The sequence below is a fragment of the Vipera ursinii genome (assembly GCF_947247035.1).
Source record: "Vipera ursinii genome assembly, chromosome: 2".
Classification (NCBI taxonomy): domain Eukaryota; kingdom Metazoa; phylum Chordata; class Lepidosauria; order Squamata; family Viperidae; genus Vipera; species Vipera ursinii.
In genome coordinates, this window is record NC_139513.1 from 172,267,956 (window position 1) to 172,386,900 (window position 118,945).

At 42.2% G+C, this 118,945-nt stretch overlaps 5 protein-coding genes across 6 annotated transcripts; 3 read left to right on the forward strand and 2 right to left on the reverse strand.

Moving 5' to 3' along the window:
- Positions 1-9,850: 9,850 nt before the first annotated feature.
- Positions 9,851-14,178, forward strand: AVPR2 (arginine vasopressin receptor 2; the record flags this gene model as incomplete). Its single annotated transcript, XM_083353458.1, has 3 exons — positions 9,851-9,862; positions 11,837-12,692; positions 13,976-14,178. The coding sequence occupies 3 exons, from the start codon at positions 9,851-9,853 to the stop codon at positions 14,176-14,178; spliced, it is 1,071 nt and encodes a 356-aa protein (XP_083209584.1).
- Positions 14,179-19,237: 5,059 nt separating this feature from the next.
- LOC310636201 (caveolin-2-like) lies at positions 19,238-25,733 on the forward strand. The gene is made up of 3 exons (XM_083355809.1): positions 19,238-19,425; positions 20,102-20,289; positions 24,448-25,733. Exons 1-3 carry the CDS (start codon positions 19,273-19,275, stop codon positions 24,596-24,598), a joined length of 492 nt encoding a protein of 163 aa, XP_083211935.1. The 5' UTR covers positions 19,238-19,272; the 3' UTR covers positions 24,599-25,733.
- Positions 25,734-31,097: 5,364 nt separating this feature from the next.
- LOC310636202 (caveolin-3-like) lies at positions 31,098-37,069 on the forward strand. The gene is made up of 2 exons (XM_083355810.1): positions 31,098-31,292; positions 36,463-37,069. Exons 1-2 carry the CDS (start codon positions 31,164-31,166, stop codon positions 36,811-36,813), a joined length of 480 nt encoding a protein of 159 aa, XP_083211936.1. The 5' UTR covers positions 31,098-31,163; the 3' UTR covers positions 36,814-37,069.
- Positions 37,070-37,754: 685 nt separating this feature from the next.
- On the reverse strand, positions 37,755-95,674 carry ARHGAP4 (Rho GTPase activating protein 4). Of its 2 annotated transcripts, none has more exons than XM_083355787.1 (23): positions 95,530-95,674; positions 73,887-74,082; positions 71,345-71,507; positions 69,071-69,133; positions 67,882-68,073; positions 64,025-64,153; positions 62,354-62,575; positions 62,160-62,261; positions 61,703-61,897; positions 60,806-60,890; positions 59,618-59,645; positions 59,313-59,400; positions 54,493-54,553; positions 54,283-54,360; positions 53,656-53,790; positions 49,185-49,290; positions 48,854-49,084; positions 45,851-45,927; positions 44,348-44,492; positions 41,381-41,467; positions 41,056-41,199; positions 39,357-39,450; positions 37,755-39,265 (listed from the first exon to the last, which is right to left on the reverse strand). In XM_083355787.1, exons 1-23 carry the CDS (start codon positions 95,594-95,596, stop codon positions 39,053-39,055), a joined length of 2,901 nt encoding a protein of 966 aa, XP_083211913.1. In that variant the 5' UTR covers positions 95,597-95,674; the 3' UTR covers positions 37,755-39,052. The 2 variants fall into 2 exon arrangements, with proteins under 2 accessions (XP_083211913.1, XP_083211912.1); XM_083355786.1 differs by having other exon boundaries at positions 44,348-44,495.
- Positions 95,675-105,313: 9,639 nt separating this feature from the next.
- On the reverse strand, positions 105,314-109,396 carry NUDT16 (nudix hydrolase 16). Its single transcript, XM_083351591.1, has 3 exons — positions 109,187-109,396; positions 106,278-106,550; positions 105,314-105,788 (listed from the first exon to the last, which is right to left on the reverse strand). The coding sequence occupies exons 1-3, from the start codon at positions 109,325-109,327 to the stop codon at positions 105,603-105,605; spliced, it is 600 nt and encodes a 199-aa protein (XP_083207717.1). The 5' UTR covers positions 109,328-109,396; the 3' UTR covers positions 105,314-105,602.
- Positions 109,397-118,945: the final 9,549 nt, after the last annotated feature.

Below are 118,945 nucleotides of genomic sequence, written 5' to 3' on the forward strand. Positions count from 1 at the left end.
CTGAGAGGCCGTACTCAGCGTGTGGTCCTCAATGGAACTGCATCTACATGGAAGGAAGTGTGTAGTGGGGAGCCCCAGGGCTCTTTTCTGGGCCCAGTGCTCTTCAATATCTTCATTAACAATTTGGATGAGGGGATAGATGGGGAACTCATCAAATTTGCAGACAACACCAAGCTGGCAGGAATAGCCAATACTCCAGAAGATAGGCTTAAAATACAGGAGGATCTGGACAGACTCGAACACTGGGCGCTATCTAACAAAATGAAATTCAATGGTGAAAAAAGTAAGGTTCTACATTTAGGCAGGAAAAATCAAATGCACAGGTATAGTATAGGTGGTACCTTGCTCAATAGTAGTAACTGTGAGAGGGATCTCGGAGTCCTAGTAGACAATCACTTCAATATGAGCCAGCAGTGTGCTGAGGCTGCCAAAAAAGCCAAAACAGAGCTAGGCTGCATTAATAGAGGGATAGAATCAAGATCAAGTGAAGTACTAATACCACTTTACAATGCTTTGGTAAGGCCACACCTGGAATACTGCATCCAGTTTTGGTCACCACGATGTAAAAAAGATGTCGAGACTCTAGAAAGGGTACAGAGAAGAGCAACAAAGATGATTGGGGGACTGGAGGCTAAAACATGTAGGGAACGGTTGCTGGAATTGGGTATGTGTAGTTTAACGAAGAGAAGAGTGAGGGGTGACATGATAGCAGTGTTCCAATATCTCAGGGGCTGCCACAAAGAAGAGGGAGTCAAGCTATTCTCCAAAGCACCCGAAAGCAGGACAAGAAGCAATGGATGGAAACTAGTCAAGGAGAGAAGCAACCTAGAACTAAGGAGAAACTTCCTGACAGTTAGAACAATTAACCAGTGGAACAACCTGCCTCCAGAAGTGGTGAATGCTCCAACACTGGAAGTTTTTAAGAAGAGACTGGACAGCCATTTGCCTGAAATGGTATAGGGTTTCCTGCCTGAGCAGGGGGGTTGGACTAGATGACCTCCAAGGTCCCTTCCAACATCATCATCATCATCATCATCATCATCATATTATTATTATTATTATTATTATTATTATTATTATTATTATTATTATTATTATTATTATTATTATTATTATTATCTTTCAATGGTCCTCCATGTAAGGGAAGGGAAGGGGCCTCAGGTTTACAGCCACTATTCTTTGGTTGCAATGCCATTTCACAGAACGGGTCCTCTAGAGATTAGATTGACAATTTCACTGCTATTCTCCCAGACATGATTGTTCCAGAGGGCCTTGAGGGAGTGAACGGTCACTATTATGCCTATTGTTTTATGGCAGCTTTGTGCTTTTATTGCTTTTTGTGTTCTTACTCTTTTTTTATACTTTATGGTGTAAAGTGCTCAGAGTCTTTTGAGTCTGGCAGCAGGCTGTCACAATTATCTAATTAAAACAAACAACTTCGGAAACATCCTTTTCTATTTACTAACTCAAGGGGAATCAACTGACTTCCAATCTGGCTGGAGGCCCCTTTCCCTGAAGCCATGCCACGTGAGGACAAGATAACAGACAATTCAAGCAGAGCCATTCTCCATGAACAAGATAAGAATCAACTAAGGCCAATCAAATTCTCCCCCCAAGCTGGAACTACCATGCTTATCGTCATCATTAATGATTTGGGATGTGTAGTTCCAGTTATAGCTCTCTCGCTCTCTCTGTGTGTGTCTCTCTGTGTCTCTCTCTGTCTCTCTCTGTATCTCTCTGTCTCTGTCTCTCTCTCTCTCGCTCTCTCTCTCTCTCTCTCTCTCTCTCTCTCTCTCTCTCTGTCTCTGTCTCTCTCTCTCTCTCTCTCTCTCTCTCTCTCTCTCTCTCTCTCTCTCTCTCTCTCTCTCTCTCTCTTGCTAAATGCTTTGTATTGTTACAAGCAGTGCTTTTTTTGTAGAAGAAAAAGGTGCCGGAACTCACACATGTCATACAACCCACCTTGCCTACCCTACAAGGTTCCAACCAAAAAAGGTGCCGGAACTCCATTCTGAGCGTTCTATGAGAAAAAAAGCCCTGGTTACAAGTCTTTGTGATTGTGGATAATATGGGAAATGAGCAAACTCACAGGGCAACCAGCATGCAGCAAGTGAGATGAATAAAAGATTAAAAGAGCTAAAAAATGAGGAAACAGTTTTAATGGAGATTCCAGGTGATCGGTGAAGCTGACAATAGTTAGCGTCCAGGTCTCCAAGACCTAGGCAGACTCCCGAAATCTACAGATCTTGTCTGAAGGCTAAAAGTCTCTCTTAACTTCTAGAAAACTGCTATCTACATTTCAATATAGCAACCAAAGGTAAAACTACAGGGTGGGAGGCACATGCTTTTGTTCCCAAGATGTTTGTCCCATTATTCAATAATGTCAGAAATGGTATGTTTGCAAGGTAAGGCAAGGTGGTGCCTTTTCAAATTATTCTCTTTACAATTTTTGCCCCCACGACCACAATTTTCCTGATTCTTTTTCTTTCACTGTTTTCTTCCATAAGCAGATAATCTGGAAGTTAATTCGGGTGGGAAAAGAGGAGGCTGTTATCATTAAGCAGGAAAAATGTGGAAGGCTTCCTTGTAGAAGTCAAAACTGTGCTTACAATGAGGATCCATTGGGAAAAAATGGAAACTCTCCTATCCCATCCAAAACCTGTCTCCTGTAATCTTCAAGGTTCCTACCCACAAGTATCAGTGAATATGGGAAGCAAGATGGATTCCATATGCAGTAAGGAGGAAAAATCTCTTGTAGGTAGCCATAATAGTAAGATGTATATATGTATATTGCTTTCCTGTTGGTCTTCAAGGCATTCTTATAAATGCAATAGAGCAGTGGTGGTGAACCTATGGTACATGTGCCAGAGGGGGCACTCAGAGCCCTCTCTGTGGGCATGCGTGCCAACACCCCAGCCCCATCTCCTCCCATGGCCCCCTCCTCACCAGAAGCCCCCCCCCGAGGAGAGTTGCCCCCGGGGGCAGCCCGTGTGGAGCAGTGCAGCTAAGGAACATGGCAAACAGGCAAGACTCCGCCCTCGTGCCCCGTTGCGCGCAGATGATGCTACAGAGTGAGGGTGGAGGGCATGGCTGCCATGGTGCTGCTGGGCCGCCTGGGCGATCTGCAGAGGGCTGTGGAGGTGGTGGGTGGCCCTGAAGGCAGATGCCAGGGCAGGGGAGCAGGGCAGGGGGCAGGGTGGGGGCGGGGCGGTTTTTGGGCACTTGGTCTCTAAAAGGTTCGCCATCACCGCAATAGAGTCTCAGTGTTGGAATACAGTGTTCATGTATTTTGTACAATAACTACAGTATACCAGTAGATGGCAGTGTTTATAGGTTTTCAGTTGCATCTATGGCAGAGTTCCCCAACCTTGAGGGGGGAAAGGGGAGGGAGGAGGGGGGAAAGAAGGGATGATTTTGTGGGAGGGGTAAATGTATGCATGCATGCAGGCTTCATGCTCACTGTGAAGCTCACAAAGTTGGGTCGTGAGCGCTCACATGAGTGGGGCCACAAACACCCGCAACGATGTTTGCGAGAATAGGACTCTGAATGCCTCTGGAGACAGTCACACGCATACTGCGCACACACACGCACCAGCCAACCACTCACATGGCCAGTGGCCAATACGCCATGGCCCAATAATGGGCTGTGGCCCACAGGTTGGGGATCCCTGATCTATACTCTATGTCTTTTCACTGAATAAAGTTTCCTGTTCCTTGTCACAGTTAAGCAGAAAAGCACATGTGGACTGTGCACTGTTTATTCTGTACAGCTATATACAGAATTTCTAACACTCATAGCTCGAAATCTGCTATATAATTTCCTACCTCCACTGGCAATCCAAATCCTCTTCAAATGGGCAAATGGGCTGTCCTTATTTACAAAGTGCAAGGCATATTACGGGCAGGAAATATTGGAGTCCCTTGGTCTTGTTTTTCTTACCCTCAAACATCAGCAGTCAGTGGGATAATACCTCCAATTATTCTCCTTAATGTGGTATGGGACTGTAGAGAAGGGATGAACTATTGTCAAAATGCATTTTGGACATGTGCAAGTGTTTTACATTCAAAGGAATTCTAACTATCTAGACATGACAGGAGATCACCAAATCTGTACTCAAAAGCATCCTGAACAACTGACAGGTCTGGGGACAGTTGTGCTATGAAATAGGAGAGAGAGAGAGAGAGAGAGAGAGAGAGAGAGAGAGAGGGAGGGAGGGAGGGAGGGAGGGGGAGAGGGAGAGGGAGAGGGAGAGGGAGAGGGAGAGGGAGAGAGAGAGAGAGAGAGAGGGGGGGGGATTTGAATTCCCAACATTCCCTGGCTGGCACATTATGGGAGTTGAAGACCATACCTCTTAAAGTTGTCAAATTTGAGAAACACCGATCTGAAGCATCTGGCTCCCCCTAGTGGGGATCATTACCATTACCAAAGGACCTAAGAAGGACCAATTACATTTATTCCAGCATAGGCACCCCCAACTATAAACAATAGAATCCAGACTAGTTCTTATCCCCACCCCTCCTTTTGAAAGCAGCAATTAATCCATTCAGCTTTTGGGGAGGCAAAACTAGATTAAACCAGGATGTTATCTGGAGAAGCTGATTTCCTTGCTCCTGGGGTTTTTTTTTCTTTTTTTCTTTTTTTGCAATATCCTTTGGTACTTCTGGAAAAAGAAGATTGACAAGGAATTGATTCTATTTACTGCTATTTAGTAAACGAGTAGGCAACCTTTTGATACACCTAGCAGATGGGGGGGGGAGTCAGATGTTCAAAGTGAGCAAAATTAGAAACTTCAATTTGGAAAATCTGCAGGTTTTTTTTCTTTGTTTTAAAAAGCATGCTAAGCCCGTTTAGCTTTGACACTACTATATTTTGAATTTCCTGCTACCTCACATATAGAAAAGTAAGCCAAATAAACTTCTGAAAATTGTAAAAAACAAACATACAAACAAACCCTAAACCTTATGAAGTCATGTAAATTAGACAAGGCAGAAGGAACTTTGGCATATTACGGGTTAAGAACTGAAGAGTTGGAACTGGTTGGCTAACTGTCCAATTTCCTGAATGGGCTCCTTCTGCTAGTTGGCTTGAACTATCATTTGCAGCATTTATGTTCTTCAGATAAAGAAGGAACATGCACACTGGCTGGCTGGCTGCCTACTCCACTCCTCCCCCAGCATCTACCCAGTTGGAATCAAGAACTCAGGGTGAACCCATAGAGAACCTGGGGGCACGACCAGCATGCAATGGAAGTTCCAGAAATATTTCAACTATCCTGGCTAGGTTCCTAGGTGTCTTACATTCAATAATGACATTTCTCCCACTAAAGATGTGGTGATATGAAAACACGTGTTCTGTCTGCTTTGATGGGAATTTTGCCAGGAAAAAATTGATAGAAATATCAGATGCGAATAAAAATACTTTTTCTTTCCTGGCAGAACTTCTTGCTTTTGTTACCTAGTGCCTGTGTGGATGAATAAGGAAATCTACCAGTCTAGAACAGAGTGAAATAATCAGAAAAGCTTCCTCGGTAGAATTTCTACCTGTTACATGAGGTTTGTAAGTGCATGGATCTTGATTTAAAAAAAAATGTTTCCCCTTATCAATGTCAAATAATTCTTTCTACAGAACACACATAAAATAAGTATTTTAGAAAATAAAGTTTAGTTAAGTTCACACAATGTAATAAACCCCCAACTTAGATTTTAAAAAAACACTATTACTTCGTTTATATAATATGCTAAGAAAATAGTGACATGGTACAGATGAAGATTATATTGGCCAAATTGTATTTCAAGTAGCTTGACTTCCATTTTTTAATCTACCCTCTGAGAAAATAAATGTTTCCACTATGTCTGTGGGGTACCAAGTCTCTGGGACTTTAAACTGTTGTTGGACTCAAGTTCCAGGCAATCCCAGTCAGTTTTAAATTAATGGAGAGACATTCTGAGAATAGCTGGAGGGCCTTGAATTCTAGAATCTATTCAGCTGTAGAAGCCATTGTGGGAAGTCAGCACCCCCACACACCAGAGAAGGAAATTTTAAAAGGACAAAAAATATATTTCCTCAAAAGATCTTAAAGAAGCAGAAAAGCATGCCCAGTTTTCTTAATAGCCCCAAGTCTCCCTCCCCCAAATAGAAACCAGCTCTATAGAAATGTAGATGTAAACCAGGTTGGAAGCCCCTAGCTAGAAGATTAAGAAGACAAAGACTCCTAAAATCTACATACCCCACCCAAACTCTAAGATAGGACATAATAGGATTAACCCACAAATGCCCACAGACTCAGGTCAGAATACATGACACAGGAAATAGCCTCAAACAGGAACAGGAAACAACTCCAAACAAAAGGCTCAAGAGGGTATAAAAACCCACTCCCTACATGTGCTCAGCCCTTTCTTTTCTTCCAGAGCCATCTTTCTGTCTGCCTCTCCTCTTCAATAAACTGCAACCTTCTTTCTAAAGCAGCTGCCATGTTGTTTATCCCCGGCTTGGACTGAACCATGAAGAAGACTTTTCCTTCAACACCATTATTTGAAATTTCCTCTTATTAGAAGACTTATTCTTTCTGCTTCCAACAGAATTTCTTACAATATAAATTACGAACAAGACTAATAATAATAAAAGCACTGTCTGGATCAGATAAGTTGTGGGTGCTAATTTTAAAGTATCCTCCAATAGATATGATAGTACCAGACTGGGCAAAGCTGCTCTATATAGAGCTTTGATGCATTCAAAGTTCTTTGCAATGTTGTAAATTACAAGATAATGCTAAGATGGAAAAGATAATAATGGCTTACTTAAGCCCCACTCCTTCGGTCATGTCCAACTATTAGAAGAATTTCAGGTTCCGATCTAAGCCCGGTTCTGCAAATAAGACACAAGGCACTCTGCTGTGAAAAGGAGGAAATTCATTTAATCTCAAAAGCAAAAAAAAAATGGCTCACTCCTGGAGATAGCTGCAGAAAAGATGAGGTACAAAGGGGTTGTTTTATAGGGGACTGGTCTTTTGTGTGGAGTTTGTGTAGTGTGGATGTGAACGTGTTCATTTTGGTGTATGATTCTGCCCAAAGGTTAGCCCTAATTGTCCTTCCTTATGTTTGTGGCTTAGCCCTAATTGTCCTTCCTTGTATCTGTAGTCATCCTTCTTTGTTGTGTAAATTTTGTCTGGGCAGCTTATTTGTGGATTTGAGGAAGCTTGGGCAAATGGTTTCTTTGTTTTATAACTCTTGCAAGGGTAATTGGTTTCTGTATTTGTCATTGATTGTTCAGCAGATGTGTGTTTTTAGCAATTTATAGTATTTTACGTTACAATATACTGTATTAATTTTGATTACAACATAGTTTCCTGCCCCAGTCAGTCATGGATAGTTCTGAGGACTGAAGGGAGTTTCTTATGATAATTTTGTGATTATTTTCAATTATATAGGTAGTCCTCAACTTATGACCACAATTGACCCCAAAATTTCTGTTTTGAGACATTGGTTAAGTGTGTTTTGCCCCATTTTACAACCTTCCATGCCACAGTTGTTAATTCAATCATTAAGTTAGTAATATGGCTGTTAAGTGAATCTGGCTTCCCCACTTTGCTTCTCAGAAGGTTGCAAAAGAGGATCCACAGGTGGATGCTGCAACACTCGTGAAAAACAGTCATAAGTCATTTTTTGCCATTATAATTTTGAATGGTCACTAAACGAACTGTTGTAAGTCAAGAACCATCTACGATATTTTCCCGAAAATAAGATCCGGTCTTTATTTTATTTTGCCTCCAAAAGAGGCACTAGGTCTTATTTTCAAGGTAGGTCACGCTACCTCAGGACCACTGTAGCCAGGCCATGTCCAAATACCTGTCGCACCACCAGCTCACTTATTCTGTGGCCGCTCGCCATCACTCGTGTGTGTTGCCCCTGGCCTCCATTTCGCCAGCAGAGGCCTTCAGGAAAAGGGGCAATGGCCAGGCTCCTTGATGGGGTTGTTGATGCCGCTGCTGTGAAGCATGATGGGTGTTGAGCTATGGGAGGCCTGGCTGAAGGGGCCCTGTGGGAAGGCACACCTCACTTCGTGTGAAACAACCAGACAGAATGTTCTGAACCAGCCCTCTTCTGGCCTTGTAAAGGCAAACCCCTATTTAAGAAGAAGAGACTGGAGAGCTTCCAAGGCTAAAAGGCATCTGCCAAGATTTAATTACGCAGTTAACAAAAACACAAGAGCTTGTCTTCTCAAGCGGAAAAGTTGCTTTCAGCAACCAGCCCCTCCCCAAACACTCCTTTTATAGAGAGCTCAGGGCGTGGTCTCCCTGTGCCTCCTCCCGAGGAGTCTCACAGCCTTTCTTTGTTTGTTCCTGCTCGACTGCCTCCTGCGTCGGGCGTCCTTGAACAGGGCCAGCTGTGGGTCATCTTCCTCCGCACTCTCGGGCTCACGCAGCTGAGAAGAGGTCCCCGGCTGAGGACTCTGCAAAGCCTCCAAATCATCATCAGCCGGTTCGTTTCCCTCCTCCCCCACATCTGAGTCATCCGATACATCGGAGCCGGCTGTCGGACCCACAGGCTGGCCCTGAGTCACAACACAGAATGGGTAGGCGGCCAGCTGCGCAGGCTGTTAAGTAGGGCTCATTTTCAGGGTAGGGCTTATATTAGGCCTACCCCCCCGAAACTCAAGATGGGGCTTATTTTCAGGGTAGATCTTATTTTGGGGGAAACACAGTATATTCTAGAACAGCCTTGCTTTTGGGCTGGACAGAAAGACTTTGATGTGTTGTATTTCATGATTTGAGGTTCACCTTCACAAATAAAACCCTAAACCAGCAATGAAAGTGCCCACATAACTTTGCTTTGTATTTCCAACTCAAAAAGCAAATCGGCATGAATACAGGAATCTGCATTTGGCAAAAGTAACTGGAGGTGAGATTTTAGGCCAGGTGTAATATTAAGATCTCTCTGCCTCATGTTGTCTTGTCTGATGATGTATAGCTAAATGAGGAAAGAAAAAAAATGCTTTAATAACTCAAGGCTTTGGGGATCTAACTAGAGCAACAATGCTGATGATTTGTTTTTCTCTTCTTTTACTTCTATATTTTTAAACAGTTGCATGGCAGATACTGAAGCTGACGGGTGGGGGTGGAGAAGGGGCGGTGTATTACCTATGAAATTCTGTATGCTGAGTTAAGGAAACAATCCATCACAAGTGATGACCTAATCCATGCCCATGTAAGTTGTAGGTTAATAAACTGTGCAGGTCTTGCTGTGGGAAGGAGTGGAGTGTACCCATTGAAGCACCTGGAACAGAGGATACCTTGGTTTCAAGAACTGGAGTGTATTATATAAATCATGATGCTGCAGGTTAACTCATTCTTGATTTGAAAACTGCAGGATCCAGAATTGGGAATACAGTGGAGGAGAGGAGAACTATTAATTCCCACCCTGAACTACTGCTACTTCCTTTTCCTCCTCCTCTTCCCCGAATGTTTTCATTCACTCTTAGGAAAGGCTGTGCAAAGACAGTGTGTTTGGCATCCAGTCAAGTCAGCAAGTTAACTTCTACCAGCAGTGCTGCCTGAGGGTGGGGAAAAGTCAGTGTAATTAATTATCTTACTCCCACCCCCTTCTTTCCCTGGTCCTTCCTCCTTGATTGTGGTTACTGAAAGCTCTACATTTCACTATATCGCATTAAGAAAAAGGTGAAGCAATTTCTTCAGAAAGATCCAGGAAAGAATTCCTGGTTTTCTTCAGATTTCTTCCTCACTTCTCTGAGCAGGTCAGTTCCTCTCTTTTGCCCGGAGTGCCATCTGCAAGCAAGCTGCCGGCTGGCCGAATAAGGTTTATTGGTTGAAGCCACTTGCCGGCTGATGCTCCGATTATGAATGACAAGGTAAGGGTTTGAGTATGGAAAACCTAACATTAAGGCAGCAAGCTTAAACCTGGACTTTAAATGTTGCTCTCTGACTGTCTTGTTTCCTTCCTGTACCCTCCTCAAATGCTGACTTAAGTTAGCATTAAGTGACTAATTAAGAACAACTAATTAGTGGAATGACTTGCCTCCAGAAGTTGTGGGTGCTCCAACACTGGAGATTTTTAAGAAGAGATTGGATAACAATTTGTCTGAAATGGTATAGTGTTTCCTCCTTGAGTAGGGGGCTGGACTAGAAGACCTCCAAGATCCCTTCCAACTCTGTCATTCTGAGTGACCTTCTGCTCTTTTTCAATCCTCACAAAGCAACCCAAAATGATTGTGGACCAAAAATGAATGGAGTTCATAAGCTTCTATCACAACATATACTGCGTTTTATCCAGCTCTACTCCATGGCATTTTCATCATTTTGGCAGATTTGTTCAGGATGGGTGGAGGGATCATGCTGTTACTGTTGTTAAAAGATTCAACTGTTAGAAATGTACCAAATGCTGTAGTAGATTCCTATCTACCTTCTGCCAACTATGAGATATGATGGTTTGGAAGAAGAGCAGTGAGACTTCAAGGAAACAGCTTAATTTAGGGTTTTTCAAACGGTGCTGTGTATAATGCTACAATTCTGTAAAAAAAAATGATGAGATTTTGCAAGAGACTAAAGCAGGAAGAAAAAGAAAAGGTTCACTTAACACTACCAATTTTCAGTCATTGTAGCCTTGCCTCTTGATCAGAGGTTCTGAGAATTTTTTTTTTCTCTCATTAGCAGCTACCATGGCTTGGGGAAAAAATCTGAATTCCTTCCCCTTCCCCTGACAATTTTATCTGTTGCATTTACCTACTCACTATAGTGATGCAAATGGCTAACATAAATCAAATTGCTGAAACTTTAGCTCTTTGCTATGGACTGAGACCAGTATACCTGCACCAAAATACAATTACAGATGTTGGCTCAAAATCTGAAAACCAAATTTATTTTAAAGGCAATTAAGTCTCAGGGTTTCAGCTAATCTGAAAAGATGCCCAGGAAGATGCAGACACCTACAGTCAAGGTCCCTCCAATAAGTAGCCATAATAACTGTAAGATAAAGGATTTCCTATACACAACCCCAGGGCTTTTTTTCTCATAGAACGGAGTTCCGGCACCTTTTTTGGATGGAACCTTGTAGAGTAGGCAAGGCGGGTTGAATGACATGTGTGAGTTCCGGCACCTTTTTATTTTACAAAAAAAGCACTGCACAACCCTTTCTGTAAAACATTACCATACACAGACTTTTTAAAAGCAGAGGATGGTAGAGGGAGTCTTCAACTTATAACCATAATTAGGACCAGAACTTCTGTCACCAAGCAAGGCAGTCATTAAGTCAACCATACTTAATTTTATGACCTTTTTTGCTACAGTTTGTTATGCAAATTACCACAGTTGTTAAGCGGATCACAGGGTGATTAAGCGAATCCAGCTTTCCCCATTGATTTTGCTCGTTGGAAACCAGCTGGGAAAGTTACAAATAGCAATCATGAGAGTCCGGGATGCTGCAACCATCATAAATGCTAGCTGCCAAGTGCTTTTTTTGATCACATGGTTGCAGGGATACAGTCATAAGCACGAGGACTAGTTTTAAGCACTTTTTTCAGCACCATGTAACTTCAAACTGACACTAAACAAATAGTTGTATGTCAAGGATTATCTATGTATCTGTTGTAACAATATATAAATAACAAAGTGGAAGACAAGTAAAAACAGAAGGATACAACATTATTATTATTATTATTATTATTATTATTATTATTATTATTATTATTTAAAAAAACCACCTTCTTTCTAATGCACCCTACATGTCTCAGATTTCCCAGCCAACATCTGGAGGGGTTGGAGAAGTTGGGAAAACATACAGATATCGATCTGACCTTTTTTTTCCCCTTTTCTTGTGACGTTCACAGGACCAAATGCCAAGCACTTCCTCTGTGCTTCTGGGACCCACTCCCAATGCTTCCCTCCCTCCCTCCGATGACCGTGATGATGCTTTGGCTCAGGCTGAAATTGCCATTCTGGCTTCCATGTTCCTGCTGGCCACTCTGAGCAATGCCCTGGTGCTTGGAGCTCTGTTCCGCCAGGGCCGCCGGGCCAGCCTGATGCATCAATTCATCCAACACCTCTGCCTGGCCGATATGACAGTGGCCCTCTTCCAGGTGCTCCCTCAGCTCATCTGGGACATCACTGATCGCTTCCAAGGCCCAGACATCTTATGCCGTGCCATCACTTACCTGCAGGTGGTCGGCATGTTTGCCTCATCCTATGTTATTGTGGCCATGACCTATGATCGCTACCGTGCCATTTGCCGGCCCATGCTGGCTTTTCGTAGAGGGACAACCTCACGGCATCGGCCTGTGTTATTGGCATGGATAGCATCTTTCCTTCTCAGCCTCCCACAGCTTTTCATCTTCTCTAAAACAGAACTGCCCAATGGAGCCCACGAGTGCTGGGCAGCCTTTGCTGAACCCTGGGGAGCCCGGGCCTATGTCACATGGGTGACTCTGATGGTCTTCCTCCTTCCCACCTTCTTCATTGCCACCTGCCAAGGCATGATCTTCTGCGAGGTCTACCGCAGCCTGCGTTTGGGGCCAGAAGCAGCCCTGGCTCGTAGGGGGAGCCAACAAGGGGCCTCCCCTATATCTGGTGCTGTAGCTAAGACTCTTAAGATGACACTGGTCATTGTGCTCACCTATGTATTCTGCTGGGCTCCCTTCTTCCTAGTACAACTGTGGGCTGTTTGGGATCCTCAAGCACCTACTGAAGGTAGGTTATGCAGCATTCAGTAACAGCTCTTTAATCAGATTGTATCCCAGATTCCCCCAACCTAGTGGCTTTTGCCATGTTGATCAGGAGGAATGATGGAACATTGTCCAATTCATTGGCAGGATACTGGATTAAGGAATGCTCTTTTATCCAATAAAACTGCACAGGAAAAGAGGAGGGTCCCCCTTCTCTTTCTGCTAATTCTCATGACAATTTTTATGAACAGGAGGCCCTTTCCTTCCTTCCTTCCTTCCTTCCTTCCTTCCTTCCTTCCTTCCTTCCTTCCTTCCTTCCTTCCTTCCTTCCTTCGCACCCTGGAGTAATACATCCATTACTTTGATATTTCGTTCATTTTATTTCTACAGTAGTAACAACAGTGGTGGGATTCAGCCGGTTCACGCCACTTCGACAGAACCGATAGCTAATTTTTTGTTGCCCAGGCCCAGAATGGACTTCCGCAAGCGACATCCACACAGAGAACCGGTTGTTCACATATCTGAATCCTACCACTGAGTAACAACCTAATGAGAAAGAGAGGAACGCTGACCTACGTAGAGTCATCCAGTTCTAAGCCATTGCTTTAACTACTACACCCCAGCAAGTCTCAGACATATTTTAACATTCAGGCTTAGCACAATATATAAAGATAACATATTCAGAACCTCTCCATAGATCTGTTGGAATGTCAAGGCTAATATCTGTCTGTCTGTCTTTCTCTCTGTCAGTCTGTGATGTTATTTTCTCCCCTGATATTTTTGTGGTTCCACTGAGAGTTTGCTTTCAGATTTGACTACCTTCTAGAGATATTGATCCAATTGCCCAGCCCTCCCTTCATAATTTGCCTGCCACTTCCCTGATCCTGATTAAAGTTGTTGTCTTCTTATTTTGTAATCCAGTACAATCAAATATTCACGAAAAAGTATGTGAATTAATTCAGCAGAACATGGAATTAAGCACCAATCAAACAATACATGCATCAAATAAATGCAATGAATCATGCCTTTTATTCTGTATTTTGACTGTATTGAATTGCATTGCATTGCATTGTATTACTTATGTAGCATTTATATCACATCACATTACCTTACATTTCTGGATTGAGTCACCAGTTTTTGACTAGAGAAAAACTCTCATGTGAAGTTCTCCTTTTAATCCCAAGCACATTTTTTAGTTCCTCGGTGATGATAGATCTGCCTTTGTTGAATAAGTTGCAAGGTAAACTTTGATGATCTTAACCTCTGTTGGTAACTCCAATAGTTGTTCATTCCTATTATTTACTCCAGGCCCAGCTTTCACCCTCCTGATGCTCGTTGCCAGCCTCAACAGCTGCACAAACCCCTGGGTCTATGCCACATTTAGCAACAGCATCTCAAATGAACTGCGCCGAATCTTCTGCCCCAGATGGGCCCATCGGCAAGTCGGCTCCCTGTATGAAGACTCCATTCTCACAGGCAGCTTCTCACTGGGCCGAGACACTCTTTCCTGAGACAGCAACTTGCAGGCAGAAAGGCAGGTGTGAAGGGCACTCCTGCAAAATGGTTGACTCTCAGCAATCATAAGTTGCCTAAGGCTGGCTCTCAGTTCATCAGAGACACACGATTCTGCTCAACAACACTAAGTGAATGGAACCAGACAAAGCTTCTGAATGGACGGGGGGGGGAGGGGGGTTGTTGTCTGTTGAGGATTGAATTTCCTGATAATCTGTTTCAAGGGGGCAACCCTGGAGCAGGTACTAGGGAAACAATTTCCTTTTCCAATATCCTATTTCCTCTATAATGTTTTTGGTTGCCTTTGAGGTAACGTAAAGTCTGAATCATTGTAAACTTTGGTTTATGGTTTAGTATTACATGCCAATCTGGCTATTGCTATTTAATTAACAAATCAGTTTTTTTAAAAAAAATACCATTGCTTAGTGTACTGTGTGAAACCAGCCAGTATTTTGTTTGATGTGTTCCTCATCAGTCTTAGGGGGTTCAAATTTTTAAAAAGGAGGCTGTTTCTTACCATGAAGTAAATTAAGGTGTTTGCTCCAGCCTCAGAGCTCCATTGAAGAGGGCAGACAGTCCATAAGCCACATGTGATCTTATGGAGATTTCCTGGGCTTCAATATATTTTGTGAGAAGACTTTTCTACTGGCTTATGGTTTGTGTTGATTGGAGCTAGCAGATGCCATGGGAATGTATCTGCCTCTTGATGTAACTCAATACTAACCAGTGAGTAAGATCAAAAACTACGATGTCACTGCTGTTGTTATTGTTCTTTGCATTTCTATTATACGGTTGCAGGGGGATGGGCCATTCATTTTTGCACTGCACTCACACACTTCACATGGTAAAGCAAGGGGGGGTTTATAATCAGCTGTTGACAAAGCTGAAGCTAAGAGGGAATGGCTGGCACAAGGCCACAGAAGATGACTTCCATGCATAAAGATGAATTAGAATCTGATTCTTAATACAGACCGTGACACCACGCTGGCACTCTGCTTTATTGTTGCCGTGTGGAATAGAATTTGAACACCCCAAAAGCTAAAGTAAAAGGATTTGGATTCCAAAATAATAGAACAGATTTAGTGACTTCAATTAGATGAGGTGGGACAACTTATGTGTGAGCTGGAAAATGAAAGGGTTAAAATAATAGGTAGATTTTTGAAGTTCTCCCTTGTAATTAGGTCATGGATGTACTTCGAAACAAGTGATAGAGCCAAATATGTCACAAATTGCAGCTGTTTCTGTTTAAAATCACAACATAGCAACAAGCGTATACTACTATGTGGCACTTTCCATACTTAAACAGCTGCCTCCTCTCATTGGGAGAGAGAACAAGGTAAGAATTGCCCAATTGAAAGTTTTGTAGGCAGTGGAGGCTCCTGAGGGCAGGACAGTTGCCTTCCGAAGGAAACATGCAAGAAAACCTTCACAGGTCCAGTAAAAAAATCACATGGCTTCCTGTGGAGAAGGAAGGCACCAAGATGACCCCAATGCTCAGAGGATGCCTGAATGACGCTGCTAGGTCTTTCAAAATGGATTCACTATAGAAAGGTTTGGAATTATGGAGAATTGCATTCTCCATCTTTAGGTCCCTTAAGAATGGTTTATAGAACCCAAAGAGAAGTGTTCTCCTGTAGTCCTTTCTTAAATAGTTGAAGGATTCTGCAGAATCCATTAAATACCCAATTCCTCCCATGCTGGCCTCAGGGCATAATTTCATGTGTATTGTGTGACTGTATGCAGTGGGAATAATTTAAGCCTATGTGCCTGCTCCATTTCCAGCTTATGGCAGCTTCGGCCTAGTCTCACAACAGAGATGTGGGTAGAAGATGAGGCCTCGAGCAGCCTCAAGTCACTGCCCCCTAACATTTGAAGCTCTTCTTCAAAAGCTAATTCAATGGATGTAGCTGAGCAAATTCAATTTACAAAGTCAAGCAAATTCAAAGCTTTAAATTAAATCACCAAATCAATCTAATTTAAAAAGTCAGTTCAGTGCAGAAAAATTACATGGTACAAGCAATCATATGAACCAATCTGGAAGCATCTGAGTCAATCTGACGCTTTGAACCAAATCACAATCAAATTGCCAAAGCAAATATGCATATAGGACTAGAACAAAGCATGATTTAATTAACTTGACTCCATAACATTGCTAGAGAGAAACAGATCCACAAAATAGTTTAAGTCATATGGCAAAAACATTATCATATCCTGATCCACTCTTAGTATTACTCCTTCCTCCAAGAAAAAGCAGCCCATAAGCTTGCTTAGGAAATAACTGAAATCAATTCTATGTTGTGTGCCATTTCATAAATAACATTTCTATATATTACAAGAGGGGCTGGGACCCCTTTACAAATCCCTGCAAGTAAATAAGTGTATTTATTGTCATTTATTTAAAACATTATCTAGGAGATTAAGCTGATACAGAGCTCTCTCCTTATTTTACCTTCATAACAACAACCCAGTGAGATAGATTGTGTTAAAGAGATAGTGACTGGCCCACATTGTAAGAACAAGTACAGGATCAGCGTTCAGATTACAAGAAGTAAATGTTTTATTCAGGGCTTTTTTTCTCATAGAACGCTCAGAACGGAGTTCCGGCACCTTTTTTGGATGGAACCTTGTAGGGTAGGCAAGGCGGGTTATATGACATGTGTGAGATGGTCTCACGAGGTCGATGGGTCGTTAATTTAATTTTAATTTAATTTAATAACATTTATATACCGCCCTTCTCCCTGAGGACTCAGGGCGGTTCACAGGGCAGAATAAAATAGCGAATACAAACATTAAAAACAAAGATTAAACAAATTGCCCTAGTTAAAAACAATATAAATACAACACTAAAAACCCCCAGAAAAGTTAAAAAAACGAAAAATAAAATAACCCCAACACTCCCCCTCAGGCTAGGCCGGCTTGTACAAACAGAAATGTCTTGAGATCGCGACGAAAGGAGCGAAGATCGGGCGCCATCCGGAGCTCAACCGGTAGCTGATTCCACAGCTCCGGAGCGCCCACAGAGAAGGATCTCCCCCTGGGGGCCACCAATCGACATTCTCTGATCGGTGGCACCCTGAGGAGGCCCTCTCTGTGGGAACGCACAGGGCGCAGGGAGCTTGATGCCGGCAGCAGATGTTCCCTGAGGTACTCCGGCCCCATGCCATGGAGTGCTTTAAATACCGTTACCAGTTAAGGTGCTTCCAAGTAAAAGGCATCACACAGAGATGCAATCATATAAAGTTTATTCAATGATAGATTAAAGAGAAAGAAATACTTGGCATGAAGGCATTCATGCCTGCATGTGAGAGAGAACAAAAGAAAAGAAAGCAAGCTAGCATAGCATAACTGGAACAGAAGAAGAACAAAAACTGAAGAGAGACTAGAGCAAAGAGCAGCCCCTCGTGCAGAGGTATTTATGGGGGGTCTGGGCCCCTCCCTAACCATAAAACTCTCTCGCCAATGGGGCTGTAGGGGTCTGAGACCCTTGACTCATCAGTGGAAGCAAAGAAGCCTCTTTGCCTCCATCTGATGACCCTTTTGGGGAACTGCCATGGCTGGCACTAAACATCTAACAACATGTGTGAGTTCCGGCACCTTTTTCTTTTACAAAAAAAGCACTGGTTTTATTCAATATAAAATGACGTTTTAATTACCAAAGCGATAGTAAATCATGGATGAATTGTTTCTGTTTAAAAGTTTATTAATGAAAGAGAGTATCTGGTGTACATTAGTGTGCAGAAAAATATGCACAGAGAGATTTATAACAAAGAGATTCATAATTTACCAATGGCTTTGGGAAGCTAATATTGAGAATGCCAAAATGTTATAAACACAATGGATCAATTTTAGAAACTGAAGGTTTAGCTGTATTAATATTTGATGTTTTGAATAACTCTGAATACTTATTAGTCTTACTTCTTTTTTATTGTGTTATTGTCTAAATATTTCTCCTCTTCCTGAATCTCCTTCTGTAAGAGGAGTGAAAAATAGCTAATGGCTGATGTGTGGAATCATATATGTATATTTACATTTATTGGAATATATACACTAAAGAGGCATAACTCCCTTGACCATGACAATATAGTTTTATACATCATAGTAGTATATTGTATGTAGCTTAGCACAGGGGTCCCCAATCCCTGGGCCATGGCCCATTACCGGGCTTTGAACCGTTTGGAACCAGGCCATGGAAGTGGTGGGCGAGTGCATACACATTCTATTTGTGCAAGCTGCGCGTATGTTCACGCTTGCCTGCTACTTGTGTGGAAACATCCCCTCTCCTTTGCTCTGGCCAGGCTGCAAAGCCAAAAAGGTTGGGGAACTCTGGCTTAGCATATTGTGTGAGCCTAAGTATTCTAGCTTTAAGCCATAATCTACAGTTTAGCACATTCTGTAAACTTCACCAATTGTAGTTTGTTTAATAAACTAAGGCTTTGCACAGTACATGAATCCAGTTAACGTGCAAACTACTGTATTCCTAATTGTTGTTATGTGGATTTGTTCAGTTTCTCAATAAAAACATCTTTTTTTCACTTCTGCATTACTCTGTAAATCTATGAGGAGTTCAGTGGCCATTAGATGGCACCCCACGTTGATGAAACCTACTTGGCTGCATCAGCATAATTATTCTGCCTTGGAATTCTTCTGCTCTAGTCCGTGGAACTCCATCCTAATCTCAGTTGTAAGAATAGCTTGGCTTCGTGTATATTTAGCTGGCCTATCTTCCTCCCCCCATTTCCATCTCACAGCAAAGGATCACTGGGACAGTGGCATATTTATAACCCTTGTCCCTACACATGTGGCTTGCCTATAGCTGAAAATACCAGATGGGGGTGTGCAATTGCCAAGATCTACCCTCCTTCACTGTCCTTTCCTTCCAGTCTATGTTGGCTGAAGCTGAGAATAGAACTGGAGTCAGATTCCTGTAAAGTAATAAAACAGTGTGAGGAGGCACGATAGGCAGACAGGGAGGATAATTGCAAAATAAGACGTAGTGTTTGTAAAAAGGGAAAGTGCCATAGATTCCTGTATTAGGAGGTACTTGACAGCATCCCTGGATCCACAATTCTGAGAATCTTTGAGCTACTCTCAAGATGATCAGTGATAAATACTTGGTGGAGTATAAATTAGACCCAGAAGATCCTCATTTGCAAGAACCAGGAACTACTATGCTCCTGCAATCCACTGTCAACATACCACCCAAAACCGATCCCCGAGATCCGCATGGGATCAACCAACATCTAAAGGTAAGAAGGGGAACCAAAGAATAACCATGTTTGGGATGTCCAAGATATAAGAACACAGCTCTAAGAAGCCATGCTGTCCATGTTTTAAAGAGTTATGCCCTCTTTAAAACTCAGTCTCCTCCCACTTTTGAAATGCAGGCTTACTTATGTTTCCCTACTTCAGCCCCAAATGTTCTCTTTCCTGATTGATTTTCTTATAATATGTCTCAAAGTCAATCAGTAGTCAGTCATTCTCTCTCTTCTCATATATACATGCCCACACACACTCAGTTGACCCTGTATTTGTGCGGAATCTCAGAAAGGAGGAATATTAGACAAAATGAACAAAGAAAGGGATAGAATTTATTAGTAATTTATCTCATAACTAGCAGTTCATCCCAGGCTACTAATGCTCGGGAAGAAGAGATTCAAAAAGACTCCACCATAATGAAGTCTTTAATAAATTAGGGCTGGGGCTTTGTACTGCAGTTGCCTAAATTCTCTGCTTATTCTTGCATTAAAATCCTTAATGTCTGCGTGGTTCTTGCTTCTTGGGTTATGTTTGCAGAAAAGAGCTTGAGAATACTACGTCTACAAACACAGATAACCAGAGTCCAGGTTCTTTGCTCTGACTAATCTAATATAATCTGTCCAGTGAGGAAGCCTTAAGTAACCAAATTCCCGTTCTTCTTGGTAGCTGGAATTCTCTGACATCCTTGCAGAACCTTCCTCATTCCGTACCTTTGATCGGATTTGGACTTGGAGCGACATCACCTTTGAGAGCTCCCGCCTCTGGTGTTACCGAATTATCTCACTGCTCTGTGCTGTGCCAGTCTCTTTGTGTTCAGGCTTTCTCTTTGCCTGCCTAGGCTGTCTCCATATCTGGTGAGCATCTTCTTTTGGCTTTGTCTCCTAACATCACTTGGACCTACTGGTGCTTCCAGCCAACCTGTGCTCCTGGTTGTTTTAAAAACAAAGCAACCTCTTAATCATAAGTAGAACTATCAACCATTGCAATAGGCCAGGGGTCTTCAAACTTGGCCCTTTTATGACTTGTGGACTTCAACTCCCAGAATTCCTCAGCCAGCATGGCTGGCTGAGGAATTCTGGGAGTTGAAGTCCACAAGTCATAAAAGGGCCAAGTTTGAAGACCCCTGCAATAGGCCATGATAGTTCTCAGGTTACTTGCATCCATATGGGTAGTTATCTTTGTATAATTTTCTGATCCATGATAATGATTTACTAAAATAATCTAATCACCTCAGTTTGTATACCGACAGGCAAACAGCAGCACTAGTTGATTTTGACTGATCTCTGGAAAAACATAAGCAGGGACAGATCTGGTGAGGATTTGGATAGGAGACCTCTAGGAGTCAATACTGGGAACTCAAATGGGGAGTAAAAAAAAATTAAATTCCCGAAGAAGGTAAAAAGAATCCACTTTTACACTGACATTTTTTTAAAAAAAACCTAATCTATATATGCTGATATAATGAAGAATAATATTTTAGAGTTTTTATTTTGTCTGGGTTCACATAACACGCCAAACCATAAAACAACCTCACTAGCTCTATTTATAAAACACAGCAAGCTACCAATAGCCAGCCACATCTGCATTGTGTGAACCCAATGCAAAAAAGGGCCTGGAAAGATCAATTCCTGACTATCACCAATCTTCCTTCTATAGCATGCTACCTTACAGGATATTAGGTGCATCATAAATGACATGTCGCAATCACAAAGAGGAAAGTTTCCCTAACTCAGTCAGTCAAAAACAGATTATGGAAGGCTGATCTAAACAAAGATGACCAACTGATACCACATATAGATTCTCAGCCTCCTTGACTATGACTCCACCAGCATCTCCTAGATCACCTTCTGTCCCATGGCACATCTGTGTCTGATTTTTCTTTTTTCCTGCATTATTGTGTTTCTCAGCAGACCACCGCCTCCCCACACCTCAGACCTCATACCAGCAGAACAGACATAGCAGAGGTGCCAGATCTGGACTACAAGATCTAGATGGCCAATAGATGCACCAAAAAGCCATACTCATTGGTATCTAGGTTTTTGCAGTCTAGATCTTGGTAAGAGAGAAGAGACATTTTGTATGGGAACAAGTCCTCCTGTAGGTTGTAGAATGAACCTACAAAATGGGAGAGTTTTGCAGCCAAGTGGAAAATACACCTGTTGATTTTTTCTTAAGAAAATAGTTTTAGTTATTGGATGAGCAGAGTGAAGCTTTGTAGTACTCAAATTGGCCATAGAAATCTCCACAGCACATGGACGTTATACACTTTGCATGGGGCTTCAAAACTTCTCACTTGCAAACAGACATTACAGAGGCCTTCCCATGTCTCTTTTGGGTAGCCATGCATCCCATGGAAAGCAACAGCAGAACCCAAATATTGACTCCAGTGCCCCCTGCTGGACAGAAGGAGGACATGGGAAAGGAATATGCAAGGGCTGATACTGTATAGACTTGAGAGATGGGGTAAAACCTGACAAGAAAATTACAGTACAGGTATTCATTTAGCGATTGAATAACTGCAATTGAAGCCACAATTTGGTTATTAAGCAAAGTGGTTGCTAAGTGAAAGCGCAACTGGGCTTACAATCTTACTTCAATTTTTCTTTACTTTACAGACCTATGAAAGTCATAAATGAAAAGATTGATTACTAAGTTACTTTTTATCACCACTGTAATTGCAAACAATTGCTAGGGATTAAGTTTGCATCATATACTAAGAGAAAAATCAGTTGGCTAGTTTATGGCTAAGTGCATTGTATGAGCCTACACATCTGGTTAAATTCAACAAACCCTGGTTCAATTAAAGATAGAGTTTGTAAATATAGTGGTGAGAAAGAAAGGGGTGAGGACATTACCACTCAGGGTGAGGACATTAGACCCAAGATATCTCCACCTCTTAAAAAAAAACTTTGCCTACATCTCAGTTCCTTCTGTTTCTTACTAATTCAGAAAGGACAGCCCCATGCAAATTTCCACAGTTCCGTATTGGAAAAACTCTATGTATCTGCATGTGAGTTGAGGGACTGGAACTGAAGAAAGTCATGGAAGAACATCTCCAATGCAAGATGGTCACCCAGAGATGCCACATGAGAGTGAGAAATACAACTGCCTTCTTGTAGAACAGTCAAAGGAGATTAAATTATGCACGAGCAATCTGCATTCTATCTATTCTAAAAGCTAGCCCCACTCTTTTCCCCATTCTGTGGAGAGAGGGAGAGAGAGGGAGAGGGAGGGAGGGAGACACAGAGAGATATTACTTTCAGCCCAAAGGAATTCACAGCAAGATAAAGGTATCTTCTCTAAAGGTTATGAATCATAATTTACCATGTTGGCTCCGTGCAAGTTGGTTGATAGATTTTTTTTTCCGCAGTGTAAGATTGAAAGCATGTGGGTCTCCCTACTCCCTACTCCCTACCAGGAACTTAACTACTACCTCATGCTGGCATGAGCATACAGACAAATATATGTATAAGATTATCTTGGACTGAATTGTGAGTGCACTTGGTATATACTTGAGATGTTTGTCACTATTTCCCTTAAGCAAAGGACTTTGGCACTGAAGGACAGACAAGGAGTAGCTGCTGTGTAATTAAGGCATTCTGAGGAATTAGGCCATTGCAAAAGAAGAAATGAGCCAGCACCAGGGCTAATTTCGATGTCTGCTTTGCATTTTTCCAGAATGCTTTGCAACGTCAGCCTCTTATGGTACTGCTGCCATAAGAATAATGCAAACATTCAGGGTATTCAGGGAAAACAATAACTCCAAAGTTGTCACCATAATTAGTCACAAAAAGAATCATAATCCTTAAACAAATAAGGACTTTAGTAATATAAACTGATTAATTACATGGAAGAAAATATATCTGTTCTGGACAGAGAAACTCACTGTACACAGAAAACAGGAATGTTAGAAGGAAAGTTATAAACCAGGGGTCTTTGGCCCTTTTATGACTTGTGGACTTCAACTCCCAGAATTCCTCAGCCAGCGTGCTTGACTGAGGAATTCTGGGAGTTGAAGTCCACAAGTCAAAAAAGGGCCAGGTTTGAAGACCCCAGTTATAAACCAACCTTCTTTATGACAACATAAGAATTTCTTAGAATTAGAAAAATATGCAAATCAAAATGATACAATCCAAAAGAAAAATGTTATGATTGTGTGAAATACAAAATAAATTTAGCACTAGTTACTAGTGACTAGTATTAAATATTAGTATTAAAATGTTATATAATGGAAAATAATGTCCAAAACAATCTAGATGGCAGGCTTAATTGATCTATTTGGTTAATCTAAGTAGAGTTTGGTAGGAAGACAGGATGGGCCTTTGCTGTTGTCACTCTCATGCTTGAGCATTCCTGTCAAAGGATGTCAGGGCCAGCTCCTTCTTATTACCCACTTTTTAAGATTTTTTTTAAAATCCTGCCTTTATTTGTTTTATAAATAACTGAAGGTGGTGAGCATATCTTAATACTCCTTCCTCCTCTATTTTCTCCACAATAACCCTATGGGCAGGGCTGAAAGAGAGAGACTTGCCTGAATTAACCCAGCTGGCTTTTATGGCTAAGGCAGAACTTGAAATCATGGTCTCTCTAGCTTGGTGCGCCTTAACCACTAGACCAAATTAACTCCATAATGTTAATTGTATGAGTTCATGTATTACTTGTCTGAATTACCAACATACCTTTAAGGTATGTTTTAGTAGAATTTTCCTTGTTTTGAGCATACCTCTTATTTTTATGTTGTCTTTTATTTTTCATTTTCATTACACTTGTTGTTAGCTATCTGATACATTGCAGAAAAGCAGGATATAGAATCAGTGAAACAGCTGGTTGTTTTACTGAAGTGTAAATTAAGGAAGAGTAGGGAAGTTTTGTCTAGACCAAGGGTCAGCAACCTTGGCTCTTTTATGACTCGTTGAAGTCCACGAGTCATAAAAGAGGCAAGGTTGCCGACCCCTGGTCTAGACTCTAGAAGGCCAACCTTTTAAAATTCTCCCTCCTTCTTCCCACAACAGGTGTGTGATGCCTTGCATTCAGCTGTGTACAATGGCCATGCCTCCAGTTCGCACCCTGTGGGCTAGCATCTTGGATGTTTTGATAGCCCCTCTTTTCACTAGCCTGGGACGCTGCTGCAGTGCCGTCTACCTCACAGTCACTCAAAAGTGATAGAAAGATATTCTTACATCGAGATCTATACTGCACTGACGTCTCATTATACAACCCACTGAATACGTTCGATTTCCAGAAGGACTGACCAAGGGACTTTTTTTAACCAAGGCCTTGAAATATGGGACTGGAGTGGTGGTGGGGAATGACAGGCAAAAAGAATGGAAAGGGAGCCTTCTTGGAGAATGAATAGTAGGGTAGATTCCCAAATGCGTCTTCCTACCTTTTCTTTTCCAAACCCCTCTCCTCTGCCCAGATCTGCAAACAGGGCTTCAGAATAATGCTTCCTTTTGTCTTTCCATTTGGAAACTAAAATGGGCAAGTCCTTTCCCCAAGCCCATGCACCTCCATTTTGTAAGAAAGAAGTAGGCTATGTGGTTCTTATGGCATAAAAATGTGTTGACCACCTGGGAATCACCTTATTTTGCCAACAACCCCCCCTCCCACGATTCTTTTAATTAAAAAAAATCAAGTGGGAAGTGGGCAAACCAAAGCTCCCATCTCAGCATTGTCTTTATTCCTCCAGGACTCACACAGGCATTGTGAGAAAGTAAGCATAGTGAGCATTTTCAGGACACAACTTTCTTTGAAGTATGCCACTTCTCTTTCCCCCACCCCACCCCGCAAAAGGTAAAAGCCAACAATATTTTGCAAAGCTGGAGAAGGTTATTAGGAAATAGCTTCCCCAATTTGCTCTCTAATAAAATGGTATTTTGTGCTACAGTACCATGCTAACAATGGCAGCCATTTTGTAGCCAGCCTGCTCCAAGGTCCACCATTTCTCAGAGTCCAAAGATTCTTTCTGAATTCTCCCAAGAGTTGAGCTGTATTCAGTCCTCAATTCTTATCCCTCAGTGACTCTCCAATCCACGTCACGTATATCCACATTGGGAAAAGATCAGGATAACATATTGGCAATAGCTCACCAACTCAGCCATTCCCAATCTAATGTTCTCTTACAAATTGTCATCCCACCACTTCTGGAGGTCATCAGGTGGAGTAAATCCCACTAATGAGATATACCTTAAGAGTGGGGTTTGCAAAGGAAATGCTTCCAAATCCAGAACGCTTCTGAAAGACGATTCACTCCAGCCCCTCCCTTATTAGAAATAACTGGAATTAATATTATGTTAAATTCCCACCCCTGCAGATTGAACAATAAACTTTTGCTTAGTTTCCTTTCTGCTTGCTTTGTCTTGGAAGCAAACACTCATGTTCCATAGCACAAAGACACCCCATTAACTGTTGTTACAATTCATCTACCACATGGGCAGCTTACATTCCCCTTGCACTGTTTTGGTTCGAAGTAATGTTTTTCCTTTTCTCCTTTGGTTATTGTGGGAACAACCCATCACCTCTGAGCACTGGGCCTTGCCTTTCATGGCCATTTGGCTTGGGCTACTGGAGAGATCAGGTCCCCAGTTCCATTTGGACATCCGACAAGACCTTTCAGGCATTATGTACTTTTCCGATGGACTTGAGCCTTGTGTTCTTCTGGAACAGTGTTGACTTGTTTGTATACAATATACTTAGTGATTTTTCAAAAAAGCAGTAGATCTAGCAGAACTAGTAGTCTCTTCGTGGAGGTCAATGTACTGGGAAAGAGTTGGGTTTTTCCAGCTGTGCAAGGTGAATACTTTCTACAGTAGTCCTCACTTACCAACCACTCATTCAGTAACCAAAGTTACAATACTGCTGAAAAGCAATACTCATGGCTAGTCATTGTAGTTGTAGCTACTATAGCAAGGGCGTCAAACTGCCTGCCCACGGGCCGGATGTACCACGCCCACCCCATTGTCGGCAATGAGGAAAAAGCTCCGATACGTCGCGTGATGTCACATGACATCGCAACTTTGACATGTCTGTACTATAATGTTTCCATGGTCATGTGATCATGATTCAGATGTTTGGCAACTGGCTCACATTTACAATGATCAGAGCATCCCACAGTCATGTGATTGCCATCTGAAACCTTCACAGCTGGATTCCAATAAGCAAAGTCAATGGAGAAACCAACAGGAAGCCACAAGTCAGAGTCATATAAGGTGATTCAGTTACAACTGCAGCCAAAACCCAACAGGACTGACTAAGTTAGTGTGGTTGTATAATATCATGTTTAACGACTGCACTGCTTAACAAGAGTTACCAGTCCCTATTCTGATCAGTAAGTGACGACCATCACTACTGTTTTTATTACTTAGTGGGGATACTCTGTTGCCTATGCCAGCAGTATTTCAACTGTTCACCAGAATATTTCTGGAAACTGCTGGCTGTAGCTGCATGTTACTAAGGCTGCCATTCCTTTACAATAACTATCTACAGTAGTTGAGATCTGGGGTGAAACAGATCAGACATCTGCCAATTTCCTATTGTAACTTAAATGACAGCTCACAGGTGCAGTGAAAGGTTGAGGTCTGGATGAGGCAATCCTCAGTGTTCCTGGCAGCCCCTGTGACCAGTCACTGGTTATTTCTGAATGCAGTTCTACCAAATCTACACCCAACAATAGCCCAGCTGACAAATCAGGAAGGGGAGAGGGAGTTTTCTTGATGTATCATGTGATCAATTCTTGCTTCAGTCTGAACCCCACCTCCACACCTTCCCAATTTGCCTGCCAAGGAGTTGGTACATAGGTTAAATGGACTTCCAAGATAACCGACGTAAACATGTTGAGATACAGCTCAGTGACCCAGTGCAGGGCATCTTCACAGCAGCAACCTATCATTCAGGCAACTGGAAAGGGGCTAATCCCCCAATCCTCCTCTCCACACTAAGGCCACACCATCACACATTAAGTAATACAATTAAGGCTGGTTATTCCATAGGCTGACAACAATGGGAGTAAGAGGAAATGAAGCCAGAGCAATCCCCCAATTTTTGCTCTTAAATTGTCCTGTAATGCAGCTGCCAAGAATTAAACTTTACAAGTAGTCCTCGATTTATGACCATTCATTCAGCTACCACTTGATGTTATGATAGTGCTGAAAAAAGTAAGTTACAACTGGTCCTTGAAGTAATGACCATTGAAATGCCTCCCCCTCCCCAGTCAAATGATGGGGCTGAAATAGAGGCTCATGGCAGTAGAATTATACACAAATGCAGGCTGGTACTTGTCCATGTCCATGTGCCTTAGATTTAATGACTGCCTCTGCTCTCTGCCTAATACCAGCCAATCAGACACATGCATTAACAAACATCTCCATGATAAGACCACACCTTAACATGCCACATTTCTTTTGCCCACTGCCCTGGCGATAGTACAGCCTACAGCTGCTGGTGCCCATCATGATGGTGTCCCCTAAAGCTTTGGCTGGCAGCAAAGTAGCTGCGTGCACTCATGCAGTAGGGCTAATGTTACAGGCACATACTGTATTTCTCTTTCTCAAGCATGGCATTGGGCTGGCAGGAGGCCACGGTGATGCCGATGCCAGAGTCAGCTGCACGCGGGGGACACCCACCCTGTGATTTTTCTCTTGCCTCCCTGGCAGAGAAGTCCTGTACCCTCTAGAAATGACCAGTGGCTGCTAAACTTAACTACAGTACATCACGATGATGGGAGTTAATGCTGTACTCATTTCAAGTGCCATTGCTTTGTTTAGTGCTGGGTGAAAACCTGTTGTTTGTGGGTGTCAGAGATTGCATCATCTCTTCACCCCTAAGAGACTTTTTAACCAAATGGCAGGGCTAGCTGAGGGGGGAAGGTTTTGACAATTATCTCTTGTGTTTGTTTCTCACTGTACCTATTCTAAGTTAAATTAGTCTCTGTTTGAGAGTTCCTTCCCCTACCTCTCTCTTCTACTCTCTCCCTCTTCAAAATGTATTTAAAGCTTTGTCTTTTATGCGTTTCTTCAAAAATCTAGCTTTTGCTTCAAATATACTGTATCTATTAGCATTCATTTATGGCTGAGCTAAGCTTATACTCCAAGATAATTATATCATGATATGTACTAGCTGTTTCTATAACAACAAACCTATCTAATTAGCACCATAGGGTGCATATTGTTAATGCTTCTACTAACAGGGACGATTTGTGAATAACTATCCAGCAGGAATGCTTGTGACCAAAATGAGGCTTTTGTTCAGTTCTCTGCACACTACTACATTATATTGCAGGGGTGTCAAACTCACCACGTCACGTGATGTGTCGCGATGTATCATGACTTTTTTTCCCATTCCCGGCAATGGGGTGGGGATGGTTTCGCCATGACGCATCTGGCTGGTGGGCTGGCAGTTTGACACTCCTGCTGTATCGCTTTCCAGGGAGGGGAGGGGTTCTGTCTAAAACTACAGAGGCTGCATTCGCACAACGTGCTTCAACTGGTCACCCTTTTCTTAGCTTGCATCTTACACTGACCCATAAAGTAACCATATTGGTTGGATTCACACAATCCGCTGAAACAGAAACCTATACTAACCAACATTAACATTATTTTTTTTGTATAAAGTTTTTATTGTTATTTTTTATTCTCTACATACATATGTTAGTTTTTCAAACAGCATGCGAGCTGGGTTCATAACACGCTAATACATATACAAATTCTACTCTTTGGTTCTCTCTTCCAACCCTTTATAAAATAGATTCCAGCTTTTATAGTATTCTGTTTCTTCTTTGTCTTTTGATCTCATAGTTAATCTGTCCATCTCTGCGCATTCCAATATCTTCTTTATTACCTCTTCTTCTGACGGTATTTGTTCATTTTTCCAGCATTGTGCATAACTTATTCTTGCTGCAGTTACAATATGTAAAACCAAGTATAAATTTTGTTTGTTAGGCTTTTCTGGTACTATACCTAATAAAAAAAATCAGGATTAAATGCTACATGTTCTCCTAATATTTTTTCTAGCCAAGCATGTATTTTTTTCCAATAAGCCTTTACTTTGTCACATGTCCACCAAATATGATAATATGTACCTAGGTTATGTTTACATTTCCAACATTTGCCTGATACATTTTTAAACATTTTTGCTAATCTAGCTGGAGGTAAATGCATTTTATACAAATTTTCTTTGTATGCAGTTGACATTGTCAATTTATAATTTCTCTACCACAATTTTTGCCATTCTTCTAGTTCTATGTTATAACCAAAGTTTTCCACCCACCTTATCATTGTCCCTTTAATTTGTTCACTTTCCATCTCTAAAGTTAACAAAAAATTAACATTAACCAAACTTGGTATGTTGTATCAGTGCAGCCACAAGGTATTTACCTGACCTGGCTAAACAAGTTGTGTATAAGCAATTAGTGAATGACTGGAGGAGGAAGGGGTTGTATACCTTACGAATTTTGTGAGGTTTGACTGAAGTTTAAGCCTCCCTCATCTGGATGCTACAATTTTTCACTTGCCAAGAGTACACTCTTTATGAAAATCTTATAGCAATAGTCGGGCTGAATAAACTTCTGCACATCCTTCTATTTTTCCTTTACTCACTTGCAAGTAAGTAATAACTAAGCATTGACTCTTCAACTTGAATTAAATCCATTTATGAAGGACAGTATCACTCAGCTTGCAGAGTACTTTTTACGAATAAAGATTATTTGTAGTTCAGGGTTGAAATGAGGGATTAGCACTGATGATATTACCTAGTTTGGGTAATGAAATGTCTACAAGAAAACAACCAAAGTCAGAGAGCACCAAGGATCCCTCAGAGTACTCCCCCCCCCATTACAACACCCAGAGAATTTTCTAAAACTGGAAAATGCTTCCAGAAATTTATTGAGAAGCCCCAAATGCTTTTGCTATTTATTTCCAGCCTGTAGAAATGGAAAATACTTAAACTGAGCTTCTGGATTGAGATATCCCATCTTCAGCTATTGTTATCTTTGGCTGGCCAAGTCAACAAGAGTCATTTTGACCTCCAAATAGAATCTGCCCTGGGGCTGGTGTAAAACAAGAACCTTTTTTGGAAACAAAGCTGTAACATAATATATATTAATAAGATATGCATTGCTGAACCATATTCCTATGCTCATCTTGCCATTATCTCAAGTCACTGAATTTTATTTGCTGCAGATTTGTGCAGGGTTTCAGAAACCCCTTTGAGTAGTGACAATAGCACTGCAACACAAATAAATTGGTGTCTTGGAAAAATGCATTTATATTTCCAGCTTCATCTCTCTGAAAATTTGTTTGTGTCCTTTCAAATAACCTAATTATTTTTCCTTCAACTGATTATTATTTTTAATGAGAGGTACACAGTCCAGACTGAGACACAGGTAACCAACACATTTAAATTTCATTTCGAAGAGCTGATTTATCTACACAGTTCTATAATTATGTGTAGTGACTTGATTTTTTTTTAACAAATAAAGGTGAAAAGTCTACCTAGACTGTAAACTATTCAGACTAGCTAAAAAACAACAGAGTCTTGACTGAAAGGGAGGTGCATTCTGGCTCCAATGGCAACTATTTCTATCTGTGAACTGCTGTCAAGAGTTATCAAGAGAGAAAAGGGAGGGGGGCGGCAACAGTGGAGAGGCCGTTCTTCCCTGACAGTCAGAGGCAACTGGTGCTGCTTTTCAGAGAGAAAGACAGACAGACCCTGAACAGGAAACAGACCCAGAGCTATGGCCCAACAAGAAGAACAAGAAATAGTAGACGTGATTCTGGAGAAGATTGATTCCCGGGACCCTCTCACCAAAGAGATTGATTTGGTGGAAAGAGACCCCAAGCAGATCAACCAAGAGGTAGTCAAGGTGAGCATATCTCTCCCAGGGCATGGGACAAAAAAGTAGCAGCAGCAGTAGCAGAGAGGGATTCCCTGAAGATTGAAAAGAAGAAGCAAAAAGTCAGCCTCACTAGATAGACCAGATCAGGAAATCAATCAACTCCACAGGAAGACTAACACTTCTGTATTTTTGTTGAGACTGAGTATAATAACAGAATTTGGCAAGTTTGATTGTGCTCTCCCTCCTCCTCCTCCTCCTCCTCCTCCTCCTCCTCCTCCTCCTCCTTGTACTTCATTGAATCAGAGACCGGTCTGCCCGAGCCGCTCCCTAAATGTTATCTTGTGGATCTGGATTTAACAGAGAATAACAGAATAAATACTTTGGCCCCTTTTGCCTAGGTAATAGGGGTTCCTGCGTATTTTCTCCAAAGTCCTCTTCCCTGCCCTCTACAATAATATAAACTACAGAAGGCGAATGCATGGTATATAACGTTCCTGCAAAGAGTTGTTGGGGCTGCATGTATCACTCTAGATATAGAGGAGAAGGGTGCTTCCACTCCTCCAAACTAAACCTTATTTTATTCTTCATACCATGTACTGCATACATCTATGGTCTCCCTCCCCTTCCCCACCTCCAAAAAGAGTGGCTACTTCCCAAGGAATGTGTTATTTTTAAAAGCTAGCTTGTGGCTTAGTTTTACAGTTTAGTTCATTGCCTTTAGAATTTAGCACATTGTATGAACTCTGGGTATTGAGCTACATTATAATCATATTGAGTAAAATCAAGCTGGCCACAGTGAAATGGAGGAACAGGAAAAGTAGCAATGACAAAGGTAGCAAGGGACAAAAAGTAATCAGGAGTCGCCACATTCAGCCCTCAGGGCTTCCTAGATGGGTTTCAGACTTTTTTTTTTCTTCTAATGGAGACACTTTCTTGAAAGCTAAGTCACAAAGGAAGCTCCCCTCCTACTTGCCAGGCAATGACTGATTCTGGAAATGTTGGAAAGTTAGGGAAAGAGAAAGTAGAAAAGATAAGTGTTTGCAATTGAACAGAGAGAGAGAAAAGAGGGTGAGATGTCTAAGCAAAAAGGTGTGGTTGGCTTCATGCACTTCTGGGGTTCTCACAAGAATGTCTGAAGGTGTTTCAGATCACCGCCCAGGTCCACGCACTTTTCGCCCAACCTGGACGCTTGGAGGAACCCCAGAAACAAAACAGTAGCGCAATAGCCCCCTCTAGTGGCAGATGAGAAAGACAGTCTTGCGGAAATAGGAACATCCAATTGATATGTAGCGGCTAAGTAGAATATCATTTTTCTTGCAGTCCTTAATAAAAGGCTTTATTATTAATAAATATAGGCCTAAAGTAATTAAAAATGAATAAAGTCACAAGAAGGGCAAATTTTTAAGAAAGTCATACTCAACTTCACTTTCCTCAGCATTTTTTCCAAGCATCACAGAAGCAGGACTTTTAGCAATTGGTCAATGCCATTGAGAAGCAAGAATGAGAGAACGAATGGCCGCCTCTCTCTTCACTATGTTTAGCAGGATATGGGGAACTGGAATGGAGGATCACCACTACATTCTCCACTAACATAATTACCATAATTTTAAGGAAAATCTGGGTCTTTGTCCCCTTCCTCTTTTTAGGGAATATATCATGCCTTCACTTTGCTATTATACTGAAAGCTGAGATAGATTCGTATCTTTGTAGGGGATAAAGTTTATGATATCATTTCTGTGTGTTACTCATTCTGCCAAGAGAATGTGACTTGTTATGTACATAAGCTGTCCGAGCGCCCGACATTACAGACTTACCCCAAATTGATGGTCAAAGTAGCTTCTTTTAGAGAAGCTGGGCTATGACTTTATTATCCCCAGCCTTCAGAGTACTTGTTCTATCCTAGTGTTAGTGTTAGGCAGTGTTTCTCAACCTTAGCAACCTTAAGGTATGCAGACTTCAATTCCCAGAATTCCCCAGCCAGCCATGTCGAATTCTGGGAGTTGAAGTCTACACATCTAAAAGTCACCACGGTAGAGAAAATCTGGTGTAAGGTATCTCTTTCTTTGGGCTACAGTCCCAGCTCTTCAAATGAAGGATTTCAAAGACACTCCATTGATGCAATGCTGCAAAATAAGCTGGCCAATATTCCATCTCTCTGAGTGCCTTTGGGCTTACACAGGCATTTTTAGAAAGTAGAAATAGCTGGTCCCTGTAATTTACTGCTTTTTGTCCAAAAAGGAAAAAAATAATAAGAAACAACCCACTATGATCAACTAAGAGCGACAATGGGAAGTTTACGGGGATCTAAAGAAAGATGCATAGCAATCCCAGCATCCTTGTTACATATGAACAGGAATTGTTATACAGTATTTCACACCTACAAAATCTCCATTTTGTGAGTAGGCAACAGCCCCATGGCAGCCATTTTGTGAGCTGGATCAAAACATGCTTTCAAAATACCAAACAGGTTCAAACAGGCTGGTTTTCTTTTGACAATTCTGTCCTTGAAATTGTTTAAGGAGCCTGCAAAATTAGCTCCCTCTGTAAATAAAGGTTTAAACACAGTATTCTTGTGTATATTATATGTGACAATTACTTTTTTAATTATTAGTGTTCTGCAAGCACATTATCCACCTAAATAGCTAAAAAGGAGGGGGGGGAAATAGGACCTCTTCTTCCCATACCTTCCTTTTTTCTGGGTATCTAATGGCAGTTTTTACTTTCCTAAAGCTAATCAAGGCCAAAGGAAAAGAATGCAGTTCTCTCTAATTCAATGTTTTGCTGATTAGTTCACTTTGCAAGAAAGCTAACAAGGTTCTAAAAAGGATTACGGAGTAAAGATAAAATTTAAAAAATGACACTTGGGAAGGGATAATCAGCCTAAGACTAATAATATATTATAGCAGTGTCCTAAATTTAGTGTTTCTCAACCTCAGCAAATTTAAGCTATGTGGATTTCAACTCCCCATGCTTGCCAGGGGATTCTGGGAGTTGAAATCCACACAGCTTAAACCTGCTGAGGTTGAGAAATATTGTTCTAATCCTTTCCACAATGGGAGAAGAGTTGAACTCTATTCCTAGAAGCTTTTAACTTGAATTTTTTGTTTATAACGCAAAACCACTTCTAACCTATCCTTCTTGATAAAACCAGGTTATCCACCAACAATTGAAAACAATGCATAATTTAAACCATCAGTTACTCCAATTTGTCCTTGATCATGCTTAATTTCTAAAGAATTAAATATTTTGGTTCCATTCCCCGCTTGCTAATATCTGGTGGAAGGTTAACTCACCAGCAAATCTGGCCCTGCCCTGATTTCGCAATTCTTTCAATGAGACCTGTTCTGGAGAACTTTCTGAGCTCCTGGGAAATCAGATTTCACCCCCTGCTATCTGATCTTATCCCCTGCTGAGGCAGTCACTCACCTGCTCTTTACTCCACAAGAGGCACTTCCAAAATTCATATTTAATCATAATCATAATAGTAAAGTTGGAAGGGACCTTGGAGGTCATCTAGTCCAACCCCCTGCTCAGGCAGGAAACCCTATACCATTTCAGACAAATGGCTGTCCAGTCTCTTCTTAAAAACTTCCAGTGTGGGAGCATTCACAGCTTCTGGAGACAGGTTGTTCCACTGGTTAATTGTTCTAACTGTCAGGAAGTTTCTCCTTAGTTCTAGGTTGCTTCTCTCTTTGGTTGGTTTCCATCCATTGCTTCTTGTCCTGCCTTCAGGCGCTTTGAAGAATAGCTTGCCTCCCTCTTCTTTGTGGCAGCCCCTAAGATATTGGAACACTGCTATCATGTCACCCCTAGTCCTTCTCTTCATTAAACTAGACATACCCAATTCCAGCAGCCATTCCTTATATGTTTTAGCCTCTAGTCCCCTAATCATCTTTGTTGCTCTTCTCTGTACTCTTTCCAGAGTCTCAACATCTTTTTTACATCATGGTGACCAAAACTGGATGCAGTATTCCAAGTGTGGCCTTACTAAGGCATTGTAAAGTGGTATTAATACACTGCTGGCTCATATTTAAGTGATTGTCCACAAGGACTCTGAGATCCCTCTCACAGTTATTTCAACAGTGACAGCTCCAAAAGGAAGTTGCTCTGAAGTTTGGAGGTGAAAGACAGGCTGGGATTACCTAAATGAAGACCCACAGTAGCATGTAGGAAAGCTATGCAAATTAATTGCTGTCTTCCTGGTAATTTTTTCCTGTCTATTAGTTATGGAAGTGTGTAAGATCCTAGTAGTGATCTACTCCAATCCTTCCTTTAAATGCATGATTGCAATTTGAGTACCAGGCGGTATTCCATCCATTTGAGAATTATAGGCTGCAAGTAAACACACACAGCAGAACTCAAGCAGACTTTTTCATATGGAAAATAATTCTTTGAAAGCTCAACTCAGAAGAGAAAAGCAGACGAGGTGGAGGTTAACTCTTCTTCAATCACAGCGACCCTTCGCCACCAAGTTTAACACATGTTTTTACCAGAAGTAAATACTGAATATGTTTAGCAACTCAGATTCAGGGAGAAGAGTTAACAGCCCCACTCCACCCACCCACCCAATGAGAAAAATCTTTGTTCCAAATCATACCCACTGTTTTGAGGTTAAAAGCCTTGTTGGGTAGTTATTAGCTCTCCTTCCCTAGAACTAGAAAAAATCTTTTAGCATTCTAGATGTCAGAAATGTATTGTGCTTCACTACTTGTAGCAACACAAAAATTGTTACCCATGACGGAAGAGATTTGGATGTAGAAGTCTGGGATAGTATGAGGATTGCTACCTTGGATAAGGGATTAGACCAGAAGTCCTCCCTTCCAGCCCTGGGACTCAATAGTTCTAGTTTAAACCATCTAGAGAAGGGGTGTCAAAGTGCCAGACCTTGGGGCTGGATGTATCATAGCAAAACCGCGCCCACCCCATTGCCGGCAATGGCAAAAAAGTCACGATATGTCGCGAGACGTCACGTGACGTTGCGAGTTTGACACCCCTGATCTAGAGAACCTCTAGTTTGGAAAGGCCGCTTAATCGCATTAACAATTTTTTTTTTGCTTCTTCTTTTTTTCTTTCTTTCCTTTTTCTTTCCTTTTTCTGTTTCTTTCTTTCCTTTCTCCCTCTCTCTCACTCACGCACACATCCTCCAGACTGAAACAAAGCTTTGGCCAATTCACAACCTCTCTTCCTACCTTGCCAGGTAGACTTTGAAGATGTGATCGCTGAGCCAGAGGGCACCCACAGCTTTGATGGAGTGTGGAAGGCCAGCAACACCACCTTTACCGTCAGCAAGTACTGGTGCTACCGGATTCTATCGGGGGTACTGGGGGTGCCCCTTGCCTTGCTCTGGGGCTTCCTCTTTGCCTGTGTTTCTTTCTGCCACATCTGGGGGGCCATGCCTTGCATCAAGAGCTACTTCATAGAGGTGCAGTGCTGTGGGCGCTGCTATGCCTTGTGCATACGTACCTTCTGCGACCCTCTCTTTGAGGCAGTGGGAAAAGTTTGCAGCGACGTCCGAGTGGCCCTGCGCAAAGAACATGCAAAGGACTGAGCCTCTCCTTTGGGTCAGGACAGGATTCTGGCTTCATTTTTCCTTCACTTGACCCATCAGATGGGACAGTAGCTCAGCTGGAATCCTGAGTCAGCCGACTGATGGAGGTGGAAACAATCTGGCTGATGGATCTTTAGCTTGAATTCCCTGTCCCCTCCAAAAAATTACTCCATCTCTTTCTGATTATGGTGGAAAAACCTGTACTCTAAATCTTGCCGACTTTAAGATGTGTGGACTTTAACTCCCAGAATTCCCCATACACATGTCACAACAGAGTGGCAAGTTCTTCTACACAAGCCCTTTTGTGAAACAAGTAACTGTGGAGGAGAACTGTTGTAAGAGTTCTGCAGAGAAAGTATAGCAAGGCTTTCTAGCAGCAGAATAGGACAACTTGCCATGGCCAATTCACCGCAGCCAATTCACCATGGCCAAGCATTTGGCCTGTGGGTCATTTCAGCATTGTAGCCTCCCCATTCTGGTACCTTCTAGATGTGCCATAATTACAGTACCCAGAATCTTCCAGCAGCCTGAATGTGGGATGCTGTGAGTTGCCTTTCCACAATACATTGAGGCAGCCAATGGGATTAGAGCTATCATATACAGGATACAAAATTCCAATACCGCCTTAAATTTGAACATGATATAGTGTCCTAGGAAGCCATTTCAGAGATGCTTTAAGTAGAGCACTAATGCCTTATATCACATTTTCTCTCTCTCTCTCCATCTCTGACATTCACTACCTTACAGTTTCAGCCAACCCATTTCAAGTCACTACTGTGGTACCTCTTTGAAATCACTGTGGACACGACATTACTCCATCAGTGCTGCTCTTTCTTAAACCTTAATGCTAATTCCTGCTTTGAACCAAACGCTGACAACTTTCTAAAATTAAAAAAAAATGTTTTGCATTTTATGACAATAAAACCCAAGCAAATCCTTCAGTGTCTTGTTTATTCTTTATAAAATCCTGACTGGCAGGCGCTTTCTGTGGAGAGTTTATAAATCCAGTTTATTGCAAGAGACAGAAATCAACAGACTGTATAGAAAGATCACAGTACAGTCATTTTTGTTAATGACAAGCTAATACCAGGGCTGTACATATGCTGTAATTCGCAAGAAACTCATAGGATGCGGCATTGGGCACAGAATTCTGCTCCCTGAGAATGTGAAAAATTATATATATATAAAAATTTTATATATATAAAAGAGCAAGTTTCTAGCCCTTATGTCTATAAAGTGATGCTCAAAAGTGTGGTTTTAATTTCCTGCTGAAAGTTTGGTACCACGAGGGTGCCAACTGATTTCCAGTTGTCAGATTGGTAACATAAATTATGGAAGAGAATCTCTATAAGTTTAATTTGCCTACTTTCCCCAGGTTGCAGAATTCAGCTTGACTTTGCACAGCACTTTAAAGCACAGAGTACATGCAGCCCTGATTAATACTGAGTAGTAAAGACAAATGATGATGATGGAGTAGAAGGTGGGGGGGAGGGCTGGACAAACTGGACCTTGCATGATGAGGGAAAAATTGGCACATGGGTCCCCACCACAAATATGTCCCCTTACTTATTGCCCCAATGTAGGAGGATGACGCGTGCAGGGTTGGATGAGGCTGTACCAAGTAGAATGTGTGGAAAGAGTTCTAAAATTCAGACAAATGTATAAAGCATCAAGAGATACCTTGCCAGGGTTGAGAGTTGAGGAAGAAAGGAGAGGGAATGAGGGCTAGTGTGAAGCACGTCAGGAAGAGAATAACACATGTACAAAAGAATGCCCTCCCTTTCAACCCCTGGCACCATAACTCACTAGACATGATTCCCTTCCCAGGGCCAAGAACAGACTCCAGGAATCTTGGCACATTCCCTCCCCCATGCATCCCTTCAACATGAAGATCCAAGTGCAAACTGTTTGTGACAAAGGAACAACTGGTCTGGGTGTTGGGTCCAGGGCCATCCTGATGGGAGCTGTATGTTTTAGTCCCAGTCACATCCACAACATGAAATCCTTCAGATGCACCTCCAGGAAGACGCCCAACAGCAAATGCATCTTCAACATTTGGCTTGGAAGTCGGAACACAAATGCCTATAATCTTAGATCACCCCCCTTCCCACCCCCCACCAGGAGAGAGCAAGACACAACTGCCCTGAGTTGGTATCTGGAACAGGAAGGAGGAGGAGGAGGGTAGCCACAGTATTGGGCAAGTCACAGTGGGGGAGCTTTTCCCCATGTCAAGTTTGACTCACTCTCCATTTCCCAAAGACTTGAAGACCCCTTTGCCCCGCAGAAGCGCCCTGTTCGAAGAGGCTGGCTTGGCAGGGGTGATAACCTTCTTAGCCAAAGGATTGCTCTTTGGGGGTTCAGAATGATTGGGAGGGTCATAAATCCCTGTGTGCTTCAGTGTAGTTTTCCCAAGAAGTTCTTTGAACACAGAATCCATATTTCTGGCAACCTCCTATCAGTGGAAAAAGACAAAACATGGTGAAAGGAGCAAGAGAGGGAGGAAAAGCTAGAAAAGGGAGGGGAAAAAATGGATAGGTTCTTACCCGGTCTACCTCTACCCGTTTCTCCACTGGTCCCTGTCTCTCAAAGTTATTGCCAGCCCAGGTCCGTGGAGGAACTTCATTCCAGCGATCTGGCCTGGGGAAAAACAAAGAGCACCAAAGAGTGTATAAAACATAAGACGGCATATGGACTTCTTAAGTGTATCATCAGTGTTCTATCCCCTGTGGTTTTGTTTTTTTGTATTTTTCAGTTTTCCATCCCTCTCAATTACCTTAGACCAGGGGTGTCAAACTCAATTTTATTGAGGGCCGCATCAGCATTGCGGTTGCCCTCAGGGGGCCGGGTGGGTATGGCCAGGGTGCGCGTGGCCTACTGGGTGGGCGTGGCTAGAGTGCGTATGGCCTACTGGGTGGGCGTGGCCAGCTCTACATCGTTCGCATCAAGGGTGCCTATGGGGGCCTGGGCAGGAGTGGGACAGATCTGAGGGTCTCTGGCAGGAGGAGGGTCTCTGGGCCAGTGCCAAGGCAGTGGGGGCCATTCCCTCACTGTTTCCAGGATGGCTTCGTGGGCCGCATGAAACCACTTCACGGGCCAGATCTGGCCCCCGGGCCTTGTGTTTGACATGTCTGCCTTAGACCACCCCTTTCCAAGTGCTGGTTGTAAAGGATATTTGATAGTGAAGAAAATGCCCTTCAGAGAGCCTTGTGGACACAACTTATCAAACTCTGCAACTGGGAATAGTTATTCCTATGACACAATTACTGCTGCCTATCAAAAGCAGTATGGAAAGCACACATTTCAGTAACAGAGCAGTGATCAACATCAGGCATCTCCCTTCATGTCATGCCCATTTGTTCTCTCCATTCCTCTGCCAACATTCCTCTGTCTGCATTGACAACATTTCTAGCCAGGCTTTATATCGTTAGAAACACTCAGATGCATTATCAAGAAGAATGCATGGCCTGCCTCTGCTTTATAATGCTTGTTTTGCTTACTTTATTTACTTACTTACTTATTATAAGGGAGCATTCAGAATTGGAAGCTCTGCTTGCTTGCAGGCTGGTTTGTTTGTTTGTTTGTTTACAAACAAAGCATTTGAATTGGGAGTCCTATGACTTATTGTAACACATCATTCAAAATTAAAATCTCTCCATTTAACTATATCCCAGACCACACAGATATTTTGTCCATTTTAATCCTGTCCCATCTAATGCAGATGCTTCTTTTGGAGTCTACCAGAGCAGAAATGAAATACTCCCCAAGTATTATTTGGCATTGTCTAGATAATATAAAGTAAAGGTAAAGGTTCCCCCGCACACGCGTGCTAGTCGTTTCCGACTCCAGGGGCCGGTGCTCATCTCCGTTTCAAAGCCGAAGAGCCAGCGCTTGTCCGAGGACGTCTCCGTGGTCATGTGGCTGGCATGACTAGACACCAAAGGCGCACGGAACACTGTTACCTTCCCACCGTAGTAGTCCCTATTTTTCAACTTGCATTTTTACGTGCTTTCGAACTGCTAGATTGGCAGAAGCTGGGACAAGTAACAGGCGCTCACTCTGTTACGCAGCACTCGGGATTCGACCCGCCAAACTGCCGACCATCTGATCGACAAGCTCAGCGTCCTAACCCACTGAGCCACCGCGTCCCTAGGTAATATAAAAGCCACCTCTAAATGTCCCTCCCACCTAATTAATCCAGCACATGCCAATACACATTTGTGCCCTCCCCTTCAATGCTCTCACCGATCAACAGGGTGAAAGGTCTTAGCCTGGGTTGGTTGAAGGATGGGAAAGGGTAGGCGGCCCCCATCCATGAATGGTGATGCCAACTTGCGAATGGGGCTACTCCCTCCACGCTGGCGGCTCACATCTGAATTGACACGCAGCCTAAAATATAAGACAGAGTCAGACAGAGACAGAAACAGAGAGAACATCTGCTTAAGAGACGGATCCAGTCCCAAGACAAGCCCTCTTTGGGGCAGCAGGCAACAGATCATAGAGGTAGTATCAGTCACCATCACACAGCACTGAGAATTTGGATGAGGTCTACCTGCCACACTTCTCCTACCTGCTTGTGGGTTCAGGGAGCAGTTCCTCCAGAGATGGTCCAGTATCAATCTCTAACCTGGAACTGCGGGTGTTAGATTGTTTTTCACTGGAAAAGAAGCAACCAAAGAACCAAGAAAGTTGTTAGAAAGAGGGGCTGATGTCTCCTCCCTAACTAACTCACACCTTCTTCCAGAGTCTTATTTTGAGAAGATCTTGGAGGAGACTTAAATTAACCGTTTGCAATAAAGAAGGCAGCTCCCCACATTTCGTATTGCACATCTGTTTTTCTTTGAAAAAGAAACAAACCAAGCAGTCCCCAAGGAAAACCATCAGAAAAAACCCCTAAGATTCTAGCCCTCAGGTTAGTACCTAAAATCTAAAAATAAAAGCCACAATTACAATAAGTGCCATTCCAGATGAAAGTAGTAATAAATGATGATGATGATGATGATGATGATGATGATGATGATGATGATGTTGGAAGGGACCTTAGAGGTCATCTAGTCTAACCCCCTGCTCAGGCAGGAAACCCTATACCATTTCGGACAAATGGCTGTATACATTCTCTTCTTAAAAACTTCCAGTGTTGGAGCATTCACAGCTTCTGGAGACAGGTTGTTCCACTGGTTAATGGTTCTAACTGTCAGGAAGTTTCTCCTTAGTTCTTGGTTGCTTCTCTCCTTGACTAGTTTCCATCCGTTGCTTCTTGTCCTGCCTTCAGGCGCTTTGGAGAATAGCTTGACACCCTCTTCTTTGTGGCAGCCCCTGAGATATTGGAACACTGCTATCATGTCACCCCTAGTCCTTCTCTTCATTAAACTAGACATACCCAATTCCAGCAGCCGTTCCTTATATGTTTTAGCCTCTAGTCCCCTAATCATCTTTGTTGCTCTTCTCTGTACTCTTTCCAGAGTCTCAACATCTTTTTTACATCGTGGTGACCAAAACTGGATGTAGTATTCCAAGTGTGGCCTTACCAAGGCATTGTAAAGTGATATTAATACTTCACGTGATCTTGATTCTATTCCTGTTAATGAAGCCTAGCACTGTGTTGGCTTTTTTGGCAGCTGCAGCATACTGCTGGCTCATATTTAAGTGATTGTCAAAGGATATCATAGGCTTGAATATGAAAGTTGTCTAATGTTGTGGATTTGGTAACATGTATGAAATATATTGATTTCCTCATGAACATAAAGGCTAAAATGTTTGTCAAAAAGAATGAACTGGTGTCTCTACAGTTGCAAGTGCATAAAAATAGAAATTCACAGGAAGGGATGAGTTTTGGGAAACAACAAATAACATTCTGGATAATTGTGATCCAGAGGAAATATTACTCTGTTTAGGTAATATGAATAGATGGGTGAGATATAATGAAAAAATTCAAAAAAACTGATTGGGGCATTTGGAGATCCTAAAGAAAGAATGATAATTGTGATGGAATAAGAAATAATGAAATATACAATAGGTAATCCATTTTACACCAAGATAATTTGCTATACATCTCCATACCTTTCTGTTCTTGCAAACTATTCTTGCGTCCAATGCGTATCACTTTACACATTGGCTTTTATTCTTTAAGCTTGTTGTCACGTTTTCTTTTTGAGGATCTCACCAATTCCATCCAACCCTAATATTCTTGGTTTCACCCATCATTTTGATCTATTCACTCGTACTACATGTATTTGTATTCCAATTCCAAGCCCACTCAATAAACTTCTTTCCTGCTGGTGATTCCTGTATTCAATCTACATTCTTTAAGCATCCATTCATTATTGACTCTATCACTTCTTGTTCACATATAACAAACTGGGCAGAAGCATACCCCAAAATAGTTGCACTCATTTTTAACACACATTCATTCCTACCCATTAATTTTGTACCAACATTTGCACATAATAAAATTTGTCTGTCCAGTTTCCCACCTTCAGCAAATATTCTATGAACATACACAAATTCATCTACTTGTTCTAGATGTTTGCCATTTATGCATAATTGTTAACTAGAATTACCATAGTTCCTTGATGCAATAATGTCCAGATCCACACTCTTTGTGATTTATACAGCTATCATTTAAATTTTGAAACTACAACAGGTGAATGCACATTCTTGTGAATGTTGGTGTTAAAAAAAAAGAAAATAGATCAGGCTCTGAGAATGACCTTTATATGGAAGAGAACTAGGATGGCAGGAGAAACCTACAGTATAAACACTAGGAAGAGAATATTTAAGAAATGGGGATAAAACAGGAATTAATGGACGAAAAGTGAATTTGGATTAAATACAAGAGTGCGTTATCAGTATGAAAGAACCCTGAAATGGTTAGGCAATATAGAGAGAAAGAATAAAAATTAAATCACAAGACAAATATATGAAGAACCATGAACAGTTTGAGAGGATGTGGAATAAATTTATGGTAGATGTTGAGATCTTCAGAAAAGAGCGGCAAGTTGTTTAAAGAACAAAAGGCAATCAGGATGCATGAAGTTCAATTTCTTTTCCTTCTCTCTTTTCAGTCAAGAGTTTAATTTCCTTCTCTATCTGTGCTTTGCAAAATGTTACTTACCTGAAAGGGAATATTATGGAAAATTTATAACTCAAATGCATTCCCACGACCACTTCCACTGCAATTGGCTTTAGCAATTTTTTTCTCCAGACTTTAAGACAATCCAAAATATACCCATATCCAGACAAATCCACAATCCTTGGTCACTGACATGTATGGAAGCATTTGATTTCTATTTAACTAACATTGTTGTGTTATTTCTCTCTCCTTTTCTCAGTCCAGATTGGGAACAGGGCTTCTTGGATATTATTTTATTTTCATCCTGGGATAGTTTCAACTAAAGCACTAAAGCACTCAATCTGCAGCAAAGCCTCCCTTTTATATGCTAAGCATGAAGATTTCACCTGCAGTCTTGCATCTTTCCAGTCCTACCATGTTCCGCTTGCTACTTTCCCCATGACTGGCAACACAATGGCCACTCACCTGTCTGGTAAGACAATGGGTGGTACTAATCCTCGGTTGCTACCACGTTCACCTCGCCGCCAGCCAACTGGGATTCCTCGCACAAACCGCTCTTCAGGTTGAGCTATGGGACCAGAGCGGGGCACAGCTTCTGATTGGGAGTCGCCTTCTGAGAGGGCAAGAAAATGAATAATTGGTAGGTCAAAAGGCCCTTCCCAACCCACCTGCAGAAGAACTCCTCAAAAGTCAGTGAGACAACATGTTTCTGCAACTCCACAAGGGAAAACGTAGTGAAGGTTTATTCTCAGCAGTATCTGCAAACTAATTGTAGACCATCTTAAGGATGGCCCCACTTGTTCTTGTTGGAATTATTGGATCTAGCAAATAAAAGATGCTTATGTGTGCAGAAGGTGGACAGAAACATACAGTTGTCCTCAGCTTATGATGCTTGCTTAGTGACCATTCAAAGTTATGATGTACCTGAAAAAGGGGACTTAGATCCCAGATCCAAAGTTCCAAAGGTCGCCACCTCCTACAATCACATGACTGCATGTAGGGGGTCGGCAATACTGCTGCATTTATGGCTATTTGCAGCATTTTGTTGGTCACCAGACTGACCTGTATTTCAATCGTTACAACTTGCAACCATAATGGGCAAGCTCAAGGACTATCTGCATTTAAGTATTGTATTGTTAAACAGGAGACCGAAGCTTATTGAAATAGCTTGTAAAATGGTCATCATTATTATAACTAGGGAATGGAATTCATAAGAGTATTTTTAGGAATACCAATGTCACATTATTAATGCAACCAGGGGGTGGTTGGGCCACGATACGGATTTTTTGTCTCTGCAGTATCTATGGGATGAATCAGCAAAGTTCATTAGGACAGTGGAGGAGCAGGAACCACCTTTGTCTCCTAAAATAAGGTGCAGACTGTGACATGCTTGTTCCATAAAAGGAAACAGATGTGAACCAAGGTCCCAAGGTATCTACTCATATTTACTCTTGCACAGACTGCCTTTAATTCTACTGCATGGCCAGAAGATACTCCAATAAAGAAATGGAGCCCAGAAACCCAATTTTTATATATCAGAAATGTATAGCATTTCCTTAAGAGTCACATTTAAAACATATCTAAAGGAGAATGTTCAGTGTTGCTGAACTATAGCTCCCAACCTCACTCACCATTTACCACGTTTTACTAGACCTGAGGGACCATGAAAAATGCTACCCTGATCCAGGACACAGATTCATGTACTCTGCTTTAATTCATGTCTGTATTTAGATAGATGGCTTCCTACATCGTCCTTCTCCAAGAAGCTCAACTACAGACTCCCCACCACTGATTCCCTTCTTCTTTTTTGCACTGGAAAAAAACAATCCCTGTAACCTAACTAAGAATTCTTGCAATTCCACCCCCACCCACCCCCAATGTGGAGGGTATCAAGCAAGGCAAGACAAAACAGGTCACAGAATTTCCCCCTCCATATATACACACACAAAAACACACACACACACTCACCATCCTCACTTGCTGGAGTTTCTGGGGTCCCCTCAGTCTCGGGCTCTTCTGCTGTGGTCTCGAGGGGCAAGACATCACTTTCGAAAGAGAAACAAGAGACAAAAAATGAGAACCCAGGGTTGTTTTCACATGACACACTTAACTAGGTTACTGGGCTGGGGCCGCACAACAAACCTAAGCACGTAGGCATACAAGCAACACACATACCAGGATTGTTCTTATTTCTTATGAACTTGCTTCCCATACAGTCATAGACCAAAAACATAAAGAGCATAAAAAGAGGAAAAATATCAACACAGGCTACATAAAAGCTACTGGCACTCACTAGTGACTAGTGTTTGAGAGCTGATTTTAAAAAGTACGCTATTCAGAACAATTGGGCCCTTCTGTGGATGGGGAGACAGAAACAACTAAGCAGGTACTACAGGTTTGCTCAAGGCTTTTTTTCCTCATAGAACGCTCAGAACGGCATTCCGGCACTTTTTTTTTTTTTTTTTTTCAAAAAAAAAAAAAGAAAAGCTCCCTCTATTGGCTTTAGGAGTAGGCAAGCTTGGCTCTTTTTTATGACTCATGGACTTCAACTCCCAGAATACCTGAGCCAGCCATGCTGAGGGGAAAGAGAGAGGTTTCCAAGCTGAGCCATGGTGGCTCAGGAATTCTGGGAGTTGAAGTCCTTGAGTCATAAAAGAGCCAAGGTTGCCTACCCTGCACTAAACTAGAGGAGGACATTAAAATTATTTACAAGGTTACTTCTTTAGGAACTACACTTTTAGAATCTAAAACAGCTAATTCAAAAAAGTCAACAGGAAAAAACCTCACATTTTTCATCTGCTTCTGTCTTTTGGAAGGTAAAATTAGGTAACAAAATAATCTATTTCCTATGTTAACATCTCTGCAACGAAATCAATAAAGGTAACAGGAAAGAAATGAGAAATATTTTTCTCAATGTAATATGTCTAATTTAGCTGATGCTAAAAAAAATAGTATCTTTTGTACACTCTTGAAAACTATTTTGAATCTATAACCATCTATTACAACTAAACCACTTTAAATTAAACAATTCTTAAGAATGAAATATTCTTAATTTGGACTTTACTTTTACTGTTTGGACTATTGTGCGTTTTGAAAAATAGATTACTTAGAATCTAGTTATACTGCACTTCAGTCTTTAAATAATTAACCTAGTATATACATAACGATATATGATGTTTTCCATGGTGAGCTTAACATCAATAACAACATTTATTAAAAAGGCTAAAATAATTTCTGGTGGTATTATCTGTACATTAAAGTTTTGTTTAGTCACAATCTTTCAAAAGTTGTTACATATGTGCATAAGTGTAGTCAGTAGCATATGCCTTTTTAAAAATATCAAACATGCAAAGAAACAAAAATAAGTCCAAAATATCTGTATTACATCCAGAAATGCCAACTTTGCAACCAGTATTTCTCATCCATAACTATGGCACCCTAAGGATACATGCAAATGCTTCTCTGGGATCAGTAACGCAGCAGGGATTGCTTTTTCCTTCCAGTAACAGATTGCTGGGAAATACCAAACATGGCCTTGAGAATTCCAATGTTTGTTACAAATTTTTCTGGATGTGGTTGGAAAGAGGCTGTTTGGCACCGGAGACCACTGCCACAAGGAACACAGCTCTGGGTTGGAGTTCGGAGCAGCTCCAGGTGGGGGCTCAGCACGGGCCGTGGCAACTGCGGGGAGGGGAATCTCCACGGCGGCTGTGGGGAGAGGAATCCCCACGGCAGGTGGCTCCGAGCCACGGGAGTGTGTGCAAAGGACGGGCAGTGACGCCATAGCAAGACACCGGCATCGCTCCCAGTGACAGCACCTCTGAGTTCTGGAACCTTTTTTTTTTTTAGAAGAAAAGCACTGGGTTTGCTAATATTATAGTCATATATGTAACACTGCCATTGTACCCGCCAGACTATTTCCATCCATTGTTTCTATTGTCTGATAAGGCTCCTACCATAGCATACAAAGTGGCCAAATTCTGCATGACAGCATATAAAATCAAGAAGATGCTCACAAGTTAGCAAAATAGTTTCTCCCCGGTTTTTCTTTCTTCATTTCCTTATGCTTCCTTTCACTCTCAGCAACCACTTTTATGTTTACTCTACTTGTTTTATGTATTTATGTTTATAATTACTTGCTTAATATACTACCTAATTATTTATATAGGGCGTTTTTTTAAAAAAATATACATTTTAATCATATTTTAATCTTGTTACTTAGGCCTAAATTCCCAATGATGGGTCCTGTGTGCCTATCCTCCCCCCAAATTCCCTAGTATCACCCTTTGGTGTTTCTATTATAAGTTTATATTTCTATAAAGCCTTTCTTATTGTATTGTATTATGCTGGTCTTGGGCTAAAATAAAGTTCTTGTTCATTTGACACCAGTTTAGAAAAAGGAAGATAAAAGAAAGATGTTTGTGTGTGTGTGTGTATTTATGTATGTGACGGGGGAGTCAAACAGTGAATAGGCTATAGTTGCGGGTCTAAGCCATTCATATCAAACCCACTGATGTCTAACTTCAATCAAAGAGAACACAATTTCATCTTTTGCGGTGACTGTACTAGACTGGACTCTTAGTAGAAAGAGCCCAATTTCAGACTGAGGCCAGCCTAAGGATCTGAGTTATAACATGGGAGATGGGGGCAGGACAAGCACATGGCATCCAAACAGTTGCAAAGGCATTCTTCAATAGGAATATGATGCATCTCCACTATCTTTGAACACAGACCCTCAAATCTTGACACGTGCATACCCTTCTATGTGGGGCAAACAGCACTTTGGACAAAAGTTAAACTAACCAAGTTTAATAGACTGTGTACATGTGGATATAGATGTGATCCCAGCTGCCACACCGCTATGGAAAACTGACAAGGCATGATATGCAGAACCAGCTTTGCATAAACAATATCTGCACACAGCCCTGCTGCTTTCTCCCCCAAATCACCCTCCTTTACCCCTTCTCATACCAGTATTCCTCTTCAGCCAGAGCCATGACTTTCTCATACTGGGGCCCAGGCAGCTGATTAGCTCCAGGAAAGATGGCTTCATGATGGACGATCAGGCACTTTACCACCTCATTGATGTGAGGCTGCACTGACACGGCATCCTGGCCCGCAGGTACCGTCACCAGGGTGGGGCCGAAGCAGACAGCTAGGTTGTGCGGGTCCATCATATTCTCATCACTGTACTGAGATAAACTGCAGGAAGAAGAGGGGAGGGGAGGCAATAGAGTTCCCTTAGCCAAAGAAAGTTCTCACCATGGAAATCCTACTTGCCACCGAGGGCCTGAATACTCACTGGTTGAGGAAAGCAAAGAGGTACCGCAGAACCACCAGTACTGCAGATGGAAGTTGAGAAATGAGAGCCCGGAGGTGTGAGATGCGCTCAGCTAAAGGCTCCAGGTCTGGAAAAAAATGGATAGCAATGTGAGATAGAGGACCATGCATGGCAGTATGGGATTAGCACTTATGTATGTGCGTCTGCACCCCCACAAACTCAATTAATTTTCTTCTTTGAAATATTATAATTCATAACCTCTTTGCACTCAAAAAGAACAATGGAAACTGGGCTTCCGATTTTGCGTAGTAGCTCAGCAGCTCCATACTCTACGGCCAATTTTTTTCCTGTTAGGGGACCCTAAATGGGCCTAAAATCGCCCCAGAGAGGCAACAAAGGAGGGGAGAGATGGTGGTCAATCCAGTCATTCAGGGAAAGACCTCCAGAAACCAGCAGAAGAAAGGCTAGCTTCACTCCAGAGTCTCTAGCCCAAGCTACAAGCAGCCAAAGCCCAAAAGCACTAATTCAAGCTTGATCGTAAACAACATGTTTGGAACTGGGTAACAATATTGATTCTCTCCCTTCTACTTGATAATTGATTTCCTGGGGGGGGGAAACCAAGAAGCAAAATCCTCCAAAAATGAGAAGGAGAGGTCTCTTGCCCCACCCTCCCACAGAAGGAAGCAGCGAATTAAACTTTTATGGGGGACAGAAATATATTGAAATGAAATGAATATAAGACTTAAATCTCGATAAGTTTGAAATTGGTGGAATTTGTTAAGATTTCTTTTCAAACGATTATTGATAAAAACAGAAAAAAGTAATTGCTTGTTTTGAAAAATGAAAAATGAACTGGTGCTGACATCTAGTGGAGGATGAAAATATACAACTGTAGTTGCTCTAATACAGGAATTGGCAGAAAGCCCAGAAAAAGATAACTTGTTTCTGTGACCTTAATTAAACAGAGAACAGCTGCAAGAAAAAGAAAACATTTTGGGCTATTTACAAGGCAAGAACTATAAACTTTAGGGGGGGAAATGATCTTCCTGGATTATAAATACTTATAGAATTATGACTCTAAAGCTGTTTGCAGAGAAAGGAAAACATTGATTTTTGGCTATCATGGAACATCAGAGACCTGCAGAAAGAACATATCAAGAAAAAACAAATGCTTTCCAGGAGGAAATGTATGCTATGTTGCAACTAATTCAAATGACAATGATTTCAAACCACGAGGAAATTAAAAACAACTTTGAAAATTTAAATGAACTCATTTTCAATTTAACTTTACAAACAAAACCTCTCAGAAAATAAAAACAGAGAGTGATCAGATAAAGCAGACAACTGAACATAAACCAGAGGAAAGAGATTTAAATATAGAATCTAGCAATGGAAGGAATTATGATTTAACGCAGGCAGAGAAAAACTTGCAGGAAATATTGGACATGGAAAAGATAACCTACACTTCAAGATTGCAAAATAAGTTTGAGGACAAGAAAAATGATTTGACAAAATGGATTGTAGAGCTGTCAGGAGAACTACGAGAACCTGAGAGACAAACAAAGATAAGAGAAATTAAGAGAGAAAGAAAAAGATTTTCAATGAATACAAAGGGGCGAAATCCTCCCACAAAATCATTTTACTGGATTTGTCTCCTGTACTTATGACAACATCTACAAGACTATGGAAAGACTTTTTGGCCCAGCAGATTAGAAAAGATGTTTGGCAAAAAAAGAGTTAAAGTTAGAATTAAGAAATTGGATGATGGGACCTATCAGATGGAATATTTAAAGATTAAACATTTGTTGAAAAATTCTGGATATAAATGTATTTTAGTTTAAGAGTGGTAGGCCCCTCAAGTAACAGTATTCTCTTTTATTTTTTTATTTTATTTTCTTTGTTTTTTTACAATGAGACATATAAAAATGCTGGGATGGTTTATATCAAGGAAAGGTTTTACATATTTAAGTGTAATTGATCTTGAGAAAATCTCAATTGACAAGAATGTTCTGAATAGACTCAAAAATAGATTGGATTTATGAGATGAAATATTTAAAGATTAACCATTTGTTTGAATATGGTTAAAAAGAATAGAAAACTTTTGAATATAAATGTACTTTAGCTCAAAAGGGAGATGTTTTTTAAGTAGTATATTATTTCTTTCTTTTTGGGGGGGGATGGATTATATGAGGAAAAAGATGCAATACTTAAGTGTAATTAACTTTGAGAAAATCTTAACTGGTAAGAATGTTTTGAACATTGTGGGGAAAGCAAATCTAAATAAGAGCTTTGAAAACAGGACTTATGATGAAGTAATTAAGATGATCACTTAGAAAAGAAGCTTTATATTGGTGTGGTTGTTAAATACTAGAAAAATGTTTATATTCCATTGTTATCTATCAAAATACTAAGAAATGTACTAACTCAAGGTTGGTAAAAGAATATTATTGGAAGGAGAGAAAATCAAAGAACGCTACTATGTGGATTATGGAATTATACAAATTAAATGTTATTGTTTTTAAATATAAACCCAGACAACACGCTGTTTACCAGATATTAACGTGACTATGTTAAAAAAAATCCATAAAATATTTTTTTTTAAAAAAACAATGGAAACTGATTCATACAATATGTTATTGGTGCATGAAGTATTCAATGTGTTATTTGTTTTTAAACTTTCCATCTCCATCAGTGTTTAGCCATATTACTATTAGAAGTTCCTTGATTGTTTCAATTATTAAATCAAGGATGTCATTCAGCAGCTGAGAATAGCAATTTCTCCATGTTGCCCCAGAAGAACCTTAGCATCACCTAAACCAGGGGTCTCCAACCCCCAGTCTGTGGACCAGTACCGGGCCGCGGCATGCCAGCAACCGATCCGCACAAACAAGCAAAGTCCCATTCATGGGATACAGGCAGCACAAAGCCATGCCCCCTCTGGTTTGCAGAAAAATCTCTCTCCACGGAACCAGTCCCTGGTTCCCAAAATGTTGGGGACCTCTGACCTAAATCTCCTCTTCTCAGTTCACATACCTTACATGTTGCCCCCGGATAAACTCTAATCTGCACAAGCGTCAAGGATCTCTTTTTGGCTGACATTTCCTGTTCTGAGAAATGCACTAGCAGAATTCAACCCAATTACGTTACCTGGCTCCCCCCCGCCCCCTGCTTGGAAAACCAGATGCAAACGGAAGCTATGGGGGAAGTGGTGTGTGGAGACCCTGTAAACATCCAGAAAAATAGGGATAGGGATGAAAATGTCAACCTTGCTCCACTCCCAAAAGACAGGACTTCTTGATTCCTTTCCAGCTAGGGAAGGGAGAAGCAACTGAGCTGGGGAAATGTGATGAATGAAACATGTCTTTGGAACTGATTCCTAATGTCTTTCCCCTCCCAGATCATTTTACCAATGATTGCCAATGATATAGAAAGTGGATCACAAAAATATCCTACATATCACAGGCTATCTCTTCTCTACGCCTAATTCCACCTCTTCAAAATGGCATGAGGTGTGGGGTGGGGGGAGTTTCTTTTTCCCAATTTTAAATTCCTATACAATTTAATACTTCCATTTTATCCCATTTTTCAATGTATAAGGGCATCTACACAACTAGATATATAAATACAAACATACATACAAACAGATCCCATTAAAAGTTAACAAAATGTGCATAAGGTTATTGTATAATTATTCAGCCATTCCTAAGGTCTTCAGTCTACAGTTCAATTACTTAAACATTATTCACTGAATAAAACAAATTATCAAAATATTACTATAATTATTTAAAAACATTTCATTTGTTTCTAATAACATGAGATTCTTGCTATATTACAAGCTGTATAAGTGAATTACAGGTAGTAATTATTAACACAATTGGGACCAGCAACCCCACTGCTAAGTGATATGGTTAAATGAAACTTCATATGACCACACTGGACGTATGTCAGTTCTGCTGACATACAAAGCAAATCACCCAGTCACTAAGCACAATATGACATGACCAAGTCTGTGACTTCCTGCTGGCTTCCCCATTGATTTTCTTTGTTAGAAGTCAGTTGTTGCAAATGGTGATCAATTGACTGAGGGACTCTGTGACTGTTGTAAATTTGAGCTGGTTGCAACATGCCCAAATCGTAATCACATGACCTCAGAGACAATGTTACAGCCACAAGTTCAAGGACCAGTCATAAGTTAACTTTTTCAGTGCCATCATAACTTCAGATGGTTGCTAAACTAAGTAGTTGGTAAGCAAGGAGTATCTGCATTTATATTGAAACTGGTGATGTCACACTATATCCCATTTTTTCAGCTTTATTCTCTTGGAAAGAAAATAAATGGGTTTCAAAAAAAAGATATATGTAAGAGAGAGGAAGTTCATATGTAAAATGTGAATTGTGATTTTATAAGAAATAACTTGTATACCCCAATATAATGCATAAACATTCATATTTGCTGCAACAACATCACCGAGGAAGAGGTAAACATACTTACGGGCTTTGGCCAGCAGCTCAGGAACAATATCATAAGCAAAGAGAGGTTTCTCCAGTCCCCGGAAATACAATTTTAGCACTCCAGCCACTGAATCCAAGTCATGCTGTACATAGCTATCTGCTAAGGGGTCCTCACCTGGTGGAAAAAAATAAAAGCTGCAACCATAGGTAAAAGATGGGGCCTAATCCCATGCTAGCTATGAAAATGTCTAAGTGGCTTTGAATGTGGCAGCCGATGCCAACATTGAAGGCTGCTGTAATGGAGTCTGAAGACCACTGTTTTGGTTATAACTTCTGGAATGTCAAGGAAAGAGTAAATGCATAAGAGGTATTTGAAGATCAGAATAGAGCTGGAAGGGAACTTGGAGGTCTTCTAGACCAGACCCCTGCTCAAGCAGGAGTCCCTGTATCATTTCAGATAAGTGGCTGTCCAGTCTCTTCTTAAAAATCTTGATCGATGAAGCACCCACAATGTCTGAAGGCAAGCTGTTCCACTGGCTAATTGTCTTCGCTGTTAGGAAGTTTCTCCTTAATTCCAGGTTGCTTCTCTACCTTCTGCTTCTATGGCATTCTAGAAATGCAATAGCAATTTTAAGAAAACCTTTTAAATGTCCCCCTCACCCCTCACCTTTCTCAAAGGCATTCCTGATCTCTGCTACTTGTGCTTGAGATCCAGGCACACGAAAAATACCTTCATGCTGGAGGCCTGGGCAAAGAAGAGAAAAAAATACCAAGGGATATTTTCAGTGAAGAACTCATGGTCTTAAAAGTTCAACTCCCAGCAAGGGCGCATGGGAAGAGGAAGGAAGGAAACGGGGTTAGCATTGGACAGCCTTACCATGGAGGTTGATGAAGCGGATGCAACTTTCCACCACAAGGGGCACCGCTTGGCCTGAGGCCTGGAGTTACAGGAAGGAAAGCAGAGTCACAAGATGTCATTCTCACAACGCACCCAGGACTGCTAGGAGATAGGTTCCTGGCTGTCATGATTGGGCCTGTTTCTTAATGACATCTTTATTCTCATTCAGCAGATATAGCAAAACAAAATGCTACAGTGGGTATAGCTAAGAAAACAAATTCTGATTAGGAATTAGTCGCCTGCTATCTTAGCTCTAAATGGGTTACTTGTAGTTAGATGAATCACTCCTTCAGATTCAAACTTTTATCTACAAAGAGAGGCAAGAATAGTATCTTAGGACAGTTGTAAGAATTGCTGTATTATAATACATTCTACAGTAACTCACCACTGTAACAAGTGAATTGCTGTAATAAGTGATATAATGTGGGAATAGATGGGTGAATAAAAAATGGTTGACAGTATCGGTATCAGTAGATTATTTTATGTGTCTCTTCTCCGCACTGTTGCTGCTCTGCGGACATGGGAGGTTTTGGAAACAAGACAAAAAGCCTTTGTCATCAGCAGCAGAAACAGAATGAGTGTGACCATCATTAGCAATGATCCCTCTTACTGTCAACTTCAACCGTCTAAAGCAGGGGTAGGCAACCTTGGCTCTTTTATGACTCGTGGACTTCAACTCCCAGAATTCCTGAGCCAGCACACTGGCTCAGGAATTCTGGGAATTGAAGTCCACGAGTCATAAAAGAGCCATGGTTGCCTACCCCTGGTCTAAAGCCTAAACAGTGCACTTCTATATTCAGTGCAGCATGCAGATTGGAAGGATGTGAAAAGTTGCGATTTAAATTGGATTTTGGGGCAGCTGCTAACTCAGTGGGCACAATTTTTGCCAAAGAAATGAGGACCTTCTAATCTACATTAGCCAAGCTTACCATCATTGCCCTGGGCTTTTTGAAGAGAAGAATGTGACTAAGTCCCTGACAAAAAAAAAAGAAGTCCAAAATGTCTTGGGCAAATAAAACTGAGAGAAGAAACTTTTAAAAAGTATGTCTTTTCTCTCTTTTTTGCCTGGTACATCAATTTTACAGGACAATTGTGAATATGAGAACCAGTTTGGTGTAGTGGTTTAAGGCATCAGGCTAGAAACCAAGAGACTCTGAGATTTAGTCCTGCCTTGGACATGAAACCAGCTGACCTTGAGCCAGTCCTTCTCTCTCAGCCCTAAGAAGAAGGCAAGGGCAAGCCACTCCTGAAAAATCTTGCCAAGAAAACTTCAGGGACTTGCCCAGGCAGTCACCAGGAGTCCTCCAGCTACCCTACTCTGGCCATTTTTGGAAAAAGGGGGGATTCCATGCAGTTAATCGCATAATTAGCCCACCAAATTTTCATTCTTCTGTCGAGAGCTTCAAAGCTTTAGACAGATCATTTTAATTTCTCCTTTAAAAAACAAACTGTTCGGTCCATATAACTCAATTTGACTTAATATGGAAATCTGTATTATGTTTAAACGATCCCAGCCATGCCCCAGCTAAGAAAATTGCTACACATTGTCCAGAATTGTAAAATCAAAAGAGGAAAAAAAAAACAACTTCCTCCCAGTTTCACTTTTTGCACAAATATGGCAATTAGTGAGGGGGAGGGGGCAAAAAAGAAATTAAGAGCGAGAACCAGGGCTTTCCCTAGCTAGGCAAGCATTGTACATCATAAAAAAAGTAAAAGCATATTGAAGACAGCTCACCCCACCCCATCCCACTTCCGGTACATACATTTATACACTTTTCTTAGTACTGGTATGAAAGCTCTTTCTAGGATGATGTGTTGATTTCCTACAGTAGCCTCTATGTTTGAACTGAGTCTCTCCTTCTACAGCAGGTGTGACAGCTCCTTGTGACTGTGTGTGTGTCTCTTTCTCTGTGTGTATGTGTGTGTTTGTGTGAGATTTTGTCTCTGTGCCTCATTTGGGGATCAAAGGAGATGTGGCTAGGGTCATTATAGTATCATCAGAGGAAGAAGAGACAAAATGTCCACTTCTCTTCTCCATCTTTTTTTTGTTTTGTTTTGGTGTTTTTTTTAATTCCATTTATATCCCGCCCTTCTCCGAAGACTCAGGGCGGCTTACAAGCTTAGCAGTAGCCTTCATTCTATGTATATGCCTGCTTATTAGGGCTTTCACACACACCCAAAGCGGCATTATTACAAAGTCAGCTTAATTGCCCCCAACAATCTGGGTCCTCATTTTACCTACCTCGGAAGGATGGAAGGCTGAGTCTACCTTGAGCCTGGTGGGACTCGAACCTGCACTAATTGCAGGCAGCTGGTGTTACTTGAGGAGGCATTAGCCCACTGCTCCACCAAGGCTAATTTTACTAATAAGCAGCAAAATTGTTACAGAGACTTTCAACAAATCGGCACTCATTTTGCCCCTTTAAATTTCTTCAAATGGGGAAAAATATACAAGCATTGCAGATGGAATTTTAAAAATGGAGTGCCTTTTATCACAGGGGAGGCTTTAAAATACTTATCTGAAGACTGAAATGCCTCCAACTTCCTCAAACTGGGGAAACCCATTTGAAGGTTTTGGCCCCAGGCACTTGTGAAACAAAACTGAAGAGCTATGAAGGCAGGGATGGGTAGGGGTGGGGATTCACATGTGGCTAGCAGACCATTAAAATGCTCAGCCCTATCTTCCAGAGCATACAATGGAGCAAAAGGACTCAAGGTGTTAAACACTAAGGCCCATTCACTGTTTAGTACAGAACAAAGTTGGGCAGAGGGGATAACAGGCAAAGTCTTTCTTTTTCTTTTTCTTTCTCTTTTCTTTTCTTTTCTTTCTTATTTTATTATTTTTTGCAATTTTAATATATTAATTTAATATAGTTATAATATATTTAATTAATATAGTAATGCACAATGGCAAGATCAAACTACAACATTCCATGCAATCTAAAGGTAGAAACAGGGTGCATATTCGCAATGAGGATCGAAAGCTGTTAGTTTGTCATTTCGCCCCTTCACTCTCATACATACCCTTTCTGCATATGATTGCAAAAAGACCTGGCAAAGCATAGTTATTTCCCATAGGCATGCTGGGCTTTGAGTTCATGTTCTCACACGTTTATAACATGGTAAGAGTAGATCCATTGAAACCAAAGAGAATTAAATTAATTGAGAAGATTCAAATCTGTATGAGTTCAACAGATCACTTTAAGCACAATGTATGACTAGATCAAACACCAAATCTCTCTTTTTAATCTGTTTATGAAAAACTAAACTAGTGGTATGGTTTCTAAACTATCAAATCAATCAAATCTGCATAAGCTATCAGTGGTGTGTGAATCAAACAATTCTAAAGAAAGACAATTTGTAGATTAAAGATCACAGCACGCAAATGGTTAGAACAGGGGTTGCCTACAGGAAGAGGTAAAAATGAACAAATGGTTTTTGTTATCTAGGATCTGTTACTTGCAGCTATTAAATAAATTCTTGTAAAGAATGGAATGAATGAATGAATTTGCTTGATTAATTATGGACAAATACAAAGCAATCAAAAGTTTTTAGTTCAATCGCATTACCGTATTTTAATACCCTTATTCTAATGCTATAAAGCAAATTCTGCAGAATCTTTTTTTTACACATTGTTTACCTGGAAAGGTATCATTTCTTTCCCTATGTAATCAATATTTTATTTTATTGTTAATTTATGGGTATAGCTCCTGGTCATTGGCTGGTTAGGCAGGAAATTTTGGTTCAACTTACTTGGCTCAGGTCCCCAAAGTCACTCCTAAATTATCAGCTTAAAATTCAAAAGAAGTAAAGGACTCCAGGCTGTGATCCACAAGGTCCACAACAAGTTATGATGACAACAAAATGATGACACACACATGGCAAATGCTGCAATGACATTTGTTGTCAACAAGCACATATGTTTGCAAGATCTGTGTGATTATGTCATCATGCCTTATCTGCCCCTTTGCCTCTATGGATACTAATGCCAGCGCACTATTTCTTGGAGCACAATATTGCAACCACAAACAGCAAAAGTAGGGAGCGCTTGCCACAAAGTAGCAGGGACACAAATTCAAAGCTTTCCTATACGGAACTGAATTTTTATAGCCTTTTATTGGATTGAAAGAGACCATCACACAATGGATAATATATGGCTAAAACATGCATTCGTGTCTTATCTCGAGAACACATCAAGATCTCCCAGTTACAGATAAACATTTTTTTAAAGATGGAAGAGCGCAGGTGCAAAAATGCAAGCAAGGTAGCACTGCATGCACACATATGCACTTACATACAGAAATGCAGAATAAATATTCTGATGTGCAAAGCATGCCTCATGCAAGGTTAGCCCTTTATAGTCCCACAAATGCTTGTAGACACACTCATACATAAATATATATATATAAGTGAGCAAGTGCACAAACACACAGAATCATGGGGTGTGTGTTTTTTAATGCAAAAGTACAGTCCATCCCACAAGTAGCCCAAGCACCCTTCCATGCCGCTTAGGGTGGCAGGCCTCCCCTATGCCCCACCCACCGAGTCAGGCTACCGTTTCCCACCGCCAGTCCTGTACCTGCTTCCGTGCCTGTAGCCTCCGCCTCCTTGGGCAGCAGGGACAGGAGAGACAGAGTGAGCAGACATGTTACAGGCAAAGGGAGCAGCAAAAGCCATTGGGGAGAGCCAGAGGCAAAAGCTGGGCCAGAAGAGCGCAGAGTATTCACACTAGGCAAAGGGCAAGAAAGCAAGACTAGGAGCTGGGCAGGAGGGGAGCAGCTGAGGGCAGCAGCCGGTACCTCCAAGAAGGCCTGTAGGTCACCCTCGAAGAGCTGGTGATGACAGCGCGAGAGAGGGCGGGACCGCCGGATGCGCTGGGACTGTGGCCTGGAACCAACATTTTTGTGGTGTGGGGGAGGAAGGCAGATGTCAGAGCGTCCCTTCTAAACTGGAACGGTCTCCTCCCAGAGTTCTGCTTGGATTCTCCATTGCAGAGTAGGCCTGAGGAATTCTTACAAGGGAAGGCTCACCACCGCCGCCACCACCACCACCACCACCACCGCCTGAATCTGCAATTTTCATTAATCCCAGGATTCCTTTTTACCTGGCTAATTCTCTATCCACCGCAGCACCTGGGAAAGCAAGAACAAAAGGAGACAGAGAAGTTAGATTTGGAGCCTTAGTGGCTTTATTCGGGCCTCTGATTTAGAGTAAAATCAGAGGGCTTGTTGCTCGTTCAGGATCAGCTTGTGGCTTCTACAATAAGAACCTCATTGGAATGAACGCCCTGACACAGATTGCTTTTTCACTGGGGCCGGGCTTAGCAAGAATCTGGTTTCTGATCAAAAGACCAGAACTGTACAAATTGACAGCAAAGCCAGTCAATCGCCTTGTGAAATTTCTTTCAATGATTTCCAAGAAGAAATGTCAACTGACAAGCACTTGTCCTTTATTTATCTTAATTGCTTTTAAAATAATGTCAAAAAAGAGGGAGGGGGACCAAATATAATTATGCTAGAAATACATATATTTTCAATGAAAAAGGGGGAAAGTACACAGGTGCTTTTTTTTAGAAAATGTAAAAAGTACAACAAAGGGAAAAAGAAAAAAAATAGTATAACATTTTAACAGAGAATAGTTATAATTCTATATATACTTAATTTAATACAAATATTATTCAAATACCTATATATTTCTAATACATTTATATAACTATTTGCCCTTGTCCTACTCACCAAACCAATTTCATCTCTCTCAAAATATATATAAGGCTTTTAAAATAATACTTTCAATAAAGCACAGAATTTATATTTGATCAAGTAAACATGACAAAGGAAAGCTGTGCAAGAGAGAATCACAGATTTTACCTGAAATGCAGGCCACTGAAGGAGCTATCTGCATTCAGGATTCAAAGATTACACTGTGTGTGTGTGTGTGTGTTTGGGTGTGTGTGTTTTACAGAAAGGAATGCAACTCTCCAATGGATGCTGTCTCTTCCCTTAAGCGAAAACAATTTAACAATTCTCACCAACTTTTCCACAGAAAACCTTGGGATCAGAAATTCTATGAAAAGGGTACCAAGGCAAACTTTTTTAGCAACCCGTAATTTTGAGGATATTCTGGGAGAAATCATGACAAAGTGATTTATTCTTTTAAATATTATCAGGTGTTTCTCCTTAGAAGCTGGATGGACAGATGGGTAGGTGGGTGGATGGATGGACAAATATATTAAATACCAATGCTAGGCTTCTAATCAAAGAGTACAGATATTGTCTATTCCTTCACACCTCACCTTTCTCTATCGCTTCCTTCATTTGGTCATGCTTTGCTTGCAATTTTGTTTGAACACTTCGTCCAGAGAGATATTCTTTGAATTTCTGTACAAGAGATAGCATGAAATCTGTTATCAAAGAAAGCAGTAGGAGATTGGGTTGAATGGGACAATACCTCTATATACTGATCAAATCCAAGATGTCTTTCTGAAGCTTTCAATAAATTGGAACCATACCAGGAAGACTGAATGGGACAGAATTTATCTTTCATCCTTCACAAATATTTAGAGTTTTGTTGCATCTAGCCACATTTAGAATGCAAGAAAGTGGCCCGGTCTCTTTTCTAGATTACTTAGATAATTGGAAAGAGCTAAATCACCAATTTCAAAACTAGAAGGCATTCCACTATTGAACAAAGAGCCAGAAACTGGTTCTCACTCAAATCAATCTTCCATCATTTTATTTTACTCCAGTTCTCTATAGTACCTAATCAGGTCAGAGATTCTCATTCTAAAGCATCTTTATCTTTGGTGTTTCTCCACTTTGAAAGAGAAAATCCAAAGCCACTTTCTTTTTGCCTATGTTTCTGTAATGAGGCTGAAGGAAGGGTCTCTGGCAATAGGTCTTGCTCAGAACATCTCTGAAGATGCTGGACAGATGTTGAAGCAGGGATTAGTTCAGGGTAACATCCTATCAGTGAATTCACAGAAAAATTATCATAGAGACCTATCGTTAGCAAAAGTGACCTCATGTTGTCTTATATAAATAGGAGGAGGGTGCATTATCATAAACAAGTTCTAGTGAAATCTAGATTAATTTAAACAAAATTAAGTGAGGCAGCATAACTATTTAGATGTATTAGGTTATGACGACATAATTAAGGGCGCATTAATTCTTTTAGGTATCTAGGATTCTACCATGATATAGAAGCTTTCCGTATCTTGCTGGTTGGCCCGGCGTTTTGCCAATGCCTGCTTCCCACCAGCATCAGAACCGGTGGACTTGAGTGACTCTGTAGACTGACAGCCTTGAAAGGCATCAAGTGCCTCTGGCTCCTCTGCTGTCACGAGATCTATCAGACTTTGCAAGGTGGCCTTCAGAGTCTTGTTGACCTGTGAAAGAAAATAGAAATTTCTATACCAAGAACCTTCTACGGCAAAAAGGTCCTCCTAAGAGACCAGCTACATTCTGATGGAATTCAGCTCTGCAAGACAGTCAGTGGCAGGAAATTTCCACCACCCCAGCACTTCTCCTTTGCACTTCCCAAAATTAATGAAAATTGATTTTTGAAATTGAAATTGAAACCTGAAAATTAATTCCTGCCCACCCACCCCCCCCCACTCAATTGCACCTCACTCTCTTAATGATACCTACTTCATCTGTCTCCAGGGTGATGGCATTGAGGCGGGACTGGATGTGCTGGAAACGGGAAACTAGTTCGTTTCTCAGTGGACCCTCAGCCCGGACTTCAGATACCTGAAGATAGAAAAATCACAGAAAAGGGAGAATAAGGGCCAGCCTGAGCAGAAAGCAAAAAATCTAGAACAAGAAGCCAAGAATCCTCTCACCTCATCACCTTCATGAGGCTGGTAGTCAAAGGACAGAGGAGGGCAATAAGCTGCAGGGTTGGCCTCCATCATCCTGGACTTATCTCCCAATGGATCCAAAGCATCAACTGCCCCTTCAATGGCACATAGGCCCTGTTGCCAAGACGCTTGGGCCCGTGACTCTGCGGCTAGGTAGGTCCTCAGTACTTTGCCCAGCGAAAGGTGGAAACCAAGGTCAAAACACTGGAACCATGTGATAAAGATATCATTAGTTATCAAACCAGCCTGATGGTCATTAGGCTCCACAGTTGACAGTTCCCCATATCTTTTCCAATGGCTGCACAATAAGACAACAGGCACAACATTTGTTGTCAGTCCATCTTTTCTATGACATGCAAATGATCATCTGCTATAAATGCAGAACCAATTATGAAATTGATAATAGTGAAGAAACAATGCCATGGTAAAGTGTGCAGTAGATTCTGCAGGAAAGGAAAGAAATTCTGCAGGATTTGGAATTTTGTGATTTTAAGATTAGAAATCTATAACGTTTCCTGGTTTAGGACCACAGGAAGAAAGCCAGCAAAGTAGAATGCCCTTGAAGCTTCATATCAGAAAGTTATATTTCAGTTAGGACAATTATATCCTAGCCCAACAAAGACTCTTTGTTGCCACCTAATAGTCATCTAAAATTTTGTAACCAAGATACAGTAACCCTATTTCAGTTGGTTAGCAAAATTATCCCAGTATCTTTTTCAAGCTTTCCATTTTCATCCGTGAGGGCTAGACCTGTATTATTTTGAAATGGAGAACGCCCCCATTAAAATAACTGTTAAAATACAGTAGACCAATGATAGACCAACTTTTTAGAGATCCAGTGCCCAAACTGCAACCCAAAACCCACTTATCTATCACCGGGTGCCAGGTGGGCGTGGCCACAGTGGTCCTGGCAGACTGGGTGGCTGGGGCCAGGGCAGCGGGGGCCAGTCCCTCACCATCTCCGGGGCACGGCACACGTGCCCACAGAGAGGGCTCTGAGTGCCGCCTCTGGCACGCGTGCCATAGGTTTGCCACCACTGCTGTAGACACTGCCTTTTCCAAAAATAATCATTCAAGAGTTACAGGAAACGAGCCAACTTCTCTATACTGTATCTTTTAAAACAGCGGTCCCCAACCTTTCTGGCTCTGCAGATTGGTGGCAGTGGCAGGTGGGGGGGAGAAGAGGGGATGATTTCACATGCATGTGCACCACTTGCACAAATGCAGCTGCATGCACACACTCGCCTGCCACTTGTGTAGCCCAGTTCCCAACGGGCTGCAGTCCAACATCGGGACCTAGATTGGAGGTTGGGGACCCCTGTTTTAAAAGGTACCTATGTCCCACAGCCTTGATCCAGCAGACTCTCTCCTACTCCCAAATTTTTTTGGAACTATAGTTCTGTGAAGAGAGTGCATGAAACCAATCAGCAATTTCAAGATTCCCACCATACCGAAGGTTGCAGGATACTTTAGACAAGCCATGAAGTTACAATGGAAGAAGACCAGTATACATTTGTCATATGTCATGGACTCATGCCTTTACATAAACAGTGACAAAAGGAATCCATAGGAAGCCAATGTTTTGGCAGCTGACATTTTAGTGCTAACCCCTATACTGCTGACACGGAATGGGCATGGAGAGAATCGACTCACATCTAGCAGGTCGGCAACATCGCGCACATAGTAGTTGCTCATGGCAGAGTTAGCAGTGTGTAGATTCAACAAGTAATCATTCCGAGCCTTGGCACATTTCAGCTTGCTTTCCAGGAATTTTGACTGTCTCTGTGAAGATCAAGAAATTATTAGGTTAAAATTCCAGGTTGTCCTTCCTTCTTCCCTCCACTTTGCTCCACTTAGTACTTTTGCAAACAGCGTTCTTTTTCCCCTGATAAATAATGGCAACAATTTCTCATAATGAGAACAACCTCCTTCCTAGCAGACATTGTGTGGTAAATCACTGAGCAAGAAAGGAGAAGATCATCTCTAAAATCACTGAAGAAAATCACTGGACTCGGTTTTATAAGTGTTTTATGACCATAATAGAGACACTGTGATCGTTAAATGAATCCAACAAATCCAATGAGTGGGTTTTTTTTTGCTATTTTCAGTTGGTTTCACAAGACTGCAGGATGCTGCAACCAGTTGGAAATGCAAGATGGATGCCAAATGCATGAAATGGGGTCCCATGGCCATGGAATGTGTGTGGCAATCGTAACTTCAAGGGCTGTTCATAAGTAGCTTTTTGGAAATCCATCATAACTTCAAATGGTCATTAGGCAACCAGTTATAAATTAAGAATACCAGTATCCTATTTCCTGCGATTCAGGACTCCTCTGTGAGTAGGGACAATGCAAACACACTGTCTGCCTTGCACTACCCCAGCAATTCCATTGTTAAAATGGCAAGTTTTGAGATGTTAAAAAAAATATCAGACCAAGATAAATCACGTCAGAATTTTTTCTACATATACAGTTGCAAGAAAAAGTATGCGAACCCTTTGGGATTACATGGAGTTTTGCATGAATTGGCCATAAAATGCGCTCTAAACGTTATGTAAGTCACAACAATAGAAAAACACAGTCTGCTTAAAATAATACTACACATTAGCTGTTGTCATGTTTTAATTGAACATAACATGTAAACATTCACAGTGCAGGGTGGAAAAAGTATGTGGACCCCTAGCCTAATGACTTCTCCAAGAGCTAATTGGAGCCAGGAGTGAGCCAACCTTGACTCCAACCAGTGTGATGATATTGGATGTGTTGCTGACAGCTGTCCTGCCCTTTAAAAACACACACCTGTTTTGGGTTTACTGGTCTCAAGAAGCACTGTCTGATGTGAACCATGCCTCACAGAAAAGAGCTCTCAGAAGACATACGATCAAGAATTGTTGACTTGCATGAAGCTGGAAAGGGTTACAAAAGTATCTCCAAAAGCCTTGATGTTCATGTGTCCACGGTAAGACAGACTGTCTACAAATGGAGAAAGTTTAGCACTGTTGCTACTCTCCCTAGGTGTGGTCGTCCTGTAAAAATGACTGCAAGAGCCCAGCGCATAATGCTTAATGAGGTAAAGAAGAATCCTAGAGTGTCAGCTAAAGACCTACAGAAATCTCTGGCACATGCTAACATTTTTATTGACACATCTACAATAAGGAAAACATTAAACAAGAATGGAGTACATGGGAGGACACCACGGAGGAAGCCATTGCTGTTCAAAAAAAATATTGCAGCACATTTGAAGTTTGCAAAAGAGCACCTGGATGTTCCACAGCACTACTGGCAAAATATACTGTGGACAGATGAAACCAAAATTGAGTTGTTTGGGAAAAACACACAACACTATGTGTGGAGAAAAAAAGGCACAGCACACCAACATCAAAACCTCATCCCCACTGTAAAACATGGCGGAAGGAGCATCATGGTTTGGGGCTGCTTTGCTGCCTCAGGGCCTGGACGGATTGTTGTCATTGATGGGAAAATGAATTCCAGAGTTTATCAGGACATTTTGCAGGAAAACGTACGACCATCTGTCCGCCAACTGAAGCTCCGAAGAGGATGGGTGATGCAACAGGACAATGACCCAAAGCATACAATAATTCAACAAAACAATGGCTTCAACAGAACAGAATACGCCTTCTGGAGTGGCCCAGTCAGAGTCCTGACCTCAACCCGATTGAAATGCTGTGGCATGACCTTAAGATGTCACACCAGACATCCCAAGAATATTGCTACACTGAAACAGTTTTGTGCAGAGGAATGGTCCAAAATTACTCCAGATCGTTGTGCAGGTCTGATCTGCAACTACAGGAAATGTTTGGTTGAGGTTATTACTGCCAAAGGAGGGTCAACCAGTTATTAAGTCCAAAGGTTCACATACTTTTTCCACCCTGTACTGTGAATGTTTCCATCTTATGTTCAATTAAAGCATGACAACAGCTAATGTTTGTGTAGTATTATTTTAAGCAGACTGTGTTTTTCTATTGTTGTGACTTACATGACGTTTAGAGCGCATTTTATGGCCAATTCATGCAAACCTCCACGTAATCCCAAAGGGTTCACATACTTTTTCTTGCAACTGTAACCTTTAAGTGGCATAATTCAAATGAAAAACAAACTGAAATATGTTAGGGGGGAAAATAATAAAATACATACAATAGGAACTAAAGGTAGTAAGCACTGACCAAACGGATATAATCTAGGCCAATCTGTCATCACCTCAAGAGGGTAAGCTACAAAGCTGCAGCATGAACTTCATTTAGATGCAAGACGTTAAGACCGATGTATCCTCCATGACTGCAAGAAAGTCGAATCCTTGGGACTTAAAAACAAATTTTCTTCCACATTTCTGAGACATAAAGGAAACTCTGGCCAACTCAACAGGCTGGTATCTGGGTGAGCTCAGTTTGCACTAGCCTCCTAAAATGATCAAGGGATTTAAGTGAATGTTGGAACAAGAGTGTGTTTAGTAGGGGAGACTTGTAACCTATGCTAGTGTTTCTTATAGACAAGTGCTGTCAGTTTCCTTATTTAAAAACAGCCCTGCCTCCACCGAGATCACAAAAGTTTCCTATCAGCCCACCAACAGCGAAAGAAAGAACCAAAGGAAACGGAACTGGCTTGTGGTCTGAACTTACTGGCTCAAATCATTGCAAGGTAGGAGATGGTCACAGGTTTGGGTTGACCTCAATTGCCAGCCAATCTGTGGTCTCCCAAAAACTTTCCCCCTTGTATGGGGAGATTCTCTGGTGAACCTTTGAAAAAGAGCCTCTGGTCATCTCTTGCTCCCTACCCCTTCTCCCAGATTGGAAGCTGGAATGGAAAACTCCATGAGTTGCCTCTTCCCAGGAACAATAAACTACAGATCCCTCCTCCCTAAAACTCTCCAGCTCAAAATGGGAAAGGAAGATTAGGACATATGGGCTGCACTCACACAACATATTTAACCTAATTATTAAATTTTCTGCATTTGGCATCCAATAGACTGAGCCGCGTAACAGAGTGAGCGCCTGTTCCTCGTCCCAGCTTCTGCCAACCTAGCAGTAAAAATGCAAGTAGAAAAATAGGGACCGCTGCGGTGGGAAGGTAACAGCGTTCCGTGCGCCTTTGGCGTCCAGTCATGCCGGCCACATGACCACGGAGATGTCCTTGGACAAGCGCCGGCTCTTTGGCTTTGAAACGGAGATGAGCACCAGCCCCTAGTCGGAAACGACTAGCGGGGGAACCTTTACCTTTATACTGAGCCACAAACAAACCGAGTGTGTTCATAAAACACATTAACCCACAAAAAAACCTAAGAATACACACAAATTTATGTTATGAAAATGCCTGTTGTCCTGATCCAGTAAAGCATGCTGTGTGAACAGGTTGATGGTCCCACAGCTCTAAACCAAACTAATTTAAGCCAATATAAGTCCTAGTATATTCAGTGAACAGTACTAGCCTCTTTACAAAAAGACCCAGTCTGTATGATCACAATTTCCAACACTCCCATCCCCACCTTCTAGCTACCTTTTCCAGGAGGCGCTCCACCTTCCGAAGTGAAGTGCGACGGGGGTTTTTGTCAAGTCCTGCCCCACCCGGGGATCCACTAGGATCTGAATGCTTTCCACCACTGCGTTTCTCCTCTTGCCGTTCAGCCTCACGCAGCTTTGCCTCAGCATTCAGACAATCAATGCGGTATGTCTGGTATGACTTCATAGCCTACAAATTGACAAAAGCTAAACAGTTCAAACTTGCCAATCTTTGTTAAGAAAGGAGGACAAAACTTAATCATAACTTTAGAGGAATAAATATGCTGAATTTGAGCCAACAGTAAAATGTGGCTACAAAAATGCAGAGGCAATTACCTCTTCAGAAATATAATTTTCAAATCATAAGAAGTAACTATTCAGTTACTTGGTTAGAATTCTGCTTTGGTTAGACCCTATTTCAAGTACTGTATCCAGTCTGGGGCACCGCAAATAAAGGAGGATTCATAAAACTGAAATCGGTTCAAAGAAAGGCAATCAAGATGATTGGGGACTAGAAATTAAGCATCAGGAAGAAAGATTTAAGGAGGTTGGGTATTTGAGTCTCGAGAAAAACAAGGGAGAGTGGATTCAATAGCACCCTTCAAATGTACAAAAGGATGCCACAAAGATGGAGGCCAGGCTTGTTCTTCCTCATTCCAGAAAACAAAATATGAAATTATGGGTTAAATTTCAGAAAGACTGATTCCAACTAAGTATCAGAAAATCTTTCCTGAGCACTTGGACAGCAACATTAGTTGCCTAGAGCAGGGGTCCCCAACCCCTGGTCTCTGGACCAGTACCGGGCTGGAGCATGCCAGCAACCAGTCTGTACAAACAAGCAAAACCCCATCTGTGAGATGCAGGCAGCACACAAAACCACACGCCCTCCGATCCACGGAAAAACCTCTCTCCATGGAACCAGTCCCTGGTTGCCAAAAGGTTGGGGACCTCTGGCCTAGAGAGATGGTGGGCTCCCCATTACTAGCATTGTTCAAGCCAACACTAGACAGCCATCTATTGGGAATACTTGAATATGAATTTCTGCTCCGAGCAGTGGGTTGGACTTGATGGCCTCGGGGGCCCCTTCCATCCTAAATGAATAGTCTGGGAAAAGGGGCATCACAGTCTTAGAATGAGACTAAATGAGATGACAACTGCAGGATAGGTACTTTTTCTTCCCCACTTACCATCTGCAACTCTGAAATTGCCTTCAGGAGCTCATCCTGCATCTGTTGTTCCATCTCTTTGCTCTGACCAGGGAGAAAAAGGGAGGAAAAATTAAGATAGGTCATCCTTGGCTGTGCATAGTCTACTCAACTATAGGGAAAAACGGAGAGATTGTTATTGCAGCAAGCTGAGAATCTCAGCTTTAATTTTTAAGAAAACAAGTATATAATCCTTATTGTTATGGAAATATAGTTGTAACTCAGCAAGCAATGCTTGGGAATAATCATAAACATGGCAGTGATTAACAAGGATTTCCAGTGACCGAAGAGTAGGTAGGTCTTCAGTGCTCAGACAGTTCTTGGCTTCCCTCCAATGACACAAAGGATTTACATAAGCAGTCTACATATGCTTTAAAAAACCATAAAGGGCAGCCAATTCAGACTCTCACTGCATAAAACTACAGACTATCCTAGCAAGAAATGGTTGAATACAAGCAAATTCAGATGTAATAGGAAAACATGGTTGCCTGTTTTACGATGGCACATGTCTAACCTCAACGAAGGTCTTAAAAAATAACTTATCACAAAAAAAATACCAAACCTTCATTCTGCATGCTGCCTACACTCAGAGAACTGTGATTTGCTGACAACCTACTGTCCTCCTTATAGTATGAGAAAGGAAGAGAAGGGAGAGATGGAAACATACTAGCCTGGTGCTCACACCAAGTCACTCATTCCTTAGAAAAGCACAATACACTTGTATGTGTGCCTTTGAGTCAGTTTTTAACATGTGGTGATTGCCTACACAAGTCCCTGCAGTTTTTTTTGGTAAGGTTTCACAACTGGTTTGCCACTGTCTCCTTCTTAGTCTAGAGAGAGAGTATCTGACCCAAAGTCACCCAGCTGGCCTTGAATCTCAGATGGGTGTGGAACTCAAGAGTCTTCCAGTTTCTATATTGATGCCTTCATCACTACACCATTAAATGTTTTATGCTACATTTAACACTTCACGGGAGCATTTGGGCCTGGCCACTCACGTTTTCTTCTCTTGGAGAGTTCTCAATTATAATGTTCTCATGCAATCAATGTATATAGGGAGGCAAATGCTTGGCTGAAGGCAGCATGTGCTGAGCCATCTTGTACTTTCTGAATGGCAAATGTTCAACCTATTGAATATGGTTGTCTTCTTTATCTATAGGTAAGACTTAAATAAAAAGGGACGCGGTGGCTCAGTGGGTTAGGACGCTGAGCTTGTCGATCAGAAGGTTGGCAGTTTGGCAGGTCGAATCCCAAGTGCCGTGTAACAGAGTGAGCGCCTGTTACTCGTCCCAGCTTCTGCCAACCTAGCAGTTCGAAAGCACGTAAAAATGCAAGTAGAAAAATAGGGACCGCTACGGTGGGAAGGTAACAGCGTTCCGTGCGCCTTTGGCGTCTAGTCATGCTGGCCACATGGCCACGGAGACGTCCTCGGACAAGTGCTGGCTCTTCGGCTTTGAAACGGAGATGAGCACCGACCCCTAGAGTCGGAAACGACTAGCATGCATGTGCGGGGGAACTTTTACCTTTACCTAAGACTTAAATAATCAGGAGTTGTGATCCATTGACAAAGAGAAGGCTTGCAAAGTGGTGGATTTGTGAGTACACTGTTTTCAGATCAGAATCTAGAAGGTAGTTTAGGGTTAAGAGCCAAATAAAAAAACATAGGAATTGTGCATGACTTTGAACTTTTGGTCAGCAAGATACAAAACTCAGAGGGAATAACAAGAAGAATGGGGCTGCACACAGAGATCACAAGGAGATACTGAATAGAAATAGCACATTGGGGGGCTCAGGGTATATTTGAGCCCACCCTTCACAGTGGCAGCATGCCTCTCCATACACAACACCCATGCTTTTGGTGCTGGTATTTCACAACCATGTTCCAGGTCACCCAACACTGCTTTGCCAGGTAAGGAACTGGATATGAGAAAAGATTTCCCATGATTACTTAACAATCACAGAAACAGTAGCCAACCTCTGAACTGATCAGGAGAAAACTAGGGAAAATATTTTTGACCCAGAGGCCAGAGGAATCATAACAATTCTTCTTTTTGTCCACTTTCCCTTTTCAATCAGGCATAATAACTGGCTGAGGGCAAAGGGAGATTCCAGCAAGAGCAAGGCCGAAGGACAGTATGGGCTACAAAGAAGTGGCCTTTGTTCAAGCCTAGGCCTCTGTACAAAGTCTAACTTTAACAGACGTATCAAGCTGACTTGAGAATGGAGTCCACCTTGCTCTCACTCCAAAGCACTTACTTTCCGGGCCAATCGCCCCACATCCTCGCTGATGTGCACCAACCGAAGCACCAAATGCCCTGTGTAGATTTCACTCAGTGCTCCATGATCCCGGCTTGCCTGCCGTGTCTGATTCAGTATTGTATACCAGCAATTCAAAGGAGAAGGGAGATTCTGATCCTTCCTGCATGTAAAGAGGGAAGCCCTTTTTAATCTCTTACTGCAGGAACAACGCACTTAGTATCTGCATCCTTAGCTTTTATCATCTTTTATTTCTCTTCCTTATTCGTGGGTTTTTTGGTTCTATTGCTCTCCACCATTTAATTCCAAGGAAGTAGTTAGTACTTGAGACCGGTCTTGGCCAAGTCTGGTAGTGTGCTGGATGAACATCAACTGTCTAGAAATAACTACCACTACTCACAAGGTGGTAAAACTGTCAGGAAGTAGTTGAGCTCTGGAATTGTGGTCAGCCTCTTCCAGACCAGGTTGTACTAACTCTGAAAGAGGAGGTCTGCACGGTGGGGGGAGATCCAAAGCTGCCTCTCCATGGTTGTAACTGTGGCAAAGAGTTTGTTTGCACAACCACATTTAGGGTACCGAGACCATTCCTAAGCCATTTGGACCTGATAACAATGATCGAAACTTGGTCATAGCCTAACATGACTGCTATGTTGTGTTTCACCCATTTGCATCATAGATACTTTAAGATTAAGGTACTGCATACACACACACAAAATCAAACATGGCTGATTAATTGTCCGTTCTATTGTCCCATCTACTACAGCAATGTAGTAACAAGATTTACGCATCTTTCACTCTTCCTGCTGCTCAACTTCCATGTTCAACCTATTGTTGGAACTACACATCTACACATTTTTTCCTCGTAAGAAGGAGAGCTGCTGTTCGTGTGCTGACATTGCACTGGTACATCAAACCAAGTATTGCTGGTGAAGTAATCTAGTCATTTTTTCCTTCTATTCAATTGTGTCTGATTCTTGGAGACTTCCTGGACCAGTCCTTGAAGTTTTCTTGGCAAGATTTTTCAGAAGTGGTTTGCCATTGCCTACTTCCCAGAGATGAGAGAAAGTGACTGGCCCAAGGCCACCCAGCTGGCTTTTATGTCTAAGGCTTTTAACCACTAGACCAAACTGGCTTTCAATCTAGTCATAATATGAAGCATTTGTATCCTCTGGGATAAATTGTTGAATATAATGTAGGCTCACACAAAGTCTGTTGCAGATCATGTCATTAATCATCCTGATATAGAAAGCCTTAACCCCTGCCATCAACCCTTCCATCGGCCATCCCGTCAGTTGTTTTCTCCACTGGTGACCACCTCCAGAAATTTTTTTTTAAATAAAATAAGCAAAATCTAGCTTTCCTTAGCAATATCAAAATTGCTTTTAAGAAAAGGTATTTCATGGATAGGATTGATACATTCTGAGAAGAGGAGGTCACCACCCACGAGAACCAAGCATGGTGACATAAGCCCCTGCAGTTTTCTTGGTAACGTTTTGGAAATGGCCATTCCCTTCTTCACAGGGCTAGGATTGAGGAACTGGCTCAGTGTCACTCACCTGGCTTTCTTGCCTAAGACAGGTAAATGAATACAGATTGATAATATTATATACTCTGGACCTTTACATTTGAAGATCCTTCTTCTGTATTATGATATTCTAATCAGTTATAATTATGTTAAAGTATTAATGTTTTATTCTATATTTGTAGTGCACTTAGTTATAAGCTTATGGCAAATAAAATTACCGTTACTGCCACTATATGGGAGCTATGTTCTGTCAGTATAAGCCCCTCACTCATGTCAAGCATCACATCTGTTTCAACCTGTTCTCCTATTACTCTTCAAATAGCCAGGGATTTTTTTGGTAATATTTTTAAGCAATCATGGTTTTCATATGCTGCTATAGGCCCATGTTGTTGCACTTTCAATTTTCTTTACGAAATATTCCTAAAAAGAGAGTCCAGATTATTTGACCAAAAAAAAGTCAACCCCAGGAGTTTTCTATCAGAAGTATGAAACTGATTCACGGGTTATGAAACATGCTCCACTAAAACTGAATTGGTGTATTGACTGAAGAATATGTAAAAGGTCAAAGGGATTATGAGAGGGAGTCCATCCCATATCTTTAGCTCTCCCAAGAGACTGGAAGTCTAGGAAAGATTAATCAGTTTTCTAACAAAAAGGAGAAGGGGCAGGGATGAGGCATGATGGCGTGAACCTAAGCACCCCAACAGGAAACTGGGGTAATAAGAAACATGCCAACAACAAGGCTTACTGGTCACCAATTCATGAACTTTCTATTTCTTCCTGTATAGCAATGTCTCATATATAATAAGATATATATAATCACCACTGCACTGACTTACACACAAAACACACCCTTGTAAAGGCATTGCCAGGAAAGCTCCAAGGGTCAAACTCTCGAAACTGTTCAATGTCTCTTAATGTTTTTTTTTCAGCTTTTCCCCATGCAATCACCACCCTCAAGTTGTCTCTGTGGAAGTTCCTTCTCAACACCCCCCTGAAGAATCCAAAGATTCTAACCTGAAATTCTGATGCTCCTTGGAGCCACGTATCTTAGCCGAGAAGCGTTCAGACAATTTCTCAAGTCCTCGGGAATATTCTTGTTCCACTTCAGCCTTCCGGCGCAGGAAGTCAGCCACATCTTGGAGCAACTGTTGCCGACTCTCTGCCTGAGAGTCAAGACCTCGGACTTGCTCCCCCATCTGCCAGCGCATTTCTGAGAGTGAAGCAGAGATTATAGCAGAGAGGAAGGTTTGGAGAACAAGAGTTTCAGTAACTCATCTTAGGTTGGAGCCATTTTCCTAAAACGTTGCTCTGGTGGGAGTTGCACTCCTCCTGAAAATGTTGGTTTGTGGGTCTTCCTGAACCCATAGCAGCTACTTCAGTAGCAGGTGGAAGCCGTGACCAGAGATCCTTTACACAGCTTTGGCTGACACATCACTTACAACCATACCTGGATCAGGATGCCCACCAAAAGTAAATCCCATCTTGATTACCACTCAGTTGCCTACTATAGTGTAATTTATGTGGAGATAGTTCTCTCCACTGGGATACAATCCCCAAAAATGACAGAATGAACTCAGTTCGAATCCAAGGCAAACCATTCAATATCACAGTAGACCAAGTCTATGCCCCAACCACCGGTGCTGAAGAGGATGAAATTGACCGGTTCTATGAAGCCCTACAGCACCTTATAGAACTAACACCCCAAAATGATGTCCTTATCATCATGGGGGATTGGAATGCTAAAGTAGGAAGCCAAAAGATAACCGGAATAACAGGCAAGTTTGGCCTTGGAGTATAAAATGAAGCAGGGCACAGGCTGATAGAATTTTGTCAAAGAGAATATGATGGTCATAGCAAACACTCCTTTCCAAAACCCAAGAGACAGCTCTACACATGGACATCACCAGACGGTCAACACGGAAATCAGATTGACTATGTGCTCTGCAGCCAAAGATGGAGAAGCTCTATACAGTCAGTAAAAACAAGACCAGGAGCTGACTGTGGCTCAGACCACGAGCTTCTTGTTGCAAAATTTAGGCTTAAACTGAAGAAAGTAAGGAAAAGCACTAGGCCACTCAGGTATGAACTAAATCATATCCCTGACGAATATACAGTAGAGGTGACAAATAGATTTAAGGAATTAGATCTGATAGACAGAGTGCCTGAAGAACTATGGACTGAGGTTCGCAACACTGTACAAGAAGTAGCAACTAAAACCATCCCAAAGAAAAAGAAATGCAAGAAAGCAAAATGGCTGTTTGAGGAAGCTTTGCAAATAGCTGAGGACAGGAGGGAAGCGAAAGGCAAGGGAGAAAAAGAAAGATACACCCAATTGAATGCAGAATTCCAGAGAATAGCTAGAAGAGATAAGAATGCCTTCTTAAATGAACAGTGCAAAGAAATAGAAGAAAACAATAGAATAGGGAGGACCAGAGATCTCTTCAAGAAAATTGGAGAAATGAAGGGAACGTTTCATGCAAAAATGGGCATGATAAAGGACTAAAATGGCAGGGACCTAACAGAGGCAGAAGAGATTAAGAAGAGGTGGCAAAATTACACAGAAGAACTATACAAGAACAAGCTTAACGTCCCTGATAACCACGATGAGGTGGTCACTGACCTCAAGCCAGACATCCTAGGACCTAGAATGTGAAGTGAAATGGGCCTTAGGAAAGCTGAGCAACAACAAAGCTAGTGGAGGTGACAGTATTCCAGCTGAGCTATTCAAAATCTTAAAAGACAATGCAGTAAAAGTGTTACACTCAATTTGCCAGCAAATTTGGAAAACTCAACAGTGGCCACAGGATTGGAAAAGATCAGTTTACATTCCAATTCCAAAGAAAGGCAGTGCCAAAGGATGTTCAAACTATCGCACCATTGCACTCATTTCACATGCTAGTAAAGTTATGCTTAAAATCCTACAAGCTAGACTCCAGCAGTATGTGGATCAAGAACTACCAGAAGTACAGGTAGGATTTCGAAGAGGCAGAGGAACTAGACATCAAATTGCCAACATACGCTGGATCATGGAGAAAGCTAGCGAGTTCCAGAAAAACATCTACTTCTGCTTCATTGGCTATGCTAAAGCCTTTGATTGTGTGGATCACAAGAAACTGTGGCAAGTTCTTAAAGAGATGGGAGTACCAGACCATCTTATTTGTCTCTTGAGAAACCTATATGCGGGTCAAGAAGCAACAGTGAGAACTGGACACGGAACCACTGATTGGTTCAAAATTGGGAAAGGAGTCCGGCAAGGCTGCATACTGTCACCCTGCCTGTTTAACTTATATGTAGAGCACATCATGAGAAAGGCAGAGCTAGATGAATCAAAAGTTGGAATTAAGATTGCCGGGAGAAATATCAACAACCTAAGATATGCAGATGATACCACTCTAATGGCAGAAAGTGAAGAGGAACTAAAGAACCTCTTGTTGCGAGTGAAGAAGGAGAGTGCAAAACTTGGGTTGAAACTTAACATTAAGAAAACCAAGATCATGGCATCCGGCCCTCTCAATTCCTGGCAAATAGATGGGGATGAAATGGAGGTAGTGACAGATTTTATTTTCCTGGGCTCCAAGATCACCGCAGATGGGGACTGCAGCCAAGAAATTAAAAAACGCTTGTTTCTGGGGAGGAAAGCCATGGCAAATCTAGACAGCACACTAAAAAGCAGAGACATCACCCTGCCAACAAAAGTGCGTATAGGCTATGGTCTTCCCAGCTGCAATGTATGGCTGTGAAAGTTGGACCATAAGAAAGGCTGAGTGCCAAAGAATTGAAGCCTTTGAACTATGGTGTTGGAGACGACTCCTGCGAGTCCCTTGGACTGCAAGGCGATCAAACCGGTCAGTCCTAGAGGAGATCAACCATGACTGCTCTTTAGAAGGCCAGATCCTGAAGTTGAAGCTCAAATATTTTGGTCACCTAATGAGAAGGAAGGACTCACTGGAGAAGAGCCTAATGCTGGGAAAGGTTGAGGTCAAGAGAAGAAAGGGACGACAGAGAATGAGGTGGCTGGATGGAGTCACTGAAGCAGTAGGCGTGAGCCTAAATAGACTCCAGAAGATGGTAGAGGACAGGAAGGCCTGGAGGAACGTTGTCCATGGGGTCGCGATGGGTCGGATACGACTTCGCAACTAACAACAACAAGAAGTTCTCTTTCAACACGATTTGGATGCTGCAACTGGTACAAAATATGTGGCTAAACTACTTGTGGGATAATCTTGCCAATGTCAAGTAACACCAATTCTGATGTTGTTGGATTTATTATTGATGCAGTTTCCAGGCTAAATCAAAGTGTTATTTGATTCAACATCAGGATACCTCAGGGGGAATGGGACAACTTGGTGCAGCCAATTCACCATGGCCAACTCACTATGAGACAACTTGCTGAGACACAATTCAACAACTCAATTTAATTGTTTAAAATAATTAAAGAAATATTGTAATTTCTGTCATTCACATTTCATTTTGTCCCTCCATTTACATCCTTTTTTAAATGTCTATTTCCTCATTTTCTGATATTAGCATAACTCTTGTCCCACAGGTTTTCCCACAGCGAGTTGGCCCCAGCAGAGTTGGCTATGGCAAGTTGGCCAAGCCAATTTGGCTACGCTGACTTGTCCTAGAACCTATATCAGGCAATGCCTTGCTAGAACAAAATTTTGACTCCTGACTCATACACACAGAGAAGGCCTGTTAAAGGATTCTGCTTCAAGTGATGTAAGAAAGCAGACTTTCTCTGTGGCAGCCCCATTCTTTGGAACCTTCTCACTATGGAGATATGTGGCTCTTGCAATTTTTGCATTTCATGGAGAGATAAAATCTATTTCTGGAAGCCATTATTCCAAATTGATTGTTAGGCCAGAGATATGTATGACATGATCATTTCATTATATTATTGTATTATGGTTGGTTGCCCAGTCGGATGTTGAGACCGGATTTGGCAATTTTATTTACCTATTGATTACTATAATAGCTGCAATTATTTTCCTTGCTTTGTTTTATTATTTTTACAAGTTTTTTGCCACCCAGCGTCCACTAGGATGAAGGCTCAATATAAGCACTGCTGAATAAATAATGGTTTTAGGAAAAGCTGAAAGGAGGACCATTGCAACATGGAGTCCCATTCAGTTAGCTTTTCTCTCTATCAAAGAAGTTATTATCTAGTTTCCAAAGCAAAGAATGCATTTGTAATCTTGCTTTTAGACTGAGCGTAATCTTCTTTGGTGGTCACACTAAGTAGATATTGAAGTATCAATCCTCCATGATTTAGTGAATGAACCACTCAGTATTTTTAATACCATTGTGCAGATTTTTAAAATATAAAAGATCTGTTCATCAATTTTACTATTTAAAAAGGAAAGAAAATATAAATGGTGGGATGAGTTTGTAGCAGAGAGAGCAAGTAGGCCATTTAGTATTATTTTCATTCAGCTTCTGTTATGAGTTTTTACAACTCACAAGTTACTTATGGCAAGAATAAATTCAGATAGTCCTTGATTTACAACAGTTCGTTCAGTGACCGTTCAAAGTTACAATGGCACTGAAAAAAATGGCTTATGACTGTTTTTCACACTTATTTAATTTAATAATTTAATAATTTAATTTGTATACCGCCCTTCTCCCGAAGGACTCAGGGCAGTGAACAGGGCAATACACAATAAAAATAGAATACAGAAATTAAAAAGCCATTAAACAATTATGCCCATAAAATTAATACATATTAAAATTAAAACTATTTATAAAAACCCAGCCCCATCCCATCAAACCAGGCCAACTTGTTCGAAAAAGAAAGTTTTGAGATCGCGCCGGAAGGAGCGAAGGTCGGGGGCCATCCGGAGCTCAACCGGTAAGCAGTTCCAAAGGTCTGGCGCGCCCACAGAGAACGCTCTCCCCCTGGGGGTCACCAATCGGCATTCTTTGATCGGCGGCACCCTGAGGAGGCCCTCTCTGTGGGAGCGCACTGGACGGAGGGAAGTTGACGCCGGCCACAGGTGTTGCCGTAGGTAACCCGGCCCCATGCCATTGCAGCATCATAGTCACATGATAAAAATTAGGATGCTTAGCAACTGGTTCATATTTATGACAATTGCAGTGTTTCGGGGTCATGTGATCAGCTTTTGCGACTTTCTGACAAGCAAAGTCAATGGGGAAGCCAGATTCACTCACTGTCGCTAAATTAACAACTGCAGGGATTCACTTAACAACTGTGGCAAGAAAGGAGATAAAATGGGGCGGAGGGAAATTCACTTAACAAATGTCTCACTTAGCGACAGAAATTTTGGACTCAGTTGTGGTTGTAAGTTGAGGACTACTTGTACATCTGTACAAAAACTACTGTGTGCTTCCGCAATAATTCAATTCCCCTCAACTTCACATCTATATAATAACTATTTGGTCAGAAAACAGGAATACATTCATACACTTTTCAGCCGTGTTATTCGCTGGAAAGTTAAATAATGAAACACCCCAGGTAGGAAACACTTCCAGGTCTGTTAACAAAATATAAACTAAACATAAATCAACCATTTCCACTCTACGTCAGTATGCAAACCAGTTATCTCCTGATAAGCCCTCTATTATTAGGATCTTCAAAAACATGATGTAAGAGTGTCAGTTTCACAACTCCCTTCAAGAAGAGAATTCACAAGGAAGCAACACATTACAGCTGGGAAGAAAAAAGAGAATCAGTGAATAATTGAAAGCAGACACTCCCCTCTTTGATTTGGGGGCCCTGATTTCCCCATTGTAGTTTATACAAAGAGATTTATATTACAGAGGGATTGGGATGCATTTCTTAGTAGCGTGAAAAATGTTCTCTGGATATACTTAGGGATTCTCTGCTATTATTTTCTTGTATACAAGTAAGAGATAAGTACTGACATATATTATTTCCAGAAGGAGGGCAAAGAAATAATGCAGAAATAATCCTGAACTTCTTATCTGCAAGCTTAAGAGATTAAGGAAACAACAGACACCTTACAGCAGAATTTCAGATGCTCTTCTGGCATCCGTAAATTCCACAGATTTTACCACTTAGGTAAGAGGATTCTCTGCCTGCATGTTGTGGATCATCAGAGCTCATAAACAGAAGGTCTGATAATGAGAGAGAGAAAAAATTATACACAAAGAGAGTGCTTCTTTGCAAACAGCTGTCTTAAGAATTCTCAGATGAAATTACAAGCACAGTAAATAGGCACCGTACCTACCTAACAATACCTTGAGACTTACAGACACAGGTATCCACGACCAAATTCTGACTACCTTCAGGAGTCAAGAAGTATCTGGACACAGCAAACACACAAGCAAAGAACAAATCCAGAAATTAGCAAACCTGATCCCTAAGGAAGCGTCTATGGGGCTTTCAAAGCCAAGTTGAGCCAACAGGGTGTCAAACTCAATTTCATGGAGGGCCGCATCAGCATTGCGGTTACCCTCAAGGGGCCAGGTGGGTGTGGCCTGGGTGGGCGTGGCCTACTGGGTGGGCGTGGCTAGAGTGTGTATGGCCTACTGGGTGGGCGTGGCCAGCTGTACATCGTTCACCTCAAGGGTGCCTATGGGGGCCTGGGCAGGAGTGGGACAGATCTGAGGGTCCCTGGCAGAAGGAGGGTCTCTGGGCCAGGGCCAAGGCAGTGGGGGCCGTTCCCTCACTGTTTCCAGGATGGCTTCACGGGCCGCATGAAACCACTTCGCGGGCCGGATCCGGCCCCCGGGCCTTGTGTTTGACATGTCTGAACTATAGGCTCAGTTCCTGCTAGAGAAAAAAGTGCTGTAGAAATGCTGCCAAGTTTCCTCTGGATGGATGGGAACTCCACCACTTCTTGGCTTCTGCAGTTTCCCCCCTCCGACTTATTTGAAAATGGCACAATTAGGTAGTATAACTAATACAAATGGCTTTTACAGCTTTCTGTATCATCCAGTCCCCACTGTTTTGGGTCTTTTACCTGAACTATACTGTGTTCTGCCAGACCACACATAGAGCAAAGAACAGGTAGACGAGCTAACTTCTGGTAAAGACCAGGCAATGTTCAGGAGTCCTTTTACCACAGCACCGACACTCTTTCACAACAACGCCAATCAAGGCAATTTTCTCTACTTTCAGTGAATGGTGAGGCTGAGACATGAGAACTGTTTGAGCTCCGGGATCACATCGTTTCCTCTTTTCTTTGCAAACTTGGCTCTATATTCAGGCCCAAATTCTGCTGCTGGTAGCAGAAAGTCATAGCTGCATCGCCATAGGCAAGGAATCCATCTCACACCTTTTTTTATCACCAACAGAATCACCACCAGAACATTCCTAGATTCTTCATTATCATTGGCAATTCATGGGACTATGGAGGCTCCTCTCCCTTTACATGCTACGAGATGGGCAACTTCTGTATTCAAAATACCCCACTGAACTTTCCATGGAGCAACTGGGATTACTCCTCAGTTGCTTCATGAGAGAGACAGACTGAAATCTTGACTCATACAAATACCATGTATGATCTGGCTTCAGTTGCCTCGTGAATGGGATTCTGAGTAGGAAAAGAATTAGGAGGAAAGTAGGGCATCCCTCTCTCTATTCTCTGCTTACATGATGGTACAAAGGCGGCATAAATCTATCATCACAGACTATCAGTCTATGATGTGAAGCAGAAATTGAGGTGGGGAGCAGTTGAGAGCTAGACTTTTTAAGGCAAAGATTGCAATTAAGTCAGCAACCAAGAACTGCTCAGTATTTAAGGTCTAGCAGCACATGGCAAAGGGTCCATTAAATTGTAGGGTAGGTTAGAGACAGGGTAAGGACTATTTCACCATACAAAACCCCCAGGATATTAATTTATGCTACCTGGGGGAAAATCCTCTCTCCATCTTTCCTAGTATGGGGCCATATGCTGGATCTGTAACTTGTGAACTGTTCCTGGGCTTTAGCCTGGCCATGCTGAGTCAGTTTCCTTGTTGTTGTTGTTAGTTGCGAAGTCGTGTCCGACCCATCGCGACCCTATGGACAACGTTCCTCCAGGCCTTTCTGTCCTCTACCATCTTCTGGAGTCCATTTAAGCTCACGCCTACTGCTTCAGTGACTCCATCCAGCCACCTCATTCTCTGTCGTCCCCTTCTTCTATTGCCCTCAATCTTTCCCAGCATTAGGCTCTTCTCCAGTGAGTCCTTCCTTCTCATTAGGTGGCCAAAGTATTTGAGTTTCAACTTCAGGATCTGGCCTTCTAAAGAGCAGTCAGGGTTGATCTCCTCTAGGACTGACCGGTTTGATCGCCTGGCAGTCCAAGGGACTCGCAGGAGTCGTCTCCAACACCATAGTTCAAAGGCTTCAATTCTTTGGCACTCAGCCTTTCTTATGGTCCAGCTTTCACTGCCATACATTGCAACTGGGAAGACCATAGCCTTGACTATACGCACTTTTGTTGACAGGGTGATGTCTCTGCTTTTTAGTGTGCTGTCTAGATTTGACATGGCTTTCCTCCCCAGGAGCAAGCGTCTTATAATTTCTTGGCTACAGTCCCCATCTGCAGTGATCTTGGAGCCCAGGAAAATAAAATCTGTCACTACCTCCATTTCTTCCCCATCTATTTGCCAGGAATTGAGAGGGCCAGATGCCATGATCTTGGTTTTCTTAATGTTTAGTTTCAACCCAAGTTTTGCACTCTCCTTCTTCACTCGCAACAAGAGGCTCTTTAGTTCCTCTTCACTTTCTGCCATTAGAGTGGTATCATCTGCATATCTTAGGTTGTTGATGTTTCCTACCTCTTGTTTATTGAGCCAATCATGAAAAAAGGTGAGTGGAGGTATTTCTTTTCTTCCCACTGACTTAATCTTCCATTTCTAGCCCCTTTGTCCCAACTGGTATTTATGTTTGTATGCAAATGCTTTCTTTTTTTAAGTTCTTGAACCTCCTTGTGGTTGCTTGTCATTTTTTTCCCCCTGAATAGGTCTTGAGTCTAGAAGGGCCCCCAAGTTGTGGGCCCTATCTACGGGGGGTAATAGCTCACCCCCCATGGCCAATGATGGAATAATCGGAATTTCCCGGGATGCCGGCATGAACAGCCACTCAGTCTTGTCAGGGTTGAGTCGAAGCCTGTTCCTCCCCATCCAGACCCGGACTGCCTCCAGGCAACGGGACATCACGTCGAGGGCATCGCTGGGGTGGTTTGGGGTAGAAATAAAAAGCTGGGTATCAGCAGCATATTGGTGATACCCAACTCCAAAACCACGAATGATCTCACCCAGCGGCTTCATATAGATGTTGAACAGGAGAGGCGAGAGAACCGATCCCTGAGGGACTCCACAAATGAGAGGTCTCAAGGTCGATCTCTGCCCCCCTGCCAACACCGACTGCGAACGTCCCAGAAGGTAAGAGGAGAACCACTGGAGAACTGTGCCTCCCACTCCTAACCCTCTGAGACGTCGCAGCAGGATACCATGGTCGATGGTATCAAAAGCCGCTGAGAGGTCTAAAAAGACTAGGACAGAGGAGCAACCTCTGTCCCGAGCCCGCCAGAGATCATTCACCAGCGCGACCAATGCCGTCTCCGTGCTGTACCCAGGCCTGAAACCCGATTGGTACGGGTCTAGGTAATCAGCTTCATCCAAGAACAAAGGGAGCTGCTGCGCCACCACGCTCTCAACAACCTTCGCTAAAAAGCGAAGGTTGGAGACCGGACGATAGTTGTTTAAAATTGCTGGGTCCAAGGCAGGCTTCTTGAGGAGGAGTCTCACCACCGCCTCCTTCAAGGCGGCGGGAAAGCTACCCTGACTCAAAGAGGCCGTAATCACTGCCTGGAGCCAGCCTCGTGTCCCATCCCGGGCTGCATAAGTCAGCCAGGAGGGGCACGGGTCCAACAAACACGTGGTGGAGCTCAGCTTCCCCATGATCTTGTCCACTTCTTCAGGAGTCACAGGGTCGAACTCTTCCCAGATTAAATCGACAAGGCCGCCCGTATCCTCTTCGTCAGACTCTGCCCAGTCGGAGTCCAAACCGGTCCGGATCTGAGCGATTTTGTCCGACAGAAATCGACTAAACTCCTCGGCTCGACCCTGCAAGTGTTCCTCCCTCACCTCCTGATTAAGAAGGGAGCGAGTTACCCTAAACAGGGCGGCCGGGCGATTATCTGCGGACGCGATGAGGGTGGCAAAGTGGTTAGACCTAGCCACCCTCAACGCTGCGAGATAAGTTCTCGTAAATGACCTTAGTCATAACCGGTCGGATTCGGATCGGCTGGACCTCCAACAGCTCTCTAGGCCCCGTCTCCAACGCTTCATCTCGCGGAGCTCCATGGAGAACCATGGGGCCCGTTGAGATCTGCTTCGGGTCAAGGGCCGCATGGGTACAACTTGGTCGAGTGCCTCTGTGGCTGCCCTTTCCCAGGCTTCCACTAGGGCATCGACCGAGCTGTGAGCAAAGGAGGCAGGTGGGGGCCCAAGCGCCGTTTGGAACCGCTTAGGGTCCATAAGGCATCTAGGGCGGAACCATCTTGTTGGCTCAGCAACCCCATGACAGGGAGTGGCAAAACGGAAGACCATCCGCAGGAGATGATGATCGGTCCATGACAGGGGTGAATTAATTGGAGAACCCCCCCCCGAGATCATCTAGCCACCGTCCGGATAGAAAAACCAGATCGAGCGTGTGACACCCCCCCCCCCCGTGAGTTGGGCCCAGAATAACCTGCTTCAGGTCCATGGCCGTCATGGAAGCCATGAACTCCCGAGCTAACTCAGATGATCCCACCAGGGATGGTAGGTTGAAGTCACCCAAAACTATAAGCTTGGGGAACTCAACCACCAACCCTGAGAGAATATCGAGAATCTCAGGCAGGGCTGCTGCCACGTGTCTAGGTGAAACATACACCAGCAGCAAGCCCAACTGAGCTCTGGGACCACATCTCAGGAGGAGGGACTCACACCCGACTATCTGGACCATGGTGGCCTCCCGCGGACATAAGGTCTTCCTTGCAACTACTGCCACTCCACCACCCCTACCCTGAGCTCACAGCTTTCTTTGGAAGAGCATATTGGAGCTGTGACTAGGGGGGCCTTTGCCCAGGTTCGCCTGGTGCGCCAGTTGCGGCCCTATCTAGACCGGGATGCCTTGCGCACAGTCACTCATGCGCTCGTGACCTCTCGTCTAGACTACTGTAATGCTCTCTACATGGGGCTGCCCTTGAGGTCCACCCGGAGACTCCAACTGGTGCAGAATGCAGCCGCGCGAGTTGTCTTGGGAGTTTCCCGATACTCCCATGTTACACCTTTGCTCCGCGAACTGCATTGGCTGCCGGTTGCTCTCCGGGTGAGGTTCAAGGTGTTAGTTATGACTTACAAAGCCCTTCATAGCATGGGTCCGGATTACCTACGGCAACACCTGCGGCCGGCGTCAACTTCCCTCCGTCCAGTGCGCTCCCACAGAGAGGGTCTCCTCAGGGTGCCGCCGATCAAAGAATGCCGATTGGTGACCCCCAGGGGGAGAGCGTTCTCTGTGGGTGCGCCAGACCTCTGGAACCGCTTACCGGTTGAGCTCCGGATGGCCCCCGACCTTCGCTCCTTCCGGCGCGATCTTAAAACATTCTTTTTTGAACAAGCTGGCCTGGTCTGACGGGATGGGGTTGGGTTTTTAAAACTAGTTTTAACTTTAATATGTATTGATTTTATGGGCATGATGTTTAATGGCTTTTTAATTTTTGTATTCGATTTTTATTGTGTATTGCCCTGTTCACCGCCCTGAGTCCTTTGGGAGAAGGGCGGTATAGAAATCAAATTATTAAATTAAAATTAAATAAATTGATTCCCCATCCCAGGAAGCCAAACTTGGGAGTGGCATTAGCAAAAGAGTAACTGATCTGGACAGCAGCATTGCTTGAGGGCAGTGATGTGTCAAGGGCGTGTGGTACTTAGCTGACATTAATTGATAGCACCACTTCCCACCAATGTGAAGATCTGTATGCTCAGAATGATTTGGAAGGCAGGCTGGTATAGGTGCCTCCTAAGTTTTGGAATCCTAAGGCAATGCCTACTCCTCCTTATATTCATCCTTATCCTTTAGGCAACCCTTCCCTGGATCACTCTGTGATATGAGTGTGATAGTGCAGAAGTGAATCCTGGGAAGAAAGTCTCTTTCTTTGAGAGTGACAAAATCTTGGACAGCATATTTTTATATCTATTACTGGTACCAACTTGTTTCTAAAAAAAAATTAATCAGACTCTCATAGAGCATGCCATAGACAAACCTCTTAAATGAAACATGTAAATTACTTCATGACATTTTGTGCTAAAAGTATTCCAAACATAAAAGTTAACATGATGAATCTTTTTTTCTTGTAGATGATGAGCAATTTATTTGCAAAAAAACCCTCAATTTCCTGCAATCAACCAAGCTCAAATGACAGACTTAATTGGTTGCCTTCCCTCTTCTCATCATAGCAACAAATAAAGCTCTCAAAATAAATGCCTTTTGTCCTTTGTTTACTGCAACACACATCTAGGAATCTTTCCTTTAAGTTAAAATCCGTGACGTTTTAAGATCATTTCATCTGCTTCCAAAATGAAGAAATAAACTAATGTTATATCAGTTCAATGAATGCTTGTCATCAAGAATTCTTCTTGTTCTAAAGCAGTAATTATTACCAATGCAACTACTATTTAATAAACTAGTAGTGTCTTTAGTTTTATGCAACCAACACATATCTGTTCACAAATTAACTACATGATCTATAATCTCTTCCATCCAGGTCAACAGGCAATTAATTTTTAATTAATTTTTCCAACACAATATTCTCTATATGCAAACTGGTTTCTCTTTAACCATAGGATTGCTGTTGGAGATCAGCTAATACCAGTTGATTCCTCTCATTTGCCAAGAAAAGCAATAAAGTTTGGATACTGGTTTTGGAGGTGTGTGAGATGCCTTTCATGCACTGTTAGCTCTTTGCAGACCAGGGCTTTTGCTGTAGGAGTCAACTGAGTAAATGGCAGAAAAATCCTACTAGAACAGTTGAATTTTATATGGGCTTGATCGGAGTCAAATTAATTGTGCACTATGACTATTTAACATCAGTTTCAATGTGATTGGTTAATTCTGGGCACAGCCACATCCCTACTTATAAAAGGGTGTGCTCACTTAAACACATTATTGCAATTTTTTTATTGTTACTCTTTTCTGTTTTTCAATTGAATTGTACAGTATATGTGTTATATTAAATTAAACCTGGCATTTTAACAGGAGTGTGTAAACTTTTTATATCCACTGTAAGGTTAGAAAAAGTTGGACTACAGCCCCTCTTAATTTCATGCCAGGACTGTTTCTCATAATTTATCAATAAGCTAACTTTCTTACGAAACAGACGTTTTAAAGAATACTATCACATTTCTGCATGTTACTTCCTATCTACAGCACCCTCCTCCCAATTTGGTATAATAGTGTTAGGTAAGAACCATAAACCTGTATAATAATCTAAAAATCAAGGCTAGTAATTCACTTAACGACAGCTATAAAAACAAAATATGACATATACCAAGGTAATACCAAAAGCAAAATCAAGTTAGATTTGATGTAGAGAGGCACAAATTGCATGAAGATCACACTATTACAATCAAGCTATCAAAAGCCACACCTTGGAGCAAAATTGGATATGTGCTTATTAAATTACATACAATGCTGAATGTTAAACACTGCTTCTCAATGATTCCAGCAAGCGTGAATATATAATTGACTATCACGACAAGTAGCCTAGACCAGGGGTAGGCAACCTCGGCTCTTTTATGACTCATGGACTTCAACTCCCAGAATTCCTGTGCCAGCCATGCTGAGGGGAAAGGGAGAGGTTTCCAAGCTGAGCCATGCTGGCTCAGGAATTCTGGGAGTTGAAGTCCACGAGTCATAAAAGAGCCGAGGTTGCCTACCCCTGGCCTAGACATACATAAAGAGAAACTATGGCTTCAAAACGTATGCAAGAAGGAAGCCCATTCTTACTGAACAATCATTCCTATAAATTGAAAAAGGAAAAGAATGTCTGTGCCCTTTTCATGTCATGCTCATAGTTTGTCAATGGCATGAACATACTAATGTAAAAATTAGTATTTTGTATTCAGATCCCCTGTACATACTCAACTATCATATATTAGAAAATGTACTTTAACCATTTCAAAGATCTTCCATTTCTTTGGGGGTGCAAAGAAATGTAGAGAGACACATCAAGAGTCCCATAGCTTGTCATGTTCTCTTTGACAACTCTATTGGCTGCTGAACATCAGAGAATGTAATCCAAGTTGCATGCAGTGGCACAGTACTAAATGGAGCTCACACTGATTTCATGCATCTTTACACTGAAATAGGCTTGTAAACAATTCATCTGGAGAGCTAACGTAACAATTAACAACAGGGAACACAAGATAGGTAGGTAGGGATGCGGGGGGGATTAGAAAGAAGATAGATAATATATGATAGATAGAAATATAAATATGTGTGTGTGTAACATACACCTACACTTCCTTATTTCACTTGCAAAACATGAACTGTATACAACATATAGTGCATTCAGAAAGTATTCAGACCCTCTTTACTTTTGTCAATTTTGTTGTGCTCCAGCCTGATTCTACAGTGGTTGAAATTCATTTTTTTTCTCATTAATCTACACTCAGTATCCCATAATGACAAAGTGGAAACAGAATTTTAGATATTACATCGGCATAAGTATTCAGACCCTTCAGTCAGTAGTTTGATGGAGCACGTTTGGTAGCAATTATAGCCTCTAGTCTTTTTAGGTATGCAACAAGCTTTGCACACTGGACTGAGGAATTTTCTGCTATTCTTCCTTGCAATTCCTCTCAAGCTCAATCAGGTTGGATGGTGTCTGTCAGTGGACAGTCATTTTCAGGTCCCTTCAATAGGGTTCAAGTCAGGGCTCTGGCTGGGCCACTCTAGGTAGGACATTCACAGAGTTGTCCCTAAGCCATTCCTGTGTTGTATTGGCTGTGTCGTTAGGATCATTGTCATGTTGGAAAATAAACCTTCAGCCCAGTCTGAGGTCCTGAGCGCTGTGGAACAGATTTTCATGAGGATATCCCTGAACTTTGCTCCATTCAGCTTTCCCTCAACCCTGACCAGTCTCCCAGTCCCTGCTACTGAAAACCACCCCTACAGCATGATGCTGCCACTACCATGCTTCACTGTTGGGATGGTATTCAGCAGGTGATGAGCAGTGCCTGGTTTCCTCCAGATATAACTTTTAGAATGGAGGCCAAACATTTCAATCTTGGTTTTATCAGACCAGAGAATCTTGTTCCTCACAGTCTGAGAGTCCTTCAGGTGCTTTTTTAAATGTGCTTTGCACTGAGGAGAGGCTTCTGTCTAGCCACTCTGCCATAAAGCCCAGATCGTTGGAGGCCTGCAGTGATGGTTGGCCTTCTGGAACTCTGTCCCATCTCCACAAGATCTCTGGAGCTCAGTGGTCATTGGGTTCTTGGTGACTTCTCTTACTAAGGCCCTTCTCCTCCGATTGCTCAGTTTGACTGGGCGACCAGCTCTTGGAAGTGTCCTGGTTGTGCCAAACTTCTTCCATTTGACAATTATGGAGGCCACTGTGCTCTTGAGAACCTTCTGTGCAGCAGAAATTTCATTGTAGCCTTTCCCAGATCTGTGCCTTGCAATAATACGCTGAGTTCTGCAGGAGTTCCTTTGACCTCATGGCTTTTGCTCTGCTACAAGTATGCATTGTCAGCTGTGAGGCCTTCTATAGAAAAATGTGCCTTTTCAAATCATGTCCAATCAATTTAATTTACCACAGGTTGACTCCAATCAAGGTGTAGAAACATGGCAGCAACAATCAAGAGAAATGCCCCCCCAGCTAAATTGCAAGTGTTGTTGCAAAGGGTATGGATACTTATGCCAATGTGATATTTCAGGTTTTTAAAAATAAATTTACAGACATTTCTAGAATTCTTTTTGACTTTGTCATTATGGGGCACTGAGTGTAGATTAATGAGAAAAAAAATGAATTTCAACAATCAGGCTGCAGCGTAACAAAATTGAGAAAACTGAAGGGGGTCTGAATATTTTCTGAATGCACTGAATGCACACACAAGCATCATTCAGCAGGCAGCGTGGGGGGGTTGCCCTACAAGAGACATCGTCATATGCTGCAAATATTCTAGAAAAGTGTGTAGGAACAATGCAGACAGTGGTATTGAGTGCAAAATTCAGCTTCTAGCCCTTTGAAAGTGTGAGATTACACACGAAAATGTCTGAGAAGTCAATGCCTGCTGAAATTGCAAGTCAGCTTAGATGCTAAATATTATCAGGTGATTAGGGAATTACATTTCTGAGCAATGTATCTTGCGTCTGCTCTTCATATCACAAGGTACGCGTGCACATATTGATTGGTTGAATGTCACCCATCTCACCCAAATTCATGAAATTTGGAAGGTTGCTGTGTGATATACAGCATTAAAAATACGAGAGTCCAAAATAACAAGAGGGAGAATAATATGTGTCCAGGAAGAAAACATTCAATGTGCCCTGATTCGGCATGAACAGGTTTTAGTAAAGCAGAAGAAGTGAGAATGCACTTTTTAAAAAATAAAATTAAAATTAAAAATGAATTCCCTCCACCAACACTCAGCCTAGAATTCAAAACCATGATCCATATCATATCCCAGGGTGCTGAAAGTCCATTCCTTAATGGGATGGGGGAATTAAGAAAGGAGCCAGCAAATGAGGAGGGGGCTGGGGTGGACACATCTGCTTTATCTACCAGCTTTATCAACAGAAACAAGACGGAAGAGTGAAGAGACACAGAAATGGATAAAGCCCTTCCCCCACCCCACAGCACAAAAGCCTTTGAAAAATCAGAACTGACAACTCGGAAGCTACACTCAATGGGGAGAGAAAACTCAGCTGGGAACAGGGAGAAGGGAAAATCAGTTGACTGGAGAGAAGAAGGAAGGCAGTGACACCAGGCCATTCCCCACCCCCATGCAAGGTCTTGATTCAGCAACAGGATAGGGCACAAAGCCAAGGATCTGGGGAAAGAAGGGCAAAATAAGAAAGCCTCCAAGTTCCCTCTAGGAAGTATTTTCTCCATTCCAGTGGGGCATAGAGAAGACAATGAAAATAATCTATATTAATTGCAGTAACAAATACAGGTATCAGGCATTCAAGAGCCTGCAAATAATTTTATTTATAACATGGCTCAAATCTTCACCCGAAAACAGCTACAGGCAGTCCTCGACATATTGCTAAGCTTGTAAGCCGCCCTGAGTCTTCGGAGAAGGGCGGGATATAAATGTAATAAAAAAATAAAAAAAATAAAAAATAAAAATAAATAAAAAATATGACTGCAAGTGGGATTGGAATTTCCATTGTTAAGTCAATTGTTAAGTCATTACAATTGTTAAGTCAAGTCGGAGCCAATTTTATGACAATTTTTACTGCAGTTGTTGTTATGGGAACTCAGCTTCCCCAAGGGGTGTTTTTTGCCAAAAATCAGCAGAAAAGGCAACAAACTATGATCAAGTGACTGAAGGATGTTGCAGCTGGTTACAAATGTGAGCCAACTGCCAAGTACCCAAAATTCAATCATGTGACTCTGGGGATCTTGCAACAGTTGTAAGTCGCTTTTTCTGAAGCCATCATTAACTTTGAACTGTCATTAAACAGTCGTAAATCAAGGACTACTTGTAATACTGTATTATTCTTCTCTTGTAAACCGTCTTGTTCTTTAGAAAATATTTTAAAAAAGGATGCCTTAGTGATGCAATTGCAAGGATCTTATTTATTAAGGTATACCTGCCTTCATAATTTTATGGTGGTTCAAACAGATTAGGCTACCCCTATTGAGTCTTCAGCTGATCTGGGATCCAGAGCTCATGTCCCTCAGGGCAAATTACAGTTCACTAAGGCTCACCTTCCACTATCTACTAACCTGGTGCCTTCCAGATGTGTTGCATTACATCTCCCATAACTCCCAGTCAATATTGCCAAACAATGTCCTATTAAGAATTGTTGGAGAATTATTCCAGCACACTCAAGGGGCAGTATACCCTACTATTGCAGCTTAGCTAGCTTCATCTTCACCTTGAAGGTGAAGAGTTAACTTGCTATAGACCCCAAACATTTTACAGTACTGCTGAAGGCAGAACAGCAAATATGGCCTCTATCCTTAATGAAAGCACAAGAGCCCCCAGAGGTGAAGTTATTAAAGTAGAACTTTCCACAAGTGCTTCTCCCTCTGGTAGTAAAAGCACCTTTGTAATAATAAATTAAATAAACCTCCTGCTTTCTTCCACACAGCATTGAATGAATGGCCTGAAACAACAACCTCATTCTACCTCATGGGAAAACCCAGCTTATCATACATTTGGATTTATCTGAAATCTGGTCTAAAGCTAGACTACTTGGGTTCAAACGCTCTGCATTCAGTGAGCCACTGGATGTATTTGTATTACTATGTCCACTTTCTAAAAGGGCTGAGAAGAAGATACACAACCAGACCCAAAGCAGCTTGTATTCAGCCACTGCCTCTAGTTTCCAGGAATGTAAACTAGTAAAGCCCCTTCTACCACTCCAGCTTCTCTTTTTTTATAAAAAAAAGAGCACCAAAATTGTCACATTTTCAAATAAAGCAGTGGGCAGCAAACACCTACTATTTACTTGTAAAGAATGCCATTCTTGGAGATAAATACGATATGAGAGCATTTTGCTTTGTCACTCCAGTCTCCCATTTAAGAGAACTTTTGAAAATGTCAAGTGAGGAAGTAAGCCTGAAGGAACACAATGGAGATGCTCTACGGCATGTTGGAACCCATAACTACCACACTGGCTATTCCTGTTTCAGGGGCATATGCCATCTGTAACACCAAAGTCAGCAATCAGCAAAATCCAGTGAACTAAGCCCCATGGTGAAAGCATTCCCAAACCCTCCTCAGGGGCTATTTTCCATACTCAAAAGCTCCTACACTGATCTTCAGAAGTGCTTCTGAAGTAGGTAAATCACCCTCTGCTTCAGTGCAAAATAATAGATCAGAATAACAGAACTGGCACATTGGAGATCTTCTAGCCCAACCCCCTGCTCAAGCTCCGGAGCCGCATGCGGCTCCCAGTCCTCTGCCATGTGCAGTCCAAAAAAAAAAAAAGTGGGACTAAAAAAGTTCAACCAATCAATTCAAATATGCAGGGTAGGTGCATATCTCGCCTTGGCTCCACTCTTCAGTCAAACCCTGTTCTGCGCATGCGTGCATGTACGTGCATGCGCACCCATTTTTTGCGGCTCCCAGTTTTTCCTTTTGTGAGGGAACCAGTTCCGAGTGGCTCTTTCACTGTTTCAGGTTGCTGACCCCTGCCCCATACCATTTCAGACAAACGGCTGTCCAGTCTTTTTTTAAAAGCCTCCAGTGACTGAACATTCACAACTTCTGAAGGCAAGCCGTTCCACTGATTAATTGTTGTCACCGTTAGGAAATTTCTCCTACGTTCTAGGTTGCTTTTCTCCTTGATTAGTTTCCATCCATTGTTTTTTGTCTTGCCTTCTGGTGCTTTGGAAAATAGGTTGACTCCCTCTTCTTTCAAATATTGGAACATTGCTATCATGTCACCCCAGTCCTTCTTTTCATTAGACTAGACATACTTAATTCCTGCAACTGTTCTTCCTATGTTTTAGCCTCCAGTCACCTAATCATCTTTGTTGCTCTTCTCTGCACAATTTCCAGAGTCTCAACATCTTATGTATATTATGGTGACCAAAACTGGATGCAGTATTCCAAGTGTGGTCTTACTAAGGCTTTATAAAGTGGTACTAATACTTCACGTGATCTTGATTCTATCCCTCTGTTAATGCAGCCTAGAATTGTATTGGCTTTTTTGGCAACTGCCTCACATTGCTGGCTCATATTTAAGTGACTGTCCACTAGGACTCCAAGATCCCCGTCACAGTTATTGCTGTTCGCTTCTTTTAGCAGGAACCCAGGAAAAGGGTCTAAATATATTTGTGTTCTGTTTCTCCTTTATGCATAGTAGCGGGTATCCAATCTTGTAAAGTTTAGGAGGAGTATTGTTGTAGTGAGCAGGGTAATAGGACTTCCGGAAGAGAAAATTTAGCCTAGCAGTGGGCGGAGATATCCGAAAAATAAAGCAAACCTGTATGTTATGTGCCAAGTAATCAGGGATACAGGTAGCTTAATGGATGTACAATTTTATAGCCTGTTCCCCTGGTTCATAATATATATTACTTATTCAAATCAAAATGTTGTAAGTCAGCCTTGTTGCATTTAGAGGACCTCCTGCTGGGTGTCTGCCCCAAAGCCCTGCTTCAATGCCATCAATGGTGCTTTGCCACTGATAAGAGAGAGAGGTCTGCTTCACAACATAATATCCACTGAATAATATTCTATACAAATTGCATTAAAATGGAGCACTATCCTCTTGTACAGCTGCTCCTTATTGAAACTGAGCTTATACTCCCATGCACACACCCAGTTGTCTCAATGGGGGGGGGGTTCCCCAAGTGGGCCCACTCTTCTTTCTTCCACAAATACCAAAATGCCTTAGAAGATTTTGTGTGTCGATTGGTTAATATTATAGTAAAGACTGTGAACCCAGACTGCTGGACCAAAGCCTTCTGGTATTCAGTGGAAGCTTCTGTTATACACAACAAGCCAAGGCATGTTCAGAAAGGTGCCATGCGCTGGGGAGGGGGGGGGAGAGGGAGAGAAGCTGCAGATGAATGGGGCCGAGGCAGAATTATTGCTGGTTGATCCGTCACAACAGAGAGGAAGTTGAACAACCGGAACCTTGAAGAGGGGATGTTGCATTATAATCAACAGCTTTGCTGTACAAGGGTGTCTTCTGATGGGAAGTGGAAATGAATATTTTACAGAGAAGAGGGAGGTTGCTGGGACTCGACCCCAGGGATCTTTTCTTTTCTTGTCAATCTGGCGTATTTAGAGCCTCACATGATGTCCTGAACCAATAACCCCACATCTTTTATCTGCGAGAGCATGTCCATGCTCCTGGAATCTAAAAAAAAAAAACCCGTATCGTAGCCTTTGATTCGCGTGGGTTTTTTTTTAAACACCTCCAGCAAAATAATATTATCTGGGTTGAAAAATCTGGGTCACATTTTTCTAGGTTTCAGGGGCGGGGAGGGGTGGTGGGCCAAGGCGTTCGTCCGCCAGCAATAAAAAACGCAGCCGCAATGGATCCCCGCAAGGAGGACGATCCTCGGGCAAGGCAAGTCACCCCAGCGGGAAAGGGGGCTCCCGGCTCCCGCAGACGGCGCCTTGGATCCCCCAGGCCTACAAGTTCACCGACAGAGGGGAAGTGAGAGGGCCACCACGCCGTGGTCGCCGCAGTGACCACCTGCACAAGCAGGGAAACGTCCAGCTCCGAAGGACCGCTTCTGCCGCTCCCTACTCCCTGGCTACTATAGCGCAGCGGCGCTCCCGAAGCGCGCCCCTCGGTACCCGTGCAGGCAGTGCGCCCCTATCCCCTCGTACGCAGCCCCGCCCCTTTCGCCCGCTGCAGGCAACTGGGCAGCCCCCCCACTTCGCCCTCCGGTCCCCGTGTTGAGTCTCCCGCTCGGGCAGCCCCACCCACTCCAGCAGCCGCCCCACTGCGACCCCCACCGGGCGTCCTCGCCGCCCCCCCCCCCGACCACCACCACCCCGAGCTCACCTTTCACTTGGTTCTCGTATTCGGCCAGGCTGCCTCGCTCGCGGCGCGCTTTCCCCGCCGCGTTCATCTCGACGGCTTGTGTGGCAGGGCGCAGCAAGGGCCGCCGCCGCCGCCGCTCGCCTGCAAGATGCGCACGGGAGATGCGGCGCGGTGTGCCGCGCTCCTGGGCGAGGCACCGCCCCCTTCCCTTCTGGTTCCCTTCCCCAGCGGAGAAGCTGGGGCTGGAGCGGCGGGATTAACCCGCTGCCTTCCGGCTTCCCCTCCCCTCCTCTCCGTGCCAGCCACAATCAGCCGCCCCCCCCGCCCCGGTGCCAGGCGCTCTAGTCCAGGGCTGGAGCCAAAGGCTTTGTGTCACTCTCTCCAGCGCTTGGACTGCACCGAAGTCAACAGCGACCGAAGAAACGCCAGCGGCGACTGTTGCACCACCAGATTGCACCCTCCTCTGTGAATTGCGTTGGAGTAACTACGGTACACCACCTTCCTCCTCCTCCTGCTGCTGCTGCTGCTGCATCGCCCGTTTCCAAGCAAATACGATGGTCATCGTGAGTCTCCCCTTTTTCAAAGAAATAACAACAGTACGTTAGTCATATGGAGTTGGCTCTGAGGGCTATAACTTGGATCAAACCACATGTTCCTTGGAAGACCTCTGATGCTTCACGGTTGCAAGAGGACAGGCTCGGAGGGTTGTAGGTACAAGAGTGAGCAAAACTGTTGTGCTTGTCTCAGTGCACTGACCAAACAGGAGGAGGAACAGGAAAAGCATGAGAAACCTATCTAGGATATCTACTACTGCCCTTAAATATAATTATAAGAATTAGAGCATCATGCCGAGAGTAGGTATTTGATTTCTGGCTTAGCATGGTATGAGAACCATATGTTATGTCTCAGCACATACTATAAATCATAGTATATCAATCTTAGCTTACAATGAAACTGAGGCTCAAAGTTATTGCACTGGGTTAAATTTTGCATTCCCAGGGAAGGGGGAATAAACCACCTTAAAACCAGTGTCAAAATAGAATAAGAATTTTTTTTCCACCTTGCAAGTCTCCCTCCTTTGCTTCAAGCTGCATAAATAGTTAAATATCTCCAGAAATGCCTTCACAGAGGACCTTCGTGGCATAGATTAGAGTGGTGAATGGGACTGGAGCTGGAAACCAGGTTTCTTTATGTCTGCCCTCCTTTAAATGAGCCCATTTCATTATTGGAAGATACTGTTTTCTCTCCTGGAAGATAATTTCTTTCCTCTAAAATAAAAGGAATGGGAAGCACATGATCCCTTTTGCCTCAGGCAACAAAATTTCTTCAGCCAAGGCAGAAGTATTTAACTAAAGTAGATATCATTAGGCCAGAGATGGGCATCCTTGTGCTCTTGGCCAACATACGCCTGAGAATATCATCTTGGCATGCATCCCGCAATCTCACTACCTAATTTTTGATAGGCTCCTTGAATTATAAATAAATGAAATGGCAGAATGCTAGGCCTCAAATCCATTTTCATTTCTAAGAACATCTCTGGGACCCATATGGGCCTCAAAGGTGATTGGTTAAGAAGATGAATCATGGCTGCAGCCTTTTTGAAATTTGCCAATATGTGCAAGGGTGGCAGAAGGCACCTAGGAGCCAGGAAGTTAGTTTGGGGTATATCAGTCTTCTGTGACTGGTCATGTGTACCACATCAGGAAAAAGGATATTCTCCCTCAGCATTTTGTGAAAATAATCGTGAGAGGCTCTCCTAATTCCAAAAGTGTCCCACTATGGCCCCCAAGGTTGCCTGTTCTTCATATCATATGCATATTTTGAATTATTCCTATGGAAGATGAGACAAACAAAAAAGGCTGAGTTCCTGTTTATGAAACCATAAAGTACATTACTGCCTTCACCAAAATACATGTTCTGATCAAAATAGAAAACAGAAGTAATAAAATAAATACAGTAAAGAGAAGCACTGCTATATTTAATATACAGTATAATAGCAAAACCAGTGACTAACTTTAGGTAGTTAATAGCTAGTCTAATCCAAAACAGGCAGCTTCTCTTTCAAAAGCTTTTCTGCCTCAGTGGAATAAGCAAGACCAGACCGGCCAGAAAGAACACTTATTTATGCAGTCTTGATACAAGTCATCTTTATATTAAAAGCTCTATGCAAAAAAAAAAACACAACAGGGCATAAAACAAAATATAAGTGATATGGTGTCAACACTTAGGAGGCCTGCATTCACAGGCCATTGCTAATTATATGTGGAGTTCGGTGCTTGGAGCCTTCTTGCACTATTTTAATTCACAGAAGATTCAGATGTGCTTAGCTTAGTCACTAATAATATTTGTAAGGTCAAATAGTTAAGGCAGATTATAGTTAAAATTTAACTTGTCTTGCCCATTTAAAAGCAGGGTCCTTTTTCAATCAACAAGTATTTTTTTAAAAAAAAAATTAAAAGAACAAGAAATACACAGCTTTGTCTGAATCAGATTCAAATCAGGAATGTAAAGGAAAATTAAAATGAGCTGTGCCAGTAAAATGTTCCACATTTCCTGTCTTGTCTTCTATGAACCCTTGATCTCTTCTGTTAGGATCATCTATAGCTAGCAAGAATAAGCTTGAAGCTAGTGCCTCTGGTGCAAAAATGGGATTTCCCAGCACGAAAAGCTGCTTTGCTTTAAATTCTACGCCCTGTGCTGGTCCACTGCAAACATCCCCGCCCACTTGGAGGAAGCTGAACAGGCACTTTCAAAGCTGGGATTATGTGGCTTCTACGTGCAAAACCACATGCTTAAATAAAATGGGGGGCAGGGGGAGTTCTTGATATATAAAAGATGGACAGAAGGCCCATTCAGAGCGCCCTATTTTTCACACTCCTCAGTGGACCAGAGGAGCAGGAAGGAGAGGAGAAAGATGTGCTGCAGATGAACTGCGACATCAGGCCTTGAGTTCAGGAACTAAGAGGCATTGCAAGCAGACCACAGCCAACGCTTTGAGAAAAATGAGGAAGTTGAAGAGAAGTCATGCTTTGCAATGAGTTTCACTTTTTAGGCTAGAAGATGTTTCTTGTCTCTCTTCCTTGGCATCAGGCACAAGCCCATTAAGGGAGGTTGCTTAAGAATAATTGGTGTCAGGCTCAAGCAAACGGAACCACTCCTGAATAGGCCCAAGTAGATATTTTATTGCTGATAACCTGTATTACAAAAATCTTACCAGATTGTCTGCCTTCCCTTGGAAAACAGCAGATTTTACTTCAGGCGTTTCCTCCTCCAAACCAACTCCAAACTGAGATACCGCTTTACTCCCCCTAGAGGGCCCCCTCTCCTTCAGCCAAGGATTCCACCATATCTGGGGAACTGTTCATATAATCGTGACACGAGTAAGGACTTTCTTCAAAAAAAAAAGTGGCACTTGAAGCTCCAAATAGAGTGGGTGGAAGCTTTCTTTGAACCCTGATCACAAAGGATGAAGGCAGAGCTACTGCGGTATACCAGAGGAACCATGGCTCTCCAGATCAGTGTTTCTCAACTTTGGCAACTTTTAAGATGTGGGGACTTCAGTTCCCGGAATTCTCCAGCCTGCATGGGAATGAAACACTGCTCAACACTGCTGAATACCCAACAATCTAGACCAGGGGTAGGCAACCTCGGCTCTTTTATAACTCATGGACTTCAACTCCCAGAATTCCTGAATCAGCATAGCTGACTTAGGAATTCTGGGAGTTGAAGTCCATGAGTCATAAAAGAGCCGAGGTTGCCTACCCCTGGTGTAGACTCTAGGTGGCACGTGGAATGCAGTGAGTTGTACAGTAACTCGCTTCATCAGGGGGGTCACAAGTACCTTTCCTGACTCATTTACAGACTTCTTGCTACGATATTTCATCCAGAATTGCAAAATACTTAAATGTTTATTACTAAATAACCAGGTTTATTTTTGTCCAGGGCCAATCAAGTTTTTTCCCCCTATGGACTGGAAATTTGGGAGAACTACAGAGAAACGAGGTTGGAAACAACTTTTCTTCCTTTTCACATCAATGTTCTTATTGCAATTGTGATTAATGCACACATATTTTGAGATGTGTGCATTAATCTGGATAGGGGAGATACAGGGTCAAATCCCCACTTAATCAAAAAGCTGTCATTTCACAGTTAACTTACCTCACAAGATTGCAGTGGGTTAAAAGTGTGTGCGTGGGGGGATTTTAGTCACTGCTATAAGCATCCAGAGGAAGTTTAGATTGCAAAAGTTATTAAATAGCTACGTTAGTATTAATATCCCTTTGCCTAATATTCCTTTTTTAGTTTTGTTTTATATTTTTATTGTTTTTAGTAATTATGGGTGATTGTGTAAATTTGATAAATATCAAATGGAACTCTTCAAATACTAATCTTTTATTTCTGAAAAATGTTTCTAGAATACACAATGTTAAAAAAAAACTACCTACTGAAATCTGGCAGCATTTGCACATACTGGTTCTTGCAACACAAGTTGCATTAAACATTTTGAAAGTGAAATGCAGTCACTGAACAAAACACCAGGGACATGCACTTAAAACCATCATTAGCTGCTAGTTCCACCTGCCTACCCACCCACCCCCAGCTGGAAAGCAGAATAAAAACTAGTGTAACCAGGTCAAAAAGAACCCATTTCATTAAAAAATGAGTTTTAATAACTGACCCCTTTCAGTAATACACCAGTCAGGACTGTTGTTCATTTTCGGGAATAGCAGAGTTTTGTTGCTATAGACCAGGGGTGTCAAACTCAATTTTATTGAGGGCCACATCAGCATTGTGGTTGCCCTGGGGGGGGGGGTGTGGCCTGGGTGGGCGTGGCCTGCTGGGTGGGCGTGGCTAGAGTGCGTATGGCCTACTGGGTGGGCGTGGCCAGCTCTACATCATTCGCATCAAGGGTACCTATGGTGGCCTGGGCAGGAGTGGGACAGATCTGAGGGTCTCTGGCAGAAGGAGGGTCTCTGGGCCAGGGCCAGGGCAGTGGGGGCCGTTCCCTCACTGTTGCCAGGATGGCTTTGCGGGCCACACGAAACCACTTCGCGGGCCGGATCCGGCCCCCGGGCCTTGTGTTTGACATGTCTGCTATAGACGTTGTGGGTCCAGAATCAAAGCATGCAGGCAGCAACTCTATTTTCGACATAAATTATCCACTTAAGCATCTGGTAAAATTTTGCCTAGTGGCTATTTCAAATGGAAGACAGATGTAAATTAACATTCAAAGGATGATTCCCCAAGGCTTAGCTTTGATTATTACATAGTGTTTTGCTAGTCCACAAACTGTCTAGGAGTGATATGTTTATTATAAAATACTTATATATTTATTTCAGTCTCATATCTTAACAAATATTATAAAACAAAATGATGAAATAAGTTATCCGTTACAAATACCAACCAGGGACAAGTCGCTCGGAAGCAAAATGTAAGAAAAATATATTTTTAAAAGGGACTCCTTTGTAAAAAGGAATGATGAAATAATTTTAAAGTGAGGCACTTGGATGCCAACATTCCAAACTTCACTTACGGTATTCCCTGAGATGAGATCTAAGCAGGAGATGAAAAAGAAGGGACTTTGGCATCACAGTGTGCTGCTCAATGCCATTCTAATCGGTAGTTGCTAAAATGGCTAATTCTATGCCTGCAATAATCAGCATTAATTAGAACTACTGATATAACAATTCTGTGATGTAGCTCTAGGGCAGGGGTCAGCAACCTGAAACAGTGAAAGAGCCACTCGGAACCGGTTCCCTCACAAAAGGAAAAACTGGGAGCCGCAAAAAATATGTGTGCATGTGCGTACATGCGCACAAGTGCAGAACAGGGTTTGACTGAAGAGTGGAGCCAAGACGAGATATGCACCTACCCTGCATATTTGAATTGATTGGTTGAACTTTTTTAGTCCCACTTTTTTTTTTTGACTGCACATGGCAGAAGACCGGGAGCCGCAGGAGATGGCCGAAAGAGCCGCATGCGGCTCCGGAGCCACGGGTTGCAGACCTGTGCTCTAGGGTGAAACCATATTTGGGGATAACATGGATACTTTGGATTATCCCACTTTAAAAATGACATTACAGAGGTTGTGATTAGAAAGCTAGAGCAGTTCCTCTTCAAGAAAAACTTGGAATGAAGGAGGTTAAACAGAAAGGACAAAAAAAAATCATGCATCATCACGCATAATATGGGGAGGAAGTAGGTTCCCCCCCCCCCTTCTCTGACAATGTCAGGTCATCCACTGAAACTAGAAGCAGACAGGTTGAAGACTGGCTGAAGGTTTATTACACAGGGAAACCAGTGAATTCACTGGTGTCAGGGGTTTTTTAATTCCATTTATATCCCGCCCTTCTCCGAAGACTCAGGGCGGCTTACAAACTTAGCAGTAGCCTTCATTCTATGTATATGCCTGCTTATAAGGGCTTACACACACACACACACACACACACAGCGGCATTTTTACAAAGTCAGCTTAATTGCCCCCAACAATCTGGGTCCTCATTTTACCTACCTCGGAAGGATGGAAGGCTGAGTCAACCTTGAGCCTGGTGGGGATGCGAACCTGCACTAATTGCAGGCAGCTGGTGTTACTTGAGGAGGCATTAGCCCACTGCTCCACCAAGGCTCTTGGTAATGACAGTCAGTTTGGATGGTTCTAAAAGGGGACAGGTTCACGGAGGATCAATTACTAATATTGAAGTTTGTTTATCAAATCCTAAATCATAGCCATCCTCCATCAACACTAGTTGTTGGAATCAACAATGGAAGGGACTTTCACTCTCCAGTTCAAGCTTGTGAGCCTCTCAAGTGCCTCCAGCTGGCCACCATGTAGCACAGAACGCTGGGTTAGATGGGTTAATGGCATGATCTACTATGACATGCTTGCACAGGACAGAAGCCATTGTAGAAAAGAGCCACTTCATGACTACTGGAGGTGCAGCCTGCGTGCTGCAACAGAGAAACCCAGATTCATCATCAAGATTGTGTCTGCAAGTCTGGGGTAGTTGAAGATTTATTCATTTATTTAATTTATACAGACACTCATTACATGTACATGACTGCAAAGAGAATGAGACTTTTTGAAGCTGTCCAGCCTATGGTTTTTTTTTAAAAAAAAATCTTGTATAAATTGTAAAGAAGTCACAGCGTCTATGCAATACTGTACTAACATTCAGTATTAATAATTCTGTTTCATTTACTCTTTCCACTCAGATAAAAGTGCTGGCCTCTGAACAACAGAATATCTTCTCTCATATACTCCTATCCTGGTCTGAAGATTTCTCCAAATACATGCATAACTGTGCATCACACTATTCCCTGTTGGGGTTCAGTAATAATACACAAAGAATAGAAAAGAACTAAGAAATGGTAAGCAAAAGAAATTAAAAGCGTGAGTTAAGAGGAGATAGTTATATCTGATGTCTGCTGAAACCATTCACTATACCTCACCATATCTGCAAATTATCATTGCTTCAACCATCTCCATATTCTGTTTTATCCACTGCCTTTTGTTCTTTTAAGATTTAGTCATTCTGAATTGTATTTATTTGACTTGTGTCCCATCTTTCATTCTGTATTTTGGTGACATTAAAAGCACTCTATTCTCAGCTTTCCCAACCATCTTGTGAAGTAGGTCAAGCTGGGAGAGAGCAACTGGCCCTAAACCACCAGTGGCTGAAACTGGTTATCTTTGCTCCTAGTCCAATGCTTTAACCACCACAGCACCTCAGCTCTCTAGCCCAGTTTGACCCCAAAGCATCTCATACTAGTCTGTGTGAAGTAGGACCTCTAGTCTAAAGAATACTTTGAAAGCCAAGCAACAGGTGTCCATGTTCCAACCATTAGATCAGACATGTCAAACACAAGGCCCGGGGGCCGGATCCGGACCGCGAAGTGGTTTCATGTGGCCCGCGAAGCCATCCTGGAAACAGTGAGGGAACGGCCCCTGCTGCCTTGGCCCTGGCCCAGAGACCCTCCTTCTGCCAGAGACCCTCAGATCTGTCCCACTCCTGCCCAGGCCCCCATAGGCACCCTTGATGCCAACGATGTAGAGCTGGCCATGCCCACCCAGTAGGCCATACGCACTCTAGCCACGCCCACCCAGTAGGCCACGCCTACCCTGGCCACACCCACCCGGCCCACTGAGGGCAACCACAATGCTGATGCGGCCCACAATGAAATTGAGTTTGACACCCCTGCATTAGATGGTACTTGCAGGGTATAAACATCACTCCCACTTCACAGGTTCCTTTGCCATTCTGCTCCTTAATGGAATGCTGCTCAGCAGAATGACCAAACCGCCCTCCCCCACTCATTCATGCATTTGTCTTGAAATCTGCACAGTATCGTGGTTTCCAAGCAATAAGTTGCATTCCTAATCTGGATACAGACAGTTCTCAATTTATTGCCATTCATTTAGTGACCAAAGTAACAATGGCACTGAAAAAAGTGACTTATGAAAACTTTTCACTTACGATCATTGCAGCATCCCCATGATCAAAATTCAGACACTTCACCACTGGCATGTATTTATGATGGTTGCAGTGTCCCAGGGTCATTTGATCACCTTTTGCAACCTTTTGACAAGCAAAGCCAGATTCTCTTAACAGCCGTGTTACTAACTTAACAACTGAAATGATTCATTTAACCGTGGCAAGAAAGATTGCAAAATGGGGCAAAATTCACTTAACTCTTTTGCCTAGCAATGGAAATTTTGGGTTCAATTGTGGTCGTAATTCAAGGGCTACCTGTATAACAATATAGGCAGTACAATAATTTGGATGACAGCACACATCTACTTTTCCTAATTTCCACACCTATACTATATCCCTAGAATTGGAAGAGAGAAGGGGAGTGAGACAGAAAACCCGTTTCCAGTAGTGACTTGCCATTTCCTTATGAGCTAATAAAAAAGTGTATGTCAAGAGTCATACAAAAGTGTTATAACCATTGTTTTAAGCACTGATCAAAAAATAAAGGAAATCTGACAATGAAATGATGAAGTAACGATCAATCAACAGATATATGCAGTTGACTTTTGCAGAGAAGGTAAATGCAACTTCCATGAAGTTCAGAATGCTCTCAATAACAATATACATTTAAAGTAAATGTTGGAAAACAGAAGATCAGGTAGGTGAGAGCCATTTTTGCAAGGGTGTTGTTTGATTGGAAGAAATCTTGCACCTACAAGCAGGATGTAGGAAGGCGGATCACAAACACATTCCGTGAAGATAAGAGTACTGTATTTTCTGGCGTATAAGACTACTTTTTAACCCATGAAAATCTTCTCAAAAGTCAGGGGTCGTCTTATACGCCGGGTGCTGAAAATTTAGGGACAGGGCTGGCTGGAAAACCTGGAGCGGATCTCCCATTTAGTCTGCGCAGGGAAAGCAGGACCAATTGGAGAAGAAGCTGCAGTCTGTGATTTTTTACAGGGTTTATAGGATTTCCTGCCTTAGAAGGGGGTTGGACTAGATGACCTCCAAGGTCCCCTCCAACATATTATTATTATTATTATTATTATTATTATTATTATTATTTAATCCACTTGCACTGTTTTATGTTTACATGTTTGATGACAAACAGCCTTATGTTTATAACTGACAGTTTTCCTACTAAGCACCTGCATGTCATAAGCATTTGAATTAAAATTACCATATTAAAATCAAATCTGATGTTTTTAAATTTTTATTTAGTGTGCATTGGAAGAGGGGTAGTCTTATACGGCGAGTATAGCCCAAACCCTATAATTTAACAGGAAATGTAGGGGGTCGTCTTATACGCCCAGTCGTCTTATACGCCGGAAAATACGGTAGTCAAAGTCTTTCTTGTTACCTACGTCTAGGCAAGAGAAACACAATCAACGTACTTTAAATATACAACAACCTGATCACTGGATTCCACATTCAGGCTCCCAACCTTTGCACCAAGCTATTCAGCAGCACCAGCACAATGGCTGGGTAGAAAACTGGAGCGACGACCGTATCTACGTTTCTTCTCTTTGCAAGCTGCCTGTTCCTAAAGTCTAAAATTCTTTCGGGATTACATCCCAAAATCCATCAGAATGAAAAGACAGCAGCCAGAGTCAACGAGGCTCAATGTCTCTTTTGAGCGGTCCTGATAGCCTTTTGAAGTTGTTCCGCTGGCATGAGTTGGAGAGTATCCAAGGCATGAATGAGCTGCTCCCGGGCATTGCCAATAAAAGTATTGCTGAGGAACATTGGGAGGCCCCCAACACCGTCACGCAGAATATAGAGGGGAACACGGATGAGACCCATCACCTAAACCGTTAGAGGATAGAAAATCAGGTTAAAATAAACTCCTAGGGAAGCTTGTCCTCTTTCTGCTGTCACCACCTCACTCAAGGCACACACAACTTCACAATGTGTGGGTTTACCACAAAGCTACAAATGCTGGGTGTCTAATACTGATGCTCAATTTCCACTTCATTTTTTATTCTAAATGTTTTAGCTGTTAACACCTACCAAAAGATGTTCACAGGCATTTGAACAAGGACTTGATAAAATCTTAGCAAAGGTTCAGAGTGGGCTTACAGAATACTCTCCAGCTTCCTACACAGACCAGATTAGAATCATCAAAATACTGTGTAAAAAAACCCCCTAAGGTGAGATTATTATTAAAGCCAAGAAAAATAGGACAATTTACCAACTTTGCCCAGAGAAAATGCACCAATGTCTGGGAGCAATTGTTTTTACACTGGCTCCCAACATCTCAAATTTTCCGCTGCCCCTGCCTTGTCCCTTACGCACCTCAAATCCATGGTCTTTTGCCTGAATAGCCCCTTCCTCTACTACTCGGAGCTCTTCCAAGCTAAGCTGTTTGGCATAGAAATGCATCACCACTCTCTGTGGCTGCTCAGAAGCATGGGAGCTCAAGTAGTCCTTCTCAGCCAGGTGGAGGGAGGCAGCCCCAGGACCCAACTCTTCACACAGTTCTCGATTTAGTCCCTCTTCCAAGGAAATATCCCGGGGATCCACAAACCCGCCTGGAAATCCCAGCCGACCATCAAACCTCATCTGCATCTGGAAGAGAAAAAAAGAGATTCAGACTGAGAGTTCATATATTCTATGCAATTACCCTGAATCTACAGCTGTGGGAATCCCTTTGGTTTAGCTCTAGTCTACCCTTTTCACTATCTTGTAATCTTATAAGATGAAATCCCCCTACATCTGAGGGAGCTATAAGACCTTGTGATTTCTGGGACTTTTTGAACTTTAATAAAAAAGAAATCCAATTTTATTTTCCTTGATCTCTGAATAAATTTAACTCTTTTAAATACATTTTTCTGAGATGGGGTTCATAGATTTCATCAAATTCTCAAAGGGATGCAGGGTGAGAATGCCTGCTCTAAATGATAGGATCCATTTGTCGTTGCCACCATTAAATACTTTCCTGGTTTAGGAATACTTTTGTTTTTCCTCATCTATTTCTTTTGTTGCATTTCTGAAGAAGTGAGGCAGAATGTGGAGGAGACAGAGCAGGGCAATTGATTTGTTAAAATTTAAATAAAGAATTGAATTAACTTATATTAAATAACTTGTCTATTTAAGGTTATAAACAGGTTTACACTATTACAACATATCTATAAGCTCCCAAACACAAGTGTTGCAAGACAGGTGGCTTATAAATCATCTTCTCTTTATCCTCCTCCTACTAAGACTGGAACTTGCAGGACCATTCTTCTGTCCCCACCTTTCAAAATTCCCTCCTTCAATTTCCCCCTCCAAAATATATGGAGGTGGAGGAAGCAGCCTGCATTGCCTTGTTTTGACTGACAGTTTCAACACACAATCAATACAGAGCCTCCTTACTTGTGGGTGGGGAGGCTTCGAAATAAGCACTATCAGACATATTTGTTCACCCCTTCTCTATCCAGAGACACCTTCTGCATCCTTTTCCTGGGTAAAAACATGGTTGCATCCCCAACTTCAGATCACAACACCAGAGCCACATTTTCAGAATACTAGATTCAGATGTGACCAGATCTAGCCAAATGCTTATATCAAAAATACAGTCACTGGCATTAGATACATTTATGCGTACACACACACACACACACACACACACACACACAATTTCTGAAGCTGAATTAGAATATCTCCAAAACATTTCTAAGGATTTTGGAACTATTGAAGTGTCTTCCCATAACAGTACGTACAAATATTGTGAGCTCTTTACAAAAGATAATATTCTACAACAAACATGCCCAAAAGGTCCAGAAGTCCACACTTCTGCAGTGTTATTCCTGTTTTTTAAAATAAAATATCTGTTTGAAAAGGTGCTACCAGACTTCTGAGTTTTGACTACCATGGTCTAATATAGTTCTCCTCTTTCCATAACCCCAAATGCTACACTGCACTACTCTTCCTGAACTAAAAATTAAGCTGAGTATGGAATAGGCTATGCCAGAGGTCTTACAGTACAACACCACTTTTGCCAGTAACTTCCTTGGTCAGGAGTGTTCAACCTTTTTCTGGCCAAGCAAATGTTTGACCACTGAAAAAGGTACTGGTGACTACTCCAAGAACTGGGCAAAATTAAGATAAAACCGAAGTGAACTTAATTTTACTGAAAAATAACAAATAAATTACAGAATGAAAACATACATTCCCTATATTTGACAATGTTCACTTTCAATCACATTAAAGTATAACACACAATTCAGAAAACTCTGGGAGGTCCATCTGGCTCTGGGGTTCTAACCCTTTGCATATCTGCCTCCTCTCAGCAACATGGAAGTATCCTCACTTTACCTTACTCTTGAGATTATTAAAGCCAAGCAATGTCTGTGAAACATTGTTCCAAACTTTGGAAAAGACAATATAAATGCTAATTAATATAACTTAATAGACTAGGCAGGGCTGGACATGGTAAGACACAGGCTCAGTGTTTGTAAAGATGTCATCCCACCCAGCTGCTTCTCAGTATTATAGCTACAAAAATCAGAACCACTAGATAGAAACAAAGAAATGTAGAAAATCTCAACTGGTTGCTGCCATCTTGTAATCATTAGGATTCCTGCAAACCAGATCTGTTAGCAACCCAACAGTCGATGCCAGGTGTGTGACAGATCCTAGTAAAAAAATGTCCATCCCATCCCAGATTTTCTATATTTTCTCACAACGTATTCAGATCAAGCATCCGTCTTCAAAGCATTCACATACCTGGAACAGATTTTATCACTAATTTACCAAGTACTGATTTTTTTTTTTTAAAAAAAAGATCTACGCCTGGAACAAATAAGTCCATTAGAGATAAGCATCGATTCCTAAAGTTTTAAACGTAATATGTTCTCCCCTTTTTCTTTCCCTACTTCAGGAGGTCCCCCCCACAACTTTGGCTAAAATAATATAATATATATGCCCTAATAAGCAGGCATATACATAGAATGAAGGCTATTGCTTAAGCACATTGGTTTGTGCTTAAATTGTAAGCCGCCCTGAGTCTTCGGAGAAGGGCGAGATATAAATGGGATTAAAATAAATAAATAAATAAATAAATAAATAAATAAATAAATAAATAAATAAATAAAAATAAAAATAAAAATAAAATAAAATAAAATAATAAAATAAAATAAAATAAAATAAAATAAAATAAAATAAAATAAAATAAAATAATAAAATAAAATAAAATAAAATAAAATAAAATAAATTCTCACCAACACTGCGAAACGCAACGGGATCTTGCCAAAAAGCCGGCCAGGGTTGGGCGCATATAAAAGGGCATGACAAGCCTGCTTCCAGTCGGGTGGCCCGAGGCTAAGCGCTTCAGCCTTAGTTAGATCCCGAAGTTCACTCATCTCTCCCGGCTGCAGCGCCCTGGGCCGTAAGCCTTGAAATCGCAGCCTTGTTTTTAAGATCCACCTTCCGGCGTCAGAGAGGGGGGGGGAAAGATCCCGAGCGAACCCGCTGCCGATAGACCTTAAGAGCGAATTCCCCCTACAGCCAATCAGATATTGAGAAGGAAGAACCCGTGGAACGTTTAGCTACCGAACGTTCGGTGGCCTTTCCGTCTCGGTCAAAAGAGGGCGTGTCAAGCCAACCTTTCATGTGGCCACACTAGAAGGAGAATCTCGCCGTTTAATCTCTCTCTCTCTCTCTTTCGGTTATCTGTCATCCACCATTTTGCCTTGAAGGTGCAAAACCGAAGCGCGACCCTGGATATCTGAAGCAGAGGCATAACTAAGCAACGTTGGATTGTTTATGGCAGGGGTCTTCAAACTTGGCCCTTTTATGACTTGTGGACTTCAACTCCCAGAATTCCTAAGCCAGCTTTGCTGGCTGAGGAATTCTGGGAGTTGAAGTCCACAAGTCATAAAAGGGCCAAGTTTGAAGACCCCTGGTTTATGGGTTATGTTGCTGCTCAACATCAGTAGGGATATTTCTTTTCTTTATCGATTCCAGGCCTATTTCGAACCTCCTTCTGAAGAATCCCCAGGCTCAGCAAGATGCTCCATGAAAGATCCAGGATTATTCTGTGCTCCTGAGTTTTCACTGTTTGGAATATAGAGTAAATAGGTCTCTTGAACTGGAATTTAGGCAGCTATTATTACTAGATTTCCAGGTGTGTCCAAGCCATTCAGATGAAACCACACTAGTTTAATCTGTAAACATCCGTCTTCGTAAAATAACCTGGAATTATTTATCAAATAGTTGAATAGTAAATGTACTCTTACATTTCATGTGGAAATGTACCACTGAAAATAAGAGTACTTGCAAATTAGCATTTTAAAGGAATAATTGGGATAAGATTCTGTGGAAAGAATTAGTTCGAATACATTTGAATAATACCACTGAATTCTGTAGGTAGCTATGAAAACTTCCCTGTATAAAAGATTTTGAACACATTATAAAAAAGAATTTGTTCAGATCTCCAGAAAAGATTATACCAGCTATCAATCAAGACTTTTCTTCACAGGCCATCTTTGTTCCTTTAGACAAGGAGCTTAAGGTAGCATACCTAGCATTCCTTTTTTTTCATTTCATAGAATTCAGGACATCCAATAGGCAGAATCTGTTTCACATTGTTCCTGCAGCCTCTGGGCTCTCCTGACCTACAGTATCTGGAGTTGTGAGAAGATACAAATGTTTTATGTGCTGCCTTACCTCCATCTATTGCAGTGATTGAAGGGAGTTTTGAATGGATGGGTTCAATTCCAGCTATTTCTCTCTCATCCACTTTACTCATGACATCGCTGCTTTTTTAAATTACTATAAATGCTTAACATTGTTCCTTTTTTCAAATTTTCGTATCTCTCTTCCAAAGAAGAGGCTAATCTCCAAGGTCCTTCTCAAGCTTGTATTCCTCTCCAGATTGCGAACAGTTGTGTAGAAAACCTGTCTGTAGCCCCACCACACCCCTTTGATGGAGGTCCTTTTTCTTTTGGTGGTGGTGACTTTATCAGTCCTGACTCCTGGTGACTGCCTGGACAAGTCCCCTAGAGCAGGGGTCCCCAACCCCTGGGTCGTGGCCCACCTCAGGGCCTTTAGCCATTCAGAACTGGGCCACAGAAATGGCAGGTGAGCACATGCGCACACCCACAGACAAGCGTGTGCATCCCATTTGCTCAAGCGGCAGGCACACATGCCCCCTGCTCATGCAAATGGAGCTGCATGCATGCTCACTTGCCCGCCACTCGCACAGAACCATCCCCTCTCCCACCGGTCCACAAAGCTGAAAAGATTGGGGAACTGTGCCCTGCAGTTCACTTGTGAGATTTTAGAAGTGTATGCCATTGCCTACTTCCTAGGGTAATGAGAGTGACTGCCTCAAGGTCACCCAGCTGGTTTTGTGTCTAACAGGACTAGAACTCATGGTCTCCTGGTTTCTAGCCTGATGCTTGAGTAGTTTAATGCTGTAATGTTTATGTTTTCTCCCCTCTTTTATATACACCAAAGCTGTTGTAATGAAGGATGTGAGCAACTAAGGAATGACAATAGCAGGGTCATTACACATATTTGGATTGGTAACCATGGGGACACTGGTATGTAGTGAGAATGCAACATAAGCAGTGGTGGGATTCAGCCGGTTTGCACCGGTGCGGTAGAACCGTTAGCTAAATTTTGTTGAGTTCGGACAACCGGCTGAACCCACCCTGCTTCTGGAAGTCCATTTGAGGCCTCGGAGTCCTGAAGGAGGCTTCCCAGGCCTAGAACAGCTCACAGGAAGTGTGTGGATGTCACTTCCGGAAGTCCATTCTAGGCCTTGGAGGCCCAGGCCTGCATCCATGCAGAGAACTGTTTATTCAGGTATCTGGATCCCACCACTGAACACAAGGTGTACCCTCATCATGTGAATACTATATGACTGGCCCAACTCTAGCTCGTTTAATTGCACTAGAGTTTGCTGTAGCTATTTTGTTTAGAAAAAAACAGCACATTTGTATTTTCTGGTTCTAAGTTCTTCTAAACTGAATCCATGTTTTGGTGACTGATGAATTGGACGTCATCTTAGCTTCAACTCCCAAAATTAATGCAAACAGAATATTCCAGGTGAGTACCTCTCTATTTTGTGTGTCCAATTTTCTGGCCCAATTTAAATGTTCTATTTCATTTTGAAGATTTACCCTACTTCTGAATCCCATCTGTGGGACATATACAAAGCTGACCTCCCACTCACCCCACCCACCTTACTGTAAGCACTGGCCCCTATCCTTTAGGTGTCTACTTGCAATAGGGTAATCCCTATTGCACAGGTCTGCAACCCGCGGCTCCGGAGCCGCATGCGGCTCTTTCAGACGTCTCCTGCGGCTCCCAGTCCTCTGCCATGTGCAGTCCAAAAAAAAAAAGTGGGACTAAAAAAGTTCAACCAATCAATTCAAATATGCAGGGTAGGTGCATATCTCGCCTTGGCTCCACTCTTCAGTCAAACCCTGTTCTGCGCATGCACGCATGTACGCGCATATGCACACAATTTTTTGCGGCTCCCAGTTTTTCCTTTTGTGAGGGAACCGGTTCCGAGTGGCTCTTTCACTGTTTCAGGTTGCTGACCCCTGCCCTATTGCACCTTTTTAATCCCATTTCCTGCAAATGTTTTTTACCCACTGCCCACCATGCAGCTGAAAGCTTTTCCACTGGTGAAAGATGCATACACTAAGATAGCAGAAGAATTTGCACAAGTCCTTTTTCACTCACCTCTGCAAGTTTTTAAATTTATTAAATTTGCCACCCTCCCACCATGAGGAGACTCTGGCAACAAATGGCAATAACTACTATAAAAGGTGGCAACCCTTGACTAGAGGGATTGATTTAACTAGAGAAGAAGAAAGGGGGATAGGGCAGTGATGTCGAACCTTTTAGAGACCGAGTGCCCAAACTGCAACCCAAAACCCACTCATGTATTGTTGGGTGCCGGGTGGGCGTGGCCCATTGGGTAGGTGTGGCTGCAGTGGTAACGGCAGACTGGATGGAACTAAAAAGTTCAATCAATCAATTCCAACTTTGCAAGATTTTTTTTTTCCTGCAAGAAGTTGAAACTGATTGATTGAACTTTTTTTTTTCCTTGCACACGGTGGCAGAGGCCTAAAGCGAAAAGATTTTATAAAACCCAGCTGAAGGCCTAGGACTGGGACAACAGCACACATACCCAGAGAGGGCTCTGTGTGCCACTTGTGGCACGTGTGCCATAGGTTCGCCACCACGGGGATAGGGAATGTCCCAAGGCAGACACATATACACACCCACAGCTTTCAAGGCGACTTCTACTTCACAAGCCACGACACAAGACACCTGGTTCCAAAAGTTTTATTTCCAAACCATCTGTAGTGGTCCAACCCCTGGCCAAGGACAGGACAGGAGTCCAATCGCTGGAAAGTGAAGAACACTGTCACTGCGTTTTTCTGTTTTCTCAGTAAAGCAAGTTATGGTTTTGTATTTTGCAAGCAGTCTTGTTATCTTATCATTGTAACCATGGTGAGTGTCTCATGTTCAGCCAGTTTACTACTGTGTGTGCATGCCTAAAGAAAAAGTTACTTTCTTTTTCCTCTTCTTTGTGCTCTCTGGGAAGACAGACATGTAGGCAGGAGTCTTTTCTGTGTTTTTATAAGTTTCTTTGTAATTAAAAAGGTTAACAGTAGAAGACATGCTTCGGGTTTTCTTTGTTTATCATGCATCAAAAATGAACCACGATCCATCCCCTCTGATAGAGTTTTTTACTCTTTTGACATGGTAGCAGCGTTTGGTTTATTTTTGATGCTGATAAATTAGTTAGTTCAGCTGATTTACGCTGTCCTCAATTTACTGAAAATGCCGATGCCAAAGGAAGACAGAAAGGAGTCTGAAGAGTCTGACGAAGAACAGATTTTACTTGCTTCTGCCACAGGTCTTGGAGAAGAAGATTTAAGGTCAGTTACACCGTCTTCTATTTTTACAAGCTCTAATGCAGCCGTCTCAGAACATTTTCACTCACGGAGCTCATGCTGAATATGGGCAGGATGTAATGTTTTATTCTCCTTGTACCCCTGAGAAAAGTTTTTTTGAACAAATTGAGGTTTTCGAGCAAAGGCTACAACAGGCTAAAGCATATGCCTCAATGATTAAACAGCACGAGAGGGAATCTACTGTTATGCAAAGCCCAGAGTCAGCCATATTGCTTTCTTCTCCCAAGGCAAAGCCACACCCACCAGTGGGTGTTGTTAGAAGAAGGGCAACAGGAAATTCGAATGGCACCCAAGGCTACAGTGCTGCCTGAATCTAATGTTATAGCACCATCTGCTGGTGAATTTGTTTTACAAGATAGAAATGACTTATTATATGGAATGCAAGAACAAATTAAGAGAATGCAAAATGCGTTTTCACAGATGTCTATTCATCAATCATTGCTCCAAGCTGATGATGCTAGAATTCCTGTTAATACTGCTACTAGCCAGGTTCCTGTCCCAGATAGAGTACAGCAACAGTCAGCCCAAGTGCAGTTACCACTGGGTTCTCAAATACAAAGGCCAGTGCCAACTGCAGGCCAACTTAATGTAGCAGCTCAAGCGCCAGTGCCTCCTGCTGGCCAGAGTGGAATTGCGGCTCAAGTGCAACCACAGCCAGCACCAGTACCAGCGGCAGTCCCAATGCATCTGCCCCAATTCTTGGCACAGGCGCTACTGGTGCCTCCTGCAGGTCAAGTCCGGATGGCACAACCTGCACAGCCAGTACCTCAAATGCATGTTCCTCAACAGGCATCTCCTATTGTACCACTGGCTGGTGATTCAAAATTGAAGCAATCAGGACAAAATTACAGGGCATGGGTCAGTGAAGTTGGACTTTTGCTTCGCAGAGAAGTTACTCATGGCATAGTATTTGATCCTCCTGACCAGCCATGGACTCCCGATATGTGGGACTTGAATAATAAAGCATGCACAACATTATTGATGTCAATGGACACTGAATTGCAGCTTACATTTTCACAAGATGCAGCTGCTCAACAAATTTGGACTCAATTAGAAGCATGTTATCGGCTTATGTCAATTGAGTCTACATGTTTGCTTTTGTCCCAGTTCCATGGCTCTAAATTAAAACCTGGTGAACATATTGGAGAACACTTAACTAAAATGAAAGGAATAAGAAGAGAACTGGGTGAAAATGGCTATCCTATTGATGACTTTCAAATGATCAGCATTATTATTAACTCACTGAACTATGAATGGAAAGATGCTATTACCAAGATTAATCAAGTGCCCATTGTTCAATGCACAGTGGATCATGTATGCAGAATTTTAACCGAAGAGGCACTTATGCAAGCCGCGCCACATTTGAGAGGACCACCTGCATCAAGAGCTCCAGCGAGGCGTCCCTTCCGTGAAAGAGCCTACGTTCCAAGGATGCCAAGATGTTACATCTGCAATCGTGTGGGACATGCCACCCGGGATTGTCCCCAACGATTTTCAGCGCCCGCCACGTACCAGCCCAGAGGAACAGATTCCAGAGGAGGCAGAGGTTGTGGTCATGGTCTCAGGCGTGATCTGCAAGCTCCACTTGCGACATTGGCTTTAACCAACGATCCACAATCTCAACCAGAGTACGACAGACGACTTCTTTGGACTTTGGACAGTGGAGCAGCTTTACATGTTACCTATAGAAAAAAGCTTTATACAGAGATGCACAAGCCTGAACCTGAACTTCGTAAACTTTACTCTTTTTCAAATCATCCTGTTCAGGTCAAGGGAAAAGGAACTGTTTATATTGAAGAGCTCGATGCATACATTTCTGATGTTTATTATGTACCCTCAACTAATAGCAATTTGCTTAGTCATTTGTCTAGGGTGTCAAAATTCCAGGTTCATCATCTTGAAAAGGCAAGTTATGTAGTTAAAGACGGAGATATTGATGCTGAAACCATGTTGATTGGTGGTGTTTATTACTTAAAGCCAAAGTCTAAGCAGCAAGAGCAGGCAAGTATACAGGATCCAAAAAGCGGGAGTGCAGGCCCAGTGAGATGGCCCAGTGAGAGATCCTGTTACCTTTTCAAAAGCTCCTAAAGCCAACAGGAAGACACATAAGACACAGGTTGCTCACGGCAAGCCTGAGGTTCCTAATAAACATGCTAATGTTGAGAATTCACTAACAGGTAAACCTTTGCATTACAGGTGTATTCATAAGTGGCATAGAAGATTGGGTCATGCCAGTTTCTGTGTTCTGAAGAAGATGCCAGAGTTCGCAAGAGGTTTGGATCTAAAGGGGTGTAAGGTGTTCTTGGATTGTGCTGTCTGCAAGAAATCCAAATCCAAAGCAGCAGCAATTCCAAAACGCGCTACACGCCTGTCAACACGCATTTTTGATTTGGTACACACTGACATAGTGGGTCCTTTTACACCAACAATTGGTGGCAAAATATATTTCTTGACAATTGTTGATAATTACTCTAGATATGGATATGTATTTCCTATGAGAGAAAAATCTGAGACCTTTCAGATCTCTAAAGATTTTGCCAATCTTGTATATACCCAATACGAAGTTAGCATCGCCAGAATTCAGAGTGATCGCGGTGCTGAATTCATGTCTCAGCGTTTTCAGGACTGGATGCGTAAGAATGGCATACTACACCAGACCTCAGCTTCCTACACTCCGGCTGAGAATGGAGTGGCAGAACGTAGAAACGGGGTTCTGCAAACAATGATGCGTTGCCTACTTGAGGATGCTAACCTCAGTCTCCCATACTGGGGTGAGGCTATTAAATATGCTAATCATATAATCAACCGTACTTGGAATAGTGTAATAAATCAGACCCCTTATTTCATGTTATATGAACACAAGCCTGATCTCACGCATCTCCATATTTTTGGTTCATACGCTATGGTGAATATTCCTTTAGCTCAAAGAAAGAAAGGGGGTCCTGCAGCAAAAAGAATGAGATTTATGGGTATTGATGATAATTCAAAATGGAGCAAATATATTGACTCTCATCATGTCATAGTGATTTCACAATCCGCTACTTTTGAGGAAGATGCTGACTGGTCCAGGATTCATTCTAATGATCCTGAAGTTTATTTTCCTAGAGATGATGCTGCTAATGCCACGCAGCCTGATGATCAAGATTCACAGGCGAATGTTCCTTCCACGAGTTCTTCTCAACCTACTGTTACGTCTTTGCAAGCTGCCGATGCTGCCGCTGGCGACAATGATGAAGACGAGGACAAAATGGAAGAAGAATGGACGGTTGTTCCGAGACGTTCCAAGAGGACCACAAAGGGAATTCCTCCAAAACGGTATTCGTAGCAAGTAACGAAAGCACCTTTACCTTTGATTTGTAATGTTACACTTCCTCCTGAGAAGTTCACACAAATCAAACATCTTCCTGAATCAGAGCAAGATAAATGGTTTGAGGCAATGCAGGCTGAAATGGACAGTCTTAAAGAAACTTCAAGTGTTTAACCCTGCAAGCCCTCCAGCAAACAAGAAAGTTATTGGCACTCAATGGGTCTACAGAATTAAAAAGAAGCCAAATGGTGAGTTGTTGTATAAGGCCAGACTTGTAGCCCAGGGTTTTTCTCAACGTTATCCTGAGGACTATACAAATACTTATTCACCCACAGTGCGGACTGAGAGTGTGAAAAACGCCTTAGCCACTGCAACTATCCTTGGTTTAGAAGTTTTCCAGTTTGATGTTGAAACGGCTTATCTACACACTGATCTTGATGAAGAAATCTATGTGAAAGGTCCTCCAGGTTTCCGACAACAGGAAGGGGATACTTGGTTTCTATACAAAAGTCTTTATGGTCTGAAACAGTCTGGTTTAATGTGGTACTTATGTCTTTCTGACAAGCTAAATTCAATGTGCTTTATTAAGTCCGAAACAGATGAATGCATGTTTACTAAAAGATCTGATAATAGGTATGAGATAGTTCTTGTTTATGTTGATGATATTGTTTATATTGGTCCAAATAAGCAGATGAGTGAGTTTTTTGCTAAAGCTTTATAAAAGTTTTTCACATTGAAATCTTTAGGATATATTAACACTTATTTGGGTGTTCAAGTTGTCAAAACTCAGAAGGGGTTCAGTCTCACACAAGAAGGTAAGATTTAACAACTATTGCATCACTGCAACATGGAGGATGCTAAACCAGTGAGTATACCCATGCAAACCGATTTTCACAACTTGGCACATGAACCAAGTCCTGAGTTCGAGGATCAAACACTTTATCGCTCAGTCATTGGGTCACTGCTGTATATTAGTAGTTGGACTAGACCCGACATTGCACTTAGTGTTAATCTCCTATCACGACACGTAGGCAAGGCAAAACAGTTACATTGGACATGTGTTAAAAAATTATTGAGATACTTAAAGCACACTAAAAACATGAAGTTATTGTTAGAACCGACACATACTGACTATGCAGAGTTATGTTGTTATGCAGATTCCGACTGGGCAAGTGATAAGAAATCACGTAAAAGTACTTCAGGTTATATGTTGTTTTAAAATGGATGTCCTGTTTACTGGCATGTGCGTAAACAGAATTTTGTTTCTTGTTCATCTACTGAAGCTGAATATGCTTGTGTTTCAGATGCATGTAATTCTCTAACGTGGTTTGATGCTTTAGTCACAGATATTTGGACACAGCCGATTCGACCGATCACTGTGATGGAAGACAACGAATCTGTGGTTTATATATCTGAGAATCGTTTTACAGGTTCTAGGTCTAGACACATTGACATCCGTTATCAAAATATAAGACAAGTAGTTAAACAAGGTTTTGTTAAATTACAGTATGTGCCTACACATAATCAGATTGCTGATATGCTGAACAAGCCACTTCCTGCAGCCCAGCACGAGTATCTGCGCAAGATGTGTCTTATCTGAGTTTTGCTTTACTGACAAAAGAAGGGGATGTCACTGCGTTTTTCTGTTTTCTCAGTAAAGCAAGTTATGGTTTTGTACTTTGCAAGCAGTCTTGTTATCTTATCATTGTAACCATGGTGTGTCTCATGTTCAG

Excerpts from the sequence above, each read along its gene's own strand:
- NUDT16 (XM_083351591.1), bottom strand. The coding sequence starts at position 109,327 with ATGAGTGAACTTCGGGATCTAACTAAGGCTGAAGCGCTTAGCCTCGGG. Across the intron at positions 106,551-109,186 it reads CGTTGCGTTTCGCAGTGTTG|ATGCAGATGAGGTTTGATGG; the intron begins GTGAGAATTTAT and ends TTTCTCTTCCAG. Across the intron at positions 105,789-106,277 it reads CAAAAGACCATGGATTTGAG|GTGATGGGTCTCATCCGTGT; the intron begins GTGCGTAAGGGA and ends CTAACGGTTTAG.
- ARHGAP4 (XM_083355786.1), bottom strand. The coding sequence starts at position 95,596 with ATGAACGCGGCGGGGAAAGCGCGCCGCGAGCGAGGCAGCCTGGCCGAA. Across the intron at positions 68,074-69,070 it reads CAATTTCAGAGTTGCAGATG|GCTATGAAGTCATACCAGAC; the intron begins GTAAGTGGGGAA and ends GTCAATTTGTAG. Across the intron at positions 41,200-41,380 it reads CTCCCTGAACCCACAAGCAG|GCTGCGTGTCAATTCAGATG; the intron begins GTAGGAGAAGTG and ends CTTATATTTTAG.
- LOC310636202 (XM_083355810.1), top strand. The coding sequence starts at position 31,164 with ATGGCCCAACAAGAAGAACAAGAAATAGTAGACGTGATTCTGGAGAAG. Across the intron at positions 31,293-36,462 it reads TCAACCAAGAGGTAGTCAAG|GTAGACTTTGAAGATGTGAT; the intron begins GTGAGCATATCT and ends CTACCTTGCCAG.
- LOC310636201 (XM_083355809.1), top strand. The coding sequence starts at position 19,273 with ATGATCAGTGATAAATACTTGGTGGAGTATAAATTAGACCCAGAAGAT. Across the intron at positions 19,426-20,101 it reads GGATCAACCAACATCTAAAG|CTGGAATTCTCTGACATCCT; the intron begins GTAAGAAGGGGA and ends TCTTCTTGGTAG. Across the intron at positions 20,290-24,447 it reads CTAGGCTGTCTCCATATCTG|GTGTGTGATGCCTTGCATTC; the intron begins GTGAGCATCTTC and ends TTCCCACAACAG.